Here is a 144,179-nt window from a genome sequence, read left to right on the forward strand (position 1 = left end):
ATAAACAGACACTCACCTGTCCCTCAATCCCGCAGAGTCCTCATACCAGACGTGTTCACTGGCCATCCTGCATTCCCTGTGCTGGCATCTTCAGTGTGGGAACCCTGCTGTGACAGCTTGGGGCTTCACAGCTGGGTGCCCACTGCTCATGTGCGAGTTGCTTGCACTTTGTGAATGGTGCTGTAGTCTTCTGGGACCTGTTATATGTCCCAGAAGACTACATGGAGGGAGGGGGGAGGACAATTTCCGCTTCCGATCGCCTAAGCGATTGCAGCAGAAGTTGGAGTTGTACCCCCTCCCCCCCTGCTCCCCAAAGGCCCAAAGGTGCCAATCCTTAACGGGGAATGGGGGATGAAGCATTAAAGCGGAACTTCCCCTTATGGGGGGAGCTTTGTTTTAAGCTTTCCATCAGGTTACAGCAGATCGTCCACAGCCCACAGGCCAGGTGACATATGGTGGGGATCTAGGGCAGTTTTTATATTGAAAACTACTGTAATTCCTTTGTAATTAGATTTGAAACCTGCACCAGTTTCTATTTTACTTTGATTGAGGTCATCTTCTTTATGTTCCTTGATGGTATGTCTGTGCAAATTCATCCTTGTTTGCAACTTCTGTCCTGTTTCGCCAATATAAGATCTTTTGCTGCATTTTCTGCACTGGATAAGGTACACAACATTACTGGAGGTGCAGCTGTATGATCCGGAAATATTGAAGATCCCTTTTGAGTGTCCGACACTTGGGATTCCTCAACCATTATCCGACAGTTTTATGACTATCTATCAGCTGAAGCTTGACCCCCTCTGTGTGAGTGTAGTATCCCCCCCCCTCCCCCCCTCGCTTTTGATGTATCTTATCTGTAGCCTTTTTTTTTTTTTTCAATCCCTTCTAACATTCTACTTAAACTTTATGATTTGTAATAGTACTGTTTGGACTTTGAAGAAGGGGACATACCCCAAAAGCTTGTCCTCAAAATTGTATGTTAGTGCAAATAAAAAAAAAGGAATCACGGACAGTACTCAATTATTTTACTTTGAAAAACTAACAGGTTTATCAACGTTATTACCATGGAGAACATTTCTTGACAATTTCCTGCAACATTATAGTAATGAAAAGGGTCAGACACATTGGTGTGACAATTAATACTTGTCCTTATGCATTCCTGTATTCATGTCCTCATGTATGTCATGTATTATGGTCAGTTTTTCAAACATGCTTCTTTATTATAAGGAGTCTATTAATATCATAATTATTCCAGCAAGAGCATCAAAGTGTTGCACAATTTGGCACATCATTTCTAGACATGACAGATGTGTTAAATGTAATAAAAATTAAAAAAAATTATGCCTGGGTAAAAACAATGTTATTAAAGCCCAACTTAACCACCTTTGGTGGAGGATAAAGGGGAATGGAGAGATCCCTGTTTGGAAAATTATAATAAAGGAGGAAGGGGCATTAAAAAAGAAGCTGGAAACATGCTTTATTAAAAATAAATATAAAAGAGAAAATAAACATATAATACATTCAAAATTGTTTTATTACATTATGTGGGATCATGTGATAATACATGGTGTGTTATAAGAAAATAACAAATCTATCTAACAAAAAAAAATACAAAAGGGGTTGGGGCTTTTTCTCTGTGTTTTTCCCACTTTTTGGTGTATTTTATTTTTGTGGGGCTTTCAAACAACAAAATAAGCATCAAATAACATTGTGCATTATCTCTTTAATTTTGTTATTCCAGTGTCTTTTTTACACTGTTTAAAAAGAAAACTTCAAAAGCAAAATATGGCAAAGTACTCATGACCAAACAAGAGACATTAAAAAGACCTTAAAGCCTTAAAATCACCTAAAACCAATTTAATCCACTATAATTCCACCTTTCTTATTGACTTCCTAATGCATTTCTACTAATGACAAAATAAAACCAAAAAAATTCATCAAATTTCATCAAAATTATGGAGACACAATTTCACTCATACCTAAATAAATTACATCAGGCTGCAATTGATGGAACTGCTTTCTCTGACTTGGAGACTACTTTCTGCTTTTAGCTTCATCCTACCTAACTTCCACATTTTGCAGTTTTCAAAGTGGCAATGCCACTTACCTTTCATTCTGCAATGCACCACAGAAACCAAGAGTTGTAACTTGTACTAAGTGCTCATTTTTAATTATTATCTTTCATAAATACTGCTTCGATGATGGAATGACATACCATGAAATGTAGTTATTATTTTAATAACATGCCAATTAGCTTTAATGTATGTAAATTCTTTTGGCACATATTTGTTTTTAGATATGCCAAGATATTAAATTAAGATCTACTGAAAATGAAACACAATCTGAATATTAAAATAGAAACTTGCCAAATAACCTTCTTGTGTTAATTGCTAGAGTGCCTCGGAGGAGCAAGCCCTCATCTTTTGGAAGTATATAATTTCAATGCAACACCTGGTTATTAATTTCACAAAAGAACAATCCACCCATGTCTTAAAGTGATGATCAATTAACAGTTCTGAAGTTCACTGGTATGAGTTACAAAACCTTTCTAATTATATAATTAAAATAATGCATACACGAAAGTGGAAGTTTTTATCGCAAGATATTTCTATTAACAGTAAACATGTATTTGAAATCTAATATATCTGTTGATAAGTGATAACTGATTAGCAATATGTTTTATTGACTTTTATAGTAAGGCTATGTTTCCGATGTAGCCTTTGAAGATCTAAAACTCGTATAAGTGGTGATCAATTAACAGTTCTGAAGTTCACTGGTATGAGTTACAAAACCTTTCTAATTATATAATTAAAATAATGCATACGCGAAAGTGGAAGTTTGTATCGTTAGATATTTCTATTAACAGTAAACATGTATTTGAAATCTAATATATCCTTTGATAAGTGATAGCTGATTAGCAATATGTTTTATTGCCTTTTATAGTAAGGCTAGGTTTCCTATGTAGTCTTTGAAGATCTAAAATTCATATAAGTGGTAAATTTGATAAAACAATGATAATGGTTTGGGTCAATTTTATTTTGTAATGTTTGTAAACGTATGATTTTATATACTGTATATATATATATATATATACACTGTATATATAGGGCTTCCAGACAGCACTTTTGAGTTTAAATAGTAAAAGATCAAATTTCAAGGAGCAGAAATTGCATTTATTTTTCAATCTCCTCCCCTGCTACGTTTATACACTTATCCCAGCATTTAACTAATACCTGGAAAGCTTCGGCATAAAAAGACTTGTCAGTATGCCTGAACCATTGTAGGAAGCCTGCTTCACTTCGTCATGATTATGTTCAACGTTCCCACAGAAAAGTTAGTCTTTTGTGCAATTTCACAATAGGTTATGCACCGATTATCCAGGATCAGGTGTTCCACGTGAAAATGTTCACAGGAATGACTGCTGTGGGCTGGGAACAACCACGGCCAGGATCATCACTGACAGACGTACAGTCATCTTTGAAATGTTTACACCATTCAAAAGTCTTACTGTGGTTAAGCGTCTCAGCACTGTACTATGCTTGAAGTCTTCTATAGATATCCATAGGCTTTACGCCTTCATTCACAAGAAACCTCATCACCATACGCTGTTCCATGCACTCACTAACACTTTTGTCTGCCATCTTGATTAATGGTCTCTGGACTGGCCCGCGACATGTGCACTACCAATCAGTAATAGGGCACACTTGCCACTTACTACTGCGTGTAGTACTGCTATGCTAGCATCTCTTTTTATACCTCTAAAATTAAAAGTCCCAGTTTGACTTGAATGTCCCATGTATATATATATATATATATATATATATATATTTATACACACTCACCTGCCACTTTATTAGACGGGCACTTGTTCATTTGCTTGGTAACACAAATTGCTAATCAGCCAATCACATGGCAGAAACTCAATGCATTTAGGCATCTAGATGTGGTGAAGACAACTTGCTGAAGTTCAAACCGAGTATCAGAATGGGGAAGAAAGGGGATTTAAGTGACTTTGAACATGGCATGGCTGTTGGTGCCAGATGGGCAAGTCTGAGTAGTTCAACAACTGCTGATCTGCTGGGATTTTCACACACAACCATCTCTAGGGTTTACAGAATCTCTAGGGTTTTCAGAATGGTCTGAAAAAGAGGAAATATCCAGAGAGTGGCAGTTGTATGGATGAAAATGCCTTGTTGATGTCAGAAGTCAGAGGAGAATGGGCAGACTGGTTGTTGCGATATTCAGATGGTAGAGTCAGAATTTGGTGTAAACAACATGAAAGCATGGATCCATCCTGTTTTGCATCAACTGTTCAGGCTGGTGGTGGTGTAAGAATGCGGGGTATATTTCTTGGCACTAGCAAGGTGTACCTAATAAAGTGGCCGGTGAGTATATATATATATATATATATATATATATATATATATATATATATATATACTATATCAAGGTATTGAGGAGGAGATCAGCTATGAGGAAAGATTAGAGGAACTGAATTTATTCTCTCTTGAGAAGAGGAGATTAAGGGGGGATATGATCAACATGTATAAATACATCAGTGGTTCATATAGTGAACTCAGTGTAGAGCTATTCACCCTGAGGTCATCACAGAGGACAAGGGGGCACACTTTACGTCTGGAGGAAAAGCAATTTAATCTCCAAACATGGAAAGGTTTCTTCACAGCGAGAGCTGTGAAAATGTGGAGTAGACCCGCTCAAGAGTTGGTTCTGGCAAGCTCAGTGGATTGCTTTAAAAAAAGGCCTGGATTCTTTCTTAGATACACAGAATATAACTGGATACTAACATTTATAGGTAAAGTTGATCCAGGGAATATCCGATTGCATCTCAAGGGATCAGGAAGGAATTTTTTCCCCTGCAGGAACAAATTGTTTCATGCTTTGCTGGGTTTTTTTGCCTTCATTTGGATCAACTGTGGGTATAGGATTATAACCTTTATTTTTTTTTTAGTGGATGAACTGGATGGACTTTTGTCTTTTTACAGCCAGACTAACTATGTAATTATGTATTGGAATGCCTGCCTTTACACGCACATGAACTTTAATGGCATCCCAGTCTTAGTCCGTAGGGATCAATATTGAGTTGGCCCACCCTTTGCAGCTATAACAGCTTCAACTCTTCTGGGAAGACTGTCCACAATGTTTAGGAGCGTGTCTATGGGAATGTTTGACCATTCTTCCAGAAGTGCATTTGTGAGGTCAGGCACTGATTTCGGATGAGAAGGCCTGGCTCACAGTCTCTGCTCTAATTCATCCCAAAGGTGTTCTATCAGGTTGAGGAATCTGTGCAGGCCAGTCAAGTTCCTCCACCCCAAACTCGCTCATCCATGTCTTTATGGACCTTGCACTGTGCACTGGTGCACAGTCATGTTAGAAGAACAGGAAGGGGCCATACCCAAACTGTTCCCACAAAGTTGCGAGCATGTAATTGTCCAAAACATTTTGGTATGCTGACACCTTAACAGTTCCCGTCACTGAAACTAAGGGACCAAGCCCAACCTCTGAAAAACAACCCCACACCATAATCCCCCCTCCACCAAACTTTACACTTGGCACAATGCAGTCAGGCAAGTACCTTTCTCCTGGCAACTGCCAAACTCAGACACATGCATCGAATTGCCAGAGAAGCATGATTCATTACTCCAGAGAACATGTCTCCACTGCTCCAGAGTCCCGTGCTGGCGTGATTTACACCACTGCATCCAACGCTTTCCATTTTACTTGGTGATGTAAGGCTTGGATGCAGCTGCTCAGTCATGGAAACTCATTCCAAGAAGTTCTCTATGCACTGTTGTTGTGTTAATCTGAAGGCCACATGAAGTTTGAAGGTCATTAGCTATTGACTCTGCAGACAGCTGATGACTTCTGCGCAATGTGTGCTTCAGTATGCGCTGACCCCGCTTTGTTATTTTATGTGGCCTTCCACTTCGTGGCTGAGTTGCTGTTGTTCCCAGTGGCTTCCACTTTGTTATAATACCACTAATAGTTGACTGTGGAATATTTAGTAGCAAGGAAATTTCACAGATAGGCTTATTGTATGGTGGCAACCTATCATGGTACCACGCTTGAATTCACTGAGCTCCTGAGAGTGACTCATTGTTTCACAAATGTTTGTAGAAGCAGCCTGCATGCCTAGGTGCTTGATTTTATACACCTGTAGCCATGCAGGTGATTGGAATACCTGAATCCAATGATTTGGAGGGGTGTCCCAATAATTTTAGAAATATAGTGTGCATATATTGTATATTGTGCACCCATGATCAAAGATTACAAAAGAGCAATACGTTTTCTACAGTACAGATTAAGCAGAGTCTGGTTCCATTCAGAAACTTTGGTGAGTGATCAGTAACAAGTATGTGCCCGAGGTGTCTATGAGAAGTACCAGCGAAGTGAGAGGACTAAAGTTTCCTCTTTCATACATAAAATCAGTCATGATGAGTTTCTTTTAACAAATATGTGTTTTATGTTTTACATAAAAAATCCATGCATGCACAGCTTACAGTATAATTGAACTTTTGGTACCATCACACTTAATTTATACTGAATTTCACCAAAGATCCCCAGGCAACTCCTATACTCATCTGTCCTCAATCCAGCAAGATATTGACAATGAAGCATCCAGATCTTTTGCACTTGGGCAGTACACTCCTCATTCAACCCTTTGGCGAGTTTGTTCTCAGTGCTTCCATGGCAGTGAAGAAAGGAACTGTGTGAAACAGTAGATTCTAGCACTGGGATTTCAGCACTTGTATTTTTCAAAGAATGAAGGGTTAGTCCTTAGGATTAGGTTAATGGGAAGCAGTTGCAATGCTAGATATAGCATTACAGAGAACACTAGCGTAAGAACACCAGGGGGGAGGGCCTAAGAGCAGGTCATCTTGACCAGGCGACCTCTTTACAGAGCGTAAAATGTATTATCAGTAAAGAAGTATATTATCAGTACAAAGAAATGGGTGACTACTTGGTAACCATAATTTTCAACAATCACTACTAATAGGCCAAAATGGAGAGCAAGGCTTCACAAAAGAAATTTCAATTACTACAATATTAAAAAGTGCTCTGCACCCAGATTTCATAAACGTTTACTAGGATTATAAGGTTGATTAATCAAAGGCAAATAGGCTGTTCACTTTGTAAGGGTATTTGCCCTTAACTTATTGAATGAGGTGATGTTCTGATGACTTCCATCATCCAATTATGTGCAAGCAAAAAGTATGTTTTTTATTTTCCTTGCAGATATTGTTTTCAAAGTGAATTTTAACCACATTCACTAAGCTAAAATTCCCTTTCAAAGTGCAAATTACCTTGAAAAGCAAATATCACTTACTTACCTTTAGTAAATAAACCTCTATGACTTCAGCTCTGAGGAGTAACCCACTCTACTTCCCACTGATCCACCACTTTGCCTCCTCTGCATATTCATGTTTAAAAAGTAGTGATGTTTGCATGTTGATTTTTTTCTTTACATTTCTACAGATACTATTCTTTTTAACCGTTAAAAAGCTCCCAGTGAGAAAAATAAATTACAATGAATATTTACCATAATGAAAAAGACTGTTACATTTTTCATCTTTTGATTGAAAATAAAGAAACAATCAGCGTGTTCTTTGTATGCTAATAAAACCAATGTTAAACATATACTCTGTATGCCAAGAAATGCACAGATGCATGGCTGAGCAGTAGTAACTTCAGTATCGCACCAAGAAATTTCGATAATTAAAGCATTACTTAGCTCAATCAAGTACACCTAAAATCAATCCTGAGACTAAGCGGGAGATTTCTGCTACAATCAATAGCAATCCTGCAAAAGCACTAGGCCTCAGCACTCCCTTAATTATATATTGTGTGGCCTCATGGAATGTGCGTGGGCTACTGCTAAGTGTAATGGAAGTTAGAAAATTTTTCATTGGCCTTGTTTTGTTCCTGTGAATATGCCTAAAAGACTGCAATTTAGTCCACAATTTAAGTTTGTGAGAAACTGAGAGACATCACCTAGCTGCAACATTTAATTATAGGCTTTGAAATGGTGTACAATTTATTATAATAGGACATTGCTCAAAAGGGAGGAGTGAGTACAATCTAAACATTATGTGTTACATGTAAACTTAATTACATATTTAAGTTTGAATTCTACTTCCTATATAAAGTATTGTAATGATTTTGCTGACTGTAGTTCATATTCCTTTCTGAGAAGAAACTATATGAAAAGACAAGTCACAAATTCAGGGGTAGAATAAAATGAATTGTAGAATATGCAAATAACTCAGCATATTATAGACACATTCCCATAAGCTATGTAGCTAGCTTTAAAGATAGAGTATATCGGGTGGAAGAATTTCAATATTCATGTGAACTGCCTGTCATAAATCTCAGTTCTTAGTCATCAGTATTGTTCAGGCACCTCTTTTGTAATACATAGATCCTTACTTGAATTTTATGACTGATTTGCACACTGCATGATAATAGTTACCATTTATTAAACTCACTGCCTTAACATTGTAAATTGTACTAGGCTTATAAACCAACACAATTGCATCAATGAGCTTTAATACACAGAGATAATTTATAAAAAATACAAAATAGAGAAATGGCAGATTATAAAATTATTTTAAAGTGTATATACAGTCAAATTGTTTTAGTTTTAAATAGACTAGGGAAGGGTTAGAACCTTGATCAGGTATTCACTACTTTCTCGGGCTCCATTAAGATGATTTCTCCATTAAAATGATTTCTCCTCTCCTAAAGTGGTAGTTAACACCTTGAAGCTAATTTTAAAAAAAGTGGTTTAAGCCATAATGTGTGAATATGCATCGCATACTAATGCATACTGGCATATTATGGCAGACTCACCTTCCAGTGGCGCACTGTGACTGTTGACAGGGATTCAATATTCAACTGATCTTCCTTCTAGGTATGTTGTATTACCCTGCATTCAATCAGCCGCTGCAGCATTGATAGGTGTACTCTGATGGAGGGAAATCCCCTCTTCTAGAATACAATAGCGCAGTAGGGGAGATCCTTGCACCAACATTACTTGCGTGGATACAGGAATCTGTGAGGTTTTTTTTAGTGTTTGTTAAAGCCTCTGGTTGAACACCCAGCTTCAGATGGGAATGATTTAACTAGATAGATAATGGGGGAAATCTGCAATAGGGGCACAGACAGCAATACAAAGCTACAAGTCATAGCTGTTTGGCTCTGCCAAAAGTACATCTCCAAGGTTCATATATAGTAATGGAACTTGCCATAGGTGCACTGACTTCTAAGGATCTCTCTTACATCCAAGTCTACATTAAAAAAATGATAATCTGCATGAACACTAACCGGGGAAACTATTGTTACTATGACAGTAACCGAAGAGAAATCTCTCTAATTTGATCATTAAATAACAGTAAAAACTCAATAGGAGATCTAATCATTCTTCACTGTGTCCAAATTAGAATAAAAAGTGACTGGACATTTACAGTACATGATGCATAACAGGAAATGAAAGTATGCAGGCACAGAATATGGCATTAAGAGTTTGCAAAGTTTGAAATTCTACCCTGATACAGTCTTTAACTTTACCGGTGTAGGTACACTGAGTGACATATAGATCACATTAAACTGTATTAATATTTGAATAAAAATAAAAATAAAAGCAAAACGTAATAATTAATTTTTTACAAACTTCTAACATCTAAAAATAAGCTACCCCAACTACCTATATTTTCAGTATAAACAAATTCATATATTTTATGCTATATTCAGTCCCTTAGAAAACGTGATACTATATTGACTTTCTATTTGTGATATATACGGTGAGCATTTCTAATGAATTTGCTTGAAGTGGCTGGAATAATATGATTTATAGCACCTTCTAAGTCTGTATCATAGCATTTTACGAGATGGATGGGAAGCTGGTTGTAATGAGTTTAGGAATGAGAATACATCCATCAAGTCCTACTAGATCATCTTAGGAAAGACAACACACTATCTCATATGTCCCAGGCAGAGATCTAGGTCATTATGACATAAACTACATGATTAAAACCAGGAAACTGATACAAATGTTAAGCTCTCTGATACAAAACAATTTTAATGCTTGAAACTTTTTAATTAAATTGATCTCATAAATATGTAGGTTCACAACCAATATGAGGAGGTTACAATACCATAAATAATATATCAGGAAGGAAGTTAATATTTATATAAACCATGGGCAAACTCTTTGTCAAATATGTGTATGTTTATTTGCAGTAAGCAGAAAGAAAATAATACAGGGTTTCAGCCCAATAGTTACAAAGATTTACCTAGTAAAATGGATTTCTGATTAATATTTCAAGGTGATTTTACTTTACATAATGTTAAATTATAGTACATTGTTGGATCTTCTCTTGTGAATTTGCTAAATTACTTTGGGGGCTAATTAATATTTTATCTTATAGGTTGAACGGTGAGCATCGAAACTTAGCAGCTAAAGTTATGCATTTTCTGATCACTGGACTTCGAAGGACTTAAATCCTTCACTCTCATTATAAATAGGACTGCTAAATTAAGTTTTGGTATCTAACTAAAAATTAGTCCAATATTTAAGGAAACTTCATTTTGAAGCAAAATTACCAGTTTTGCGTTCACCATTTTTTTAAATTGCCCTTTAATTTCATTTCCACTGCAAAGCAAAAATAGCAATTTGTAAGCAATTAAAAAAATACTCTCCATTACTTAAATACATTACAGTGTGTCTTAAAAACACAGCCATTAACACCCCCTCCCACTTCCCAATACCAATACAACCCCCACCACTCGTCATTGCTTCTTGAGAAAGCATTGTTCAATGGCCAATGCATTTTTGATCCCTGTCACTACCATTGACTTATTACTTTGACCGCCATTACTAGTATATATCACCATTTGTAAATGCTATAACGTTCACGTAAACCAATTAATTTACACATATTGGGATTTTTTTTTAGCAAAGACATGTAGAAGAATACATTTTGGCCCAAATTTATGATGAAATTAGATTTTTAAAAATTTTTTACTGGACATTTTTAATAGCAAAAAGTCAAAAATATTGTTTTTTTCTCAAAATTGTTGTTTTTTTTATAACGCAAAAAATAAATAATGCACAGGCAATCAAATACCACCAACAAAAATCTCTATTTATGGGGAAAAAAAGGACATAAATTTATTTTGGCATTGCATGACCGTGCAATTGTCAGTTAAAATAACGTAACACAAAAAATGGCCTGGTCAGGAAAGGTGTAAATCCTCTGGAGGACAAGTGGTTAAAAGGTACATCTATTTTTATACATATATTTAGGTTTAAATAATATGTCACATAAAGGAATTCTTGCTTTAAACCTCCACTGTATGCAACAACAAATTGAAGACTTTCGTTGCGCTTAATATTTGTTACGTTAAAAAAAAAATCCACTCTCTTACATAATACAGTTTAGCAGTCATTTTAGCAGTTCCAAACTACATTTCTGTAGATACTGAATCTTGGCTATAATAGTTCAGCTCTGAAAACGTGGATTAGCAGAAGGTCAGACTACACTGAGACCTTCAACTCACAAATTCACAGTTTGTTCCTAAAGGAAATACATTTTTCCTCAATGTACCAATTTGTAAAACAACACCAGGTAGTTGAACAAAAAGGTAAGTTTACCAAGGTAGTGTGCAACATTTTAAACATGAATACCGTTAATATATGCTATAAAATTATGTATTTTTATAATTTGCTTTAAATCTCAAAAACACTCATTAAAACTATTCTAATTGTGAGTTGTAGGAAACCTAAGGTTTATGAATCACTTAAGAAAGATTTTTAAAGATAAAAATAATTATAAACATTAAATAAATACTGGAAACTAGAAGGGCAAAAGAAATTTCAGCCTATTAAGCTTGGACATTTGACCTATTTTCCAACAAGTATTAACAGTATAATTACCTTCTGACACATCCTTAAAGCAATATCCATAACAGCCATTTATTAATAAATGGCTCTAGGTGCAGTTTTCACTATAATTATTTTTGACATTAATTTGTCGTACTGGGAACAGTAATAAAGACACATAAACCTATCCAATAATTTTAGGGCTGAATGCACACACCCATTATCGCATTACATGTTTAATTAATGTTTTCCCACACATAAACATGAAGCAATCTGCTATGCTGGCAACAGGGGAATGATATCATTTATTTCACATGCCCATGGTTTCTCTAAGCAATGAGTTGCTTAATTTGCCCTTTTGACTTGGTAACCTATGCTATATCTGAAAATATTTGATTGCATACTTCAAATTGCATGCTTGTAGAAAAATGTACATTTCCTAGTAGAGACAAAATGTATTCCTTAACCGCTTCCCGTCCACCCGATAGCAGAAATACTGCTACAGGGCAGTACAGGTGCGCAAAATCACACACACACACACATATATATATATATTCAAAACAGTAAAAATAATTAACGAGGGCTTGGAGATAGATAGTAAGCAGCTAGCATGAAAGGCACAAACCTCAAACCTTCACACTCTAAATAATAACACATGCAGCGCTACAAAAGGGTAATATATGTTATATAAAAAATAAGTGATAAGCTACTGGTGCTTAAAGTGATTAGAAAACGTCCTCATATCATAATTCAATAGTCCCAGTAAACAGTGCAAAGGTGGTCGACTCCGTGCTGAAAGGTGTATAATATTATGCACTCACCAGAAAGCGCATAATATGCGCATTTGAGTTGTCAGACCACTCCTGGTCCTAGAAAGCTGAATCAGTGCAGATCATCTAGCAGGCTGTCACTCTGGTAGGGATACACCTTTTCTTAACCAGCAGAGGGATTTCAGACATCCAGAAATACTCGGTATACCTAATCCAGACTCCTCACCCAGGACACTCATATAAGATATCCACCTTGAGAGAGGGGGGGGCTTGACCAAAAAGCCAACCCCAAAAAACACTGATAGTGTAGTATGTTCCAAAAAAATTCTTTATTGCAGAGTAAAGATAATAACTCACAGGGTATCCCAGAAACAAAGATGGCCGCCGGCCTCCACGAGGTACGGAACGGCGTGACGACACCGGCTAGGCTCCACACTGACGCGTTTCGTGCGGATGAGCACGTTGTCAACACTATCAGTGTTTTTTGGGGTGGGCTTTTTGGTCAAGCCCCCCCCTCTCTCAAGGTGGATATCTTATATCAGTACATCAGCATTGATCAAATTGTCATATTATTATTATTATACAGTATTTATATAGTGCCAAAGGGTTTGCTCAGCGCTGTACAATAGCAAGGGGGACAGAACATGAGACAAGACAGAAACAATACAATACACGAGGGGTTCAAGGGCCCTGCTCTTTCGAGCTTACAATCTAGGAGGGAGGGGAAAGTGGTACAGGAGGAAGTGGCTTTGGGGGATGGAGTGGAGGGAGGAGTGGAGGAGGTCAGTTGTTAGGTGAGGGTGGGGTAGGCTTCCCTGAAGAGGTGGGTTTTCAGGGTGCGCCTGAAATATATATATATACACACACCTTGGTTTGTGGACTCTATAACTTTCCTACAGACTAAATAATATACACTAATTTGGGGTATTTTCACCAAAGAAATCTAGCAGAATACATTTTGACCTAAATTTATGAAGAAATGTTATTTAATTGAAAAAATTTATAACAGAAACAAAGAAAAATGCGTTTTTTTTTCAAACGTTTCAGGGTTTTTTGTTTTATTTAGCAAAAAAAAAAAACTCAGTGGGGATTAAATACCAACAAAAGAAATCTCTATTTGTGTGAAAAAATACAAAACATTTCATATTGATACAGTGTTGCATGACCACGCAATTGTCATTCAAAATGTGACAGCGCTGAAAGCTGAAAATGAAGTGGTTAAAGTAATATGAAAAATGGCATGGTCAGGAAGGGGGGTAATTCCTCAGGAGCAGGGGTGGACTGACAACCCATGGGGCCCCCAGGCAATAGGGGATCATGGGGCCCCTGTGTCCTCGCCCACACCCAAAAAATCCTATTAAAAAGCCAATGAAAGGTACCAGCGGCATCTCATGGGGCCCCCTACTGACCCCGGACCCTGGGCAGTGCCCGAGTGCTCGTATGGTCAGTCCGCCACTGCTCAGGAGGGCAAGTGGATAACAACACGAACATGAACATTTAATAGTCTCTGCCATAAGCTGATATTTCAGTTCATGATGGACCCTAGTGGGTTCAATCATTCATCTGATTTTCAATATATGTCTTAGTGTCTTCGATAGCAAGATTTCAGTGTAGATTTTGTGCCTCTTAAACTGGGTACACACCATCAGTTTCTTTTTCATTCAACCCAGCGGGCTGAATGAAAAAAAACTGAAGAGCTCAGGAGGAGCTGGCTGTACTAACTATGCAATGCTAGTACAGCAATCTCCCTGCTGAGCTATTGTGTTCTGAGAGGTGGACTGCCTTCCCGTCAGAACACACCAGTCAGCTCTGGCAGCCATTGGTCGCCAGCACTGATCTGATGCCAGTCAGACGTTGGTTCCCAGCATGCCAGTTCAACAGAAGCTGGCAATTTGGCCAGCTTCTGTGGGACAGGTGGGTGTATACACAGGCTGAAGGCTGAATGTTGACCAGTTTCTATTGAACTGACCAATACCAGATGATATTCAGCTTGTGTGTACAGGGCTTTACCCTCCCAAATCAAACTAATTTTATAATAATTTTTGTAATGCAGTTTGCATAACACAACTGCATGCATACTTTTAGATTTAATGCACATCAAAAAATGCCCCTTTTAATTTGAGCTTTTTTCTTTTTTTATGCTCCTCTATGTTAGCCTATGTGTCCATGCATTTAGAGGCAGAGAAAAAAAAATCACTTATGGATTCAGGAGATGGGTGTTTGAGCAAAATATTTTATATTTTTTATAATAATTTTTGTAATGCAGTTTATATAACACACTTTTAGGTCTCGGGCACAGTGGGCATCAAGAATGCCACTTTTAAGGTCATTTGAGCTTTTTTCTTTTTTTCTGACCCTCTGTGTTAGCCTATATGTCCATGCATTTAGAGGCAGAGAAAAAAAAATCACTTATGCATTCAGGAGAGGGGTGTTTGGGGAAAAAAAATGCCTGACATGCCTAAATGTGTGTGAATGCGTGTAAACATGCCTAACCGCACCAAAACGTTTAGCGTTTAAGAGTTTATTAAATTCAATGGCCAGAATAAATTAATATACTGGCCAATGGAATGAATTAATGCCAAATGCTTGACACGCCTATACACACGTTTTTATGCTGCTTTTCACCTGTCATGAAAAAGGCATTCAGAAGAGCTTGGCACATGCCCTGTGCGCATGAGGCCTTATTTTCAACCTAATTTATTAGCTGAATAATACTACAGATGGGCAGAAGCATTGATCACAGATAGATCAACAAGACATTTGCAGTGCAGTGCACTTTGCTTTTCTGTGGACCTCTTGGCAGATGCTGTGACCCCACTCGCCAAATTGCCAACAAAGGAGACTGCCAGCCATTCAGCCATCCTGGATTTTATTGTATCTATTAGCAAAGTTGACTGATTTTTCAGAACAGCACCAAAAAACAATTGCAACCTTCTGCATCTGATGGTCTTGATGTCTTCTATGTCATTGCTGGTGTGTCACATTTGTGCATACAGTGTATGACAACTACAGCACAGCATACCCACACATAAACCACACACACACTATAGTAAAGCTTGGTACACACTTTTAATTTTTTTCATTAAACCCAGTGGGCTGAACTAAAAAAAACCTGACAGCTCAGGAGGAAACCCTGTACTAACTATCCGATGTTAGTACAGCGATCTCCCCCCACTGTGTTCTGACAGGGGGGACGCCCTCCTCCAGAACACTCTGGTCATGCTCTCAGCCGTTGGTTAAGAGTGGTGATTGGGATCCAATCAGCAGACTTTTTTCAGTCATGCTTCTGTCGGATCAGCTGCCCTGCAAACAGGCCGAATGTCAGCCGGTTTCTATTGAACCGGTCGATGCCGCCCGACATTTGGCCCATGTGTACTAGGCTTTAATTCAGATAGAAATAAATAAAGGAAACTAAATAGATATATTGCAAACTTATCTACTGAAAAAAATGGTGCACACAATCAGAATTTATTTAGGTATTTGCAGCAAACTTGCAAAATCTATTTACAATTTAAAATCAATGAACATGTCAAAAAAGTTGCAACAGTTCTGGATTGTCCTGTCTGTCATCAAGGAAAGCATGTGGGATAATATGATATATTGGCTTCATAAAGTATGTAAATTCAGTAAAAAGCAAATTTACAGAACAGTGAGAACAGAACATATTTACATATTCATGAAACTGATAATAGTTACATGCTAAATAGAATTAATTATTATAAGCGTCAATTATGAGAACACTCTGTTACAAAGGGAAGTCCCATATTGAGAAATATTTAGAAAGCATTAAAGCAAGTAATTTTTGAATGAAAAGAGAAACATGTTATTAAAAATATGCAGTAATTATACATCACATACATATATATATATATATATATATATATATATATATATATATATATATACACACAGTGGGGATCGAAAGTTTGGGCACCCCAGCTAAAAATTTGTATTAATGTGCATAAAGAAGCCAAGGAAAGATGAAAAATCTCCAAAAGGCATCAAATTACAGATTAGACATTCTTATAATATGTCAACAAAAGTTAGATTTTATTTCCATCATTTACACTTTCAAAATAACAGAAAACAAAAAAATGGCGTCTGCAAAAGTTTGGGCACCCTGCAGAGTTAATATCTTGTACTGCCCCCTTTGGCAAGTATCACAGCTTGGAAACGCTTTTTGTAGCCAGCCAAGAGTCTTTCAATTCTTGTTTGAGGTATCTTTGCTCATTCTTCCTTACAAAAGTCTTCCAGTTCTTTGAGATTTCTGGGCTGTCTGCCACGCACTGCTCTTTTAAGGTCTATCCATAGATTTTCAATTATGTTGAGGTCAGGAGATTGTGAAGGCCATGGCAAAACCTTCAGTTTACGCCTCTTGATGTAATCCCCCGTGGATTTCGAAGTGTGTTTAGGATCATTATCAATTTGTAGAAGCCATCCTCTCTTTAACTTCAGCTTTTTCACAGATGGCATCAAGTTACCATCCAAAATTTGCTGAAATTTTATTGAATCCATTTTTCCTTCTACTCGTGAGATGTTCCCTGTGCCACTGGCTGCAACACAACCCCAAAGCATGATTGATCCAACCCCATGCTTAACAGTTGGACAGAGGTTCTTTTCATTAAATTCTGTGCCCCTTCTTCTCTAAACGTACCTTTGCTCATTCCGGCCAAAAAGTTCAATTTTAACCTCATCGGTCCACAGAACTTGTTTCCAAAATGCATCAGGCTTGTCTATATGTTCATTTGCAAAGTTCAAACGATGATTTTTGTGGGGAGGACATAGAAGAGGTTTTCTTCTGATGACTCTTCCATAAAGACCATATTTGTACAAGTATCTCTTTATAGTGGAATAGTGTACCACAACTCCAGTGTCTGCCAGATCTTTCTGGAGGGATCGTGCAGTCAAACGTGGGTTTTGAATTGTTTTTCTCACAATCCTGCGAGCTGCTCTGTCTGATATTTTTCTTGGTCTTCCAGATCTTGCTTTAACTTCCACTGTTCCTGATGACTGCCATTTCTTAATTACATTCCGAACAGAGGATATTGACATCTGAAAACGCTATCTTCTTATAGCCTTCTCCAGCTTTGTGAGCGTCAACTATTTTCAGTTTCAGTTTTCTAGACAACTGCTTAGAAGAACCCATGGTGCTGATTGTTGGGGCAAGGTCAGATGAGTCTGGGCATTTAAAACCTTTGAGATTGACATCACCTGGTCTTTCCAGACGATGATTGAGAACAATCCATGACACTGGCAGGTCTCAGCTTGGCAAAGGGGGCAGTGCATGCTATAAATTCTGCAGGGTGCCCAAACTTTTGCAGACACCATTTTTTTGTTTTCTGTTATTTTGAAAGTGTAAATGATGGAAATAAAATCTAACTTTTGTTGATATATTATAAGAATGTCTAATCTGTAATTTGATGCCTTTTGGAGATTTTTCCATCTTTCCTTGGCTTCTTTATGCACATTAATACAAATTTTTAGCTGGGGTGCCCAAACGTTCGATCCCCACTGTATATATATACACATACACTAATACGTTAACCACTTGACGACCGTGCTATAGCCGAATGATGGCTACAGCGCAGTCATCTAGTTCTGGAAGGGCGTCATATGACATCCTCCAGAACCACACCTCCCATGTTCCCCTCTGGGGTGCGCACTCAGCAAGCTCTGTGATTGCTGGGCCTGCTGGACACAGCTGATTACATGATATGGTAAAGGGCCAATCACAGCACCCTTTTATCATGTGATCAGCTGTGTCCAATGACACAGCTGATCACAACGTAAATACATTTGCCGGCTATCGGCTGCACTTTCCTCACGCTGTCACAGTGTGAGGAAAGAGAAGAGCCGGTAAACATCAAATGTATTTAAAAATCAGAGGAAGTCCAGTGCAGCCCCCAGCCCCAACAGTGTCCAAAAGTGCAGTCCAACAGTGTCCATCAGTGCTACCAGTCAATGTCCATCAGTACTGCCAGTGTCCATCAGTGCCACCAGTCAGTGTCTATCAATGCTGCCAGTCATGGATCATCAGTGCCACCAGTCAATGTCCATCAGTACCACCAGTTAGTTCCCATCAGTGCCGCCCATCAGTGACCTTCAATGCCGCCTATCAGTGCCATCTATCAGTGCCCATCAGTGCCACATATCAGTGCAGCCTCATCAGTGCCTCCTCCTCATTGTGTTGCCTATCAGTGCCCATCAATGCTGCATATCAGAGCCCATCAGTGCAGCCTCCTCAGCGCATATCAGTGAAGAAGAAAAATTACCTGTTTGAAAAAATGTAACACAGAAACTAAGAAAAAAAATTTATTTTTCAGAATTTTTGGTCTTTTTTAATTTATTTAGCAAAAAATAAAAATCCCAGTGGTGATTAAATGCCACCAAAGGAAAGGTATATATGTCTTAAAAAAACGACTGCGCAATAGTCATTGCAATAGCACTGAAAGCTGAAAATTGGCCTGTGCAGGAAAGGGGTGAAAGTGCTTGGTAGGCAAGTGGTTAATTTAAGTATATAACGTAAGTATATATGTATATATATATATATATATAGATATAGATATATATATATATATATATATCTATATATATTATATATATATATTGTATTTCACTGTAAATATGCAATGACTTACAGGAAAAGGCGTCAATTTGGGCAATGAAAGATTCCCAGAAAAGGCATCTCAAGAGAGAAGCAAATGGGTCTTACCCACAAACAGGACAATTTTAAATCAGTCTGGGATTCCTGAGTGCTACAGGGGCAGTGTGTGTGTGTATACAGATGAAAGGGAAATTTGTGTACGAGCGCACCTGTAAAATAGCAGCTGAACATCAGGTAACCATACACCCTAAAAACAATATAAATCATAAGATGCAGCGCTACAGAACCGAAATGTTTAAGTAAAGGCGAATAACTAAATCAAATGAATAAATAAATCAATACATAGATGACTGAACAGATGCAACAGTTCATAGAATAAGGTGACTTTTAGTGCTCTCCTCTATTTCATATCCTCCTGATGCTCAGGCGTTGTGCGAAATAGTGCTGAAGAAATGTGTATACACACAGGCAATATGTGTCCAGACCTGTATGGCCCTTCAGACAAGTACTTAGACCAGAATGATGCCTAATAGAAAGAGAATGAGACATTGGAGTTGATTTACTAAAACTGGAGAGTGCAAAATCTGGTGCAGCTTTGCACAGAAACCAATCGGCTTCCAGTTATTTTTTCAAAGTCTAAACAAGCTGAAGTTAGAAGCTGATTGGCTACAGTGCACAGCTTCACCAGATTTTGCACTCTCCTGTTATAGTAAATCACCCCCACTGTCTTGCACAGAGAGAGGGTACTTAAATAGATGGAGAGCCTGTCCAGCCCAAGCTGGGTGACTAAATGTCCAAGAGGTTAAATGTCATATTGTTGTTGTGGTTGTCGATGTTCTGACTGTAACAAGCTGATACAGACCAAGGGTAAACTTTTGTTGGTGAATAATAGTGAGCAGGAGCCCTTAAACAGACTTTTTGGAGCCTCAACTAAGATCTATCTATCTATTTATCTATCTATCTATCTATCTATCTATCTATCTATCTATCTATCTATCCAGAACGTGGGGGCATGTTGGGCTGGTGGCAACATAAAGAAGTTGTGCAGCCAAAAACTACATGTTTTCAGTGTTCTCAAATTACTTTTTCCAGATGAATTGGACACAATTGAGATACTCCATTCAGAACTCACTCAGAGGGGGACCTACAGTACTATATATCTATTGATTCCATGTTTAGACCTGCAACTGTGCAAGCATGCCTTCAGGAGAAGATGTACAGTATGTGTGGGCCAATGTACAGAATAAGAATCATTACTAGCAGGTTATGTGAGCATGCTCATTTGTGCAAGGATATGTTGCTTGCATAACTGCACATGCCAGTGCACAGGTATGTACACCTGATTCCAGACTTGCCATCAGACAGTCTCATGATTTCCCAATGTTGACCTAGCTAGTCTATAGAGTCTTTTCTGTTCTGTTTTTTTCTGTTGTGATCCCATCTTGATTCTAACCCTGGATCATCTGTCTACACATTGCTGATCTCAAGTTACTTCCTAGCCAGATTCCTACTGCCTATCCATTGCTGACCTCGACTTGCCTCTTGACAATGCCTCTGCCTACTGTTTTGCCTGATACCTGCCTCTAGGTAGTCAAGCATGGGCTTCTCAGACCCTGTCTCCAACCTGTTAAGGGTTATGGTTCCTTTGTCAGCTGTGTTTCCAGTCTGTTTCTCTATGGCCTCTGCACCCAGTTCTCCAGAGATCTCCTCAGCAGTTTACAAGAGTATTTCTCTGCCAAGTTACCTACCAGAAGTAATCAACAGTGGACTAGACTCTCAGCACTCATGCCATTTTGCTCTCTGTCATCATTTCCAGGGGCATTTGAACCAGAACTGTAAGGAAAGTCCTCTCATCATTTTGGCTACTAAACAGGTATGTGAAAACTGACAGTAGAATAAAATAAGTAATAGTTTTGCTTTATGGATATTTATCTTTGGGAGTGTTAAGACCTACTTATTCAGCTTGTGACCTTTTTCTCACTCAGATTCATATTATCATTATTATAACATTTACTCTAATATTCTTTGGGTTGTACAGCTACTTGGTATGTTAAAGTATTTGTAAAGGCAAAACTTTTTTTCAAGTTTTGGTTAGAGTGGGTGGGATTTTTCTGGTTTTTCTGACATCAGATTCACTAGAAATGGAGAAAAATATGCAACGAGACCATAGGAAGAAATTAAAATCTGACAGAGGTTCTATCCTTCCCCCCTCTACAGTAGTAAAGAAAAACATTTTATTTATGTCTGTGTTGCTATTGGAGACCTCACCTTAGTTAGGGAAATGTTGTCAGCACGGTTGGGTCCAAATGGAAATCTTTCAAATGGAGCCATGGATAGCAGAATAAACCTGAGAAGGGTTCTTACCCTTCGCCACCCTATCCAAAACTAAGAAGAAACATGGCTGGGCATACACACTTTAATTGTATTAAGGTTCATATGATGGTTTGATTCCAGAATTTTAATTCCAGTTTTTACAAAGTCATAAATATATGGAACACCCTAAATAACAGGCCCATTCATAGCTATGGTGAAAGCTTTAAAGTTTCACATTATAAATACAAATAAACACATAGTATCTCATTATACATACACTAAACTGCTGTGCATAGATGTGTACCAGCCACATAGTAAGGAATGTGATTTCTACTTGGAATGCATATACTTTTATGGCATAAAATTCATGTTTTACTGCAAGAGAACAAAGGTATGCAAATAGGACATAATAACACGTGCTTCCATGATCCAGTGTGTTTGCAATTCATGCTAGTCTGAAAGGTGCACAGCTCTAAGATGTAATCTTACTGATGGGCATTATGAATTTGAAAGGCAAAGTGTGGTCACAAAATCAGTTACAAAAATCCAATACAAAATCAAATACAGGCACGCACCTGCATCCATCATAATGCATAGAAATTAAAAAATAGCTGCCGTTGTGGTCAACATTCACTTTGTTCCTATTACTAGAAACTAAGCAGAAATGAAAACAGGGATATACAGTATTACCTGAGGAAGAATGGAAAAGTTGTGCTTCTTTTATCCGAGTGGAAACAGGGATCTCAGTACACAATGTACAGTAATTAGTGTAGTTTTATGAACATAGCAAAATGCTTTTCTTAATTTGAAGTTTAATATGGTAAAAGTGCCGACTGCCAGGAAAGCTTTCAAGATCTAGGAGACAGTCTGACAATGTAGTCTCTCATTAGACAGCCCGGAGTGATCTGAACTAATAATAATGCATGCACGTAGCACAACACTGCCAAAGGAAAGAAACACAGAAGCTCATTTGGAGCAACATGTACAGTATTTTAGTAATAAATATAATCATTTGTAGAGAAGAATGGGGTAAGTGTATTGTAATTATTGCAAATAGTCAAACTTTTAATGTTTTTTTTTTAAGTTTCATTCAAGGCCTATTCTCATCCCACATATCTCAATACCATTGTTACTATTGCAGAAAAGGTAGGTTAGTTTGTAGGACAGTTAACTGGGTCAGGCTCAATTGGCATCCAACTTATCAATAACCGTTACAGTTGACTCAAAATTTCACAGTTTATTTAGTTAATTTAGAGTAGCCTATATAAATTGGGCTTTTTCTAAGAGGGATTACATGTTTCTGAGATATGGAGGTCAAAGTACTGTATATGTATTTTTTTTTTATCTTTGGAAAGAGTAGAAAATAGCAAAGACACCTGTCAGTGTTATTTCAGCCACTGTCCCTTCAGGGAGGTTTCCTTTAACTTCCTTTCCCAGGGAGAGGATATCCCCTCTAAGACAATTGTTACCAAAAACAGGTTTACTCCTTGGAGGAATTGCCTTTACCTCCTGTTTCTGTTTCTTTGAGAACTCCAAAATATTTGATTTTCTATCACTTTATGTACCTGAAACCATGGTCACCAGGACCAAGAGTGAGACTGAATCTACCCAAAAGGGACATGGACAGCAATAAAAAATGAAAAAGAGTTCCAACCCTCTCACTTTCTATCCAAAACTTTTTTAACTTTATGTACATTTTATATATTTCTGGATCTTAGACTTTACATCGCCATTTCAAAATGCTTTACAACCTTCACAACTTAAGGCCAATAGTAAGATTAAATCTATCCAAAAGGGACCAGACAGCAATAAAAAATGGACAGGGGCTCTAATCCTTTCACATTCTATTAAAAATAAACATCTTGGGCTTTATATACTGTAATCACTATTTCTTTCTGGATCTTAGGGTTCACCATTTGAAATATTTTAAATCCTTCACAACTTAAATTGACAGTAACCCTATATGCCTATACTCTAATAGCTGAGTAGTGTTGTATCTTATAATTTAAATGATGGTCCATTTACTGCCAATTTAAAATGCCCATAAGTACCTTCTTGTAAATCTTACGTGGGAGTGGGTCCTTTGATCATTACAAAGTTTTTCACTAATCAATTGTGTGGGTGGAGGAGATTTTGTCATGAGTCATGCACACATCACCATAGTATGTCAGGGCCTTTGCCCTTGTCCACACAGAGTTGGTGGTTGTAAAAAAAAAAAAAAAGATCCAAAAGTAAATAATAATATTTGAAAATAAAGACAAAACAAAAAGTAAAAGATGTCCACTGTAGGATTAAACCCCCCCCCCCCACCAAAAAAACCCCATAAACATTTCTTATAATTCTCTGAGCCATCTCATCTGACACTCTTGCACATGAGGAGGTGGCTCAATGATTGTGATTGACAGCAATTGCTATCTTGTCTTTGGTGCTCAAATGACCATGGTGTTTGTGTTCTCCTAAAAGGAGGCAGGATAAACAAAGGAGCAATGTGAAAGTGATCCTCTGTCAATCAAGAACCTTGATTTGCCCAAAAGATGTGAATGAGAGTAATGTGGGGTGGCTAGCTGTAAACAATAGTGGGAGTTCTCAGCTTCCTGATATTGAAGTTGGAGCATGCACAGACAGATTGGCAATACAGAAGAATGGACATCATCTGAAATAGTGTCATAGGAGATTCTGTTGAGCTGGCATAATCACCAGGCAATTACAAAATAATAACATACTTTTAAATGAATAGGGCAGCATATATAGTGAGACAAATACTTTTCCATTTTAATTGAGCTCGCAAGTTTTGGGTTTGCTGACACTTTAATAAAAGGGGGCTGAGTTTACCATTACCCACTTAATTTTTATCATATCACATTTTCAAAGCTCCAGAGGCACTTAATTTTACTAAAATAAGAACAATGAAAAAAAATAATTATGCTTGGCCAATACAGTTTAATGCATGTGTCACTATTTTCCTGAGTAAATTGGAAAACAAGTTAGCAAACAACAGAGTTCAACTAAGGAAGTTCCAAGGAAACAAGGTGAGAACCTTGTTTCAGGCTGTGCCATCTTTTGAATGCTGGGGAAGTAAATCATTAATAATCTTAGCTGCAATAGAAAGGTGTAGCATTAAGGCCTGGTAAGGATTTAAGTGGAACTGAAAAAATGGCATGGGGTCCCCTCCAAAATCCATACCAGACCTTTATCAGAGCATACAAACTGGCAGGCCAGGAAGGGGGTGGATGATTGCATGTCCCCCTTCTTGAACCATAGCAGGCCACATACCCTCAACATGGGGGGGTGCTTTGGGGGAGGGAGCTTACCCCCAAAACACCTTGTGCCAAGTGGATGAGGACAAGGGCCTTTTCCACACAACCATGGGTGGTGGTTGTGGGGGTGTGGGGGGTGACAGATCCTGCCCCCATGTGAATGAGTATGGGGTACATAGTACCCCTACCCATTTACCAAAAAATGTCAGAAGTCAGTAAAAAACACTAACACAGTTTAAAAAAAAAAACATGTCCCCTGATGTAAATCCAGCATCAATCATGATGAACACGGACCTGCATGGTAAAAAAAAATTCTGCCACCCGCTGAGCATGCCAAGTCCCATCCAGAGTCACTCGCCAAATGACAACTGATTCTCCCCCATTGCTAAGTATGCATGGGGCAGGGTCACCTGGTGGTTATGCCCCATTTTGATATTATGGATGGGGTGTCCGAGTGAAGGGCTGCTTAAGGACCTGGTATGGATTGGAAGGACCCACACACTGGTTTTTTTTATAGTGTGTAAATGCCAGCACTTGTTTTTTGCACATTCTGCTGTTAGCGGGTAATGCTGCTGACAGCAGATGAGTTATGGTTGTTAAGGACACAGTGGCTGGCCAGCCGTCCACTCTTTACTAACCAGCTATTAATGAATCAATTTGGATCATTCAATATTTTGGGTGCTTTTGGCATCCATAAGAAATAAATTAATTTTGTTTTTTCACTGTAATTTATTTTGGATTAGTTGAAATTCATTACTGTTTTTATTCGGAGATTCGGCTGTATCTCCAAATAATGAAAAATTTGTACAAATTGCACATGTCTATTTGTTAATAAAGGTCACTATAAATCAATGACAGCTTTATTAATAAACAACCTTAAGTTAATAATGAAAAACTTTAGCACACATTTTTTACCAGCTATTAGCAGCGCATCGAGAAGTGCCCAAGGACTTACCTTCAGTATATAAATATAAAAAAATAAATGAAAGCAGAAAGAAAATACATATGAATAAAACACAAAAACAAGTAGTAAAGAACCATACATACCAAGATATTTGTGAAAATAAGATACATACAGTATATTTTAACATCTGCTAACATGGCTCATCAATAATATTTTAAGGCTATGTTTTGCACATGCATTGCCTATTCAGAACCTTGGACAGCAGTGTTTCCCAAATATGGTTAGTAATGATTAAAACAGTAGAATGCAATTGCATTTTTTAAATTTGCATGAACAATTTTTATACAGAACTGGATAGTAGGCAGACAAAGCCAAAATTCAGGAATCCAGATAATGATTCATGATTTGGATTATGCTCCATAGACAAAACTGTATGCATATATTCAAGTGAGAGAATTTTGCTTTATTTGCACACATATGCATTTATGATGCATTTTTTGCACGGACTCCACAGTGGTCAGCAGCCGCTAGCCAGCTTGCAGTAAGGGACTGAATCTGAGAGAAACTCTGGAAGGAGCTGCAGATCAGCTGCTACACTTGCACCTGGTATCTTTCTCTGTCCTTTCTTCCTCCACTCTGCTGCCCCTCCTCTCAGCTGAAGGATAATTCATGATGTGGCGGCATCCCAAACAGAGAAAGTGCTGGCCTGTGCTGTGCCCAGGTGCCCTTAGGTGGCAGTGATCCCTAGGAGGCCTCCTAGTTTGCCTAGTGGAAGCACCGGCGCTGCCTATCTCATTTCCATACATACACATGCTTGAGCCAATGAACCTACCAGCATGTCTTTGGAGTATGGGAGGAAATGCATGCAGGCACAGGGAGAACATACAAATTCCATGCAGATAGTTTTGTGTTTGGGATTCAAACCAATGACACTAGTTCTGCTAGGTAGAAGTGCTAACCACTTATAAGCCATCATTCTTATCCCCATGGGGCATGACTGTCTCCAGTTTTGACATAATTGAGGATATATATATATACAGTATATATATATAGTTATCTTGTCTAACTCTTGTGGTAGGTGCGCTTGTTGAAGCGAGTCCATGTCAGTCAGCACTTTTAAGGGCACAGCAGCCATTTTTATTAACAAGGAAACAGAAAGTCCATACAGCATAAAGTTTCACACACAGGGGTTCTTCTCCAGCTCAAAACAAACAATGGAAAATGCCAGGCCACCTGGCTCTTAAGATTCATTCAGCCTTGGCCGCAGTACCCTTCTGCATGGGCCTCTAGACTCACAGATTCCTCTGATCCCCTGGACTCTCTCCCAGTTGCTTCAGCTCTAGTCTCCCAGACTGCCTTAGACTCCCAGACTCTCTCAACTGGCCCAACTTTGTTGGTCCAAAAGCCGGGAACCTCATGGAGTGCTGTCTCAAGTCGATTGCCTTGGTCTCTAGACAGGAGCATACCTTCCTCCTGGCTGCAGCAACTCCAACACCAACTGCTCTCCTGAGCTATGCTCAGATCTGTCTTATATTGATCGTGCACACCTAAGCACTCACACAAGCTGCAAGAGTCCAGCAAATCCTGGACACTGGATTGAAGGTTCTGTCCCATCCCAGACAATTTGGAACGTTTAAGTTCCAAGCCCTGATCTGGAACTACCAAAGCCAGAGAAAACATATTGCACAGCTTTCTCCATTCACTATGAACATTCCAGAGCTTCTCAAACTACAGCTATGAAAATCCAGTGCCCTTTTTACACAAATTCACTAAATTCTCACCATGGAAGGGCCTCACACATATAGTAAAGGATATTTAGGTAGCGGTTTCTGGTGACCTTGTTTCTGTGGAACCTGGATGGTGATCTGTGGACAACCCGATCTGAGACCTGATGACCGATCTATGGCCTGGTGACGCAGGATTATACATTGCGTATTTTAAATGCACATCTGGTGAGTGCGTTTTTCACCCATATGTGTGGTTTGCACTAATTATCACTCCCGGATCAGGACGTCCACTCACCTGGAACTGTGATCCCTTTATGATCCACACCATCACATTGAACTATTATAAATATTCTATGATCACCTTTAGAGTGATATCACTTATTCGCTTAAGTTTGAATTAACATATACTGTATGCATTAATCGTGTATTAACATTTAGCGCTGCACCACTTTATTTTGGCCTCACACATATGCTGTAGTTATAACTATATTTACGTTGATTTTTTACTTGACCGATTTAATTAATTGATTTACTTATAGATTTAAATAATTACTTTAGATTATTAATTTACATAGCACCAACTTATCATTTCCAAAAATAAAATCAGGACCCCTTTCATGCATGAACAGAACATTGACAAGGTCCTAAAAGTTCATACTGCTATCTATCTATCTATCTATCTATCTATCTATCTATCTATCTGTCTATCTATCTATTTCTCTATCCAAGATTTCCAGTTTGCTTTATTATTTCTGCCATAGAAGATTAATGCACATCATCTAGTTTTGAATGTTACAGTTGTATGAGTTTAGTAAATAAAAAGAAGTAGTTGAACGTTTGACTTTTACATGTGGAACAGAATGTAATAAGCAATGATTCACGTTTAGCACTAGGGTTTTAATTTTAATTTACTGCAAGATGCATTCCATTAGCTGTAATCACTGGCATTGTTAATGGCTCTACCTGTAATAAGACAAGTTCACATTGTCATCCCTACAGGCAAGAGCACAATAAAGTTAATGCGCAGCTAATGTGTCTTCTACCTTGTCTCTTTCTGTGAAGGTTTATCTGTCTTACAGTGCAACAATAGTTAATGAAGGTGTTTATAATTCCCTTAGTTTCTCATTTTGTGTGTTGGGAGGGCTGAATGAACAAGTTATATTGCAGTCACGTTTAACAAGAATACTTCTATTAAGCTTGACAAGTTGCATCAGCATTATTATACTTGCAAAATGTTTTTATTTTCTTCTGATATTGTTTAGTAAATACATTTTGTAAGGATTGGAATGCAGAGTCAGTGGGTTTGATTTACTAAAGGCAAATATACTGTGCACTGCAAGTGCAGTTGATCCACAGTTTAGTAAATAAGGTAAAACTTCACTTTGCAAAGAATACCCAATCACATGCAAGGAAAAAAAACAGCATTTTTTTCTTGTACGTGATTGGATAATAGAAATCAGCAGAGCTTCCCCTCATTTCAAATTCCCCTCTAGAGCAACTGAATTTGCAGTGCACATATTTGCCTTTGATAAATCAACCCCATAGCCTTTTTGGGGTAGATCGACTCACTGGCGTTCCAGACAACAGGACAATGAATTAAATCTGTCATATAAGAAATATCGAGTCTGCCATTGCTGGCCTTCTTAAAATACTAATTGCTTGGCTGTCTCTGATTTCAGTGTGTTCTCAAATTGCTGACTCTGAAAAAGATGCAGAATAAAATGTCAGAAGAAGGCCTGAATTTTGTACCTGCTCACTTGTTTTAAAGAAGATGCAAACTGGCCAGAGCTCAGATGCCAAAATGAACCTACTGAGGTTAATGGGAGCCAAATCGGTCAAATCAAAAATTCCCTATATCTGGGCTAATTGTCAAAGGGTTGTCAAAAATAGCATTGGGGTCCTACCTAGAGCACATGCAGTAGTGCAAAGAAAAATTTTTTTTTAATTTCTATTCAGTGGAGAGTGTTAATTTTTTAAAGCATTGACATTTACAGTTGAATGAAGTGTATTAAATATTAAATTGCATGCAACAGACATTTCCCTTCTGGCACACCCACCCCAAAGATCCTCAAAATACATAGAATACTCCTAGATATTTTAAACTCTTTGAGCCTGGAATGGATCTTAAGGGAGTACCCTTAAAAAAAAAACTCTTGAGATCATTGGCCATGTCTAGGCAATGATGTAAGCTCTTTGTGCCCTGCCCATTTGCTTACATGGCTGGGGATTCATGTAAGTGAAGGACCAGGTGATGTCAGTGATTGGTAAGGATGCGGTGGGTGCAACACTCACTGCTTCCTTATCAACCATTAACAGCTGAGGGCTATGGCATTTATCCACACTAAATGCCCTAAATGCCCAAATAACCAGTGTTCAATCTGAACTTACAGTTGGATCAAGCACTGAGCACATCTCTAATGACAACCAAGCGACTAGTATTTTCAGAAAGACCAGCAATAGCAATCATCATATGTATTTCAGCGCTGGTTTCTGGATTCTGAGGGTTACTCCAGGCAAAAATGTGTTTGTTCCCCCAGACATTTTTAGAGGGACCCTATACTTTTGTTTCAAGGATCTAGTGTGGATTTTTATGTTCAGGGCATATGGCCTGATATGACTCAGGAGTGGGGAGGGTACACACTCACTGCTACCCCTTTCCTAGCCACCCAGACTACATGCCTGGATAAGGATCTAGTATTGATTTTAAGGGGAACTCCATGCAAAATAAATACACATAACAGCATGGAATCCCCACAAAATCCACACCAGGTCTTTACCATTGATGAGGGTCAGGTATGGATTTTTTAGTGGGAAAGCACACAAAATGACATGATAAAAAAATGCCATGAGGTGTTGAGACTACATGCCCTCAACATGGGCATCTAAGATAAAGGTCTGGTATAGATTTTAAAGGGACACCCAAGCATTTTTTTCCCTCAGAGCATACAGCCTAGTATGTCTCAAAAGCAGGGAAACTGCCCACTCACTGCCCCCTCCTTCGCCCAAAATCTGGTATGGATTTTTAGGGGAACGCCATTTTTTTGAATGTGGAGTCCATGGAGTCCTTATCCAGAATAAGGCATTGTATAGATTTTAGGGGGAAACCCCACACTGTTTTTTTCAGGGCATGCAGCTTGGTATAGTTCAAGAGTGGGAAGGCCACATGCTCACTGCTTCCACTTTCCTAGCGACCCAGGCTGCATGCCTAGGGAAGAGACTGGTTTAGATTTTGAGGGGGATGCCACACGCAGAAAAAAAACAAAACAACATGGTGTCCCCTCAAAATTCTCTTCAGGGCATGCATCCTGGTATGGTTCAGGAGTGGGGGCACCGCTCACTTGCTGCCTTTAACTTCTTAGCCATCTAGGCTGCATGCCTAGATTTGGGACTGGTATTTGAGGGTGACTCCATACTAAAAACAAAACAGTGTGAGGTCCTCCCCAAAATCCATATTATATGCTTTTCCTTGATGAAAGTTTGGTATGGATTTTTAGGAGGACCCCATTGCTTTTTTTTCCTGGGGTCCAAATGAAAATCCATACCAAACTTTATCCAGGATAAGTGTCTAATGTAGATTTTAAGGGGGGCGGCACACTTTTTCTTAGTGTATAGTCTCCCTCAAAATCCATGCTAGTTCCTTATCCTGGCATGCAGCCTGGGTGGCTAGGAAGGAGGCACAGTGAGCGTGCAGTCCCTCTACTGAGCCAAACCAGGTTGCATGCTCTGAAGAAAAAAAACGGCATGAGGTCCCATTTAAAATTCATACCAGATCCACGTAGCCTGGTAGGGTTCATGGGGGGGGGGGGGGTGCAGCATGCTCACTTAGGGGAACCCCATGCCATTATGTTTGTTTGCCATCTTGGGCCCCTCCAAAAAAATCCATACCAGATCCTCATCAAGGATAAGGACCTGATGTGGATTTTGAGGGGGAACATGAGTGTGTTCCCTCCTCACTCCTCAACCATACCAGGCCACATGCATGAGGGTAGTTCCTAAAATCCATACTAGGCCGTTATCTTGGATAAGAGTCTGGTATAGACTTCCCTGGGGGGCACCATGCAAAAATCAGCAAATGGGTTCCCCCTAAAAATCCATACTAGACCTTCATTAAGGATAATGGTCTGGTATGGATTGGGAGAACCCACAAAGTGTATCCCTTGAAAAATATATTATTTGTGGAAAGCAGGCAGACAAAAAGCAAATAAACATCAAGGCAGACTGATCCTACCAATTTTTTAAAACTTGAACCTTCCCCCTCAGGATGTGTAATCAAGCTGCCCTGGGGCTCACAGTACAATGATGCAGAGAATGGTATTGACTTAATTACCTAAATGTCTGCAATGTAGGGAGGGAAGAGTGCCCTATGTTTCATGTGCCAGAATACATCTGAAAAAAGTAAGTATAACAAAAACATTTACATATGCATGTGGAGGCCTCCATGGGGGAAGGGGGTGGATTGAGGGGCAGGAAAAAGACTGGAATTGGGCCTTAAATTGGTTGTAAATCTCAAACTTGAAATATAAACAAAGAACATCCCTCTATAATGTGTTCTTGTCTCAATTAAGTGTCATCTCTGTATCCTGTCTGTTCCTCTGCTATCATCATGAATCCCTTCTGACACATTTTCCTGACACCAAGAGAAAAAAGGTGACAGGTAGGGGACCTCCATCACATAGCCTGTGATTGACAGCCTCAACTCTGTTCCTGTGTGCTGTGCGAAGGGGGTGTGTGTCCCTTCCCTCTAATCAGCTCTCAGAGCTCTCCTCACTTCCTGCCTCTAGATCAATTGTCTTCTGCAGCTCATCTCCCACCCCATTGACTAACTAGCGTTATTATCATGTAAACAATATCGGATATCATAACGACATACGTATGGAACACCAAGGCTGGGAGAAAAGATGATGAAAAGGACAGTTTGCCCAATGTCTATCAGTACACCTAGGACTAATGACTAGAAGACTCTGGAAAGCTGTCAACCTTCTCTGCTAGTAGTTGGAGTCTAGGTGTGCAGACCCAAAGTGGATGAAATGGAATTGCATCTAACTGTGCAGTGACAGGAACAATGAAGGCTCAGTTGGATTGTATTGGTAGCCACGACAACAGTTTGAAACCTCATTTATACATATTAAAAGTATTTCTACAGTGAGCAACATCTTTTCTTAGTTATTGTGCCTTGCCTGGCAGCCCTGCTCTCTAGGCCATGGCGCTTGTTTGCCATGGAGAATCTGGTAAACAATGCAATATTGTTCTTAAGAACTCATGTGATGTATTAAGGTGTGCATATTTTAAATGGCCATTAATATTACACTTTGCAAGTGCCATGAAGAGGCAGGCATATAAAGCCAATAAATAGTGACTAGTAGAAGTGTGACCTTTGGTGCACATGACAAATTGAGATGGACATTATTAGGAAGAGGCGGGCAAGAAAAGTTACTCCTCTTGGTACAAAAGAGAAAAATACTTGTATGATGTATATGTAAAAAAGAAGGAAAAAATGAGAAAGAAAAGATTACAGGCTTTGTTGACCTTTTTCAAAACAATTATAAATGCAGCAACATTTATCTCATGATTAATGTATATTTGTATTTTTTCTCAGAAGACTTCAGAGCATTGCACTCACGATCAATGTATTGCAGGTGAAACTCACAGTCTATTGGAATGTATTACTCCAGCCATGTCATGTCCTGGGGCTGTAGGAAGTGCAGCTTAACTAAAGCATGAAGAGGGAAGAGGAAAGAAGCAAAAGTGTGCCAATTCCAAAACAAAAACGGTTAAGTTCATGACAGCAGGGGGTTGGGGGCATGGTGAGGGTGTGGTGCGTATGGGGAGTGTTAGTAAGAACATGGTAGCCATGATTGAGCAGTAGCAACAGTCGGAGGGGGGGTGGTGTTACAGGTTCAGAGCTGGAGGGGCTACAGACAGTGGTAGGAGTGGAAGGGCACAGGCATGGAGATGAGATTGGGGCAAGGGGGAATGCAGGTAGGGTAGCTGGTGAGAGATGGGATACAGGGATGAGAGGGTGCAGGCATGGTGCTTGGTGAGAGAAGGGGAGCACAAACACAAGAAAAGAGGTGTGCAGGCATAGTGGTGACAGCAGGATGAGGCTGTGCAGAGGTGGGATGAGAACCTGTGGGCAAGGTGGTGAGGGGGGATCATGTAGGCGTGCTGGAGGTAAATCTTTAGCTTTTAACCTAAGTACAATTTTTATTTAATCTAATAACAAAATAGTTTTATTATAAATATTCTTTTCCAGTTCCTACTTGAAACTGGGTGAAACAAAAGATACATCTGCTATAAATCTATTGCAAATTATTTCCCACAAGTCAGAGATATTCGAAATAAATGTATTAAGCACACAAAGGAGTTCTAAGGCAACACAATACACTTTAATTTTATAATGCCTGTCTACTGGCCATCTCTTTCCAAACATTCCTGGGTCTCCTGCATGATTTGTAGCTTCTCCTCTGCTGTTTAATTTCAATTTCTAAGGACTACATATCCCATGTGTGGTGGCTATTTTGGGCCTATAATAATTTTAATATTATTGTGAACTTCTGTTTAGGGTCTCAATTTATGCAACATATTTACCATCTGTTGTATCATTTCAACACACCTCCATGTATGTTACTGTGACTGTGGGGGGGGGGGGGGGAGATTACACAAAAGACTCAATGGAGGTGAGGGGGAAGGCAACTGGAATTTCCTGTTTTTCTTTGACTACCTTGCTCTGAAGCCCACCCATTGGAAGATAAAGGTGTGATTTACTTGGGTGGGTGGTTCTTGGGATGGTCTTTTGGGAAGTGCATAAAACAGCTTTTACAAAGGAAAAACTCTCTCTTTGTCCTGTGTGCCTCCAGGAGCCAGACCTCACAACATCAGGGTGTCTGTATGGGGAAAGAACAAAGAGAGGGCGCACAGGCCTAGTGCATTACCATAAAAAATGTTTAATAAAAAATAAAGTAGGTGTTGTACTCACAAACGACAATATAGTCAAGGCACATCATAAAAGAACAGCTGGGTCAACACCGTGCTGAGTAACAGTCCGCAATAGGGAGTTTAGACATCCAAAAGGCTGACGCGTTTCGAGGACTTGCCTCTTCCTCAGAGCCACAGGGTGTCTGTAATGTATCAGCCGTGCTCTATTTTTCTTTTCTATAACTTCCTTTTCTTATAGTTATCTCTCTATACTGTAACATCTAATATTTTTTCTCATGTAATATCAATTGATTGATTATATTAGTAACTATTTTTTTCTTCTGTATAAATAAATTAGATTTCCTTTTTCTTTTTATTCAGCACAGTGGTTATTGGTTAGAAATAATCTACAACTGAGAGAGAGGCAACAAGGCCTGATTCTGTTGTAGGCAAAAGGTTGTAATCACTTATTGTATTTATAATCGATAGAACCAAGTAAATACGCGTGGGAGAGAAAACACGCCAAAACACATGGTACTTTTCTGCCTGCAAGCAGTGATTCCTGTACTGACTTTTCCTCCTGAAACTCCTCCCCTCAGCACAAGATTGTTCAGATAAACAGGAGAAGGCTAAAAATTAACTGAAAAGCATTGTGAAAATGAATACGATTTCATGATTTTATATTTTGAGCATAGATACACCTTAAAAAGTCACTTAAAGAAAGATTACCACAATATCAGCCAACAACATTTCAAATCAATAGCTGAGGGAGGGGCGGACTGATCATTTGGAAACTCGGGCACTGCCCGAGGGCCCGGGGTCAGTAGGGGGCCCCATGAGATACCCCTGGTACCTTTTTCATAGACTTTTTTGAGTTTGGGCAAGGACACAGGGGCCCCATGATCCCCTATTGCCCGGGGGCCCCATGAGTTGTCAGTCCACCCCTGAACTGAGGTACTTGATCCTGTGGGACTGGTGGTTAATGGTAATGTCATTGAATGTTTATATGAGAGTGGTTTCTTTTTTGCAAGAATAAATGTGGCTTCTATTGACCTCTGGCTATTTTGGACCAGTGCACAGGTAGTGCAGATGTAAATGATCACATGTACAGTAATCAATTACAATATCCTCCTGTTAAGGTCCATAAAACAGGATTCAGATTTTAGTCCCAAAAATTCAATTTTACAATATTCAGAAACACTCAGCTGATGATCACAAAACACATTCCTCATCTGAATAGTCCCCAGAATTGAAAAAAAATATACACATTGCATGCCTTCCTCCTAGCAAACTACATTGACCCCTCTAATCATTTTGTTTCCACAGGAAGACCACTTGTGTGCAGGATAGATATCCTTTAAAATACTGTATTTAGGCCAAATGCCAATCCCCCAAGTAACTAACCATAGATTGCAAAAGCTTTTCAAATACACTACAATGACTTCAACAACACTTCACATACACAATTTAAACGCATTTAAAAAAATCATGCTCCATGACACTTTCATAACCTGCTTAGTGATGAGCAATTGAGTTAAACCTACTGGAATATACAGTTGGTGCACTGTTCCTAAGCTAAAGGTATAATGGGTCCCAGGCTATGACTGTTGTTCCCAAGCACTGTGGGGACTCTAATGTACGATGAAGCTCTGTCTGAGAAGGATACCAAGAAAATTTTTAAGGCTATGTTCACATCTAGGTTCATAACCGGCCATGCAGGCCCCAGTTTGTGCATTCATTTGAATGGGCTGCCATGCCCCGAGAAACACAAAAAAGAATCCCTGCACTACTTTGAAAATTGCAGCCCACATGGGAACTGAGGTTCCCAGTGTGGTTGTGATTTTGCAGTAGGTATTCATGGCATCCTCCCGTGGGTCCCAAATTTCACTGTGTGTGTGGTTGCAGCTCCTAGCCTAAGACTATAGGTCTCCCACAGTGTACCAAGTATGGAAGATAATGATTTTGCTGGAAGACACAAATCACATATTTAAAGCACCTTAACCAATGTAAAAAGGATTTCAAACAACACCTGGGCACCATCTCCTGCTATCCCTATCAACCAAGGTTGTGTACTTATTTATCGTAATATAGTGTATGTTGCTTTTGTGTTCTGACTTTCACTAACATAGGTTGGTTCTCAGCTTTAAAAATATTACTATTGATATCTGTTCCTCTACATGTTATGAATATCTGAATGTATTGTTATTACCTGTATACACAATATTTCCACAGTTTACTAAATCCTTGAATACAATCTTTCAAAAAACATCAGGAGCCAAATTGCCTATCCCAGCATGCACTTCCACCTGAAAATCGATTTGGAACAGCAAAGGATTGTTTATCATACAGAAAATGAAAAGCTGATTAATTTTTCAAGTCTGTAAATATCTTTTTTTTTAAGGTGGAAAGTCATTTTACCACACAGCATTATTCCAAGAATGGATGTTGTTAAGTTATGCATGACTCTTATTTGTCAGTTCAGAGATTTGCCTGTCTCCACATCCTCTGTGTCTGTATAATTTGAGGTGACTCACTGTGGAGAAAAAAATCACCTTCCATTAAAGTGTTTTCTGTAGTAAGCACTCTCTGGCAAGCAGTGTAGTGTAAACATGAGTGGCTGTGAACATTTATTAAATAGCAGTGATGAATATTTCAATACCCTTGGGAAAGCAATTCACAGCTCAATCATTCAGGCTGTTTTAAGTGCAGCACAGGACAATTGCACTACATCTTCCATTAATATTTAATAAGCCATTTTATTCTGTTTACTTTTTCCGTTAATATATAATTTAAAAAGCTTTTGACAAAAAAAAAAGAATGAAAGAAAGAAGTGAACAACAGTAAGAATAATTTTAATGAAACTATTCTGAGTACCCTACCTTTTTTAAAATTCACTGTAGGGTGATTTATCAGCGGGGGATGTAAAATCTTCAGTGCAAAAAGTTCACCTGCAGTAAATGAAAAAAAAAATCCTTATTCCACCCATGGATTTATTGTATTTTTTTATATTTCATGGTAGGTGACAAACTACATACTAAATATATGTAAGCTGTAGACACAAACACTTATAACAAACAATCGTAGTATGGTTACAATACTTTGTGAATCTGAAATGACACTACACAGTAAAGTTACACACTTCTCCCAAAATTCACACACCATGTTATGCAGGCTATACATGGATCAAATTCTGAACAATTTATTGCTCGGAAATAAAAAATTTAGTGCGTTTTGTAATTTGATGGTGCCATCATTGATTTCGAAATTTGACTAACCAAGCCTTCAATTTAACCTCAAACAAAACAAATTTAGTGGCTGGCAATCTTTTCTTTCCAGGTCACAGCTCATGCACATTTCTTTTTGAATATATATCGTGCATGATTCATCCATCATTGATTAGAAATTCATTTGTTTTTCAAAAAAATTCCAACATGGCCGATCGCATATTGTCGTCCATTGCTGCGGCCCCACTAATGATTGAAATTTGAACAGTAATTCAAAATAACGAATTTTGACAGAAGAATTGTTCGGAATTCAAACCATGTATGGCTGGCCTTAATGGTGTGCTACTGCAGTTGCAAAATATTTCATTTCCGGAACTTGGGGGTATAGAAAAATACCTCCTTTTGGATAAAATGCTATTTTACAAAATTCCCCATTGTAAGGCCAGCCATACATAGGTCAAATTCTGAATGATTGTCAAAAATCGTAATTTTGAATTATCGTTTGAATTTAGACCATTAGTGGGTCTTCAGCAATGGATGATTTTCATGCAGCCATTGAATTTGAGTGATCGGCATTTTGGAAATTGTTTGAAAAACAACTGAATTTCTAATCAGTGAAGAGAGAATCGTGCGAGAAATATAGCTGGAAAAGAAATGAGCATGAGCTGAGACCTGGAAAGAAAATAAGATTCTAGGCCACGAAATTTCTTTTCCTTAACAACATGAGGTGGAATTGAAGGCTTGGTTGGTTGAATTTTGAAATCAGTGGTGGCACCATCGGATAACAAAACACACTGCATTTTTTATTTTCGATTGAAAAATCATTCGGAATTCAACCCATGTATGGCCTGAATAAGAACCCAGTTTAGGCTTCTTATGAGAATGTCTCCTGGGGCAATTTTAAAGGCACATTTGAATAGGAGGGGGCTTAGAGGTAGCACCAGAACACAGTGGAGAGACTATACCACTTAACAGGCACAGGGATTCTCATGACACCTTCATGGACATATTTCCTTCCATGCCCTGACCTCATTAGCCTGCTTCTTTATGACTCCATTAAAATCGGCAGTAGGGATGGGTAGCAGACTTTATTTAGGTTTATTTTGCTTTACTCAGAGGTGTGTATTTTTAGAGGGTTGTTTTTAAAGGTGGCCATACACTGTTAGAGTTTTTGTTCTGTACAGCAGAGATGGATGGATCTTCTGCTGTGCCTATTGTATTTTGACAGCCACTGCAGGCAGCTATCAGGATACCTGAACAACGGCTCCCTATAACTGGATATGGCTACTGTTTGTCCGAAAAAGTTTCAGCCGAAGAATGTCACATGGAAGAGAGCCAACAGGGCCCCCCAAGTATCTAATTTTGCCAGTTCTTCAGTAAATGGCCAAAATTTGCATAGTCAAAGGCCACCTTATGATAGTTTTTATTATTTCTTTTAGTGTTCTTTGTAATTATGTTTTCTTTTTTGTGTATTAAACAATAATGTGTGTACTGTTACTTTCTTTTTTTAAACTTTTTGACTGTTTTTCAATTTCTGCAGAAAAAAAACATAACAATGTCAGTGAGGAGCCATTTTTTGGAATAGATCCATGATAATTTAAAGGAGCTTTCTAACTCTCAGGAGCTATTTAAAGCCATTGTACCCTTACAAAAAAAGACTTTAATTTCATCTTCCCTATTGACAATTCTTAAATCTCCCGATCATCAAAGAAATTTGGAGGAAATTAAAACTCTATCTTTTTCATCCCTAGTCAGCAGTAGTGATAAGCCAAACCACCTGAGTTTGATTTGAGCAGCCTCCGGCGAACATGAGTAAATTGAAGTTGATATGAGTTGAATGTTAAAGTGGTTCTTCAAGGGCAAGGCACATAAGTCGATGAAGGACATAGCAGCACAATTTGTCCGATACTACGAGCACCTTTACAACTTGCGCTCTTCTGAGGGGAGGTTTCATTCCCACAGTCAAGTCATACAGGTCTATCTCAGCAAATACGGTTTATCTTCCTTTTTGGCTTAAACCACTAGAGACTTAGATAAGCCAAATTCAGAAAAAGAGGTGATAGATGCACTAAAGGAGATGAAGCCAGGGAAAAGCCTGCGCCCGGACTTTCTTACTCTGTAATGGATATACTCATCCCATATTTTCTTAGCGCTTTTAACTCCCTTTCCAGTTTGGACAATGCTCCTCAGAAGCTCCTTAAGCCTCATGTTGCAGTGATACATAAGAAGGATAAGGACCCCACTCAAGTACAAAATTATCGACTGTTTTCTCTCCCAGACATAGATATAAAACTTTTCACTAAGTCCTAGCGAACCCTTCTCCCACACATTGGATCTGGAATCTCGTTAGACCAGGTGGGATTTGTCCAGGGTAGACAGGCGTTAGACCATACCATTAAGGCGCTTAACCTTCACCATTGGCTAACTTCCACCAATTCCCCTGCCTTCTTCCTGTACATGGATGCAGAAAAAGCATTCAACAGAGTGGCCTGGGACTATATGGCAGCAGTATTGCACACACTGGGTCTCAATCCTAGATTCTGGGCAAATGTTGGCTGTCATAACTCTAATCCCTCAGATTACGTAAAAGTTAATGGCTACCTGTTGAATGCCTTCCAAATCTCCAATGGGACTAGACAGGGCTGTCCCTTGTCTCCCATTCTCTTTTTCCTGATGTTACAGCCTTTTTTAAGGTGCATACACACAAACCCTGACATTGCGAGGATCAGGGTCCTCCCACACACCTTTAATGTGGCATCTTTCGCCAATGTTATCCTACTATTTCTCCCTCGCCTCTTTAGTACACTTCCTTCTTTGCTGCAGGCAATCCCCAATTATAAGTCAACAGAAGTGTTGTCGTAATGCCAGACAGAATTCCCATTTCTGTGGAAATCTGAGGGGATTCCTTACTTAGGGATTTTGCTTCCATTCTACTTGCCAGATTATATTGCTGGTATTGTACCTGTATTTGAATCCCTTTTTTTTTCCTTCCACATTTTTAACTGTTTGTATTTGAAAACACATTTATTATGGGGAAAAAATATGGTTCTTCACCCTGTTTGAAAAAAAAAAAAAAAAGTTAGCAGCTACACATACTGTAGCTGCTGACTTGTAATAAAAGGAAACTCATCTGTTCAGGTATCCAGCGCTGTCACCTAGACAGACAGATGGGGTGAATCTCTCTAATGGGGACACAGACAGCAATTAAAGTCTGACAACTTTAAAACATTAAATAAAAAACATTTTTTTTAAAGTTTGGGCTGTAGTTGACCTTTAATATATGCTTTCTATCTAACATGTATCACATTTTGGACTAGTTTTAGGTACATTTTATTGATCATGATTTCTTCTTTTATTTTGTATGAATACAGATTCAGCAAACCTGCTCTGACCAAAACTCATCTGAATCTGGTTTGAATACTTTTTATTTTTTATTAGGAAACTTTTGAAATGTAAACTGAATATCCTTTTGGAAAATTAAATATTAGCTAAAATTAAGTATTTTGATCAAATTTATAACCTGTGAGGATTGAACATTCACTTTTTTCTAAATGTCAAAAATGTTACCTCAGAATTCAAAAGTATATGGGACGCTAATCTCCATAAATGTAGTCAAATATGATAGAGATTCTAATTGGATACTACAAATAACAAAGCTTTGATCCTGATAATGAGATTCAAGTTTTATATATTCAAAATAGTAACCTGTTAGTTCGTCCCTGCTTTGCATTGAAAGACAAGGTATTGAAAGATCAGCTGAAAAAGTACAACAAAGAGATATTATTAAGAAATATATATATATATATATATATATATATATATAAATGAAAAATTAGCTTGTAGCAAAGGAAAGGCCTACGAGAAGAAATGCCAATTCTAGAACATAGAATTTCTCACTATTCTTATTATTGTAAGCAGGCATAGGCACATGTTAACGATGACACATGATCTGTTGCATCTCTTTTTCTTCTTGCTCTTCACAGAATGTTTCTATCACTGCTGGGAAAGTTTAACATCTTCACACATGAGTGTAAGTGGTCTACTAATGATTGTGGGTATAAAACATGCTTTGATGACAATAAAAGGAGATACGTACCACCCAAAACACTTTCAGTCAAGTACTCTATCTGTGTTGGAGAGTTTACACAGTCATTCACTAAAACCCATGTAGTAACAGTAACAAAACATGTATCTCAGTCAACAGCACCACTTGGTATAGAACACACATCTTCACAGATCCTTTAGTGAACACACTGCACACCTTGGCACCACAGGAAAATCACATTGACATGTCTATATCTTCTAATTAGGGTCAATCGCAAAATTTAGTGGCCATATTTTAGGACTTATCCAAGTAAGCAGCACTCAAAGAAAAGTGGGGAGTTTGGTAAAAACCACTCTAGACAAGATTAATTAGATAAAATTAATTTGTATTCATACACCCTTTCTTCCATTGACACTGAAATCCTTTGTCTGGGCTCAATGTTTGTCTTTCCCAAGATTTAGACAAATTTGAAACTGTGAAAGACATACATTTCTTTGCATGTACATACTAAAGCATGTCAATCTACTGTGCAAACATCTAAATAATTGCCAGTGTAAGGATTTTTAGTATGGATGATTTTAGAACCTTATTCGAATATTACAGGAGAAAATGTTAAACCTTGAAATGTCTGCTGGAGTAATGGATACCACTCTGATGAGTGAGGGAGATATTCTCCCTAACACTGACTATGAAAGAAAGCAGTTGTATAATACACCTCTCACCTATAAAGGAAATCCACAACATTTCCTCTACTCCAGAAAAATATGGCATCTAGGCTTCCTGCAACAAGTTACTAAATAAGTAGATCAAGTTCATTTAGAGAAAGACTTTTGTTTTAATTTAAGCTGGGCACAAAAAAAATTACATAAGAGACATTACTAGCAAACCACCAAACAAGGGAGAGAATATACTTATTAGGGACAAAAGTCAATATGAATGCATTTGCTATGAGATCCTTAATAGCATTGTATGGTATCAATGAATATTTACTCAGAGAGGATGTGAGTTCCAAGTCCAAGATACATTTTTACAAATTATCTATAAAGATATGATGGAGCATTGATTGAAAATAAAACATTTCAGTACCTTTTTGTAAAATTACAGTCAGTTCCAGTCAGTTTTCGGAGCAGAAAAAAACATAAGAATATGCTGCATTTTTTCTGCACAGAACCATACTGGAACACAGCAAAATGCATTAAAAATGAACATAGTGTGGTGTAAACGTAAGCATAAACTTTGTGTGGTGTGGACTGCCCCTCTATGCACTACCTAAAATCCAAAAAAACTGAACCTTGAAAGAAAAGGGACAATTCAGATGGTTCTACAATAGATTCATTTTGTAGTTCATAAACTACAGTTTTCACCGTTTATGGTCCCCACTACTTCCAGGAGTAGAGGTTGGGGATAGGGACTTTTGTGCCCCATCAGACTCAAATCTGTACCTGGAGAAGTGGAAAAGCTCTATCTCTGGGATGCTGTTGTTCAATCTACTTGGGCCACATCCTAGCATTTCACAGGTATATGATGATATTTCTATTATTTGGACAGGCTCAGTGGCTAAGCTTCAACAATTTATGTTTTTACTAAGAAATAATTATTTTAATCTTAAAGTGGAACCTTAGTCAGATGATTAGGTTCAGCTAGATCACTTCAGACTTGCTCCTTTTGTAGGTATATCTACATAAAACACTAAAAATAAGTGCCTTTACTGTTTAAAATCCAGTAATAAATTGTCTCACCCTGCTCTTCACATGCTCATTTGCTCTCTATTTTTTATCACTGAGCCAAATTTGTAAAGGCCGATCTGATAACAGCCAATGATTTACTGCTGTTCAGGAGCTCTAGGCTTCAGCAAAATGGCAGCTAACAATGTTGAATGTTGAAGTCAATTTACAGCACACACTAAGTTTAGTTGCAGAGTTATAGCAGAGTTATATGTTTAGATGCTCAATAACCAGGTGGCATCCTTTCTGGTATTAGGCAACTATATGGCAGTGTACGTAACTAGAAAGCCTAAATGAGGTATAAGCTTAATATACAGTCATATGTATTTTTGTTTGATGCCTTCTGTAAAGTGTCATTTTTATATACATTTTCCAGGGGTTATAATTTATATATTTCAAACCATTTAGGAGCTGAATAACTTCTGCTGGCTTCAGACCCTGCTTAAGACCCCTATTTTCCCCCTTTACTTGAATGAAGGTCTAGTTTTGATGTACTAACCATTTGGGCCTACATTTTGCATCACATGTACAGAATGTCTGTATAATAGTTGCTGTTTCTAGATTTGCTGTCTTCAAACCTCCCCATGTAGCAAACAAATACGACTGAGAAAACCACAGTGTACAACCACTACCCCACCTTCATATCCAGCATAATATCAGATTAATGTCTTCTATTATTTATAAAACATATGAAGGGCTGAGTGGTGGGGAGTTTGAGGGTATTTTATGGGCTAGCAGCAAAGATTCAAATTAGTACTAATATTTTCTATCCAAACTGTTACATCTGTCAAGTTATGTATTAATTTCAGGTACATTTAACTCTGACATGATTTCTATGATTATGCTTTTGTTAGAATAAAAAAAACTTTTTATAAATGTATGATTTTGTGTGGGTGTATTATTATGTGTATTTACTATTTTACATTGTAATTTTTTCTATAAAGTTGAGTATTTCAAATTCTGATTAGGGTTATAGTGTTAAAAAATTACTGTCCAATAACTTTCACAACATGCAGTAAATGCAATGCAATAGGCAATCAGTGAGATATGCTGAAAGTCATACCTTTCCAATCTTGTACAGATAAAAGATTTGTCCTTTAAATCCCAATGAATCTTGGACTGCATCCCAATTCTTTATAGCTCAAATGTGTTATGGTTCCCAGAGTGCAATATTCATAAACCTTAGCTACTGTGGCTCCTACTTTGGCTGTGTTATTAATGATAATGGATGTATAATACTGTAGCTAATTCAGCTCTTTCTTGAAGAATGTACTATTAGCTAGATCAAAGTAAATATGTGTTAAATGTGTACACATTGCTGTGTTTTTTTCAAACTGAGGTAATGAATGATCTAAACAATTTAGGACACTACATGCTATTTAAAAACTACATTTTTATTGCATAAGCATCAAAAACAACATGTTACGTGTAATCGGGGTACATCTCACCCTGTACTGCGACGCAGCGCACCACATAGCAATACAGTTCCAAACATACGATAAATACATTCAGGCCAATAAATACATTCGCTCAGCGGTATGATGCCTGACGTGATGTGCACGGAGGATGAATCCCCCGGACCACCACGTCATGCATGACGCCGCTTACCCCAAAAACTGTAGCATCCTAATACGATATACATTTCCTAGTTACTATGTCATGCACGAAAACGATAACTGAAAAAAACACTATCAACAATAGGCATCGGGTGTGTGGGGGGGGGGGGGGGGGGTGGAAGGGGAGGGGAGGGGGAAACACAGGCCCGAAGCTTTATTGAAGGGACAAAGACACGCAAGGGGGAGTAGGGGGAAGGGGGAAATCTTCAGACGTCCTCTTCCTCCTTAAAGTCCAACAAGGAATAGTCTCTGAGCAGACTGAGGATCAGTCTGCGGCAGTCCTCAATGGACATCCTCTCCCGCTGGAGTGTGAGGCGCTTTCTGGCGCACCATAAAGCGTCCTTGAAACAGCACAGCACCCGCCAGGCGCCGTCAATGTCCTCCAAAGAAAAAGTTCCACAGAACAGTCCATTCAAAACCCCAAAGTGAGTGATGGCTGTCTGTGGCACAAAGTCCTTGAGTTCAGGTTCCAGGGCCCCCAACAGGGCCTGAGCAAATGAGCACTCCCAGAAAACGTGATAGGACGTTTCCTCATGGGTGATGCAGAAGGGGCAGTGTCTGTATCTGCTCAGGTTCCTGGCATGCATAAATGTCCTGAGAGGCAGTCCCCCCTGGATAGCCATCCATGCCAGGTCTTTGTGCCTGTTGGTGAGGATGTTAGAAGAAACATTCCTCCAGACCACCTTGCAGGTGTCTGAAGGCAGGCCTGGAACCGACTCCAAAATGTCGCTGGCTCGGATGAGCTTGTAGATGGTCTTTGGCTTCCACAAGTCCGGCTTGACTCCCTGCAGCCCTTGCTCCCTGATGAACTTGAAGGTATCCAAGTAGAACCAAGGAGTGTCCCAGTTGTAGGGGATGGAACTATCCCAGGTGTCCCACCCCAGGGACCTCCAGAGAGGCAACAGGAAGAAGCGAGACATTGCGTTCCCGCCAGAGTCCATAGTCCGTCTTGGCAAAGTTCTGCGGACGCAGTTGCAAGCAAAGAACACCCTCAGCTGGGTGGCGATGTCGGGCACGCCCTTACCGCCCTTGAGGGGTTCCTTGAACATGACTGCCCGCTTCACTCTGTCCATCTTGGAGCCCCAGATGAAGTGAAACACCGCCCTGGTGATGGCCTTGCAGGTGTTGACCCGGGGGGGCCAGGCCTGGGCGAGGTACTGCAACACAGGGAGAATCTCGCTGCGGAGTACCAGTGTCTTCCCTTCGATGGTGAGGTCTCTGAGGCTCCAGAGTCCAAACTTTTGGCGCATCTTGGCCAGTCTCTCCTCCCAAGACTTCAGGGCTGCGCCCTCGGCACCAAACCAAACTCCCAAAATCTTCATGAAGTCTGTCTTGATGCCAAAGGGCATGGATGCAGAAGAAGGCAGGAACCACTTTCCGAAGAGCATGACTTCCGACTTCCCGCAGTTGACCTTTGCCCCCGAAGCTTGGCCGAAGTCCTCGCAGGTCTGGACGAGCAGGTCGATGGAGCGCTGGTTGGCACAGAACACCGTCACGTCGTCCATGTAGAGCGAGCACTTCACTTCCCGTCTGTCTGGTCCCGGTGCGGTGATTCCCCCGATCTCTGGATTCCGTCTGATGCATTCGGCGAAGAGCTCTATACAGCAAACAAAAAGCAGAGGTGAGAGAGGACAGCCTTGTCTGACCCCGGAGAGAACCGGGAAGGGGTCAGTCTTCCAGCCGTTCACCTGCACGGAACTACAGATGTCATTATACATGATGTCAACATATGAACAAAACATTTCCCCGAGACCAAACCTGCGCAGGGCTCTGCACATAAACCCATGGGAGACACGGTCAAAGGCCTTCTCCTGATCAAGACTGACCAGGGCCGCGTGCACACGGCGGTCCTTGATGTATTGGACCGTGTCCCGGACAAGCGCTAGGCTGTCCGCAATCCTGCGGCCAGGAATGCCACAAGTCTGATCCGGGTTGATGATCTGTCCGATGACAGCCTTCAGTCTGTTCGCCATGACCTTGGCGAGGATCTTGTAGTCCACGTTCAGAAGAGAGATGGGACGCCAATTTTTCAAGTCACATCTCTCCCCCTTACGCTTGTACAGGATCGTGATCATCCCCTCCCTCAACGAAGGAGGCATCTTGCCCTCCACCACCATCTCCTCGTACAGCTCGAGCAGGTCCGGGCCCACGAGGTCCCACAGCGCTACATAAAGCTCCGCTGGGAGACCGTCGCAGCCCGGGGTCCTGCCTTGCCTAAAGGATTTAGCGGCAGAGTGCAGTTCCTCCAACGTCAAGGGGGCGTTGGTGGCCGACAAACCTGCAGGATCGATAGTGTTAGAGATACCTGACAAGAACCTGTCGGCCGCTTCCGAGTTCGTTTCTTTAGGAGAGTAGAGGTCGGAGTAGTAGTCGCTGACCACTTCCATCACGGCCTCCTTCCCCTTCTGGAGTGTTCCAGTCTTGTCACGCAGCTCCGACAGGGGTGTGTGTCCTGAGTGGAGTTTCCTGAAAAAGAAAGAGTTACACTTCTCACCTTTCTCGAGATGCTCCACTTTGGCACGGAAGACAATGTGCCTGGATTCTTCCTCAAAGTGCTTTTTCAAGCACTTCTTGGTGTCCTCCAGGTCTTGCCTCACGTCCCAGCCACAGTGGTGAAGGTCCTGCAGGGACTGCAGCTGACGCTGCAGCCTCCTGAGTTCCTTCCTCCTGGCACACACTTGCTGACGTCCCCTGGCCTGAAAGAAGCTGCGCAGCTTGACTTTCACGAACTCCCACCAGTCGCTGACCTTAGGAAAGAAAGCCTTCTCCTCTCGCCAGGCACCGTAGATTTCCCTGAGCTCCGCTAGCAGTTCCTCATCGCCCAGCAGGGTGCAATTCAGCTTCCAGGAGCCTGGGCCCGGGGCAAAGCCCTCTCCCAGATCACCTTGAAAGTGAATGGCCCTGTGGTCAGAGAAAAAGCAGGGAACCATGGAGAACCCGCGGTGCCTGACTGCCCTGGAGGTGAGCACAAAGTCAATCCTGGAGCGCACGGATCCATCGGGGCGGCTCCATGAGTAGTTCACGGAACCGCGCCCCACGGATCCCACTGCGTCTCGCAGGGAAGCCTCTGCGATCATCTCTCGGAGCAGCTTCGAGGTGACGTCGAGTTTTGCGTATATGCTGGAGCTGCGCCCATCCTCCTCTATCGGACAGTTAAAGTCACCGCCGATTACTACTGCTCTCGTTGTGGCGAGTTGCGTCCGCAGGGTTTGGAAAAGTTCCAGCCGCGCGTTCTTCTCCGGGGGGGCGTACACGTTGATGAGCCTAACGGGCTCCCCCGCCCACGAACCATCTATGACCAGAAGGCGGCCACAGACGAGCTCATGGACGGAGTCAACAGTGAAGCGTCCTCCCCGGATAAGAACCGCAACCCCTGCAGACTTGCAATCGCCACCCCCAGACCAGTAGGAGGGACCATGGGTCCACTGGGAGGACAAATGAGTGTACCTCCTCAGAGGGGGAAGTGCGCACTCCTGAAGCATGTACACATCACTCTGCTGTGTGGAAAGAAAGGTCAGCACAGTCTGCCTCCTAGACACGTCCTTTATGCTCCTCACATTAATGGAAAAGATATTGACATTTTGACATTGACATTTTGTATAAGTGCTTACAAAAGTTACAATAACTAAGGAGGCAAGTGCAATCCTTTCAGACCCAGGCAGCTAAGGACACAAAACAACTCAGAGAGATAATAATTTTAGTATGAGATAAATTATAAACTTCTGGCAAACCAATAGGATGTACTCCAGCAAAAGTGACAACAAACTATACTAAATGACAGTTCCTTCCCTGCCAGCTTTTATTTGTAAACAAAAAGCCAAGGGATCCTAGATGATAGGAGAAGACCATATGTTGTCAAAAACATCAGTCAGCAACACTGGCCATTTTGTTGGTGAGGAATGGGAGAGAATCATCATGGTGTGGGTCATCATGTTTGTGTCGGCGGGTTGTTGGATGACATGATTTACATTCACATAGGAATGCAGATATCCAGAGGCCCACCTATCTTAAAGACTACTTTAGAATGAGGGGGCTGCAGATATCAAGCCCTCCCTCCAGTGTGAATGAGTAAGGGATAGTAAATATAGTAAACACAAACACGCCTTTATTTAAGAAAAGTCCCACAATGTAAATCCAATGTCAATAAGGTTGTCCAACAAAGTATATCCATAGTCGATTATAATGTACAATGCCCCACCCACACGAATGTCACCTTGGATGTTCACTGACTTCTTTACAATGTAAAACAAGCTGGTGGCTGGAAGATGTTATTTAGAATTGGTTGTAATACTGCCACTAAATGATTTACTTCTGGCTGTAGCAGCAGAATATTCTGGAGAGTGGACTGGTTAGCTCTGGTCATTTAGAATGATGAACTGCAAACAGCCTGAAACTAAAGCTCATCCTTACTATTGGTAACTATAACAGATTAGCAAATCTATATTTTATTACCAAAACAGGGCCAATTTGTTTTATTCTTTAACCTTTTTCAGTTTGTTTGATGTTTTATTTTTCTTTTGTTTTTTAATTGCTTCCTGTATGCTGCTCTGGATATTCTCCCATCCCCCCAAGTGCCTTCCAACTGTTTTACCACAACCAATCAGTAGGGTCGATTCACTGGATAAATATATTTTTAAAAGGACCATTGTAGGAAGAGATGGTAACCGTTTTCAAAATGCATTGTGAACTGATCTCAGCGGTGCAGTGCTGCTTAGAACTCTCATCACCACTCTATTTTCTTTCTTATCATCGTCTTTACTATTTTAGCAGGGCCTTCCACTGTTTCACTTCAGAAATTATTACTAAATGTTGTCACTTTTTTTTTCATCTCAATGACATACATACACCTAAACGCCATTTGTGTTTTTACCATTTCTTATCAGCAAAATAGTTCTGCTAACATAGAAGGAAGAATTAAATTTCAAACATATTAGGCTTGAGGAATAATATGTATTGTTGCAGTTAAAATGATGTAATGAAAAACTTTAATTTCAATGACTCACAGAAAATTATTTCAATCTCTTTATGTAAAAAATTACCTTTTAAAAATTTTTTAATTATTACCTCCTTAATTTCTCTGACCTAAAACAAATGTCTATTACATTTGTGGCATCACAAGCAGATTCATCATTTGGGTGGACAGATATCACCTTGCTCATCTTGATATTATTTCATTCTACTGAAATTAGGAATAAGACTGATTTTAATAGCTAGAGTAAATATCCCCTACTAATGTAATTAAAAATGATCCTCTAAATGTTCATACAAAAAAATAGCTTCCATTTATCTTTTACTGTCCTTAAAGGATAAGTTCACCTTTTATAAAAAAAAATAAAATAAATGCACATCTTTTTTAGGTAAAAAAATGGGCATTTATTTTTTTACACTGGAGCCTGTAAAGCATTGCACCCGCAATCAGCAAATCGCGGGTGCAATGTCCAGCTCCTGCAGACTCTCAGTACCTTGTCTGCCCATACCTCCTGTAGGGGCAGACAATCACTGATTTGAAGGAAGATCAATAAACTACGAGAGTGATCACCAGCACCCTCGCAGTTCATTGAGAACTATAAACTGTTGGCCTCGGTGGCAATAGTTCAATCATTCACAGAGCTCTGTGGGCAGAGCCTTGCATGGCCACGCTGTTTTCAAATTATGATAGCAGTTGAAGGGAGAAGGGAGGGAGGGATCGAGGGAGAGGAGGCAGGAGCCTAAATATTAGTTGAACTTAGCCTTTAAAGTAAACTTGTCAAGAAAGCAATTTGGGGGCTGCCATTGCTGGAATTGCATCTGAGTAATGCTAGTTGCCTGACTGCCATGCTGTTCTTCTGGTTTCAGTTATCTCATTGTATATTGTATTCATATTGCAAGTGGATTGCCTAAAATTGGTTAAATGTTCCAGTGGTGTCAAAAACAGCGCTAAAAGTGGTTGGAAGGGCAGAAGGCTTTTTACCTTAATGCATTCCATGCATTAAGGTAAAAAAAAATCTGGGTGCAGCTCTCCCACCAACCCTCGCTTACACTTACCTGAGCTATTTTGCTCCAACGATGTGCATGAGGGCCACGGCTCTCCCATGTCTTTCTCTCCTCATTGAGTCACACAGCAGTGGGAGCCAATGGCCAAGATGCATTCTGTGTTTGAATGGACAATGTCCATTCACAGGAGCCTGCTCAAGTGCCCCCAAGCAAGGGACTTGCTATTGGGGGCACTCAGCTGGGAATGAGGTGTCAGGATTGTCAGCAGGGGGACCAAAAAAGAAGTAGATTGGGGATGCTCTGTGAAAAACCATTACACAGAGCAGGTAAGCATATTGTGTTATTTTTTTATTCCAATCTTTGGAAACACTTTAATATACCAAACCTCTAGAGCGGCTTTCAGTATTGAGTTATACAATTAGAGTAATGTTGGTAAAGTCAACAATAAGTAAACCATGAAAATATACCACTGGTATAATAATAATAAACAAACAGAAGGCACCGCCATCTAAGTGTATCAATTTAATTAAAAACAAGTAAAGGAAAGGGTTCAAATACAATCACAAGGATGAGAGTAAATGGGCATATCATCAGTCCTTATTCGCTGGCAAGCCTTGGTGGACAGTGGGTGGATGGATGGATGAGATGTATCCTTATAACAGCTCTGCAGGATAGGTGGAATAGGCTTCTTGCTTGGGACTTAATCACTCTTTCTCCATTTGCGCTATAGAGTTTTTCATATTTTTGTACACTGATATGGTAATACCTATAGTAATATCTCACATCAGCCAGTAAAGTGATAGTATAAATTGAAAATCATAAATAGCTCTAAGCCAATAGTGTGGATTTGAAGCCAACACAAATTGCCATATTTTTTTTCGCTCATTTTTATATAATACTACAGTACATAAGTTCAAGAGATTAATGCATGCATGATTCATAATACAGAAGTGCATAATTATTCAGAGTACATCTCTTTTTTACATGGCATTCACATAAATGATGTTGTTGTCTAATAACATTTACTCAGAGTATATGGTATATTTATCCTTATATACAGTCAGGTCCATAAATATTGGGACACCGACACAATTCTAACATTTTTGGCTCTATACACCACCACAATGGATTTGAAATAAAGAGAACAAGATGTGCTTTAACTTCAGACTGTCAGCTTTAATTTGAGGGTATTTACATCCAAATCAGGTAAACGGTGTAGGAATTACAACAGTTTGCATATGTGCCTCCCACTTGTTAAGGGACCAAAAGTAATGGGACAGAATAATAATCATAAATCAAACTTTCACTTTTTAATACTTGGTTGCAAATCCTTTGCAGTCAATTACAGCCTGAAGTCTGGAACGCATAGACATCACCAGACGCTGGGTTTCATCCCTGGTGATGCTCTGCCAGGCCTCTACTGCAACTGTCCTCAGTTCCTGCTTGTTCTTGGGGCATTTTCCCTTCAGTTTTGTCTTCAGCAAGTGAAATGCTGAATCGGATTCAGGTCAGGTGATTGACTTGGCCATTGCATAACCTTCCACTTCTTTCTCTTAAAAAACTCTTTGGTTGCTTCTGCAGTATGCTTTGGGTCATTGTCCATCTGCACTGTGAAGCGATGTCCAATGAGTTCTGAAGCATTTGGCTGAATATGAGCAGATAATATTGCCCGAAACACCTCAGAATTCATCCTGCTGCTTTTGTCAGCAGTCACATCATCAATAAATACAAGAGAACCAGTCCATTGGCAGCCATACATGCCCACCCCATGACACTACCACCACCATGCTTCACTGATGAGGTGGTATGCTTAGGATCATGAGCAGTTCCTTTCCTTCTCCATACTCTTCTCTTCCCATCACTCTGGTCAAGTGGATCTTGGTCTCATCTGTCCATAGGATGTTGTTCCAGAACTGTGAAGGCTTTTTTAGATGTCATTTGGCAAACTCTAATCTGGCCTTCCTGTTTTTGAGGCTCACCAATGGTTTATATCTTGTGGTGAACCCTCTGTATTCACTCTGGTGAAGTCTTCTCTTGATTGTTGAATTTGACACACATACACCTACCTCCTGGAGAGTGTTCTTGATCTGGTCAACTGTTGTGAAGGGTGTTTTCTTCACCAGGGAAAGAATTCTTTGGTCATCCACCAAAGTTGTTTTCCTTGGTCTTCCGGGTCTTTTGGTGTTGCTAAGCTCACCGGTGCGTTCCTTCTTTTTAAGAATGTTCCAAACAGTTTTTTCGGCCACGCCTAATGTTTTTGCTATCTCTCTGATGGGTTTGTTTTGTTTTTTCAGCCTAATGATGGCTTGCTTCACTGATAGTGACAGCTCTTTGGATCTCATCTTGAGAGTTGACAGCAACAGATTCCAAATGCAAATAGCACACTTGAAATGAACTCTGGACCTTTTATCTGCTCATTGTAATTGGGATAATGAGGGAATAACACACACCTGGCCATTTAACAGCTGAGAAATCCATCGTGGTGGTGTATAGAGCCAAAAATGTTAGAATTGTGTTGATGTCCCAATATTTATGGACCTGACTGTAAACTTCTTATGTCAAACAACAGTAACATAGCCTAAAAAGGAGGTTAAAAAGGAGAGGAAAGTGGGTCCATGGGTTTGTGGGAATATGGAGGTATGTGAGGATGTGGGTAAAATGTGATAGTGGAAAAGGTGAAGGGAGGTGTAGTAACATGACACTTCAATTGTTAGGTAGGTAGTGGAACATTAGTCAGAGGGCCATGGGTGTCAGCTGTTAGATTATTAAAGCTTTTGTAAATCCATACCATAAAAATTCATCCTAAGCTGTAAAATTAGTATGCCTGACTATGTCTGTCGTTCTATTCTTTAGAAGTATACTGTGTAATTACCTGGTGATCCTTTTGGCTCAATGAAGAGTGGCAATGCTATTGACGGAAATCTCTATTGCTCTCTGGTACCACTCTGTCTGTGCTTGCACCAAAAATATCTTTTTCAGGAAGCTGTGATCTTGGTATATCTCTCACAGCTCTCCACCCTATGTGACTTTCCTGCATGTAGTGCAAGGTAGCCCAAAGTTCTTGACTGACAGAGTAGTATGTCTGCTTTGCTCTTTTCTTTATGCCCATGTTAACATTTTGTTCATGTACCCCGCTGTCAATCACTATTACTGAGCTGCCCTGCATGACATAAGGAATAACACTTGGAGCACTTTTGGAATGTGCTCCTCCCACATGTTTCTCATTTATTACAGATGAACAAGATAAAGATTTTTTGAATGACCAAAAAAGGACATAACATAAGGTATCTACAAGCATTATTATTCTGTGATATATGTGCTATCCTTTTAACCACTTGCCCTCCAGAGGATTTACCCCCTTCCTGACCAGGCCATTTTTTGCAATATGGCTCTGCATTACTTTAATTGACAATTGCGCAGTCATGCAACACTGTACATAAATTAAATTTATGTCCTTTTTCCCACAAATTGAGCTTTCTTTTGGTGGTATTTGATCACCTGTGCGTTTTTTTTGCACTATAAACAAAAAAAGACCCACATTTTGGAAAAAAAATAATAATTCTGACTTTTTGCTATAAAACATATCCAGTGACAAAATTTCAAAAAATTTATATTTCGTCATAAATTTAGGCTAAAATGTATTCCGCTACATGTCTTTGCTAAAAAAAAATCCCAATACATGTAAATTAATTGGTTTACGTGAAAGTTACAGCATCTACAAATGACAGAATATATACTAGAATTTTTATTTATTTTTTATACTTATGCTGTGCAGAGAAATACACAGGAGCATGTCCTTGCTGGCAGGAGAGAGGCCTCTTTTGTTTACACACAGCTGTCTCCCCTGTCAGTTTTACTCGATGATCGCCGACTGCCAGCAGGGAATCTCCTGCCGGGACTCTGTGATTGACATCCATAGCCGCCAATGGCAGAGCAGGTAGGGAGGCACATGTGCGGAGCCTACCTGGTAATGCAAATCACATATATATATATATATATATATATATATATATATATATATATATATGTGATTTTGTGCAGCCCTGCCGCCATGTAGCAGTAGTTCTACTATAGGGCGGCGGGCAAGCGGTTACTGATAGTATCTACTTCCCATGTCTTGAGGTATGTTCATTTGGGTGTGTATTGTTTTTAAGGCATAGTAAAGCTCTGTACTCACCTGACCTAATGGTTGAAGCTCTGTAGACCTTTTTCCACTCCTCAGATGCTCAGAGGGATACTGTCCCCACGGACACTAGGGTTTATAATCTCAGAAGGTTGCTTGGAAGTTGCAAGTTGTCATAGGAACACATATCTCTTATGCTGGTGGAACTCTATGTGGGTACATCTGGCTGCTTCATGGGGTGCCCCACATGAATCTCCCTTTTTTGTAGTTCTTGGTGATGTGTAAGGTATTTTCGCTGCAACAGAACAAAGGCTATAGTTGTTTCAGTACCTTATGAAGACTGTGTTATACCAATTATTAAATCAATAAAAGTTACAGTGCTCAGCATAAATGAGTACACCCCTTTCGAAATGTAAGATTTTAATCAATATCTCAATGAACACAAGAACAATTTCCAAGATTTGGACAAAACTAAGTTTTATTGAACATTTGTTTAGTTCATTACATGAAAGTAAGGTTAATAATATAACTTTTACTCAAGTTTACTTAAGTTTTACTCAAATTAGTTGATGCAAAAATGAATGCAGCCCACAACAAAAACCACTACATCTAAAATTTTGTATTACCTCCATGATTTGTAAGGACAGCACCAAGTCCCCTAGGCATGGAATATACAAGTTGGTGACATATTGCAGCATCTATCTTTTTCCATTCTTCAAGAATTACCTCTTTTAGAGCCTGGATGCTGGATGGAGAGTGAAGCTCAACTTGTCTCTTCAGAATTCCCCATAGGTGTTCAATTGAGTTCAGATAAGGAGACATACTTGGCTACTGAAAATGAAAAAATGTAGCCTTAGATGTGTGTTTTGGATCATTGTCATGTTGCAAAAGTGCACGACGACCAAGGGCACAGAGTGATAGTAGCATCTTCTCTTTCAATATATAGCAGTACATCTGCGAATCCATGATACCATCAATGAAATGCAGCTCGCCAACACCAGCAGCATTCATGTAGCCCCACAGAGGGATGCTGCCACCACCATGTTTCACTGAAGGCACCATGCATTTTTCTTTGTTCTCCTCACACTTGCAACGCCATATTGTTTTGAAGCCAACAGTTCCAAAAACATTTATTTGGTCTCATCACTTCAGAGTACAGTGTCCCAGTAGTCTTCTTCTTTTTCAGCATGGGCCCTGGCAAATTCTAGGTGGGCTTTTTTGTGTGTGGACTTTAGGAGAGGCTTCTTTTGTGGACGACACCCATGCATGCCATTCCTTTGCAGTGTATGCTATATTATGTCATGGGAATAAGTCACCCCAGTTTGGCTTTCTACTTCTTTAGCTAACTGCAGTAAACTTGCATGGCAATTTTCTTCAACCATTCTTATCAGAAGACGCTCCTGTCAAAGTTTTAATTTCCATGGACGGCTTGGACATCTCTGTGAGTTGGTTGCAGTTCCATCTTTGTTAAATTTTTGCATCACTTTTGCTACAATATTCTAACTGATAAGCAAAGCTTTGCTGATCTTCTTGTAGCCTTCACCTTTCTTGTGTAAAGAAATTATTTTATTTCCCAGGACTTGTGAAATTTCTCTTCCGTGTGTTGCCATTGGTGACAGCATGAAATGGGAGGGGTTTTCTTTGATAAGTAACTTAATTGTATAATCAACTGTCTGCTGAACACCTGTTTAATGAATAATTAGACACACCTGTAGTTGAAATCTTGCTACTTAGGATTTTGTTGTCTAAAATTTAGCTTTGTCCCTAAGACTTTTGTTGGGGTCTATTCATTTTTGCAACATGCTCTTGAATGAATTTGTTAGGAAAAAATCCTTTTTTTTGTGCGTGCAAATTAACAAATCTTGTTTGCAATCAATGGCCCACATTTGTGGGAGTATTTTGTTGTATAGTGTCCAGTAGAAAATGTTGATTCTGAAAGGAAAGTAAAGGTTTTCTGACAAATCTGTACTGTGACGGAAGCGTAGGCAGGACAGAACACACAAAGAAGATGGTAAACACACAAAGCTTTATTGAACTATGGAAGGCACTCAATCAGGGCAGTTCATGGCACTCCGCAACATGCGGCTTGTAGGGACACTCATGGTAAGTGGGCTCAAGGGGACTCAGCGGGACCTTGGCTGCGGGGTCTGACCTCAGCACAGCTCCCACACAGCTCTCTAGGGACAACAGCAGGCTCACGGGGACTCAGCAGGACCTTGGCTGTGGGATCTGACCTCAGCACAACTCCCACGCAGCTCTCTAGGGACAACACCAGGCTCATGGGGACTCAGCGGGACCTTGGCTGTTAGGTCTGACCTCAGCACAGCTCCCACGCAGCTCTCTAGGGACAACATCAGGCTCACAGGGACTCAGCAGGACCTTAGCTGTGGGATCTGATTCAGGTATCAATGGCTCAAGCACTCCGCGGGGCAGTCCAGGTAGCTAGAATCCCGGCACGCAATGGGGCAGTTCAGGTAAGGGTAATCCGAGCACACAATAGGGCAGTTCATGGCCAGGGTAATCTGAGCACACAATAGGGGTAGTTCATGGCAAGGGTAGTCTGAACACACAATAGGGGCAGTTCATGGCTTCTAGGGTAATCTGAGCACACAATAGGGGCAGTTCATGGCAAGGGTAGTCTGAGCACACAATAGGGGCAGTTTATGGCTTCTAGGGACACTCACGGTAGGCGGCTTGCAGACACTCAGCAGCAGGCGGCTTGTAGGGACACTCATGGGAGGCGGCTTGCAGACACTCAGCAGCAGGAGGCTTGTAGGGACACTCACTGGAGGCGGCTTGCAGACACTCAGCAGCAGGCGGCTTGTAGGAACACTCACAGTGGACAGGGACCCTCACAGCAGTCATCTTTCCAGGCACAACAGCGATCAGCAGACAGGGGCCCTCACAGCAGTCAGCTTTCTAGGGACAGCAGTAGTCAGTGGCCCTCACAGCGGTCAGCTTTCCAGGGACAGCAGTGGGCAGCGGCCCTCACAGCGGTCAGCTTGAGACAGGGGCCCTCACAGCGGTCAGCTTTCCAGGGACGGCAGCAATCAGCAGGTAGGGGCCCTCACAGTGGTCAGATTTCCAGGGACAGCAGCGGGCAGCGGCCCTCACAGCGGTCAGCTTGAGACAGGGGCCCTCACAGCGGTCAGCTTTCCAGGGACGGCAGAGATCAGCAGGCAGGGCCCTCACAGCGGTCAGCTTTCCAGGGACAGCAGCGGGAGTCCTGGCTGTGGGGTCTGGCCTCAGTTCTGATCCCACACAGTGCTTCTCCCAAGCACAGATCAACACAGCTGGCTTGCAGGGGCTCGGCAGGGTATTGGCTGTGTGGTCTGGCCTCAGCTCAGACTCCGCACAGCACCCTGTCCCAAGCTGGAAACGAGCAGCCACGGACGGGCATTGGGTCCTGCGCCGGCCTTTTTAAACCACCCAGGATGCTTTCCGGTTGCCCCGGCAACGGCCGTCCCAGCGTCGCGTTGCCGGGCAATGAGGCACGGCCCCTTGACATGGGCCGCGCTCTCGAGAGCGCGGCTTTTGTCTCCAACGCGGGAAACCTTGTGCCCGCGCTGTGCCCGCCAGGGGGCACGTGGCGACAGGTTGGTGGCCCCACTCCAGAATCCCTCAGTGGGGTGTCACTCATCTCCGGCTATACGGCTGTAGAAGTGTGAGGTCCGCCGCAGGGGTCACTTTCCGCCCATCCTATGCAGCCTGCCTTCAAAGGCTGCGTCAGGATGTGAGGAGGTGACAAGAGGCAGGGGGGTGAGGTGACCCCCCCCCCATCCTGTGCAGCCTATCTTCAAAGGCTGCAACAGGATGAGGAGAGGGTGAGGGGACACAGGAAAGACACAGTCACCGGGGGTGGGGGTTTGGAAGAGGAGCAGGCACTCCGTGACAATGCCAATCAAACATTTAGATTTAGTCCTGAAATTTTAGATAGTGTACACCATAATAATGCTAATTCCTGGGGGACACACCTGGGGGTAGCTCATAATTCTCAAATCTGGTTTTAAGTCTTAATAATTTGCTGTCACAATCTAAACCAGTTTCCACTGTCTCAATAACCCAGATCTTTAACGAAAAAAGGTCACTGATGCTGAGAGATGAAATGTCTGGCAGCAGCAGATCTCAAATTAACACTCTGTATGCTGTAGAGTTGTTCATATATTCTGCAATACAATGCCTTTTTAGTTTTGCCCATGTAGAAGGCCCCAAACCCACAGGTCAGAAGTTTGACTACAGTTTATGCTATTTCTGCTTGTGAGGAGCTTTCCTGTGGTCAAGGTATCAACCTCGCATACAAAAGGGCAGTACATACAGTATATGTCCCACAGCTATAGACTTCCTTGGGGAGTTTGCATGTTCTTGCCAGAATAAAATGAAGAATGTGCTAGTTTGCCTATCAAAGACTAAAATACCTTTTTTGGGAGTGCTGGTCACCAAATGGAATGGTTCATAATATTCTTTTAAGATGTGCCAGTGTTTCTGAGGGGTCTTTCTTTACTTTGAAGTGAGCATGATAATATTTGAGCCCTAATATCAACATGTTATTTGTCTTCTTTACCCCTTTAGGCTCCTAAACCACCTCATTTACCTGCTTGGTAGATTCCCCTCCTTTCCAGGTCAATTTTCATATTTTAGTCTTGAAGGATTGAGTTCTGTAATGTACAGCGCTGAGCGAACTATTGGCGCTTTATAAATACTGTATAATAATAATAAAATAATAATAATTACTTGGTCATACAAAATAACATTTTTTTCTTTTGTGGTGTTTAAAAAACATTTTTATTTTGTACTATATAAAGGTACAAAGATCAAAATGTGGGATTATTGATTTACCTCTCGTTCTAATATATTGCTATCTCTACTTTCAATTCTAATAGACAGAATCACTCTGATTGGTTCTTTTGATTTTGCCTTTGATCTGTGCTGTCTAATGGCAGTGCAACAACAGGCATTGCCAGCATAGATGACATGTGCATATGTTCTATAAATGAGGGCATTTATAAACACACATAGACTATTATTTACCCTTGTATAGGCTTCAGTGAAGCTTCTTTGATTACAACTCCTACACAAAATCTTTGTCATAAACACCTGGCTTCTTCATAATCATCAACCATTAAACAATTCTTACATTCCCTGAAATTTTGATCCATAGGTTTCCCCTTAAAAAGGGACTTGGGGTTAAAACCTCTAGCAAACATATAGCTATAGAAGTAAGTTTCAGATTCAATTCATTAGCTTTAAATGGTCAATAAATGTACAGAGGTCAATCAGGAGTCGCTTCATATCATGAATAATCATCAATGTATCTGTACCAAGCTAACATCCACCACAAGCATATAGAAGCATCACCATCCCCAAACAGGTTCCATTCCAACACCCCAGGGTAAAGGTTTGCATAGGTAGAGGCACAATGCATGCCCTTTGCTATACCATGTTCTTGGAAGTATTGGGTCTTGTCAAATATCAACTCATTGTGCTTCAAGGAAACGTTCTTCAAAATGAATTTATTATGAGGATGTCTTGCACAGTAATGTTTGCTAAAAAAATCTATACTGCCCATATCCAAAACTGTAAAAAACAAAGGAATACATTGACTTGCTGTTTAGAATGACAAAATTTGGCTTATTACTTTGAATACTTAAACAAGTACGCAGATCAGGAAAATCCGAGTAAGGTCAGGTCATGTTATCTGTATACTTGTTCCAAGTAGTCACTCAAAGTATTAAAGGAAGAGGGTTACAATGACAGTCATACAACTATCATTACCATATGAAGAAGTCAGCAATGGGTGAATGAAAGAGAAAAATGAAGGTAAATTAAGTAAAAGCAGCTTTCAGTAGCAGATCAACATTTGCTTTACTGAGTTTCTGCTCTATTATACAGTTCTTATTGAACCAAGTAGAAATATCAGAATTTGAACTGGTTTTTTTACATAGTTGATCATAATGCTTTGTACATACTTTAAATGGAAAAAATGTCAGTATGTGGTTTAAAAGGTAAAATATAATGCTGAACTGTTATTAAAATGTTATTAAAATAGAGTTTGACAATAGGTACTATAGCAGTAACAATTTGAAAAAAAAAATAGCAAGCTAGAAAACGATATATGTAAGACTTACTGTTTTTTTCTGTACAAAAGGATAAATAGGTTCAGATTTAAAAAGGGGGGAATATTTCAAAGGGAACCATCACAGAGGAACACTTTAAATTTGTGCTATTGCTGGCTTTAATCAGTTCTCAAAAGACTTATGGTATCTGATGAGCCATTTACAGCTCAGTGATACTGAATTTATTTCATATTTGGTCAGTCACTTTAGCTTTAGCAGTTGTTTAAAACATATTTTAAATATCAGTATTCCAAAATAGCATTTTGATTAGTCCTAATTGTTAACTATAGAGCTCATATTTTGTTTGCACTTCTTCATTCTGTTTTAAAATCAATTTTGCACTCTCTATATGATATTGGATACTCCTAGTATTACAGAAATACTAGAAGTTATGAGTTACTTTTCAAGACTATGGCTACAAAAAGTAGAGCTGCCTGTTATGTAGATATGTGTTGGAAAAAATATGAAAACACTACATGATTTGCAGGTGTGAAAGTGACATGTTTTGCTTTGAAATGTTGTAATGTTCTTTTGACTCTGCTGTTTAATGAGACACCAAGCGGACAAGTGGGAAGCCTCATTTTGTCATTCACTGCATGAGCTGCTAGTAATACGGAGCCATGTCAGAGCTTACTGAGTTTCAAAGAGGGCAAATTTGTGGTGCCCCCTTAGATGATGCCTCTGTGTCTGAAGCTGTAAATTTATTTGCTATGTTGCGAGGTACAGTATCAAAGGTTATGATGGCTTATACAGTTTCCTGGAAAATGACGGTCGACATGGTCAACTGACTGAAAGAGACAAAAGGGCATTGCACAGGATTGTGACCCGGATGTCAGAAACCATAAACCAGGTGGAGACAGAAAGTGCAGTTAAAATCACACCTTTAATGAAATAGCAAAAATAGCACAGTTCAGGAGCGCAGTCAAAACAGAAGCCAGGTCAGATGAATCTAGCTTTGCACTGTTAAAAACCACAGAACATGTTTACGTGCGGCAAACACCATCCCGAAATCACGACCAGGACTGACTGGTGCCAATGGTAAAGCATGGTGGTGACACAATTATGGTTTGGGCAGCCATATCTTGGTAATCCACAGGCCCCATCATCACTTTGAAAGGTAGAGTCACTTCCAGCCACTATGTACAAATTTTGGCCAACCATGTGCACCCCATGGTGATATCAAAGATATCATACAGTTTCCTGGAAAATTACGTCTGATAAGCATAAGCATGGTCGACACGGTCAACTGACTGAAAGAGACAAAAGGGCATTGCACAGGATTGTGACCCGGATGTCAGGAACCATAAACCAGGTGGAGACAGTGCAGTTAAAATCAGACATTTAATGAAACAGCAAAAATAACACAATTCAGGAGCCTAGTCAAAACAGAAGCCAGGGTTTGGATGCCAGAGCGGGTAATCAGATGAGCCAGGGTCAGAAAACCAGAAGTCAGTGTAGTCAGGAGCCAAAAATCAGGAACAGGAATTGGAAGAGAAGTCAGCCAGACTGAGTTATACACAAGAACACAGACAGGAACACACTGGAGATCATAAACTACGCAACATGTTTAAGTGTGGAAAACACCACCCCAAACTTACGACCAGGACTGTCTTATGCCAATGGTAAAGCATGGTGGTGGCACAATTATGGTTTGGGTAGCCAAATCTTGGTAATCCACAGGCCCCATCATCACTTTGAAAGGTAGAGTTACTTCTAGCCACTATGTACAAATTTTGGCCAAACATGTGCACCCCATGGTGCAGACATTGTTTCCCAAAGACAGCTGCATTTATCAAGATCTCCCTGAACCCTGGCCCCCCACTTCCCCACTCCCCCTCTAGGCACCCTCCTGCTCCCACTAGCCGTCTCAACCCCCTCAACCTTATACCCATCCACCTCCTCCCCACATCCACCCCTCCTCTCTCAGTTGCACTCCTGAACGCCCGTTCGATTTGCAACAAGCTCAATGCCATCCATGACCTCTTTGTCTCCCACTCCCTCAACCTCCTAGTGGTCACAGAAACCTGGATCCAAGCCACTGACTCCACCTCCCCTGCAGCACTCACCTATGGAGGCCTCGTCTGGACTCATTCACCCAGACCGAGTGGTAGCAGAGGTGGTGGGGTCGGCATGCTCCTGTCACCACTGAGCACCTTCCAGGTCCTCCCTAACCCCCTCTCCCTATCCTTCTCCTCCTTCGAGGCCCACTGCATTCGGTTCTTCACTTTTTGCATGAAGAGTGGTATCAGATTCCATTATCCACCATCCAACTGATTTTGTTCTTTTACCTGGTGCTTCCATAATTTTGTCCAACCCTGTATATCATGACAAATGTAGGTCCTCTCTGGTGCAGGAGGGGCCTTGGGCAATGTTACCTAGGAAGTCAAAATTCAGATATAATTTGAAAAGTCCACTAGAATTATGGCCATAAAGTAGATACATATGATGCCAGAACAAGCCAAAAATGATCCCCATTACAAGTAACCTAAAGATACAGGAATCAAGTGCAGAATGCCAAGCCACTCAAGCCACAGGATGCTGATTTTCTCTTAAATTTGCAAGACTTCCCCCAATATAGCAGTGGACCTGACACCTGTCATTTTAGTTTTTGAGACACTCACAAGTATAGAAGTGTCTGTTATTATTATCACTGTACACTGCAGAAGCCCAGAAATAATGTATTTGGGCATCTAAACTGACAAACATTGCCAGTATCCACGTTATTGTAAACCTGTCCATTCATTCCAGGAGTCCCATGTCTGTTCTATAGTTATGCATGCAAGGAAAGAGAAGAGCAGTCTTTACACAATCTTGCCTGCATTACAGTTTGATCATATTATACCTGCCATATAAACATCATAAGGTATATTTTTGGCACTAGAGGGAGGAACTTGACAGTCTGCAGTTATGAAGGTAATGTCCACTGCATCTACAGTATGTTACTGTAGCCAGCAACTGACTACCTAAGATTAGCATCAAGTAACAAGCATAAAATTGTTTACAGCAGCAGTGTTTCAACCAGCACTGAGCATATGAGTGTTTAACTGAACAGCACACCATTCACTACAGATTTCTTCAGAGTGTGTGTAGTGTGTACCTCTTCCTCCAGTATATGATGACCTCGCTGTTTGTAGTTTCACCCAATGAGTTCAGTCAATGGAAATCAGTAATTGCCCTTTTTTCAATGGTTGACATTAGAGATGAGCGAATCGAAGTATCCGAAGTGGAATTCGAGTCGAATATCGGAAAAATTTCGATTCGTGCCGAATCCGAAAAACAGCCTAATTCGGACGCGCGAATCGAAATTTTTCCGAAAATGGCGGCTGACATGTGCGGCGACGGAGCGGGGATGTCGGGGAAGGCGCGCAGACAAGGCGCGCTGCCCCATAATGCATTCCTCAACGACATGTGATCGCATCAGCCAATCAGCAGCCAGCCAGCCAGCACTGTGTAATGGTCGAGGTATATATAGCGGCCATTTTGGAAATCTTCATTTGCCTGCAGTCATTGAACAGAGGCAGACCGCTCTGTACTAGGGACAGGGACAGAGTTAGGGCCACAGAAACGAGAATTGGGGACAGAGAGAAGTTACTTAGGGACAGAGAACCATTACTCAGGGACACAGACTTGTTAATGAGGGCCACAGAATCGTTATTTAGGGACAAAGAAACGCTAGTTAGGGCCACAGAATTCATACTCAGGGACAGACAGAATTGTTACTCAGTGCCAGAGAATTGTTACTTAGGGCCACAGAAACGTTATTAGGGCCACAGAATTTTTACTCAGGGACAGACAGAATTGTTACTGAGTGCCAGAGAATTGTTACTCAGGGACAGACAGAATTGTTACTGAGTGCCAGAGAATTCTTACTCAGGGCCACAGAATTCATTCTCAGGGACAGACAGAATTGTTACTCAGGGACAGACAGAATTGTTACTGAGTGCCAGAGAATTGTTACTCAGGGACAGACAGAATTGTTACTGAGTGCCAGAGAATTGTTACTCAGGGACAGACAGAATTGTTACTGAGTGCCAGAGAATTGTTACTCAGGGACAGACAGAATTGTTACTGAGTGCCAGAGAATTGTTACTCTCACAGACACAAAATTGTTACTTGCACAGACACAGAATTGTTACTTGCACAGACACACAATTGTTACTCAGGGCCACTGAATTCATACTCAGGGACAGACAGAATTGTTACTGAGTGCCAGAGAATTCTTACTCAGGGCCACAGAATTCATACTCAGGGACAGACAGAATTGTTACTCAGGGACAGACAGAATTGTTACTGAGTGCCAGAGAATTGTTACTCAGGGACAGACAGAATTGTTACTGAGTGCCAGAGAATTCTTACTCAGGGACAGACAGAATTGTTACTGAGTGCCAGAGAATTGTTACTCTCACAGACACAAAATTGTTACTTGCACAGACACAGAATTGTTACTCGCACAGAGACAGAATTGTTACTCAGGGCCACAGAATTCATACTCAGGGACAGACAGAATTGTTACTGAGTGCCAGAGAATTGTTACTCAGGGACAGACAGAATTGTTACTGAGTGCCAGAGAATTGTTACTCTCACAGACACAAAATTGTTACTTGCACAGACACAGAATTGTTACTTGCACAGACACACAATTGTTACTCAGGGCCACAGAATTCATACTCAGGGACAGACAGAATTGTTACTGAGTGCCAGAGAATTCTTACTCAGGGCCACAGAATTCATACTCAGGGACAGACAGAATTGTTACTCAGGGACAGACAGAATTGTTACTGAGTGCCAGAGAATTGTTACTCAGGGACAGACAGAATTGTTACTGAGTGCCAGAGAATTGTTACTCTCACAGACACAAAATTGTTACTTGCACAGACACACAATTGTTACTTGCACAGACACACAATTGTTACTCAGGGCCACAGAATTCATACTCAGGGACAGACAGAATTGTTACTGAGTGCCAGAGAATTGTTACTCAGGGACAGACAGAATTGTTACTGAGTGCCAGAGAATTCTTACTCAGGGCCACAGAATTCATTCTCAGGGACAGACAGAATTGTTACTCAGGGACAGACAGAATTGTTACTGAGTGCCAGAGAATTGTTACTCAGGGACAGACAGAATTGTTACTGAGTGCCAGAGAATTGTTACTCAGGGACAGACAGAATTGTTACTGAGTGCCAGAGAATTGTTACTCAGGGACAGACAGAATTGTTACTGAGTGCCAGAGAATTGTTACTCTCACAGACACAAAATTGTTACTTGCACAGACACAGAATTGTTACTTGCACAGACACACAATTGTTACTCAGGGCCACAGAATTCATACTCAGGGACAGACAGAATTGTTACTGAGTGCCAGAGAATTCTTACTCAGGGCCACAGAATTCATACTCAGGGACAGACAGAATTGTTACTCAGGGACAGACAGAATTGTTACTGAGTGCCAGAGAATTGTTACTCAGGGACAGACAGAATTGTTACTGAGTGCCAGAGAATTCTTACTCAGGGACAGACAGAATTGTTACTGAGTGCCAGAGAATTGTTACTCTCACAGACACAAAATTGTTACTTGCACAGACACAGAATTGTTACTCGCACAGAGACAGAATTGTTACTCAGGGCCACAGAATTCATACTCAGGGACAGACAGAATTGTTACTGAGTGCCAGAGAATTGTTACTCAGGGACAGACAGAATTGTTACTGAGTGCCAGAGAATTGTTACTCTCACAGACACAAAATTGTTACTTGCACAGACACAGAATTGTTACTTGCACAGACACACAATTGTTACTCAGGGCCACAGAATTCATACTCAGGGACAGACAGAATTGTTACTGAGTGCCAGAGAATTCTTACTCAGGGCCACAGAATTCATACTCAGGGACAGACAGAATTGTTACTCAGGGACAGACAGAATTGTTACTGAGTGCCAGAGAATTGTTACTCAGGGACAGACAGAATTGTTACTGAGTGCCAGAGAATTGTTACTCTCACAGACACAAAATTGTTACTTGCACAGACACAGAATTGTTACTTGCACAGACACACAATTGTTACTCAGGGCCACAGAATTCATACTCAGGGACAGACAGAATTGTTACTGAGTGCCAGAGAATTGTTACTCAGGGACAGACAGAATTGTTACTGAGTGCCAGAGAATTGTTACTCTCACAGACACAAAATTGTTACTTGCACAGACACAGAATTGTTACTCGCACAGAGACAGAATTGTTACTCAGGGCCACAGAATTCATACTCAGGGACAGACAGAATTGTTACTGAGTGCCAGAGAATTGTTACTCAGGGAAGACAGAATTGTTACTGAGTGCCAGAGAATTGTTACTCAGGGACAGACAGAATTGTTACTGAGTGCCAGAGAATTGTTACTCTCACAGACACAAAATTGTTACTTGCACAGACACAGAATTGTTACTCGCACAGAGACAGAATTGTTACTCAGGGCCACAGAATTCATACTCAGGGACAGACAGAATTGTTACTGAGTGCCAGAGAATTGTTACTCAGGGACAGACAGAATTGTTACTGAGTGCCAGAGAATTGTTACTCTCACAGACACAAAATTGTTACTTGCACAGACACAGAATTGTTACTTGCACAGACACACAATTGTTACTGAGTGCCAGAGAATTGTTACTCAGGGACAGACAGAATTGTTACTGAGTGCCAGAGAATTGTTACTCAGGGACAGACAGAATTGTTACTGAGTGCCAGAGAATTGTTACTCAGGGACAGACAGAATTGTTACTGAGTGCCAGAGAATTGTTACTCGCACAGACACAAAATTGTTACTTGCACAGACACAAAATTGTTACTTGCACAGACACAGAATTGTTACTCGCGCAGACACAGAATTGTTACTCAGGGCCACAGAATTCATACTCAGGGACAGACAGAATTGTTACTGAGTGCCAGAGAATTGTTACTCAGGGACAGACAGAATTGTTACTGAGTGCCAGAGAATTGTTACTCAGGGACAGACAGAATTGTTACTGAGTGCCAGAGAATTGTTACTCAGGGACAGACAGAATTGTTACTGAGTGCCAGAGAATTGTTACTCGCACAGACACAAAATTGTTACTTGCACAGACACAGAATTGTTACTCGCACAGACACAGAATTGTTACTCGCACAGACACAGAATTGTTACTCAGGGCCACAGAATTCATACTCAGGGACAGACAGAATTGTTACTGAGTGCCAGAGAATTGTTACTCAGGGACACCTAATCGTTGAATTAAATAGTATGTCAGACAACATGCAGAGGAGTGGCAGAGGAGGCAATGTTTTAGGAGCGAGCAGACGTGGCAGCAGAGGAAGGGGTCGAGGCAGCAGTATTCGCAGCCAGAGGCCAGTGCTCCCGGTGTCATCCAGCGGTCGTGTCTCCACCGACAACCCTGCCGTCATTGATTGGTTGGCTCGGTCGTCTTCCTCTTCCCAGGTCACCTCTGACACCTACAGCCAACGGTCGGTGGGTACGTCAGACACAACCGTTAGTTGGCATGGCCCGGGACCAAGCCCACTGAAATCACGTGTCCTCTACCTGCCCCTGTCCTTTGCTGTTCCCTCACCAAGCGAAGTATCGCATGCTGTGGGCTCAGCCCCACTGTACAGTGAGGAAGAGCTAACAGAGGGCGGTCAGGAACGGGGGGAGACATCGGCCTTTTCAGCAGCCAAGCGAACAAGTACTGGCGAGGAGAGTGGCTCGGTAGCCGGTCTAGAGACAGGTCTGTCTCCTGACCCAGACGCAGCCGAGGGGGCTAGTAGTGAGGCGGAGACCCTACTTGATGATGAGGAGGTTGATCGCACTTGGCAGCCTCGTCGTCATCAGGCAATTTCTTCCGCATCATCAGGAGAAGAGGGTGGCAGCTTGGCAGCGAGCAAAACAGTCGGTGGGTTGCCCAGGAGACAGCAGCAGGGTCGCATCAGTGTCAGTGGAGCCAAACGTCCACGGAGTAGAGCACCAGCTCCACTGCAGCCTACCACCACGGCCAGTAGTGGTGCCGGTGCGCACGGAGGAAGTAGCAGTCAGCCAGTGAAGAGTAGCGGGGGCAAAGTTTCCTACTCGGTGGTGTGGCAATTTTTCCTCAAGCCGCCCGAGGAAGTAAATGTAGCCGTATGTCGACTATGTGGCCAGAAATGCAAGCGTGGCCAGGGGGCCCATGTTGGGACTACAGCGTTGCGTCAGCATATGCAGCGTCACCATTCGGTGGCCTGGGAAAACCGTGATAAACATACGGCGGTTCTGCCTGCCCCAGCCCCCGCTCCATCACCCGCTCCGTTACTTGCTCCGTCACCCGACGTCGTCAATCGCCCTCTATCAGCCAGTCAAGGCTCCAACACCTCTGCTGAGGGGAGTTGTCGCTCATTGGCATCTTCCGCTCGTTCAGATGCTCCTTCTCCTGCTACTCCTCTTCTCGGATTCCGTCAACAGTCTTTCTTGGAATCCGTATCCAAGAGACAACAGTTTGCGAGCACGCACCCGACGGTGCAAAAGCTGAACGTCCTCCTGTCCAAGTTGCTGGTGCTGCAGTCCCTCCCTTTCCAACTGGTGGACTCAGCACCTTTCCGAGAAATGATGGCTTGTGCCGCGCCGCGGTGGAGAGTGCCAAGCCGTCATTTCTTTGCCCAAAAGGCAGTGCCAGCCCTGCATTCACATGTAGAAGAGATGGTGGGCCAGTCTTTGAGCATGTCGGTCTCTGCCAAAGTGCACGGCAGCGCCGACGTGTGGAGCTGTAACTACGGTCAGGGACAGTACATGTCATTTACGGCCCACTGGGTGAACGTGGTGCCGGCACAGCCGCACCAGCAACTTGGACAGGTCACGACGCTTTTGCCTCCACGTTTGCACGTCCTTGGTCCAGCAAGCATGTCCGCCTCTACCACCTCTTTTTCCGCCGTGTCCTCAGCCGCCACCCCCGTGCCAAGTCCCATTACCCGACCGGCATATCACATGTGCAGGGCGCAACGGTGTCACGCTGTGCTGCACCTGGTATGCCTTGGCGAACGTAGTCACACAGGGGAGGAACTGCTGAGTGTAATGAACAGAGAAATCGACAGATGGCTGTCTCCGCGCAAACTAAAAATCGGAACCATGTTGACTGACAACGGAAAGAACATGGTGTCTGCTCTGCGTCAAGGAAGGTTGTGCCATGCGCCATGCATGGCTCACGTGTTCAATCTGGTTGTCAAGCGGTTCCTAAAATCCACCATCCCACTGCAAGACATCCTTAAAATGTCACGTAAACTGTGCATGCATTTCAGCCATTCCTACACCGCAAAGAACACCCTCATTGAGCTGCAGCGGCAGAACGGAATTCCACAGCATCGCCTGATCTGCGACGTTGCAACAAGGTGGAATTCAACCCTACACATGTTAGACCGCCTTTACGAGCAGCGAAAGGCCATCACCGATTTCCTGATGTTACAAGCGGATAAAGGTACTCCCCTGTGTAACTTAGATGTCAGCCATTGGCAGCTCATGCGTGACACCTGCCGCTTGCTCAGGCCCTTTGAGGAGGCCACGCTATTCGTGAGTCGGCAGGACTATGGGATGAACGACGTCATTCCTCTGTTGCACGTCCTGGAACAAATGCTGTTAACAATGGCTGGTCAGGGTGCGGTAGACGTGGCGCACAGATCTCAACGCCACATGACCCCTGTGGGGGCAGGACAGGAAGAAGAGGAGGAGGTAGAGGAGGACATTTGTGCTCAGGAATTATTGAGTGAAATGGGTGGTTTTTCCACTCAGCGGACAGGAGTGGAGGAGCAGGAGCATCTGGTAGAGGAGGAGGAGGAGGAGACAGAGGACCCAGACGCACCGTGGCAGTATGCTGTGGAGATGGAGGCAGGGAGTCCCTCGCATTCCTTGGCACAAATGGCCCATAGCATGCTCGGTTGCTTGCGTAGCGACAGCCGAATAATAACCATCAGACAGAGGGATGACTTTTGGCTGTCCACCTTGTTGGACCCTCGCTACCGGTCCAAAATGGTGGCCTTTTTCACACCTGCTGAGAGGGAGGCCAAAATTACGTACTATAAAAACCACCTATGTAGTCAGTTGGTCTCTGCCTTTGTGCGCCATCGTCCATCCTCAGACACTGTGGGCCCTGTGCGCTCGCGTTCCGCTGGCATGGCAGCAGGGGAGGGGTGGGGTGGTAGGAGCAGTGGCAGCTCCACCAGCAGCGGCTGCCTCAGTCTGCAGTCGATGATGAGTAGCTTTCTTCACCAGCGCAGTGAGGAAACTACTAACCAGCCGCAGCAGCAGCAGCAGCATCAGGTGGACCTGGAGCAGGAGCTCAAACAACAGGCTTGGGCCTACTTGGACAGCACCCTGCCAACCGAGGTAGACAATCCCCTTGACTACTGGGCAACGAAACTTGACCTTTGGCCCCAACTAGCTGAATTTGCCCTTGAAAGGCTGTCATGCCCGGCCAGTAGCGTGGCATCGGAGCGCGTGTTTAGTGCGGCAGGAGGTATTGTAACTCCGCGGAGGACACGACTGTCCACCCAAAGTGTGGAGAGACTCACGTTTGTGAAAATGAATCAGGCGTGGATTAGTCTGGATTTCAAACCACCAGTTCCTGACACAACTGACTAAATCCGCCATGAATCATGCCTCAAACATGTGCCACTTTCAGGTCTCCTCACACTGCTGGTGTGTTGAATTTTTTGACATAGGGTGCTGGCAGATTACGGGCCTCCTATAGCTGCTGCCAGGCCCCTAATCTGCCATAGGCCCCTATATACCACCTCCTCCTGCTGCTGCCAGGTCCAGAGTCTCTCATGGGTCCCTGTACGGCCTCCCATTGCTGCTGTCTCCATCGCCACACTCTGCTGCCATGTGCCACTTTCAGGTCTCTTCACACTGCTGGTGTGTTAAATTTTTTGACATAGGGTGCAGGCAGATTACGGGCCTCACATAGCTGCTGCCAGGCCCCTAATCTGCCATGGGCCCCTATATACCACCTCCTCCTGCTGCTGCCAGGTCCAGAGTCTCTCATGGGTCCCTGTACGGCCTCCCATTGCTGCTGTCTCCATCGCCACACTCTGCTGCCATGTGCCACTTTCAGGTCTCTTCACACTGCTGGTGTGTTAAATTTTTTGACATAGGGTGCTGCAAGATAACGGGCCTCACATAGCTGCTGCCAGGCCCCTAATCAGCCATGGGCCCCTATACCGCCTCCTCCTGCTGCTGCCAGGTCCAGAGTCTCTCATGCCATGTGCCACTTTCAGGTCTCTTCACACTGCTGGTGTGTTAAATTTTTTGACATAGGGTGCAGGCAGATTACGGGCCTCACATAGCTGCTGCCAGGCCCCTAATCTGCCATAGGCCCCTATATACCGCCTCCTCATGCTGCTGCCAGGTCCAGAGTCTCTCATGGGTCCCTGTACGGCCTCCCATTGCTGCTTTCTCCATCGCCACACTCTGCTGCCATGTGCCACTTTCAGGTCTCTTCACACTGCTGGTGTGTTAAATTTTTTGACATAGGGTGCAGGCAGATTACGGGCCTCACATAGCTGCTGCCAGGCCCCTAATCTGCCATGGGCCCCTATATACCGCCTCCTCATGCTGCTGCCAAGTCCAGAGTCTGTCATGGTCCCTGTACGGCCTCCCATTGCTGCTGTCTCCATCGCCACACTCTGCTGCCATGTGCCACTTTCAGGTCTCTTCACACTGCTGGTGTGTTAAATTTTTTGACATAGGGTGCAGGCAGATTACGGGCCTCACATAGCTGCTGCCAGGCCCCTAATCTGCCATGGGCCCCTATATACCGCCTCCTCATGCTGCTGCCAAGTCCAGAGTCTGTCATGGTCCCTGTACGGCCTCCCATTGCTGCTGTCTCCATCGCCACACTCTGCTGCCATGTGCCACTTTCAGGTCTCTTCACACTGCTGGTGTGTTTAATTTTTTGACATAGGGTGCAGGCAGATTACGGGCCTCACATAGCTGCTGCCAGGCCCCTAATCTGCCATGGGCCCCTATATACCGCCTCCTCATGCTGCTGCCAAGTCCAGAGTCTGTCATGGTCCCTGTACGGCCTCCCATTGCTGCTGTCTCCATCGCCACACTCTGCTGCCATGTGCCACTTTCAGGTCTCTTCACACTGCTGGTGTGTTAAATTTTTTGACATAGGGTGCAGGCAGATTACGGGCCTCACATAGCTGCTGCCAGGCCCCTAATCTGCCATGGGCCCCTATATACCGCCTCCTCATGCTGCTGCCAAGTCCAGAGTCTGTCATGGTCCCTGTACGGCCTCCCATTGCTGCTGTCTCCATCGCCACACTCTGCTGCCATGTGCCACTTTCAGGTCTCTTCACACTGCTGTTGTGTTAAATTTTTTGACATAGGGTGCAGGCAGATTACGGGCCTCACATAGCTGCTGCCAGGCCCCTAATCTGCCATGGGCCCCTATATACCGCCTCCTCATGCTGCTGCCAAGTCCAGAGTCTGTCATGGTCCCTGTACGGCCTCCCATTGCTGCTGTCTCCATCGCCACACTCTGCCATGTGCCACTTTCAGGTCTCTTCACACTGCTGGTGTGTTAAATTTTTTGACATAGGGTGCAGGCAGATTACGGGCCTCACATAGCTGCTGCCAGGCCCCTAATCTGCCATGGGCCCCTATATACCGCCTCCTCATGCTGCTGCCAAGTCCAGAGTCTGTCATGGTCCCTGTACGGCCTCCCATTGCTGCTGTCTCCATCGCCACACTCTGCTGCCATGTGCCACTTTCAGGTCTCTTCACACTGCTGGTGTGTTTAATTTTTTGACATAGGGTGCAGGCAGATTACGGGCCTCACATAGCTGCTGCCAGGCCCCTAATCTGCCATGGGCCCCTATATACCGCCTCCTCATGCTGCTGCCAAGTCCAGAGTCTGTCATGGTCCCTGTACGGCCTCCCATTGCTGCTGTCTCCATCGCCACACTCTGCTGCCATGTGCCACTTTCAGGTCTCTTCACACTGCTGGTGTGTTAAATTTTTTGACATAGGGTGCAGGCAGATTACGGGCCTCACATAGCTGCTGCCAGGCCCCTAATCTGCCATGGGCCCCTATATACCGCCTCCTCATGCTGCTGCCAAGTCCAGAGTCTGTCATGGTCCCTGTACGGCCTCCCATTGCTGCTGTCTCCATCGCCACACTCTGCTGCCATGTGCCACTTTCAGGTCTCTTCACACTGCTGGTGTGTTAAATTTTTTGACATAGGGTGCAGGCAGATTACGGGCCTCACATAGCTGCTGCCAGGCCCCTAATCTGCCATGGGCCCCTATATACCGCCTCCTCATGCTGCTGCCAAGTCCAGAGTCTGTCATGGTCCCTGTACGGCCTCCCATTGCTGCTGTCTCCATCGCCACACTCTGCCATGTGCCACTTTCAGGTCTCTTCACACTGCTGGTGTGTTTAATTTTTTGACATAGGGTGCAGGCAGATTACGGGCCTCACATAGCTGCTGCCAGGCCCCTAATCTGCCATGGGCCCCTATATACCGCCTCCTCATGCTGCTGCCAAGTCCAGAGTCTGTCATGGTCCCTGTACGGCCTCCCATTGCTGCTGTCTCCATCGCCACACTCTGCTGCCATGTGCCACTTTCAGGTCTCTTCACACTGCTGGTGTGTTAAATTTTTTGACATAGGGTGCAGGCAGATTACGGGCCTCACATAGCTGCTGCCAGGCCCCTAATCTGCCATGGGCCCCTATATACCACCTCCTCCTGCTGCTGCCAGGTCCAGAGTCTCTCATGGGTCCCTGTACGGCCTCCCATTGCTGCTGTCTCCATCGCCACACTCTGCTGCCATGTGCCACTTTCAGGTCTCTTCACACTGCTGGTGTGTTAAATTTTTTGACATAGGGTGCTGCAAGATAACGGGCCTCACATAGCTGCTGCCAGGCCCCTAATCAGCCATGGGCCCCTATACCGCCTCCTCCTGCTGCTGCCAGGTCCAGAGTCTCTCATGCCATGTGCCACTTTCAGGTCTCTTCACACTGCTGGTGTGTTTAATTTTTTGACATAGGGTGCAGGCAGATTACGGGCCTCACATAGCTGCTGCCAGGCCCCTAATCTGCCATGGGCCCCTATATACCGCCTCCTCATGCTGCTGCCAAGTCCAGAGTCTGTCATGGTCCCTGTACGGCCTCCCATTGCTGCTGTCTCCATCGCCACACTCTGCTGCCATGTGCCACTTTCAGGTCTCTTCACACTGCTGGTGTGTTAAATTTTTTGACATAGGGTGCAGGCAGATTACGGGCCTCACATAGCTGCTGCCAGGCCCCTAATCTGCCATGGGCCCCTATATACCGCCTCCTCATGCTGCTGCCAAGTCCAGAGTCTGTCATGGTCCCTGTACGGCCTCCCATTGCTGCTGTCTCCATCGCCACACTCTGCTGCCATGTGCCACTTTCAGGTCTCTTCACACTGCTGGTGTGTTAAATTTTTTGACATAGGGTGCAGGCAGATTACGGGCCTCACATAGCTGCTGCCAGGCCCCTAATCTGCCATAGGCCCCTATATACCGCCTCCTCATGCTGCTGCCAAGTCCAGAGTCTGTCATGGTCCCTGTACGGCCTCCCATTGCTGCTGTCTCCATCGCCACACTCTGCTGCCATGTGCCACTTTCAGGTCTCTTCACACTGCTGGTGTGTTAAATTTTTTGACATAGGGTGCAGGCAGATTACGGGCCTCACATAGCTGCTGCCAGGCCCCTAATCTGCCATGGGCCCCTATATACCACCTCCTCCTGCTGCTGCCAGGTCCAGAGTCTCTCATGGGTCCCTGTACGGCCTCCCATTGCTGCTGTCTCCATCGCCACACTCTGCTGCCATGTGCCACTTTCAGGTCTCTTCACACTGCTGGTGTGTTAAATTTTTTGACATAGGGTGCAGGCAGATTACGGGCCTCACATAGCTGCTGCCAGGCCCCTAATCTGCCATGGGCCCCTATATACCGCCTCCTCATGCTGCTGCCAAGTCCAGAGTCTGTCATGGTCCCTGTACGGCCTCCCATTGCTGCTGTCTCCATCGCCACACTCTGCCATGTGCCACTTTCAGGTCTCTTCACACTGCTGGTGTGTTTAATTTTTTGACATAGGGTGCAGGCAGATTACGGGCCTCACATAGCTGCTGCCAGGCCCCTAATCTGCCATAGGCCCCTATATACCGCCTCCTCATGCTGCTGCCAGGTCCAGAGTCTCTCATGGGTCCCTGTACGGCCTCCCATTGCTGCTTTCTCCATCGCCACACTCTGCCATGTGCCACTTTCAGGTCTCCTCACACACTGCTGGTGTGTTGAATTTTTTGACATAGGGTGCTGGCAGATTACGGGCCTCCCATAGCTGCTGCCAGGCCCCTAATCTGCCATGGGCCCCTATATACCGCCTCCTCATGCTGCTGCCAAGTCCAGAGTCTGTCATGGGTCCCTGTACGGCCTCCCATTGCTGCTGTCTCCATCGCCACACTCTGCCATGTGCCACTTTCAGGTCTCCTCACACACTGCTGGTGTGTTGAATTTTTTGACATAGGGTGCTGGCAGATTACGGGCCTCCTATAGCTGCTGCCAGGCCCCTAATCTGCCGTAGGCCCCTATATACCGCCTCCTCATGCTGCTGCCAGGTCCAGAGTCTCTCATGGGTCCCTGTACGGCCTCCCATTGCTGCTGTCTCCATCGCCACACTCTGCCATGTGCCACTTTCAGGTCTCCTCACACTGCTGGTGTGTTCCATTTTTTGTCATAGGGTGCTGGCAGATTATGGGCCTCCCATAACTGCTGCCAGGCCCCTAATCTGCCATGGGCCCCTATACCGACTCCTCATGCTGTGACGTTGCAACAAGGTGGAATTCAACCCTACATATGTTAGACCGCCTTTACGAACAGCAAAAGGCCATCACAGATTTCCTGATGTTAAAAGCAGATAAAGGTACTCCCTGTGTAACTTAGATGTCAGCCATTGGCAGCTCATGCGTGACACCTGCGCTTGCTCAGGCCCTTTGAGGAGGCCACGCTATTCGTGAGTCGGCAGGACTATGGGATGAACGACGTCATTCCTCTGTTGCACGTCCTGGAACAAATGCTGTTAACAATGGCTGGTCAGGGTGCGGTAGACGTGGCGCACAGATCTCAACGCCACATGGCCCCTGTGGGGGCAGGACTGGAAGAAGAGGAGGAGGTAGAGGAGGACATTGGTGCTCAGGAATTATTGAGTGAAATGGGTGGTTTTTCCACTCAGCGGACAGGAGTGGAGGAGCAGGAGCATCTGGTAGAGGAGGAGGAAGAGGAGACAGAGGACCTAGACGCACCGTGGCAGTATGCTGTGGAGATGGAGGCAGGGAGTCCCTCGCATTCCTTGGCACAAATGGCCCATAGCATGCTCGGTTGCTTGCGTAGCGACAGCCGAATAATAACCATCAGACAGAGGGATGACTTTTGGCTGTCCACCTTGTTGGACCCTCGCTACCGTTCAAAAATGGTGGCCTTTTTCACACCTGCTGAGAGGGAGGCCAAAATAACGTACTATAAAAAACACCTATGTAGTCAGCTGGTCTCTGCCTGTCTGCGCCAACGTCCATCCTCAGACACTGTGGGCCCTGTGCGCTCGTGTTCCGCTGCCATGGCAGCAGGGGAGGGGTGGGGTGGTAGGAGCAGTGGCAGCTCCACCAGCAGCGGCTGCCTCAGTCTGCAGTCGATGATGAGTAGCTTTCTTCACCAGCGCAGTGAGGAAACTACTAACCAGCCGCAGCAGCAGCAGCAGCATCAGGTGGACCTGGAGCAGGACCTCAAACAACAGGCTTAGGCCTACTTGGACAGCACCCTGCCAACCGAGGTAGACAATCCCCTTGACTACTGGGCAACGAAACTTGACCTTTGGCCCCAACTAGCTGAATTTGCCCTTGAAAGGCTGTCATGCCCGGCCAGTAGCGTGGCATCGGAGCGCGTGTTTAGTGCGGCAGGAGGTATTGCAACTCCGCGGAGGACACGACTGTCCACCCAAAGTGTGGAGAGACTCACGTTTGTGAAAATGAATCAGGCGTGGATTAGTCTGGATTTCAAACCACCAGTTCCTGACACAACTGACTAAATCCGCCATGAATCATGCCCCAAACATGTGCCACTTTCAGGTCTCCTCACACTGCTGGTGTGTTCCATTTTTTGTCATAGGGTGCTGGCAGATTACGGGCCTCCCATAGCTGCTGCCAGGCCCCTAATCTGCCATGGGCCCCTATACCGCCTCCTCATGCTGCTGCCAAGTCCAGAGTCTCTCATGGGTCCCTGTACGGCCTCCCATTGCTGCTGCCTCCATCGCCACACTCTGCCATGTGCCACTTTCAGGTCTCCTCACACTGCTGGTGTGTTCCATTTTTTGTCATAGGGTGCTGGCAGATTACGGGCCTCCCATAGCTGCTGCCAGGCCCCTAATCTGCCATGGGCCCCTATACCGCCTCCTCATGCTGCTGCCAGGTCCAGAGTCTCTCATGGGTCCCTGTACGGCCTCCCATTGCTGCTGTCTCCATCGCCACACTCTGCCATGTGCCACTTTCAGGTCTCCTCACACTGCTGGTGGGTTCCATTTTTTGTCATAGGGTGCTGGCAGATTACGGGCCTCCCATAGCTGCTGCCAGGCCCGTAATCTGCCATGGGCCCCCGTACCGACTCCTCATGCTGCTGCCAGGCCCGTAATCTGTCATGGGCCACTGTTGTCGCTTGTTGGCATATTCCGCTCGTTCAGATGCTCCTTCTCCTGCTACTCCTCTTCACGGATTCCGTCAGCAGTCTTTCTTGGAATCCGTTTCCAAGAGACAACAGTTTGCGAGCACGCACCCGACGGTGCAGAAGCTGAACGTCCTCCTGTCCAAGTTGCTGCTGCCAGGCTCGTAATCTGTCATGCGCCCCTGTACCGCCTCCTCATGCTGCTGCCAGGTCCAGAGTGTGTCATGGGCCCCCGTACCGACTCCTCATGCTGCTGCCAGGCCCGTAATCTGTCATGGGCCCCTGTACCGCCTCCCCATGCTGCTGCCAGGTCCAGAGTGTGTCATGGGTCCCTGTACGGCCTCCCATTGCTGCTGCCAGGCCCGTAATCTGCCATGGGCCCCTGTACCGACTCCTCATGCTGCTGCCAGGCCCGTAATCTGTCATGGGCCCCTGTACCGCCTCCTCATGCTGCTGCCAGGTCCAGAGTGTGTCATGGGTCCCTGTACGGCCTCCCATTGCTGCTGTCTCTATCGCCACACTCTGCCATGTGCCACTTTCAGGTCTCCTCACACTGCTGGTGGTTTCCATTTTTGTCATAGGGTGCTGTATGGCCTCCCATTGCTGCTGCCTCCACCGCCACACTGTGGCTCCACACTCTGGTTTTGGCCCCGTGACTGCCCAAATGAGTGAAGTGTGCGGTGATTCTAAGATCGACGGCACTCATCTGCATGTCATACTGACTGACAGTATTATTTCTCTTCCCCAGCAGACTCCAAGGGCATTTAAATTAAAGGTACAGTGTTCTGCACTAATATTAAGTCTCTCTGAAGCCTAGAAACACCCTTTTTTAAGTTAAATTCACAGCGAATTTATTCGACTCGAATCGAATATTGTCCACGAATTCGCCGAATCAGTCGAATCGAATTTTTCATTTCTTCGCTCATCTCTAGTTGACATTATCAGGGCCTTCCTTAACTCATTTTAAGGGCCTTTACTCTTAGTATATGTCTTCCCCATCTTTGTTGTTTTCTACAGGCTTTGGATGAGGCACTATTTAGTATATTTACATATTTAGTATTTATACTATATTTAGTATTTAGCATTTAACTGCATTACCATAACCTACTAAATCTAGCTGCATATGCACTTAGTGTGAAGTGATAGTCTGTAAGGAAGCTGTCTGTATATATGTAAGAAGATAGAAGAGCTTTTTACAAATTTGATTTACTGAAGGCAAATACATTGTTCCCTTTGCAAAGGACTTTTCATTTTGTAAAGGAAACTTTCCCTTAGGTTATTGATTGTGATGAAAATTTACTTTGCATAAAATCACGCCCAAGGAAAAAAGGAAATAAAACAATATTTTTGCTTGCACATGTTTGGATGGAGAAAGTAAGCAGAGCTTCATTTCATTCACTAAGATCTGGGGAAAATTCCATTGCTACATTAATATCCTCTAAGTGAACAACCTATTTGCCTTTACTAATTCAATTCCTATGTTACTAATCGTTCTAGATGGAATCCCAGGAGTTTTGTAGAACATTTTTTAAGGCTGTTTTAAAGAAATCTGAGGAATTAGACTTGTGGTGATAGGATAGTCCTAAATATGTGCCATAGGTATTTTTCAGTTCAGTTCAGAGATAGTTAATAGACAAATTCCTTGCCATTGTTTGTACAACAGCAATCTAAATAATCTGTGTGGTGTCTATAAATATGTGAACACTTGTATATTTTCTTTTATCTTTGAAAATGTGTATCTAAGATAATTTTTTATTTTATTTTTTGTTCCTGATATTTATTATTTAAGCAATAACCACTATGCAAGGTTGCAAAATTATTAGTTTGCAGCATAGGTTCTGTACAAAGTTCTTATCCAATGACCTAAAGATTTGGTAAATGCAATAGATTGGGATTGACTGATGATGGGTAAATTTCATTGGGTATAATTCACAGACACATTCAGCGAAGGCATCCATAATCCAAAAATTGTGAACTCCATTGAAGTCAAAGGGAAGAAAACCTTAAAAATCAATTCTCTCAATTTCCCATAAATGCTATAGCATAGGGATTGTCAAACAAAGGGCATAGGAAACTGAAAACTGGGGGATATGTCAAAACAATCAATCAATCTATCAATCAATCAATCAATCAATCAATAAAAATACACTTTAGCAGGGAGCAACTATTATAAAAAGGCTTTAAGTTAAACATTAAAAATATTAAAATATCCTTCAATAACATGCTTGGGGGCTGCCCTAAACCTGCAAGTGAAGTGATGCAACTGTAGGTGACATTTAGAGAGATAAAATGCTGCTAAATAACATTTTTCTTTTTAAATGGCATGGGGAACCCCCAAAATTAAACAAATGGCATTGGGAGCTTTGCACTTACCAATGAAAAAGATTTAAAAATAAAATTAATTTGGGAGCAGACAGGCTTAAAGTGAAACATTAAAAATAAAACATTTACAAAAAATGCTTGGAGGATGTACTACAGCAAAAGTGACAATTTAAAATGATATCTCACTTCTGGCTATTTATGAAATCCTTGATGAGGGTCTGGTATAGATTTTAAGAGGCAATGAAAAAACAGCATAGGTCCCCCAAAATTCATACCAGATCCTGCCAACCTGCCACAGTAAGAAAGGAGAGGCTCTGAGCCCCCCTTCTGAACTATACCAGGTCACATGCCATCAACATGAGGAAGGTACTTTGCCAGAGGCCCCCCCTCTGGTAAGCCACCATGCCCCCCTCCCCACTGTACAGAGTTTTTTAAAACTTTTTTGTTTCGTTAAATGTCCTCAATTACAGTGCCCACCACCCCATGCTCCTTGTTGCATGCCTGGCCAAGTGGATATCAGAGTCTATGTGGAGGACTTATCACTTTATGATAATGAACCCCCAGACAACCAGACCACTCCCACTCATGAAAAGAGGAGTTCATAGTACCCCTGGTTACTCATTCACAAAGAAGAATTACAAAGTAAATAAACACACAGAAACACCAAAAAAGAATCCTTTATTTTAAAAAAAATGTCCCATGGTGTCACATGGTCCAGTGTTGTAGAGCAATGTAGATAAAGATCAGTCACAATGAATGCTGATTTCAAAAACCCACCAACAACAAATAACAATCTCTGCCAATGATCTTCTCCCAGCAGCCTCTCGTCACAACTGACAGATTCGCAGCTGGTAGATGGATTTAAAAAAAGGAGAGGGGATGCTGGCCGGCATCATTATTATTATTATTTATTTATTTCAGGTACTTATATAGCGACGTCAATTTAAGCAGGGCTTTACATACATATATATTGTACATCAGTCCCTAACCCTCAAGGGGCGTACAATCTACAGTCCCTAATTCACATTCATACATACACATACTAGGGACAATTTTTTAGACAGAAGCCAATTAACCTACCAGCATGTCTTTGGAGTGTGGGAGGAAACCGGAGTACCCGGAGGAAACCCACGCAGTCACAGGGAGAACATGCAAACTCCACACAGGTGGTGCCGTGGCTGGGATTCGAACCAACTACCCTAGTACTGCCAGGCAGAAGTGCTAACCATTTAGCCACTGTGCTGCCCATTTTATTGTGATTATTCACTTCTTTTATGAACTTTCATGTCTTTTGGGACTTTTTACATATTAATCATTATTATTATACAGGATTTATATAGCACCAACAGTTTGCTCAGCGCTTTACAAAATAAGGGAAGACAATACAGCAACAATACAGTTCAATACAAAAGGGTTAGGAGGGCCCTGCTCCTTGGAGGTAACAATCTAATATCATTGACCAAATATGGCCATAGCAACCAACAAAGGTCCTACGAAGGAAGCTGTCACATTTACTAGTCACAGTAGTACCTCCAATATGTGAATTTCTTCTTGCACAGCCAGAGGTTTGGTTCAATGGGAGGGTGAACAGGCCTTTTAGTTTGCCTGCATTGAATTGCGAATAGCTAGTTTGCGGTGACATAGAGTTCAATCCTCGTCATCCCAAGCAGTGACATGGTAATTGGGGTTCCACATACAAAAACTTCTTCTGAGCTTGACCTTGAGTATAATGTACCACTCTATTAATGTAGCTGCATACAAAGCCATTTAAACCTAACTAAGCTAAGAAAAAATTAACTTTTGGAAAGAAAGACTTTCCATTGCAAAGAAAAAATTCCTTAAAGTGTTACTAAACCCACAACAGTAAAATCAGTCTGTATATGCAGTAAAGTATGCATGTTATACTTACTGTGGAACCTAGGGGGTTTATCATCTACATTGTGTAAAAAGGCTGTTTGATCCTTTCTTCTCTGCCCCTTTTCTTGTTGAAATGACCACCTGATTTAGACTGAACCCGTGGTCACATGCACATGCTCAGTTTTTTTTTCTTGGGAGGGTGCATGTGATCAGCGCCAATCAGCACTGTCCAGTCAGATGGTCAGAGGTTTCACATCCTCCTAGAGCAGAAAGAAAACTCCTCCTACAAGGCCAGTGTGACCAGTGCTCTGCTGAAGTCACAAGACTGCTCTAACTGCTGATGACAAAAGGTATTTAGCAGTTTATATTTACTAAAATTATTATTATTATTATTATTATACAGGATTTATATAACTCCAACAGCCTGCTCAGCGCTGTACACTAAAATAATTGCATTTCCACATTCTGTGTACTGTGGGAGACCAGATATATTGAATGTAGGGTCCTGGGTTTAGTAACACTTTAAGCTTAGTATGAAGTTTGGGTATTTTATGTAGTAAATTTTCATTGCATTTCACCCCATTTTCTAAGGTAAGTGAAAATTCACATTGCAAAGTGAACATGCTTTACTTCTTTAGTATGTCACTCTATGTTCTCAAAATATACAATATAAACAAAAATAAAAACAATGATTATCACTAATTTAAAATATTAAAATATTTCTGAGAAATAATTACTATAATCTTTCCATGCCCATAAACTTAATGAATACCCGTCTAGTAAAATATGGAAGTATATACTAATTTATAATGTAAAAAAACATTTCCAACCCTAGGAACATTTACTGCTCAGAGTGGATAAATAACACATAAGTAGAAATCAAAGCTGAAAAATTATCCACCTTCATCATTTTAAACACAATCAGGGCAATTCATGAAAGATGTCATAAAAACCCTTTAGAATTCCAGCAGGGCACAGCACAGGAAGTGTTGGTGCTTGCACCTAATTCATGTACCTATCACAGACAGGTATATGAATTTGTTTGTGTCTACACTGAGGAAGAAGTGTCCACATTGGACACTCCTTTTTCAGTGCATTCACTCCCAGCCACTGCACCCCTCACATTGACAGAGTATGCCTATGGAGTATGGCCAAGGAGTTTTGTACTGGGGTGAATGGAGCCTGATGGGGAACAGAGAGACTAGTTCTCCATTAGGTCTGCTTTGCTTTTGATTGACAGTTGATCCTAATTTATTGAGTTGATCTTAATTACCACCAGTTTCATAGTCTAGGTCAGGGTGGGCAAACTTTTTGACTTGAGGGCCGCAATGGGTTCATATATTGGACCCGGGGGCCGGACCAAGAGTAGATGAATGATGTGTATGTGTCATCCATAGTAAGTATAGTAATATTCCCCCATAGTAAGCATAGTAATTAATCCCCCATATAGTAATTCATCCCCCATAGTAATTCATCCCCCATATAGTAATTCATCCCCCATATAGTAATTCATCCCCCATAGTAATTCATCCCCCATATAGTAATTCATCCCCCGTATAGTAATTCATCCCCCATATAGTAATTCATCCCCCGTAGTTTGCCCATTGCTGGTCTAGGTGATTCTTTAAGAATCTGTCCCTGCCATAGAGAAAGAATCCTAAAGTGGCTGTAGTAAGAACAAACTGAATTTACTGTACATGTCAGTAATGTTACCAACACTGGCATAAATGCTTGCCTGTCTTAGACGCAGGTAGGTTTCAAGGGAACTAACACCATAAAAGTACAGTTAGGGCTCATTTGAAATGCCCTGAATTTGTTTGGTAATAAAATCACACCCTTAACGGCAGAATAATTTTGTATACTTGTAGGCATAAGCAAGGCAAATTTCTTGGCACGGATTCAGATATCAAGCAATTCTAGGTATACTCTGATAATGCACAAATCAATAAATGTTAACTCCTATATTTATCTCAACTATTTTAATGATTATGTGTCGTAATAAATGATTATCGAATTCTAAGACCATTTATTTTCACATTGAATTGTAGAAAAAAATCCTCATCAAGTTAAAAGGTTTTAAAATGAGTGCTTTGACACACTCACAAAAAGTCCTTTAGGTTCAGTGGGTATAAAAAGTGCTTTGTTTTTTGTCTTTATCAACCATATGCAATACATACTTATGTATGAGGAGCTCCCAGTTCTGTTTGAAGGGACTTGTTTTTTTTAACAAAGTACTTTGCAAAAAGTGTCAAAGTGCCAGTATGTTCATTTACTGTTTATTTGTTTGTTTGTTTGTTTATTAATGAGTAGCTGTACTATGTACCCCTTACTCATTCACAATGGGGGAGGTTTCTGGAGGACCCCTTATTTTTAAAGGGAATTCTAAATTCCATTCATCCCACACCCACAAACCTCCACAACCATTGGGACAGGGTTGTGGGGAAGAGACATTTGTCCTCATTAACATGAGGACAAGCTCCTGTGGCAGGGACATCCCCTCTTGCAAGATACTCTTTCCATGTTGTGGGCATGTGGTCTACTAGATTCAAGGAAGGGGTGCATGCTTTCCCTTCCTTTCCTGTCCTACTATACCTTGACATTCATAGCAGACCCTTATCATGGAAAAGGTTCTAGTTTCTATTTTTTCTCTTTGAATGGGATCCCCAAATAACATCTATACTAGACACTCATTTATAATAAGCTGTCATTTGCTGGCAATATTTAAATTATTTTTTTTAATTTTAATTTTGGTGTACATTGTACATATGTGCCACATCACAGGTAGGTTAATGGCATTCCCAAGGCATGTTGTTTAACTGCTTCCCACCCGGCCTATTGTAAGATGATGACCAAGCAGGATCCCTATTATCCTGGGTGGACGTCATATGATGTCCTCTCAGGATCGTACCTCGCACACGCCCCACGGGCCATTCTCCGGCTCACTCTGTCACTGACTGTGTCCACCACTGCCAATGTCATGTGATCGCTGTGACCAATCACAGCAGATCACGACAGTTGCAAACAATGAATGGCTTCCTTTCATTCTTACAAATGTGCTGCTAGCTGTGATTGGTCACAGTGATCACATGTACAGACTGGGCCAAACACAGCCCATCTGTAGCATGTAATCAGCTGTGGCCAATCACAGCTGATCACAGCAAAAACTACTGAATCAGTTACATTCAGTAAAAATGCTTGCTTATACCAATGAAATGTGTTGGTAGAAGCAATCATAATGTGTGAGAAAAAAATCCTAATCACTTGCCCAGAGTAGTACAATGTTACTATGGTTACTATTCACTCCTTAATGCCCTTGAAAATTTCAGTGGTGGTGTGATGGGTTAAGAAATCAGTGACAAATCATTACTTAAGCTAGTTTCACATCTGTGTGGGTGATTGCCACCACAGGACCACACCTGTTCCTGCAGTCATAACCACCTGCACAGAAAGACACAGGAGATCTCTGTGGCCCCAATAATCCTAACTGGAAATTGCTCCCCCACTGGGAACCGCACTACACTTGTGGTTCCCGAGTAGGCTGTGATTCCAAAATTGGTGCAGGGACCTTTTCCCTGTGTTTCAGGAGGCACAGAAGCCCATTCAAATCAATGGGTTGTGGTGCCCACTCAACACGTGGGTCGCAGAGCTGCACCAGTGTGAACCTAGCCTAAACTATTCTTTCATTTCTATATGTAAGAAATATAAAACAATGATACAGTATGTATGAAAGAAGACATATATCTGGTTTGTGAAGCCACACCATTCCAGAATAGGTAGGAAATGATTATTCAGCATAGGATGAATCTATATTTCTATTGCAATCCTTGGCTACCTCCCTCTACATAAAAATATCATTTTATTCACTTTATCCAGTTGAATCAGATATTTGAAAAGACCAGTGAATAAATAGGATACGTCAGTTACTACAGGATGCATAATTTCAAAAGGTTCTGTTTCCTATAGAAAGACAGGCATCTTAGACCACTGTTCAAGAAGGTTTGCCATAGATGCAGCCAACAAATACACTTACCGACCACTTTATTAGGTACACCTTGCTAGTGCCAAGAAAATATCACCCACACCATTAAGCCACCACAACCAGCCTGAACCGTTGATACAAGGCAGGATGGCTCCATGCTTTCATGTTGTTTATACTAAATTCTGACCCTACCATCTGAATGTCACAGCTGAACCAGTCTGACCATTCTTCTCTGACCTCTGACATCAACAAGGCATTTTCATCCATACAGCTGCCGCTCTCTGGATATTTTCTCTTTTTTAGACCATTCTCTGTAACTCCTAGAGATGGTTGTGTGTGAAAATCCAAGTAGATCAGCAGTTTTTGAAATACATAGATCAGCCCATCTGGCACCAAGAACCGTGCCACATTCGAAGTCACTTAAATCCCCTTTCTTCCAAATTCTGATGCTAAGTTTGAGCTTCATCAAGTCATCTTCACCTCATCTAGATGCATAAATGCATTGAGTTGCTGCCATGTGATTGGCTGATTGGCAATTTGTGTTACCAAGCAATTGAACAGGTGTACCTAATAAAGTGGCTGGTGAGTGTGAGTTAAAACTCAAGGATTTTGGTAGACCAAGAGATTTACTATTTATAAAAAAATAATTTTCAATTGATCCTTTAGTATAGGGTGTACTCATGACTCCAAATTTACATAGAAATATGTGTTTTCTAAAGAAACGACACATCTGAAACTGTTTGTTTTCGGACCTTCCTAAACTCACCTTCTATATGCTCTCCCAGAACAAATCAAGCAGAATAGGTAGAAGAATGGGGGTTAACCACTCCTCTGATAATTCAGTTTTGTTTGTAAATGTAATCTTCAGCTAAAAAGCTCTGCAAACAACAGACTTGTTTTCAACAGAACAGTAATAGCCTTGAAAACATACCCATCTGTTGGCCAGACATGTAAATAAAAAATATTCATATGCTTGGATATTTCTCATTTCCCTGATTAAAAAAAGCAAAAGCATTTTGAATTTTTAGTTCTGCCCACAATAAAGAACAACATATTCATTATCTTTAGAACAAGGGTGTATTTATAAAAACTGAAAAGAAAACATTTTCAGCTCAATGTCTCTTATGTCCAAGAAAAACTGGTCAAAATAATTTAGGAAATTCAATATTGAGGAAATGCTTAGCAAGATACTCATCTCCCCTCAAAGCAGGATAACCCCTTTATTACAGATTGACTATTTTAATAAAAGAGATGCTGTTTCTATAGCTTCCAATAGGGTTGATTTACTACAGGAATAGAGACTGTTCATTTTGCAAAGTGAATGTTCACTTACGTTGGTATATAAAGTGAAGCTGTGTTCAGTTTAATTATTCAAGCACTTACAAACGAAAAATTTGTTCTTTCTAAATTTTTCTTATGCAAAATCTGGCCTCCATAGTGTGCACACTATTCTTATAGTAAATCAACCCCATTGGGTAAACTAGGAATGTATTAAAAAGTCTTTTTGATATAGAGGAACTGTAATCTTTACTGCCCTGGAACAACTGTTTGCAAACTGAAATGGACTGGATTCCTCAATATTAGCCTATTTTCTACATATACAGTGATATAGTGATATACTTTATAAAACTGACAATAAATGAATGCAGGTATTCACAAAATCATGTAAATGGTCAATGTTTATGAATGCACTTGTACTGACTGCAGCCACATGAGACTCTTTTTCTTACATTTACAAATAACTTCATAGCAATGAAAAAAATTTAGTTGAATACTAAATTGAACAAAACTTTAGCCATGAATAAAAATAGCAACACGATTATGCATCTTGCCTGATGATATTAAAAACTGGCTTTGTCATTTCTCTTGGGATACTTACTATTGTGCAGAAATTGGATGCCTGAAGGAAAAAAAAAAGTCACAGAAGGAACATATGCTTTCTTTGACAGCCAAAAATGAAAGTTGTTATTATTTGCCACCATCTGCCTTTAAGCATATTTTTTTGTATTTAAATTGATTTGTTGGCGAAGTAAAATAATATAGTTTCCAAAACAAATTTAATGTTTTGTGATTTACACTTTTCATATTTGTTTTAGGCAGGTAATCATCCTTAAGAGATTTTATTTGGTTTATTTTTTATTTTTGTTTCTCCTAGTGCAGATTGCTTCTAAGAGAAGATAGTCTTTCTTTTTTGTATTTCACTGAATTTTTAGTCTACAGCCTATGTTGACAAGCAAAGCAGCAGCAGTCAGGGCTAAATTAAACAACATCCAAAGCTCTGCTTGACAAGACACATTCAAATTATGGAGTTGTCCCTTCCAACAGTAGATCATTGCCAGTTACATTAGCATAGTATTCATCCTAGGTGACAATGTTCTTGCTGAAAGTGAGAATAAGGATATTTTGTTGGCAGAATAATTGTTAAATAAAAATAACAACTTCATTTTCTGAATTTGTCACACTGCTAATGTAATATTATTTTATTGGCGTCCTTTGCTTTGAGCATTCTAGTGAAATAGCTTTTAGTGCATCTCCTTGGAGAATATACTTCATTTTTCTGCAGATGAACACAATATTGTTTGAAAATAGTAGAACAGCTGTCATAACAGCTGTCACACACATTAATCATGACAATGACAAATAGTCATAATTAGTCTGTCCGGATCACCTAGTATACACATGCTTAGTAGGCAGTGTCATTTTTCTTAGCAAACAACTATTTGATATATTTTGTTCACTTAGACAGAATAAAGTATATCTAAACCCAAAACTTTTTTTTTAATTTCTGGATTGTGTGGTAACTGTTCTAGAGGGGATTTTCTCTTACTTTGAGGTGTTTTCTTCACACTCTATTGTGCCTCTGGGACAGGATATACAGTAAATGGAAATCTCTCCTGAAAGTGAACCTGAGAGGGTATTTAAGCCCTCAAAAATCCATTAACAAAAAAAACAAAAGGTTTTTTACCCTTAGAAACATTGCAACATAACCCAATCACTGAAAGCTACAGTATATGTGAAAGTTCTTCATATATTTCATATACATATGGGCAGGAGCCCAGCAAGATCAGGCAAGGATCCAAGAAACCTCTTCCAAGTTTTTCATCTCTGATATTTCTGTGAATATATACTATGACCATAGGGCTACTAGTTTTACATCAGAATGGTAATAGTGACTATGGGATAACTTATTAGGCAATTAAGAGATCACATGGTTTGCACATACATATCAGTTGAGCCCAATGTCTGTTTATGAATAATTAATACAAAGTGTGTCACTGTTCTGTTTTTACAATTTATGCTACTGGTACATTCTAGATATAGTAAATTACATATTTTAAAAAAATTTAAAGTACATGGTCAGTCTAAATTAGGCAACAAACAAGCATTGGTCTTATTATGTAAGAAATGAAGGCTTATATTTTGCCTGACTTTTACACTCTGAACAAATGAATCAGATCTATTATTCCTTCTTTCAGTACTAGCTCCACCTGATCTGGAAAAGTGTCATTTGAAATTAGCCAACCCCTGCTCTCCAGTCTAATTTAAAACCTCAAGAAAAGGGAAATAGTTGAAGAAAAAGTGGATATGCAGTCAAAACATCATCAGTATTCCTAAATCTGGTTATGTTCACTTGATATTTTCATATTACTTGTTTAATTTTGAGCTTTAGAAGATCTTCGTGGATTTCTGACGGAGGAGAGACCTGTGTGTAAAAAATACAGATCTCTCCCCTGTCAGCTCCTGCACACTGCTTTGTATGGCAGCACACAATTAACCCTTTGATCACCCCAGATGTTAACCTCTTCCTGCCCAGTGCCATTAGTACAGTGTCAGTGCTTATTAACACTGCTCACTGTATTGGTGTCACTGGGGATGTTAGTGACACAAAGTCAGTTCCCCCCCAGTGTCAGAATGCCCACTGCAGTCCCGCTATAAGTTGCTGATCACCACAATTACTAGTAAAAAAAAAATTCCAGTATATATACCGCCATTTGTAAAAGCTAGACATTTCACGTTAACCAATTAATGTACATGTATGAGGATTTTTTTTTAGCAAAGACATGTAGCAGAATACATTTTGGCCTAAAAGTTTGATTTTTAAAAATTTTTTTACTGGACATGTTTAATAGCAAAATGTCAAAAATATTGGGGTTTTTTTTCCATATTGTCTGTCTTTTTTTGTTTATAGCACAAAAAATAAAAAAAAACGCACAGGCAATCCACCAAAAGAAATCTCTATATGTGAGGAAAAAAGGACATACATTTCATTTATGTACAATGTTGCATGACTGCGCAATTGTCAGTTAAAGTAACATAGAGCGATATCGCAAAAATGGCCTGGTCAGGAAGGGGGGTAAATCCTCTGGAGGGCAAGTGGTTAAGACCAGTCTATATTTTGCTCAGACTGTACAGTTGGTTTGTATTCAGAAGCAGTACAGTGGCCCTAAATATCCCAGAAAATTTACAGAAAGAGATTAGTGTTTATTTTTAAATCATACTTATGCCATATACACATAAGGGGCAAAAGCAAATAACTAACCTACTGTAGATTCTCACATAGTACCCTTGGACTTTAAAGTTTGCCCCATGTATGCTCCAGGGCACAGATGCTATTTAAAAAGAATCTTTTTATCTTGGTACACCTGCTGTACTTTGATAGCAAACATCACTTGCACAGTCATCAAAAAGTACCTTTTCCTGTTGCACTTCCTTCAGAAGGTTGAACAAATAAGGCCTCATGCACAGAGGATGTTTTAAAAATGCTCCTCTTCTTGGCAGAAGCGTTTTGGCAGAGCAAACACCTGACGCTTGTCAAAGCATTTAGCCGTGTTTACAAGCTTCAAGTGCTTGGGCGTTAATTCATTTCACTGGCCAGCAGGGGCGGACTGTCAACTCATGGGGCCCCCTGGGCAATAGGGGATAATGGGGCCCCTGTGTCCTTGCCCATACTCAAAAAAGCCTATGAAAAAGGTACCAGGGGCATCTTATGGGGCCCCCTACTGCCCCCGGGCCCTCGGGCAATGCCCAAGTTTCCAAATGGTCAATCCGCCCCTGCTGGCCAGAATAATAATTTATTCTGGCCACTGAAATTAATTAATGCTTTAACATGCGCTGAGGTACTTTTAGACGTGTTTACACGCGTCAAGCATTTTTTTCTGCCAAAACACTGCTGCTCCTGGATCCACTGGCCTGGGTTTTTTTTCCTGCTGGTAAAAGCTACTGCTAGTAAAAGCTTCTAAAAGTCACATAGGATAACATGGAGAGCCATTTGGAAGCAGTAAAAAAACACCTCACACTCCTAAAAGTGGCTGCAAAAATGCCCTGAGTGCATGAGGCCTCAATAGGTTGATATTTCAAAATTTTGAACTTTGTTTTCTTGATTGCATCCAGCAACATTTTATTGGAACAGAGCTCTTCATCTCAACTTACCTGTTGTGCTTAGCTTCACAAAATTGCAGGATCAATTGTTCATAGCAAAAATGTGCAATTGTAGTTTCATGTTTCAAAAATTCTATAAACAGAACAACTTCTAGATCCCAGAAATTATTCTTCCACCCTTTCTGCAAGGCTTCAGTTAAAAGTGTTTCTAAACCGCCATGTAAGCTAGCAATGTAGCATATTGTGATTTGTTAATCACCCATGACAATATTTGCATCCTTTAAGATCAATTCTTCTGGGTGCAATGGACCATCAAAGCATTATATTCATCCCTTTCCATAGTCTGCATGCCAATGGACAACAAAACTTTGAGAAGAGTTTTCTAGTTTCACCAACAAATCAGCATGTACCTATTAGCAGCCATTCCTTTTGTCATGAATTATGACAACACACAACTTGACAACTTTACAAACAGTAACTGACTGTCAGATATTTGCAGTACAAAAGGATAAAAAAAAATACCCTACATACTTTTATCAAGCCACTATAAGACCCCTGATGTCTTCCCAGAAAAACTGTTAACCTCTCCTTCCTAAAACTAAACTTCCAATTTGAGCCATGCCTTTGCACTTCCTGTTTTCCGGATTATTGTACTCTCTACAGTCAACATCTTGCTCTTGTCACTCTTGCTACCATCCGTATCTTTGCTACCACTCATTACCGACCTTTGGCTTGTTCCTCGACTATGCTTCTGCTTGATTCCAACCCGCAACCATATATTATCAAACTTTGGTTTGTTTAAAGAGTACGCTTTTGCTTGATCCCTGTCTGCTATATATGCTATTGGACCCTGACTTGCTCACCTCTTGGTGGGGCATTCCTGAGGACCGTGAACTGGTATTAACACGCAGAAAAATCTCCCCCATCAGAAGCTCTGGTGAACACTGGTTAGTGCTTAGACTCTGCACCTTGGGTGAGCCTGTGTCATCTGCCAAGGTGACATTCTTGTATACCTATCTTGCTGGTCAGTGGGAGTCTCTCTACTGTTCTAGCTACTGGCCTCTGAGCTTGACCCCTGACTGTGACACCTTTTCTCCCTACTTTCATTTGTTTAAAATGAACAGTGCATGTCAGTTGCAGTCATGAGCACTGCTCTGTGCACATTCCATTGTCCTTAGTCCATCTCAGGAGCAAGCAAGAGAAGGTGGCTACATTCCTACATACAGTGTAACCATTTAAAATGGATATAGCCACCCTCTAACAGGAAGGCAGCTAACAGCAGCAAAATCAAAGGGATTTGGAGATCTAGAGTGGCCCAAGAGCAATAGAAGGGCTGAAATGCTGGTCACTTCCAGTTTTTTTAGTCACAGATTAGAACGGGAAATGGATGTTCCCCCATCTGTCCAGTGCACAGCTGACACAACCTCTTATGGTTATGGGAGGGAGGCTTCCCTTCTGACTGCTGTAAAAGTGATGGGGTGCCGATTGCTAGCTAAAAAAAAAAATACAAGATCATGGCTGCAGTTGTTCTTCCCTTATCCATTCACAGATGTAATATACAGTAGGTCACATACACGTCAGGAGTTTAATAAAAGCAAAAATGACTGAAAATTATTTAGTTATTTATATGTATTAACTATGATTGTACTGGCATCATTTTCATAAACAAGTGTTTATGGTTGTTCAGAGATGTATTTTTACTTTATAGTTATAAAAAGGACAAAACCATAAATATGGTACAGAAAGAGAAGATAAAATATTTACCCAAATTCATAATATTAAAGCATCTTTCCTCACTGTGGCAGTCAGTTGTTAATCTCTCTGACAGAAGATAAACTTCAATATTTAGGCAATAAAAGTGATATTTATCTGTCAAACTGTGAAATTACTCTCAGGTGCTGTACTCGATGTCCGATCTTTGAATTATCAGCACTGCCACAGAAGCTAAAAAAAATATTTGAATAAATAAGTTACAAATCTTGGTCAAGGAGATAAACAACATTTCTGGAGATCTTTGTATATCAAGATTACAGTGATTACTTCAAAGGCTGCAACTGCAAGTGTGGCTTAATGGAACAGGTAAAGAAAGGTTTCTAAAATGACAAGGGCAGTAAACTAACATTTTAACATTCTTCTTCAGAAAAGAACATTTTGAAAGCAAGATAAGGCAGCAAAGACATAAGGAAATATATTGCAACAGCGACTGATGCTAACATCAAGCAATACGACATATGAATCATGTCAAATCTATGAGACATTTCTGGTTTTATTTCATTTGTTTTCAGTGTAGGGCTCACTCCCAAAAGGAGCCAATGTGTTGATCGTGTTTCTCTGTCCTGCTCCAACAATGACCCACCCAAAACTCACTGACACCTTGTGGGTTTCCATGGGCTTTAATAAAGTAGAAAATAAAGCCCTGGAGGAAAGTGATTAATTAAAACAAATAGAACAGTAATATAACCCAATAACAGTGTGGGGGTTGTTTACTAAAGCTGGAGAGTACAAAATCAGGCTTACTTCTGGTTCTGTGGAGTAAGGAATCACGCTTCTCTGTCTGGCAATCTGATGGACATGTCTGGGTTTGGAGGTTGCCAGGAGAATGGTACTTGCCTGACTGCATTGTGCCAAGTGTAAAGTTTAGCGGAGGGAAGATTATGGTGTGGGGTTGTTTTTCAGGGCTAGGCTTGGATCCTTAGTTCTAGTGAAGGGAACTCTTAAGGTGTGAGCATATTGTCAGGGAAGGAAACGAGGAAGCCCTGGCAAATGCACCAATGCCCAATATGGCCACGCTACTTTGTTAAAAAATGTGTGCATAGGCACACAGCACGCAATCGTGCATCCATGTGCGTGACGGCTCATCGGCACACAAAGGGCGCGATAATTGCTGGTGCCCAGTGGCCTTTATATGGACTGCAGCCCCTCACAATTATTGCTGGATTATCGTCAGCCTCCTGTTCCTGTGTTCCTCTGTGTATTATCCTGCTGATTATCTGTTTCCTACCTGGCTTGACCCTGACCTACTTTGGCTCCTCTCCTGGCTCTCAAACTCAGCTTGTTCCTTGGATCTGTAGTATTAGAAAATATTGTGGTGCCTATTTGTCTGTATACCTAATCAAACAATAAAGAAAAAAATAGTAAAAGATTAACACTCGCAGTTTGCCGGCTATGTGGGTTGACAGTTGCCCCTATAAAGTGAAACACACTTAAAACATTTAAAACATTGAATAGGTAGGCGCTAAACCAACCGTGCACAAAAATTGAAACTACAAAAGCAGACCATATCTCTACATCTTATAAACGATACCATTTACAAATCAAATGTGATAATACATCATTCCTATGGCATCCAGCCAATAGCATACATACAACATGTATACCGTATACTGGATGTGATAATAGAACAATCATGATATATATAGTGACAGTCCCATAGAAATACATTGCTGTGAACCAAATAGGTATATGCTGCCACCACGTGCAGACGAAATAAGTGAATTTCACACACCAATGTTAATTGACCCTGAAGACACCGCCAGGCGAAATGTACGTAGAAGCATGATCCCGTCACTTCCAGGTTCCTGTGACGTCACATCCGACCCAGCGATGGAAAGGCTTGAAGTGCACGCCAGTCACTTTTTGGACATTACAGGCTACACAAACTGGTGCCGGTCTTTTGGGCACCTATACATCTGAGTTGATAGTCATGTGTTCTTTGTTCATGCAAAAAATTCTACTACACTTAGAATACTCAATTCATTTGATTCATTTGAGCCTTGTGGAATATTACCTTCATGGTGAAGCGAGCCTGGTGCATAGAACTCTGTTATTACTGCTACATTTTGAAATCCTGTGAATATTCTACTGGGGCAACACTTAAGATGTGCTGACAACCTTAATGGATATACCAAGAGAGCCCGCTGCTGGTCTTCCATTCCAATATAACAAATGCGCTGTTTGACCACCTTAATTGTTGTAAATTACCTTTGGCGAGTGGGAAATTCACTTATTTCATCTGCACATGGTGGAAGCATACACCTTTTTGGTTCACAGCAACATATTTCTATGGGACTGTCACTACATATATCATAATTGTTCTATTATCACATCTATAAATGTTGTATGTATGCTATTGGCTAGATGCCATAGGAATTATATATTATCGCATTTGATTTGTTAATGGTATCTATTATAAGATGTAGAGAGATGGTCTGCTTTTATAGTTTAAATTTCTGTGCACGATTGGTTTAGTGTCTACCTATTCAAGGTTTTATATGTTCCTCGGATCTGCTCCTGGCTATTCCTGATTGGTGATCTGTGCATGACCCCGGCCTGCTCCTGACTTCACTCCTATCTTTACTCCTGATTAATGCTCTGTGTTTGACCCCGGGTCTGGCTTCTGGCTTCTGGCTTTGCTTCCTGCTTCACCCATCCACCTGGATCCACCAGTACTCTGGAGAACCCACTCCTGTTTCCGGTCCACCCATGGGTGTCGTCTCATCGGGTATCACCAGGCATCTATATCTTTGACAACCCATGCTTCTTTGGGCACTGCACCTTCTGTTACTACCCTCAGGGGTGCATTGCACTTAGCCGTAAGGAGAGCCCTCTCATCACCTCAGCCTTCGGTCAGGTAGTGACAGCATATTTCAATCATATTGTCAGAGGCTGAGAGAGGTGTCTCCCCAATAGAGGCTCTGTGCAAACAGTTTGAAGCCCTCACACAAGCAGTCAAGAATTTACAAGAGGGCTATTTCCAGCTGGAAGGTTGACTGCAGAATTTTGCTACCTCCTCTGCTCCTGTTGACCAAAACCCGCCCATTGCATCTGCTGCATCTACCACTTCAGTTCAAGAATGCCCCGCAGTTGCTCTCACGGTGATGATACCACCTCCAGAGCCAAGAGTACCAGTTCCTGAATGCTTTTCAGGGGCCCGACGAAAGTTCAGAGCTTTCAAGAATGCATGTCAATTATATTATTTCACTACTTTCCGATGAACCTCAGTCCTGGGCACATCATTTCCTGGAACAGAAGAATCCTGTTCTAAACTTCGTTGCTAATATTCTTTGAAACCATGTCTCAGCCCTATGATGACCCACAAAGCATGACAACAGTGGAAGCTGCCCTTAACTCCCTCCAACAAGGTCGTCACCCGGTGGAAGATTATACAGTGGAATTTCACAAATGGTCAGCAGACACAGATTGGAATGAGGCTGCCCTCAATTATCAGTATCAGATTGGCCTGTTTGAAGGATTTAAAGATTATCTGGCCAGAGTTGAGGCTCCTGCTTCCCTTGAAGGCCTCATCCAGTTGGCCATCCAGCTTGACTGTCGCCTACGGGAATGACAGTTGGAAAAATCTAGCTCCTACCGACCATCCTGGATGCTACCCAAGGTACCTTCCTTCCCTGCTCCTTTGCCTGCTACTCCACCTGCTGCTGCCACTGAAGTTGAACCTATGCAAATTGGCCTAGTACGCTCCTCCTTGCACCCAGATGAAAGGATGCGTCAAAGACAGTCCAACCTGTGTCTCTACTGTGGGGGTTCCAGACACTTCTTACGCAACTGCCCTGTGAGACCCAGTAAGTCTCCACGTGCTGTCTATGCCCAAATTTCTGGATCAATCCCAGCTCACCTTGTTTTACCCATCTCATTGCAGGTGGTGGGATGGGAGGTCAAACTCCAAGCAAACATTGATTCTGAAGCACACAGTTTCTTAGTCATCAACCTGGCAAAAGATTTTCAGGTACCATTGAGGAAAAATTAACAGAGACTTGCAGTCCATCTAGCTGATGGGACCATTCCTTGATCAGTACCTGTAACACAGGAAACTATTCCTACATTGACATCCACAGACTCAGACCATCAAGAATTCCTTTGTTTTGACATCTTATGTTCTCCCCTATTTCCTATCATCCTCGGGATCCCATGGCTTTAGGCCCATATTCCACAAGTGGACTGGCCTTCGGGAAAAATCTCTTTTTCCTCTACCTACTGCTTACAACATTGCTTCATCCCAGAACTCACAGACTCACCCAGTTGCCTGACCATTCAAACAGTATCCAATACCAGTCAGATTGTGCCCCTAGCCTATCATGAATACTTGGATATGTTTGACAAAAGGAAGGCTGACACTCTACCACCTCACTGGCCATATGACTGCCCTATTGAGCTTCTTCCCAGAGCAGAGATTCCCTTTGGGTGGATCTTTCCATTATCTGAAATCGAGCTTGAGGCCCTATGGGTTTACATTGATGAAAGTCTTGAGAGGGGATTCATTCATCCTTCTTCTTCTCCTGCTGGGGCCGGAATTTTCTTTATGGAAAAGAAGGACCACTCACTCAGGCCCTGTGTAGACTACCGGTGACTCAATAAAGTTACCATTAGAAACCGTTACTCGCTCCTAAGAAAGGACAACATATCCTTCTTAGTCAATTAGCAGGGCAGACCCAAGAATGTCTTGGACTTGGATCAGTGACTTACAGTGCGCATACCTTTTGTCAGAGTGAAACCCAAATATTCAACAAATTCTTTGCAAAATTGGATCTTATACCTCACCACCTTTTGTCCTTTATCACCAAAATAAGCTAATAGAGACAACCTATCCTGCCTACATGCCTCTCTGCTCAGGCTGCACACCAAGAGATCATCACAGTACTGTAAAAGTACCCTCAAACATAGACCCTTTATCATGTCCGTATGAAAATCATCATTGTCTCCATCCCTGGGAAAAGGACTGGCACTACCCAAAGTTTCAGTCCATGTCACCAAGTTGTCCAGCCATGGGTTAATATAATAATAATCCCAAGGTGACACTCTGGCAACATATTCTTTACACGTCTCATTAACTGGTGGCTTGGGTTTTTCTAGAGCTGATTCCTATTCTTTATTTCATTTTTTTAACAATTTCCTTTCTCTGAATACTTTACACTTTGGCTTAGGAGGACCTGGGTACTACCTTGGGAGTTTCCCTTTGTCACTTAAAGCAAAGAAGTAAGGTTATGCGAGCTGGCCTATCTGTTTCTGTCCCGGAGATTACTCTTTGTGCAGGGTGAAGCTGTACTGAATTCACATAGAGCTCCGACAAAATTCTTCTCAACTGCACAAGCGCTTCAAGGCTTAAAATCACTTACAAATACACCCCTATTCTGACTCTTTCAGACTGCCACCAAGCTTTCACCTGTCCCAGGTCATCAGGAAGAACCCTCACTGAGCAGATGGTGCGTCCTTTAGTCATCCAGAGACTTATAATACATCTACTTAACAGTTTCTCTAGTTGCAAGCATATATAAGCAACTTAACACACTATTTTGTATGATTGCAGGGAGGTACATAAACAATTTTTTTATAAATCAACCTAGGTTTTCAATCCCACAAGCTCTCAAAGCTCCAGCAGACAACTGCTCTTGATACCTCAGCACAGAAGCTTTTTCGAGATAGGAGCCAACCGGGGTAAATTAAGACAAAAAGTGCTCACTTACCTCCGATGGCCGGACCTATTCCACACTTCTGACACCAGTTCTGTTAGGACAACTCAATTTCATGCCGTCACCCTCCATCCAATTATGACAGATGCAACGTACTTTGGGAATAATGCAACTGAGACAGTAAGGTGTGAAATGCAGAATTCAAAGTCTTTTAATATTGTTTGAGTTTAAATACAGAGATAACTCTGAATACTTCGGGCGGTATCCATAAAACACCAATCAGAATACATTATAAATATATATCAAACAAAATTATAAGTTCTGCAAAACTTCATGGCCGAGGACACTTATAGATAACAACATTCCAGTCCCCAGAAAATATTCTGTTTATAAAAATAAAAGTTGGTTAGCAAGCACAAAGCAAAGGTTAGTTGACTATTAACCCTTTCAGTCACACACGTCCCAAATGGTATGGCATGATGGATAAGTACCTGCCTGTATTCAAACCAAAAGAAAAATATCTATACAATATAGAGTAGGAGGCTGTTACATCCCAAAATTTTGCTAATCCATGCTGTTTGTTTTCCCATTGGGACTTTAATGCTTTTTTCACACCTGCCTAAAACGTTTACACAGTACTGTATATATCAGATAACAGTGGTTCTAGCTCTTTGCCAATCTCCTTGTTTTCATTTCGATGTCTTTGGTGGGTACATTTCCTCTTATTTCCTGTTCTGCCACTGTTCTTCCAGACAATAAAATCAGGGAAAGTTCCCCAATGAAAACACAGTAATATAAAAAGCTGACAGGTTTCAACCTTAGTTTAACACATTACAACAATAAATGATTATTGCTTTTTGTGTATCAGCCAGAGAGATTTACCCTCACTAACTGTTCTTTTAGATACTCATCAAGACAGGAAGGGAGGAAAAATCTTCCAATTTTCCAAACAGGGACACAGACAATTCTTTAACCTATTCAATTGTTCATTTACTTAGATAACTATGAACTTCGGTAAATCACCAAATAAAAAAGCATTAAATGAGATTGAAGTGTATGATTTTGTTACAGTCTCTGTATATATTAAAAAAAAACCCCAACAGATGTTCTATCTCTTCTCTTTCCAAAATGGAAAAACTTTTGCCTGGAAATTGAATTTACATTATCATTTTATGAAGGAAAGGAAAACAGAATATTTCTACTGCTAACTACTATGTTATGAAAAGGTTTTGTCTCCTAGCATAGTCTTAGTACTATAAACCTGCCACTACCTTCCTCTATTTATTTTAATAACCACTTCTAACAAAGCTGTTGATCTTACCAAGAATCTAGTGAACTCCTAACTACCTGTGAATTCTGTGCTTATATATATGCAGCTGTCTCTTCAATCAATTACAGATAAGTATATTCAGTGGGTTCAAGTTCAAAGATTCTAACCAGTTTTTCTGACTTATACACCAATCATTTGGTCTAATAAAGCCTTCTTTTCACTCCAACATCTCCATGTTTTCCTTAAACCTATTCACAATCTCTCCAGTGTATCCCCAAAAGAAAAAACCTTTGAGAAAGTCATTCAGAAGAAACACGTCAGGAAGTGACGTCATCTGGAACCAAAAGTTCCTGTGATGCCATCTTGGTTATTGGAAATGACATACAGCCTACCAATTTGAGCATTATCAATATACTAAATGCAATTTTAGTGGGATTTTCTGCACTATTAGTTTCTTTTCTCATTGTATGTCCTGCCTGCAAATTACTTATGGGGATTTGAGGATTTGTATGCTGGTGGGGCAAGTGGATGCTGAGCAGCTTGGTGTAAGCAAAATCACCGAACCCTGTGTCATAGGCATCCAAACCACGAGAAATTGGCAACAAGGTGAAAGTAAAAACTTTCATGTGCGGGTAACACCACTTTATATGCAACCAAAGTTACATTGGTTACCACATTTTCTAAAGAGTATTACCATATAGTTAACATCATAAAAAGAAATCTACAAATATTGTACACAGATTAATACTTACACACTATACTAGAACAAGGTTGTAGATTTTCTAGTCGCAGATTGCCCACTTTGGGCTTACTCCTCTCCCCGATCTTGTTTAGTTCAATAGAAAAATCCTCCACTTGGTTGTCGTGCACTGGTTCATATGCCTATGGAGTTAATACATGTAACTATTGCTGTTTGAATCTGTGCACAAAGACTTTTGACTCTTTTGTTATGGGTGAAAACTTTCAAATCAAGCATTATATTAATTGTGGTATCACCTACAGTGGGGCAAAAAAGTATTTAGTCAGCCACCAATTGTGCAAGTTCTCCCACTTAAAAAGATGAGAGAGGCCTGTAATTGGCATCATAGGTGGACCTCAACTATGAAAGACAAAATGAGAAAAAAAATCCAGACAATCACATTGGCTGATTTGGAAAGAATTTATTTGCAAATTATGGTGGAAAATAAGTATTTGGTCACCTACAAACAAGCAAGATTTCTGGCTCTCACAGACCTGTACCTTCTTCTTGAAGAGGCTCCTCTGTCCTGCACTCACTACCTGTATCAATGGCACCTGTTTGAACTTGTTATCAGTATAAAAGACACCTGTCCACAACCTCAAACAGTCACTCTCCAAACTCCACTATGGTGAAGACCAAAGAGCTGTCGAAGGACACCAGAAACAAAATTGTAGACCTGCACCAGGCTGGGAAGACTGAATCTGCAATAGGCAAGCAGCTTGGTGTGAACAAATCAACTGTGGGATCAATAAATAGAAAATGGAAGACATACAAGACCACTGATAATCTCCCTCGATCTGGGGCTCCACGCAAGATCTCACCCCGTGGGGTCAAAATGATCACAAGAACGGTGAGCAAAAATCCCAGGACCACACGGGGGGACCTAGTGAATGACCTGCAGAGAGCTGGGACCAACGTAACAAAGGCTACCATCAGTAACACACTATTCCGCCAGGGACTCAGATCCTGCAGTGCCAGACGTGTCCCCCTGCTTAAGCCAGTACATGTCCGGGCCAGTCTGAAGTTTGCTAGAGAGCATTTGGATGATCCAGAAGAGGACTGGGAGAATGTCATATGGTCAGATGAAACCAAAATAGAACTGTTTGGTAGAAACACAACTCGTCGTGTTTGGAGGAGAGAGAATGCTGAGTTGCATCCAAAGAACACCATACCTACTGTGAAGCATGGGGGTGGCAACATCATGCTTTGGGGCTGTTTCTCCGCAAAGGGACCAGGATGACTGATCCATGTACAGGACAGAATGAATGGGGCCATGTATCGTGGGATTTTGAGTGCAAACCTCCTTCCATCAGCAAGGGCATTGAAGATGAAACGTGTCTGGGTCTTCCAACATGACAATGATCCCAAACATACCGCCCTGGCAACAAAGGAGTGGCTTTCGTAAGAAGCATTTCAAGGTCCTGGAGTGGCCTAGCCAGTCTCCAGATCTCAACTCCATAGAAAACCTTTGGAGGGAGTTGAAAGTCCGTGTTGCCCAGCGACAGCCCCAAAACATCACTGCTCTAGAGGAGATCTGCATGGAGGAATGGGCCAACATACCAGCAACAGTGTGTGCCAAACTTGTGAAGACTTACAGGAAACGTTTGACCTCTGTCATTGCCAACAAAGGATATATAACAAAGTATTGAGATGAACTTTTGATATTGACCAAATACTTATTTTGCACCATAATTTGCAAATAAATTCTTTCCAAATCAGCCAATGTGATTGTCTGGATTTTTTTTCTCATTTTGTCTCTCATAGTTGACGTCTACCTATGATGCCAATTACAGGCCTCTCTCATCTTTTTAAGTGGGAGAACGTGCACAATTGGTGGCTGACTAAATACTTTTTTGCCCCACTGTATGTAGTTTATCTCATCTGCTGTACGACTTGCAGTTTACAGTATGTGGGGTACACGATACACTCTCTCAAGACCTGCATTGGAGAACATTTCTGTGACTCTGGTAACTTTCAAGCAAAGCAGATATTAAATGTCTCATGACATTTTAAAGACATTCACAGGGGTGACACCATACCTTTTATATTTTGCAGAATAGATAGAGTGCTTGCATTTCCCAGGGAAAGAGATAGATGCCACACATTATCACAGAAGGAAGCATGATGGATACATAGGATGCAGACCAGGTCACCCCAGGGACTAAATCTTAGGTGGGACCTGGACCTGCACCTAGGTTAAATCCTCTGCCTTTATTATCATTTTCCTTCTCTGGTTCTGCATGCTCTCTCAGTTAAAAAGTTGTTATCTTTATTAGTGTGAAGTTTGTTTTGTTTTTTTGCTTTGTGAGTTTTGTGTTTTGATTCATATAATAGTGATTAGTAGTCTATCCCCCTTTCTGGTATTATGCATCTGACAGGTGCAATCATTTTCTCTATTACAGGGGGGTTTGTAGGGCTGACTTGCCAATATATAATTGTCTTGTCAGTTCATATGTAACTATGTATGAATAAGTTCTGAAACGCAACAATGTTGGTTGTCCTATAGAACATTTTACTCCTTGTAACTAATAAAGAAGAAAAACATTTTTACTTTCACCTGTAGTTTGGATGTCCATACATAAGCAGATGGAGACTGCTAGTCTGGCACAGTGATGTATAAGCCCTAGTCTAGGAACTGTCAGAACGAGTTGAAGCACCTTACTTTGGTCTTGATTTATTCTGTAGAAATTCTGAAGGACCCTCTGCACACTGGTATATACCCTTTCAAGCAAACTATGCAACAAATAGGGATATTTGGTTCACACATATTGCAATACATGTTTAAGCTGGCCAACTGCTGGCATTGTGTCCACAGTAGCACTTGTGTAGGCAGGGCAGAGTGGGACTGGCCATAGAGGGATTACTTTGACGCAGTTGGCCAGCTTAAAGATGTATTGCAATATGTGTGAACCAAATATCCCTATTTGTTGCATAGTTTGCTTGAAAGGGTATATACCAGTGTGCAGAGGGTCCTTCAGAATTTCTAGAGTTAATGTGGTTACACCCCTTTAGCACCTGATGGATAAATGCATGCACTAGCTGTATGGATTTGAGCACAGGGATCTCTTGTTTGTTGTATTGTTGGGTCAGTAGCCAGACCTGAACCTTGTAGCTCTCCCCATTGTGTCTTTTCCCCTATGCTGGCATTGTGTCCACAGTAGCACTTGTGTAGGCAGGGCAGAGTGGGACTGGCCATAGAGGGATTACTTTGACGCAGTTGGCCAGCTTAAAGATGTATTGCAATATGTGTGAACCAAATATCCCTATTTATTGCATAGTTTGCTTGAAAGGGTATATACCAGTGTGCAGAGGGTCCTTCAGAATTTCTAGAGTTAATGTGGTTACACCCCTTTAGCACCTGATGGATAAATGCATGCACTAGCTGTATGGATTTGAGCACAGGGATCTCTTGTTTGTTGATTTATTCTGTGTCACAGGTGTTGCTGGGAGTAAGGCGTTTGGCGTATGGGGGAATGAGCACTGTGGAGGGTCACGTTTGACTCTTTTATGTGTACAAGAAAGTGTGAGCACAATATATTAAACACATAAACAATGGTGCAGCGCTAATACAAATGACAAAAGTGTGAACGTTATACACTATTATGCAGTATTACAGTGTCCCAAAATGAATCTATGTATAAATAATGACCAGAGATGAAATGTCCAACATATTGCAAAATTCAAACAGCAAATATGTGAATAATATTCACTATCATACAATATTGCAGTGTCTCAAAAATAATCTGTGTGCCAGTGATAACCAGAAATAAAAAATGTCCAACGTATTGTGTGAACCAGTAGTGATCAGTAATGTAAAGTGACTTCTGTGACTTCTGCGATAATCCTCCATCACTATGCACTCACCAGAAGCAAGAAGCAAGCCAACATTGAATAGAAATGACTCCTAAGAATGTATCCATCCACTTCATATACTGCATGAGAGTGCATAATGTTCTTACTTTTGTCATTTGTATTAGCGCTGCACCGTTGTTTATGTGTTTGTACAGTGAAAGCAGAGGATTTCCCAAATTGTGCTAGATGTTCTTTTACTCTTTTGCTCTCACTGTTCACATTTTTTACACAATATATTAAATATTTGAATAACAGTGGAGTTTTGAATATACTGCACTATTGAATGTTCCTTTTTACTGTGACACTGAGTGTGAAGAGTATTTAAATACAAGTGGTGGTCCATGGGAGAAGAAGGAGATTTGGATTGATGGACATGATGCTTTTTTCTGTTTGGTAAGGATTTAGACAAAAGGGGAACCATGAAATCATTGATTACTGGTGGTTACACATGCATGATGGTATGCATGCATGTGAGATATTGCACTATATGAGTTTTACTTTTGTGGGGATACACTGGAGAATTTGTTAAGATTTTTAAGAAAGACATTGGGACGTTGGAGTGAAAACAAAGCTTTATTAGACCCATTGATAGGTGTATGGGTTGGAAAAATTGGTAAGAATCTTTGAGATTGAACCCACTGGATATACTTACCTGTTATTGATTGCAGAAACAGCTGCAAATATTTAAGCACTGGACTTTTTTTAATCTACATACTGAAATTCAGCAAGTGGCATTATTGTGCGGTCTAGCAACTGATTGGGGACAATTGAGTGCTGGTTAAAGACTTTTAATACCTGTGAATTCTACCTATACTGCACTGAATTCTCAAGTACCGGTACCAGCCCACAGCCCAACCCAGTTCTCCTCTGTGAGCAGCATAACATCTTTCCCTTTGTTATAGAAATGAGGAGGGGGCATTCTGGAGTCCAAACCAGGAGCCTCACGGTGGCAACACTGCTCCTTCATAAATACAGCACAATAAGTGAGCATTGTCAACTTTGGACAGGAAGGACATCACTGGCAGAATCAGGTGAACATATGGGAAAAAAGCCTGAAAAAATAAAATATCTAAGCCATAACATCTAAGGATTGAAAATATGCAGTATATTACATTTGAATTCATGTGTTTAGATGTACTTTAAACATTTATCAGCTGCTAGACCAAAAACTTCTAACTGACCTCTTAGCAACCCCTTTTGCTGCAAATCATGATACACAATACTGAAAAAAATCAATGGGAACTTATAAAGTACTAAAGCGAGCAAACTAGCTATACTAAAAAAGTGCAAGTACTTTGCATGCCTGAGAGTTATCTCAGATGCCAGTTGTGCTTATAGACTAGACTTCTTCCCAAGGTAGAATTAACCTCCCTAGCGGTCTGATTATGTAAGTATTTCTGTGCTCAAAGTGGTACATTTTTTTTGCATGGAAATATGTTGTTTTTTTTATTGTAGGCCTGTAATTCTTAGGAACAACTCACTGAAATCTGTCCGAACAAGAGTCTAGTAAACATCCCGGGTATGATAAAACTTGAAAAACACGAAATCATAAATTATAATATAATAAATAATCATAAAAAATAATAATATAATAATAAATTTAATTCAATAATGTAATCAAACCAAAAACACTGAAATTTGAAATATAGCGCCAAGTTCGCACATCACTGAGCTCAGTCGCACAAGCGTTTTCAGTGTCTGATGACGAATTTCCCCACAAATCATTATCACTCAATTCTGCAAGTGGTTCTGATTTACTATCGCTGTTCTCTAGCTGGTCTAAAACCGCTTTTGACCTAAATGGACGCTTTTTGGATGCCATGGACGTTTCTCAGTTTCCAGGCAGAAAGAACAGTAAAAATGCAGGCAGGGCACAGGACAAAGCACTAGGGACAAAATGTATGTGAAATGGTTTGATACAATAATGTAATACTATCAGATTTTAGTGTATTGAGTGATTGTCACATTTTTACATTTTTGAATTTCCCGCCGGTTCCGTACCCCATACATCCCGACTCTCGCAGGGAAAGGAACCCGGAAGACGGATGCTGGCATCAGCTGGAGGACATGGACAGGGACGCTGCAGGGGGGACATCGCGGGAGCGCAGGACAAGGTAAGTGCTGGAGGGATCCCACAACAACACTGCAGGGTAATCCCAAGTGTTGCTCGGGGTTACCGCTTTTGGTACTGAAACTTAACCCTGAGCTACACTTGGGAATACCGCCAGGGAGTTAACCTCCCTGGCGGTATGATTATTTCAGATTTTTTGTGCTGAAAGCGGTACCATTATTTTGCATGAAAATTTGGCGTTTCATATTGCAGAGTCTAGTAAACATCCCGGGTAGGATGTTAAAATTTGAAACACAAAATCATAAATTATAATTTAATAAATAATCATAAAAAATAATAATATAATAATAATAAATTAATCAATAATAATCAAACCAAAAACATTGAAATTTTAAATATAGCGCCAAGTTCGCACATCACTGAGCAAAGCCGCAAAATCATTTTCAGTGTCTGATGATGAATTTCCCCACAACTCATTATCACTCAATTCTGCAAGTGGTTCTGATTTACTATCGCTGTTCTCTAGCTGGTCTAAAACTGCTTTTGACCTAAAGGGACGCTTTTTGGACGCCATGGACATTTCTCAGTTTCCAGGCAGAAAGAACAGTAAAAATGCAGTCAAGGCACAGGACAAAGCACTCGGGACAAAATGTATGTGAAATGGTTTGATACAGTAATGTTTTACTATGCGATTTTAGTGATTTTAGTGAATGTCACTTTTTGTCATTTTCAAATTTCCCGCCGTTCCGTCCCCCGTACGTCCCGACACTCGCAGGGGACGGAACCCAGATGACAGATGCCGGCATCCGCCAGATTACATTGCCGGGGACACTGCAGGAGGGACATCGCGGGAGCGCAGGACAAGGTAAGTGAAGAACAGATGCCGGAGCAGCGCCGCATGGTAAGCCCGAGTGTAGCTCGGGGTTACCGCTTGTGGTACTGAAACTTTACCCTGAGCTACACTTGGGAATACCGCCAGGGAGGCTACGATATGGTTGTATATTACTAAAGCCTTGTGGCATTTTTCAGTCTTGTAATTCCTAAGGATAAAATAATGAATTTGCTGAAGAACTCACAGCAAATCTGACTGGTTCCCCTAGAACTGGGGTTTAATGGAAAGTTAGATAAGTTTGCTCAACCCCATAACCATTCCCCACCACTCTCCTGCAGGCAGAAATCTGGCAGTTACAAATTAATTGCTGCTATTAAGACCATTTGAGCTTATGGGGTGATACTTTCTTGGTGAGGCTGGATGTCACACTGTGAGGTCTGCTGCCACTGCAGCAGCTGGTAAGTGGTCCTTCGGACCACCTTTTTTTTTACAAAAATCACGATAACACTGGGTGAACTATATATTTGCAGAGTACAATGAATAATGGGGTCAGTAGAGCAAATTTACTATTATTCATTCATCTCTAGTAATCATCTAATGATATGCTCTGTAGAAATCAGATTACTGGAGATTTTCAATAAGTGCACGTTGATCATAATGCCTTATTTATGAAGTGTCACTAATAACCCAGTGCGGATCTGTTATTTGTTTTACGTTGCTAATTGTAGACAGGTTTTTCCCTAATCACTTTTCCTTCACAGTTTTGTAATTATGCCTGGAACAGATTATTTTTATACACACACACTAAATTTGCAAAGGCAGAATATAATTAAGAGACTATCAATAATTAACAGAACAAACTTTCCATTATTTATAGCGAATCAGCAATTTGATTGAGTTGTTGACAAAGTACATCCTAATGAGCTCACCTCACAGCTGTGTTTTTCTCATTTAGTGTAAAGTATAAGAAAAGTATTTCAGGCAGGTGTGCTATAGGAAGAAGGGAGAATTAGCACTCTGGTCCATAATGGCCAATCATCTAAAAATGCACAGCCAACAGTTTCCTGCGCAGAAGTACCTGTTAAATAGACCTCTGCACTGCGCTACAAAATAATAGTGTACTCTGAACATAGAGTCTGTTTAGTGTAACCAGTCAAAATGTATCTTTTATAGCAAGCACATGACGTTGGAGGGAAATATTGATGCTGAAGTCTTGAAAGTATTTTATAGGTGACAACGTATTACACATAAGTAACTTATATGACTGAAGTTACAGAAAGAAAAACAGGATACAGGGTAGACTATGCTAAACGTTACAAGAACAGTTTTCTAACTTACATGGGACTGATTTCCAAAAACAGTAATTTTTTTTTTTTTTTTTAAAGGAGAGCAAATATGGTACATTCAGTTGAGTTGCCATTTTTTATCTGAACACACATTTACAAAGGTGTATAAGTGAAAGTAATATAGGTAATATAGTATAGTGTGTATGTTGCTAAAATCATAGAACTATGGTGGGGTCTTATGATCAGTTAGAATCATATTGGACTGGACAGAAAGAAAGCCAAGCTTTAAGGTAGGATGGCCTTTTAACCCTTTCACTGTCAGGCCCTGCACTCCACTTTTAAAGTCAGGTGGCCAGATCATTTTTGCCATTTCTCCTTTTTTTATTTTCCCTTACAGCTTTCAGAGTTTGTGAAAGACCCCCTAAACCATACATTTTCTGAAAGCATAGAACCAGTAGAATAGAAAGAAGGTGCTACTGATTTTTTGGGCCCCATGATATTTGTGCAAATGTTTATCAAAACACGTTGTTTTGATAAAAATACTCAAAAATACTTGTTCGTGGACACAAACACAGCAAAACTTACAAAATTCCTGCTAAATTCCTACTAAATATAAAAGCTAAACTGCATTGAGTTAATAAATAACCAAAATTTGTGCATTTTAAATTGCATCTGTTTGCGAAATGGTGAAAACTGAAAGTGCGCAAAACTGTAGATAAACACAATTAACTCTAAAATCTGGAGTTACCATTTTTCTCTTACAGCTTTCAAAATTTGTAAGAGACCCCCCAAATCATTTATTTTCTGAAAGCACCTGACCTGTAGAAAAGAAAATGTGCTACTGATTTTTTTTAAGCTCTGCAATAGGTGCACAAATGTTTATCAAATTACTATTTTCAGTAAAAATATACTAAAATCACAACATAATTTACAAAATTCCTGCTAAATTCCTACTAAGGCTTCATTCACATGGGGTGCACTAAAGCATATGCTATGGAGGGCCATGTTTACCTGCACAGGGATGCCCAGGTGTTCCATACATCTCTGTGTAGGCAGTCCTATTCATGTCAGTTGTGGTGCAGTGGCTGCAGTGACACAGCTACTGCTCCCAACCTGACATCCTTGTGGGTTTGGGTGTATGGCCCTGACAGTTGAGACCAGGAACACGGATCCACAAATTGGGAGCAGCAGCTGTGTCCGTACAGCTGCTGTATCGCAATTGACATCAATGGATGAGGATACACAGGACACCTACAGTTGCAAGAAAAAGTATGTGAACACCTTGGGATTACGTGGAGTTTTGCATGAATTGCAGCATTCTGTGCTGTGCTCTTGCAGTCATTTTTACAGGACGACCAAGCCTAGGGAGAGTAGCAACAGTGCTAAACTTTCTCCATTTGTAGATAGTCTGTCTTACACATGGACACATGAACATCAAGGCTTTTGGAGATACTTTTGTAACCCTTTCCAGCTTCATGCAAGTCAACAATTCTTAATCGTAGGTCTTCTGAGAGCTCTTTTCTGCGAGGCATGGTTCACATCAGACAGTGCTTCTTGAAACCAGTAAACCCAAAACAGGTGTGTGTTTTTTAAGGGCAGGACAGCTGTCAGCAACACATCCAATATCATCACACTGATTGGAGTCAAGGTTGGCTCACTCCTGGCTCCAATTAGCTCTGGGAGAAGTCATTAAGCTAGGGCCTCACATACTTTTTCCTCCCTGCACTGTGAATGTTTACATGTTATGTGCAATTAAACCATGGCAACATCTAATGTTTGTGTAGTATTATGTTCAGCAGACTGTGTTCTTCTATTGTTGTGACTTAGATGACGTTCAGAGCACATTTTATGCCCAATTCATGCAAAACTCCACGTAATCCCAAGGGGTTCACATACTTTTTCTTGCAACTGTAGGCATCCCCATGCAGGTAAACACAGACTCACAGCGGTGTACGCTGTAGTATGCCCTGTGTGAACAAGGCTGGAGGAAAATGAATGGGCTGCTGTGTTGCCTGTCCCACAAGGAAAAGGTGCATGCACCTTTTTCCAAACTGCATTCGCATGGAAACTGCATGTTTTTTTTCACCATGCGGTTTCTGTGCGGTTTCTCGCACCCACAATCAGAATTAATGGCAACCCCTGCATCTGGCAAGAGAAATGCGATGTGGCTGCAGGAGGTTATGACTATGGGAACAAGTGCGATTCCTCCATCTACAACCAGCCCGCAGTGGTGGGCTAGTGTGAACCAGGGCTCACTATGTTGAGTTAAGTTTATTTATTTATTTTTACAATTTTATTTTTAATATTTTTTAAAAAAAATTTTGTGGGGAGGGGCTTTGGTGTGATAGCAGAGCTCTAAACAGACCCCTGATGTCTCTTTTTGAGACAGAGAAACGGACTAAAGGCATACAGTTCATGTCTTACTCTGTAGCCTGAGCTGCAATGCACATGAATAAATAGAGATCTCTGCATAGAGTCCTATTCATTCATAAACTGACACATAGTAAACACAGTTTACTATGTGTCAGTGATCAATGAACACAGAAGAGATCAGTATGGATCACTGTCTGTGTTCATTAAGGAAAAGAAGGGCGCTGGTAAACATGTTGTATGTTGGACCCTCTATTGTATGTTGAGCTCTTCTATTGTTCTACATTAAATTATGTAACTGAAATGAATACGTCAAAATAATCAATAGTTAACAATAGCTTGACCTTCTGACATATCTGACCTAAGGCATGTATGATACAACAGTGCCTTCTAGAAGGTGAATTGAAGAGTGTTTCACCAATATATGATGACAGTGTAATAAGGTAGAAAAGGATACGCCCAGGTGGGATTGGCTACCCAAAACTTTTAAAATAAAAAGTCAACAGGTTAAGCTGACAGGATTAGGGCTAAGTACATTTTACTATTATATACAGAACAGGAGCGGACTGACCATTTGGAAACTCGGTCAGTAGGGGGCCGCATGAGATGCCCCTGGTACCTTTTTCATAGGCTTTGTCAGTCCGCCCCTGATACAGAACATAGATTTGCTAGGAAGTAGGTAGCATTTTTCTTGTTATAGGTATATCTGTCAGTCTTGTATTGTATTCCTATAATTGTAATTGTTTGTATGTACAGAATTTTTGTTTAGTAAAAGCGCATTAATATACCACAGAGGTCTAAGCTTCCTTTTCTTATAACACAAAGTAACCTTTACCAGACACCAACAATTGGGGGCTTGTCATGATTTGTGCTAAAGTTCAACTGAAGCAGACCTGTTTTCCATGGTGTGTTCTGTGTTTGTGCTAAGGAAAAATGTTGCGTAGGCTTTTTAGGAAAAATAAGGCTGCAGAGGTTTCTGGTAACCAGGAGGTGACATGCACTCTCCTTGCCTGGTCCAGAAACAATGAGGAGATGCTGCTTGCTAAGGAATTTGTGAAGTATGCATTTCCTTAGAATAAGACTTGGGGTGATACAGCCTCAGATCATTTTGTAGACTTTAGACTTGAGGGATTTGATTTAAGTAAAGCAGAGAAGCGGACAGTGTCCAGAGTAGGTTAGTACTTTCTTCATGCTCTCTATACTGAATCACAAAAGAAGAGAGAAGGCAGAGGCAGAAATTAAGGCATTAAAAGACACGTTGCTTTGGAGTGTGTACTTTCAACTGCTAGTCAGGCTAATGATTTGCAAGAGCGGTGTGCAGCCCTCATGACCAAATCAATTATTGCCTTAAGGAAAAAGAAGGGCCGTGCACTTGTTAGTAAAGCCAGGGTACGTGCCATTGTCACATCCCAAAACTGGGATTTTGAGGGTGTGCTCTCTTCAAATTAAAGTGAGGACGAGGAGATAATATTTGATATTTCTGATGATGACCGTCTAGTGGGAAAAAAAGTGTGCCAGACCTCTCATTATTAAGCATAGGAAAAGGCAACGTGATAGAGAGGATATGGCAGATGTGGAGGTGCATTACTGCAACCCCAGAGATGGGGAATTTGAAGAAGTAAGGGAGTTTAAAGAAACTGAAATCCATGAGCTGGCAAAACAGTACAAACAGAGGTCCGGGGAACCCCTATTGAGTTGGCTCCTACGTTTGTGGGATGAAGGGGTGGACTGTGTTTTTTCTCCAGCAAGGAAGCAGTGGCTATGGGAGTGTTAACCCGTGACCTACAATTGCATCAGGCCATGCAAAAAACTTGAGAGTTTACTGTGAATTGTTCACTGTTATATCTCGTGAGAGAGTATATGCTAGTCCAAGTGACCTGGAAAATACCTACTCATGAAGAACAATAGGAGATGGTATTTCCAGGTTATGAGAGATGGGCTGTATAACTGCATTAAATAAGTTCCCAGAATTGATGGGTCCAGATATGGAACCCTTCACTCTGCGCACCAAGCTGATGATGTCTGCGCCACTTAATTTCAAGACTGCTTTATTGTCCTTGCCAGGAGACTTGAGGTTAAACAGCAATATTCATAAAGCCACTACCCTTTTAAGCCAGTTAGAGGCGCTAGAGGAGACTAAAACAAAATCTGTCAGGGCATTAGATAAGGTCAGAGAAGACAGGAGGTGAAGAGAAAACCATGCTAGTTATCTCTAGGAAACAAATGTGGGTGGACCTATTAAAGGTAGGAGTACCTCAAACTGAGATAGATCGGATTTCTACTGCAGAATTGCTGAAGAGGTGGAAAGCGTTAGTGGGGAAACCTGTCAGGGTTAGGAAAATTACTCCTAGTGAAGATAACATCACTGCTCAGTGTACAGCACCCTGTGCTGTTAGTAAACACAGGCCTCTGTACTGTGATTCGCTAAACCAATCAGTAGGTCCCTGCCATAAATCATTTGCCGGAACCTGCTGACCTACTTGTGTTGCATTAGAAACTGATTGGCTACCATGCAAAGCTGCACCAGATTTTGCACTATCCAGTTTTGGTAAATCAACCCTATATCAGCAGTCACTAATTGGCGGACCGCAGCCCGCAAACGGCCCCAGCAGCGCTGCCGCCCAGCCCACCAGCCCGCCTTCCTGTCAATGACAGATCTGCGCTGAGCAGGGCGGATGTCACAGCAACATGACATCATGTGTGCGCCCCGCCCCTTTCAGCTTACTGTCTCTCTGGCTCCCGCTCCCTGCCTATACACAAGCGTTCAGCAAGGATCCCGGCACAGCTCCTATCTGCCCTCAAGGTAGGGTGTAGTCTTACAGGGGCACTCTGATGGTCACAACCTAGAATGTGCCCATCAGAGTGCCCCTTAATATAAATGTGCCCATCAGAGTGCCCCTTAACATAAAATATGCCCATCAGCATGCCCATTATTTTATGTTAGGGACACTCTGATGAGCACGTTTTATGTTAAGGGGCACTCTGACTGGCCCATTTTATGTTAAGGGAGCACAAATGGACACATACTGTGGAAAGGGGCACTCTGATGGGGAATATGATGTAAAGGGGCACTCTGATGGGGAAATAGGATAGAAAGGGGTACTTTGAGTGTTAGGGGGCACTCTGACGGGAATACCTGATGTAAGGTGGCAATGTGTTGGGGACACCTGGTGTAAAGAGGCACTCTGATGGGGACAACTGATGTAAAGGGGCACTCTGATGACCACACCTGATGTGATGGGAATACACAATGTAAAGTTTCACTCTGATGGCGACACCTAATGTAAGGGGGCACACTGATGGGCAATCCCCTATTCGGACCTCAGCAAGCAGAAAATTTTAGTGACCGGACCTCCTTGAATTTAATTCAATACCCCTGCCCTATATGATCAGAGAAACTTGACTCACTGCAAAAGATTTCCTTTGCCTAATTTGTGAAAAAAATGGCTTCAATGTACCTCAATGCATGGAAATTCAGGTAATGTTGAATTTTTTTGCAGTGCAGTACAAGCCAGCTCACATCCTGTGCAGGTAATGCAGAAGCTGGCTGGTGGGTGGTACATTTGGGTGCTATTCAATGTGAATGGTGCTTCAGACCCGTGCATGCTCTGTTACTGCAAGTTTACCATGAGACAAGCTGGTGTGAGTGATTATTATGTATGCAACCTCACATCTTTAGTAAATCAACCCCTTCACACTGACAGTACACATACAGTCAGGTCCATAAATATTGGGACATCAACACAATTCTAACATTTTTGGCTCTATACACCACCACAATGGATTTGAAATGAAACGAACAAGATTTGCTTTAACTGCAGACTGTCAGGTTTAATTTGAGTGTATTTACATAAAAATCAGGTGAACGGTGTAGGAATTGCAACAGTTTGCATATGTGCCTCCCACTTATTAAGGGACCAAAAGTAATGGGACATAATAATAATCATAAATCAAACTTTCACTTTTTAATACTTGGTTGCAAATCCTTTGCAGTCAATTACAGCCTGAAGTCTGGAACGCATAGACATCACCAGATGCTGGGTTTCATCCCTGGTGATGCCCTGCCAGGCCTCTCCTGCAACTGTCTTCAGTTCCTGCTTGTTCTTGGGGCATTTTCCCTTCAATTTTGTCTTCAGCAAGTGAAATGCATGCTCAATCGGATTCAGGTCAGGTGATTGACTTAGCCATTGCATAACATTCCACTTCTTTCCCTTAAAAAACTCTTTGGTTGCTTTTGCAGTATGCTTTGGGTCATTGTCCATCTGCACTGTGAAGCAGCGTCCAATGAGTTGTGAAGCATTTGGCTGAATATGAGCAGATAATATTGCCCGAAACACTTCAGAATTCATCCTGCTGCTTTTGTCAGCAGTCACATCATCAATAAATACAAGAGAAGCAGTTCCATTGGCAGCCATACATGCCCACGCCATGACACTACCACCACCATGCTTCACTGATGAGGTGGTATGCTTAGGATCATGAGCAGTTCCTTTCCTTCTCCATACTCTTCTCTTCCCATCACTCTGGTACAAGTTGATATTGGTGTCATCTGTCCATAGGATGTTGTTCCAGAACTGTGAAGGCTTTTTTAGATGTCGTTTGGCAAACTCTAATCTGGCCTTCCTGTTTTTGAGGCTCACCAATGGTTTCCATCTTGTGGTGAACCCTCTGTATTCACTCTGGTGAAGTCTTCTCTTGATTGTTGACTTTGACACACATACACCTACCTCCTGGAGAGTGTTCTTGATCTGGTCAACTGTTGTGAAGGGTGTTTTTCTTCACCAGGGAAAGAATTCTTCGGTCATCCACCACAGTTGTTTTCCGTGGTCTTTCGGGTCTTTTGGTGTTGCTGAGCTCACCGGTGCGTTCGTTCTTTTTAAGAATGTTCCAAACAGTTGTTTTGGCCATGCCTAATGTTTTTGCTATCTCTCTGATGGGTTTGTTTTGTTTTTTCAGCCTAATGATAGCTTGCTTCACTGATAGTGACAGCTCTTTGGATCTCATCTTGAGAGTTGACAGCAACAGATTCCAAATGCAAATAGCACACTTGAAATGAACTCTGGACCTTTTATCTGCCCATTGTAATTGGGATAATGAGGGAATAACACACCTGGCCATGGAACAGCTGAGAAGCCAATTGTCCCATTACTTTTGGTCCCTTAATAAGTGGGAGGCACATATGCAAACTGTTGTAATTCCTACACCGTTCACCTGATTTGGATGTAAATACCCTCAAATTAAATCTGACAGTCTGCAGTTAAAGCACATCTTGTTCATTTCATTTCAAATCCATTGTGGTGGTGTATAGAGCCAAAAATGTTAGAATTGTGTTGATGTCCCAATATTTATGGACCTGACTGTATATGTGGCCCCACTGGACTAGGCTTTTTTCCATGGGGCCGTATATATGCGTATCTCTCTTTGTGCTGGGAGCATGCCACACAGTGTGCTCCCAACACAGAGACCAGGGTCTCACCGGGAGCTCAGGTCACGTACTAATGATTGAGACCTAGACCTCCCACTTCCGGGTAACCTGAACACTGTGACAGCCTGCCCCTGTGTTGTCTTTCTCTAAATGAAGGAGAGAGATGCATTGTATCTCTCTCCTTGCAGAGAGAAAAAAAATACATGATTGTGTGTAAAAATAAATAAATAAATAAATAATAATAATAATAATAATAAAAGAAAAGAAAAATAAAGAAAAAATACTTAGATCAAGGTTGGATCTAGGTCAGTGCCAGGATTAGTGTTAGGGTCATAGGTCAGGGTCAGTATATTTTGGCCAGGATTTGTTAAATTAGTATCAGTGGCAGTATGTTTTAGGTAGGATTAAAATAGCAAAAATGTGCATTAATACTTCTGGGCTGTATTATGGGTACATCCAACTAACATACACATATGTGGTATTTCTGCAATCATTTGGAGCAGGATAATTTATTTTGGGTTGTTCTTTGGTGGTAGGTTATGGTAGTAGCAAGAAATATACAGTTAAATGTTATACAAAATTATTTTTTTTACCATTTTGAGCCAGTTTCTTTGAGAAAAAAAAAATCATGAGATATCAATTACAATTTGCCACCAAATGAAAGCTCAGGTTGTCCTGAAAAAAACAAGGTATAATTCACCTTAATACATTAAGTAGTTTTGATGATATTTGCGGTTTTACTAACACATGTCAAAGTTGCAAAATTGTGCATTAACATTTGTTTTTACCCTCAGGCGGGAAGTGGTTAGGTCTCTGACATATGTGTGCAAAGATTTCTCACTTTTCTAACTTTCTAGATCTCCTTACTTGTGCTAGGGTGGACAGAGTGTCTTGCGATTTTGCATACTTTCAAAGTATGCCATGACTGAAAAAAAAAGGTGAGAAACGCTGGCTTAATACATACGCTTTCTGTCACAGCTATTTGAAGAAATAAGGATCTAGCATTCCCCCCTGCAGTACCCAAGAGTAATGTTGGATGCTATTTCCAGATTGAGATTTGTGGTACAGAAGTGCATGAGTAAACTGGAAATCCTGGCTTCCTGTATCTCTCCTACACTCTGTGACAGACTGTTAGTGACTCATCCACAGCCAGTGCCAGTGGGGAAAGGTGGAGGGACAGAAAAACAGGGACAGCTAGCTGGAGAAGATAAAATGAAGGTATGTTCACATTGTACCCCCCGTGACTTTTTCTTTTGCTAAACTCCCAGATCAGAGGGGATAGATCTGGATCTGCCATAGCCTGCCATATTTAGATGTCAGTTCCTATATTTTTCTCATGACAAATTTACTTCAGTACAAGACTTTAATTTTCTTCTGTATGTCCCTCACCAAAAGATAAAAACGTTTGTTAAATCCTCCAGTGGACCTAGTGCACCCCATTAAAGTCTATGTAGTGTTGTTTTTTTATGTAATTTTTATTTCAGTCACTGTTGGCTGTACAGCCAGAACTACCCCCCCTCTTTATTTTGCAACCCTCGGCCAACCTCTTGCACCTTTTCTGGCTGTAACAACGCACACAGAAGAGCTACAAAACCCCCATTCCCTTGCTCTCTGAAAGATGTCAGACGCTAATGTAATCTTACAATCCTGAGCCTTATCTGATCTTCTCTGTAAGCTTCTTTGTAGTGACAAGAAATTTGTAGCCCAGACCCTTTGCCCATGACAGCTATTCAGGTGCCTGACATTCACAAAAACACAAGTCCACAACAACATGCCAGCTACTCCCTACTCTTCTTAGGTGGAATTTGGCCCCTTGAGGTACTTTTGGGTGCTAGCCTGCCCTACCTTTTTGGCGCCCCCACATCTGGCACCCTGGATGGTTCCTGCCCTATTTGGATATCCAGAGGAGGCCCGCTCTCATTGATTGGAGGGCTCATAACTGTCATAATGTCATTTTATACGTGTATCACATGCTTTATGAGCTTTGTATCATGTCTGTATAACTTTTTTAGTTTGTTATCTAAGTTTATGTATCTGTTTTACATATACAAATAGCCCCTGTGGAAGAGACGGCAGTTGCGAAACACGTCGGGCCAATTCTCCAGCATCAGAATGTCCCTCACCCCCCATAGGATCATCCTGGTGGTATTTTCCATGCCTCATCACTGGTTGTGCTTCTTCAGTATATGGTGGGCTCTGGGACATTCTTTGCAGAGATATTACCAAATAGGTTTTTAATATTATGGTCTATATGTGACATAATGTCAAATAAAGCAATATTGATTTTATTTATAAGTGTACCTAGACTTTGTGCCTATAAAGTCCATTTGTAGTATTTCTGTTTCTTCTGACTAGCCTTTGCCCATGCCAGCTATTCAGGTGCCTGGCATTCACAAAAACACAAGCCCACAACAACATGCCAGCTACTGCACTAGTTACTCTAGAACAGAAATGCAGATGTTCCATCCGGTGGAGAGGGTGAGAGCTGTGTGGCTTTGTGTGCACGGTCTGTACTGCCCCCTCCTCTGCTGTGCAACATTAATCAGAATTTTGTCTTCTTCATCCATCATGATCAAATAATGGTGGGGTGAGGGGGATGAGCTTTCTGACCACACTGCTTAGCAACAGAAATTTATATATGACCAAGTACGACATGTTCTGGGTCCCGTGGCTTTTTCATCTTCTATTGACACTTCTTTATGTTGTCTGATAGACTACTTCTGTTGAAACTTCTTTATTTTGTCTGATAGACTACTAGTGGTATTTTCCATTTATGATCTAACTCTTGAATGCACAAGCTAATGTACTATGAGATGCAAACTCATAATGTACCAGCAATGTGAATTATCTCCACGAAAACAGTTATTATACAGTAGATTTTACACTTTGCTCTGCAGTCATCCAGAGAAAGATGTATGTTGACCTTGGCTGAGATGTTTTGGTCATATATTTGGTGCAAATCTGAAGCAAAACTTCCATGCTAAAAAAAAAACTATTTAGAAAATGGAAGAATGAAGCAATAAATAATTTATAATTTAAATACTGGCTCAATAGCAACATCATATGCATTGCTTATGGTATTATCCAGTAAAATTATGAAAAGAGTAATGTAGATTTGCAATGTACTGTACCCCTTCCCATAGCAACTAGATTTAATATTTCCTGACTTCTCATTTAGCAGATACTAGTAGGTTAGTTGCTTTGTGCCAACTACATTTTACACATATTATTGCACTTTTCTTGATAATAAGTTCATAAACAACATAATTTCATGTAGCATCGTGTATGACAATATTTATGGAACAATTATGGTCACCAAAGTACAGTATTTATGTTTTAATCATGAATTATTACATTTACCAAAAGCCAACACTTGCCTGCATTGGTTTTACCAGGCAGACTTACATTGTGAGTTAGTTATCTGTTACTTTTTGACATCTGACCTGCTTGTCCCCCAACATGATCAGCCAGGATATCTGCTGCTAGTATAACTATGATTATGACGCTTATCACTGAGTCTGGATACAATTAATAGAACTAAGCAACAATTTATCATCTTGTATGGGCAAAGCAACTTCAGTTTATGAAGTGTTTCCACCACAATTGTGTCATGTAATAAATGTACAGAGGCTAAGTGGTTAGCACTTCCACATTGCAGCACTAGGGTCATCAGTTCCAATCCCAACCATGTACTATCTGCCTGGAGTTTGCATGTCCACCCTGTGCCATTTTGGGTTTTCTCTGGGTACAGTTTCCTCCCACACCAAAGACATGTTGGTAGGTCAATTGGCTCCTGTCTACAAAGGTCCTAGTATGTGTATGTATGAATGTGAGTTAGGGACCTTAGACTGTAAGTTCCTTACAGGCAGGGAGTGATGTGAATGTGCAATATACTGTACAAAAAAATGCTGTGAAAATTGATAGCTCGATATAAGGACCTAAAATAAAATAAGTAAATAAATGTAAATTTTCAAATATTTATGTTCTAAGGAATATCAGTAGAAAAGGCATACTATTCCACATCATCTTGGTTTAAAAGTTTTATTTCATACCTGTTCATTAAAGATTTAGTTGTTTACAATTATCTAAATTCAACAAGAAAAGCTGTCAAGAGCATAACGTAGGCAAGCAACACGCATAAAAACACTGTCAACAAAGCTTAAAATGTTAATGAACTTTTTAAAGAAAAGCCCATATTTATTTATTTATTTTACTTACTATTCTATCTCTGCATTTTATTTGAATCAAAGTTTTCTTGAAACATTATTGTGACTGAACCTACTTTAACCTAAATCATTTGTTCAATCATTTAACTTTTTATTGTCCTATTATTCCAGAAACAACAAAGGAAATTCTATACCACATGCAAAATAGATGAAATACACATGCACTTTTATGTAAATGCAACAGAGGCAATAGGTCTTTAGCAACAGTTGCAACATACTTTCAGACAGCTCTAAGTCTTATTGTTCAATATTACAACACTGTGTGGTACTTTCCTGACTTGTTTGTTTGTTATAGTGCAATAATACAGTGAAGGAAATAAATATTTGATTCCCTGCTGATTTTGAGTGTTTGCCTACTCACACCTGAGACCTTGTAACACTAACGAGTCACATGACACTAGGAAGGGAAAGTGGCTAATTGGGCCCAATTTGGACATCTTCACTTAGGGGTGTACTTACTTTTGTTGCCAGCAGTTTAGACATTAATGCTGTGTGTTGAATTATTTTGAGGGGACAGCAAATTTATACAAGCTGTACACTCACTACTTTACATTGTAGCAAAGTGTAATTTCTTGTGTTGTCACATGAAAAGATAGAATAAAATATTTACAAAAATGTGAGGGGTGTACTCACTTCTGTGAGATACTGTATATCTGCAAAGCACTGCGTAAATTGAAGGCTCTATATAAGTACCTGAAATAAATAAAAATAAACAAATTACACTGCTACAGTCAGTGGATAAGTCCTTAACCAATTGACCTCCAGAGGATTAACCCCCCTTCCTGGCGAGGCCATTTTTTTGCAACACGGCGCTGCTTTTCTTTAACTGACAATTGCACAGTCATGCAACGCTGCACCCAAATGAAATTTATGTCCTTTTTTCCCACAAATGGAGATTTCTTTTGGTGGTATTTGATCACCTGTGCGTTTTTATTTTTTTTGTGCTATAAGCAAAAATAGACAATTTAAAAAAAAAAAACAATATTTTTTACATTTTGCTATAAAACATATCCAGTAAAAAAATTAAAAAAAATCTAATTTCGTCATAAATTTGGGCCAAAATGTATTCTGCTACACATCTTTGCAAAATAAATCCCAATACGTGTAAATTAATTGGTTTACGTGAACTTTATAGTGTCTACAAATGGCGGTATACATACCTACCCAGAACTACAAAATCATGTATATATACGTGATTTTGCACAGCCCTGCCGCCCTGTAGCAGTACTTCTGCTATAGGGTGGTCGGGAAGTGGTTAATACAATAGAGGAGAAGTACATCATTGCAGTGGCAGTCAGTGGGGAAGTATACCCTTGCATTGATGATCAAGAGAAGAGCTTTAGAACAGTGGAGAAGTTTTGCAATGGATATTGATGTAGAAGTGCATATGTGCATTGTTGGTTAGTGGAAGTTCACAGGAGCAGTGGCAGTCAGAGTAGAAGTATGTTCAGTGGAAAACTGTGGTCAGTGGAAAAATTACATCATTACAGTTGCAGTGAGTACAAAAGTGCTTCTGTAAAGTCACAGTCAGTAAAGAAGTATTTCAGTGTGGGAACATGCTCTGTGAATCAGTACAAAAGTGTGAAGATGCAGTGGTTGTCCCTGAAAAAGTGTATAATTTCAGTGGAAATCAGTGGTGGAAAGGTACGTACATCTAGAGTTGGTTAGTTAAGAGGTATGTAGGAGAAGTGGAAGTCAGAAGAAAGCAAACCAGTACAGTCCTGGTCAGAGGAGAAGTGTCTCATTACAGTCCTGTTAAGTTTACGGTTGGTTAGTAAAATCAGTGAGGTGGCAAGCAGTAAAGAAGTTTGATGGTACAGTGTTGGTCAGTAAAGCAAATGCATCAATATAGTGGTGGTCAGTGGACAAGTGCTTTGGTAGAGTGCAAGGAATTGGGAAAATGTGTTGGTACAGTGGAGAGGTATATGTTTCAGTAGTGGTCAGTAGAAAAGTGTGTTGATACTGTATCTGGCAGTCAATAAATGCCAATTAGTGGAAAAGTGCATCAGTGCAAGAGCAGTCAATGGAAGGTATGGTCAATGTGTCAATACAGTGAGTCAGTACAGTGATGGTCAATGGAGAGAAATGTGGTCAGTGGTAAAGTCAGAAGAAGTGCAGTGTTGATCAGAGAACAAGTGCTTCAGTGATGTTAGTATGTTGGCGTAGTGGTGGTTAGCGACGATCCGTGGAGAAATGTGTCAGTGAAGTGCTGGTAAGTTAAAAAATGGCATGCTGCTTCGTCAGTGATATCTCACTGGATTGGGGACAGGTGAGTATAAGACTGTCATGCTTGAGGGGATGATGCAGTGGTGTATTTAGGTTTTGTGCTGTCCTGGGCAACACAAAAATTGGCTCCCCTCCCACGGAGAGACCCTGACACCAACCAACACCCCCTCCCCCACGAAGAGAGCTTGGCATTGACCAACAACACACCGCCCCCACCAGAGAGATCCTTCCTCTACCAACACTCCCCATACATTGGCCACCCCCCCACCTTGGCGAGAGGGAGAAGACACTCACCTTCACAGCTCCAGACATCCCTGGGAACAAGAGTCGGGCTCTGCATACACCATCAAGCAGCCCACAGCCTCTCTCGGATCCCACCTGATCCCCATGCTGTGTGTGTCCCTTCTTCCATAATTTCTTCCAGGGGGTGGTGCTGCCCTTCTGAAAAATGCTGCTGCCCCCCTGAAAAATGCCACCCAAGGCAAATGCCTTGTTTGCCTTGTGGTAAATACTCCACAGTGCCATGGTAGTTCATTGAAAACTACAAGTCCACAACTGCTAAGGCTGTCGGGACTTGCAGTTCATTCATTCATGGAAGTCCACATGGCCACGCTGCTTTCAAATCAAACAGATAGTACGAGGAGACTTCTTCCCATATTATCTGTCAAAGGTGTAGGTGTGTGTGTGTGGGGGGGGGGGGGGGTCGCGGCAGGCGGCAGGTGGCAGCTGGGGCTATGGGAACATGTTACATGTTTCACCCTAAAATGATCTCAAAGGTGAACTTATCCTTTAAGTCAATTCAACACACTTGGAAACTTTAACTACCTGACCTTCGGAAAGTTTTACCCCCTTTATAACTAGAGACTTTTTTTGCTATTCAGCACTGTGCTACTGTAATCGGCAATGGCTCGGTCATAAAACACATTGTGAAATTAAATTTAATTTATCTAATTTTATTTCACACAAATAGAGCTTTTTGGGTAGTAGTGGGTTTTTTATTTTTTATTTTCTAAATGAAAAAAGACCCACATTTTTGAAAAAAATTATATTTTCTACTTTCTGTAATAAAACATATCCAATAAAATCAAATTTATTTGTAAATGTAGGCCAAAATGTATTCTGATACATGTCTTTGGTAAAACAAAAACCTCAATAAGTGTATATTAATTGGTTTGTGTGAAACAAATGATGGTATATATACTGTAATTTACACAGCTTTTACTTCCTGACTACCTACTACATTTCTTGAGGTGCTAAAATGCCATAACAGCACAAAAACCCAAATGACCCCTTTTTTGGAAGGTAGACACCCCAAGGTATTTGCTGAGGGGAATGTTTAGTCTGTGGAAGATTTTTTTTTTTTCACCACAAGTTTTTGAAAACTGACAAAAACGTTTTTATTTTTCTTTTACACAAAGTTGTCACTTTAATGAGATACACTATATTGCCAAAAGTATTGGGCCAGCCCTCCAAATCTTTGGATTCAGGTGTTCCAATCACTTCCATGGCCACAGGTGTATAAAATCAAGCACCTAGGCATACAGACAGCTTCTACAAACATCTGTGAAAGAATGGGTCACTCTCAGGAGCTCAGTGAATTCAAGCATGGTACAGTGATAGGTATGTGCAATAAGTCCATCTGTGAAATTTCCTTGCTACTAAATATTCCACAGTCAACTGTTAGTGGTATTATAACAAAGTGGAAGCAATTGGGAACAACAGCAAGTCAGCCACAAAGTGGTAGGCCACTTAAAATTACAGTGGGGTCAGCGCATGCTGAAATGTACAGTGTGCAGAAGTTGCCAACTTTCTGCAGAGCCAATAACTAAAGACCTCCAAACTTCATGTGGCCTTCTGATTAGCACAACAGTGTGTAGAGAGCTTCATAAAATGGGTTTCTATGCACCAAATGCAATGCAAAGAGTATGATGCAGTGGTGTAAAGCACACTGCCACTGGACTCTAGAGCAGTGGAGACATGTTCTCTGCAGTGAGGAATCAATCTTCTCTGTCTGGCAATCCGATAAATCTGTCTGGGTTTGGCAGTTGCCAGGAGAACGGTACTTGCCAGACTGCATTATGCCAAGTGTAAAGTTTGGTGGGGGGATTATGGTGTGGAGTTGTTTTTCAGGGGTTGGGCTTGGTCCAATGAAGGGAACTCTTAAGGCATCAGTATAAGAAGACATTTTGAACAATTTCATGTTCCTAACTTTCTGGGAACAGTTTGGGGATGGCCCCTTTCTGTTCCAACATGACTGCGCACCAGTGCACAAAACAAGGTCCTTAAAGACATGGATGAGCGATTTTGGGGTGGAGGAACTTGACTGACGTGCACAGAGTCCTGACCTCAACACAAGAGAACACCTTTGGGATGAATAAGAGCAGAGATTGAGAGCCAGTGTCTGACCTCACAAATGCGCTTCTGGAAGATTAATCAAACCTTCCCATAGACACACTCCTAAACCTTGTGGACAGCCTTCCTAGAAGAGTTGAAGCTGTTATAGCTGCCAAGAGTGGGCCAACTCAATATTGAATCCTACGGGCTAAGACTGGGATGCCATTAAAGTTCATGTGTGTGTAAAGGTAGGCTTCAATACTTTTAGTAATATAGTGTATTTCTCACATATGCCATGGATATATGTAGAATTAGACTCCAAAACAAATTCTACTACTTCTCCCGAGTATGGAGATACCATGTGTTTTTGGCAGCATAGCCACTTACAGGGGCCCAAAATCTAATGACCACTGTCAGGCTTTCAAGGGGCTTTAATTACGCATTGTATTTTCTGACAACCTATCACATTTTCGGAGGCCATAAAATGCCAGGACAGTATAAACACCCCCAAAATTACCACTTTTTGGAAAGTAGACACCCCCAAGGCTTTTGCTGAGAGGCATGTTGAGTCTTTGGAAGATCTTATTTTTTGCCACATGTTTTTGACAATTTTGTTTCCACACAAAGTTGTTACTTTACTGAGATATTTCTCACACATACCATGGGTATATGTGGAATTACACCCAAAAACATTCTGCTACTTCTACTGAGTATGGGAATACCACATGTGAGAAAGATTTTGGCAGCCTAGCCATGCACAGGGACACAAAATCCAATGACAACCTTCAGGCTTTCAAGGGACATTAATTATGCATTGTGTTTCCTGACTACCTACCATATTTTTGGAAGCATTACACCCACAAACACATTCTGCTACTTCTCCTGAATATGGGGATACCATGTGTGAGACTTGCTAAGACTCCCGTACAGGGGCAAAAAACAATGAGCCCAAATATGGCAAGCTTGCTGGGGAGACATTGCTGTATTGCAAGCCTGCCAGTAAAATGTACAAGGGACTCATGAATGCAGAAGTTTTGTTTGGGTGTATACACATCTGCCAATTTCTGGGACAGATAATGTACAAGGGGCTGAATTTTGTGAAGCCCATCATTGTCAGTGTCACAGACACTAACAGGGGTATTGTCATTAAAATGCATTATTGTCTCATATCTTCTGGCCATTGTAGCAGAGGACATGGCCATATTGTCTGATAAATTGGGTCTGTGGACTAATATGACCATAATTCATTCTTTTTTTGTAATGCCCATGCTAAGGGTTAGGCCCAAAAAAGTAAATAATTAAATAGGTTAAATAAATTCAGAAACCGCGTTAAGTTTCCACTTGAATGGCCTGGTGAGGTATGAATTTGGGTTGGCAGTGATGTACTGTTGGGCATAAACATTACTTTGGTCCACAATCAAATTATTGGGGTCTTCATTGAAAAACAGCTCAAAAAAGTTAGGGGGCATTGCTAAGTTTGCTGTTTCCACCTGAACCCAGGTTTGGGCTGTGAATGAAGAATAACAGGTGTTGCTGAATCTGAGGGCAGCCAGGTAGAATTTTCAAGCATCTCTGAAAGGTTACTATCTGCACTATGGGCCTGTGCTCTAATTCTTGGTAGCTGCAGTTGCATTACACTATTATGGCTAGCCACCTCCCCAGCTTGTACTGCACTGCTGGTGCTCGCCACTTCAACATGCTTCTGTCTGAAAGGCCAAGATGTACTATGCCTCTGGTACTTGCCAGATCACCAAATAGTAGTGCAGCACTCGTTCTTGAGCCCTGCTGCATATGAGCATAATCATGACTATTTTGAATTTTTCTAATAGCTGTATATCTGCAGTGTGAATCTAAGAAATTGCTGCTTCTGACAGTTAGTCTCATGAGATTTGGAGTGAGATTTGGTGATGCCAGTTCTATACTGTTCACTGTTTTCATGAGCGCTTGCTGCAGTGAAAGCATCTATCTGCTTCTGCTTAAAGTGGTTCTAAAGGCTTGTTTTGTTTTAATTAAAAATAATAAACACATCATACGTACCTGCTACGTGCAATGGTTTTGTACAGAGCAGCCCCAATCCTTCTCTTCTTAGGTCCCCTGCAAGCGCTTCTAGCCTCTTCCCCTTGCCAAGTGCCCCTAGAGCAAGCTGTTTGCTCTGGGGGCACTCATGTGTGGACATAGAATGCATCAAGGTAAAAAACCTTCAGGCTTTAGAACCACTTTAATTCTTTCTATGTATTTGTGCTCCTACTGCTTCTTGATTTCTTCTTGTTTTTCATTTTGTTAGCACAGATTCTATAGTACAGGTCCTCTTTAGATTATGGTGTATTTTATACTTGTACTTAAATTATACACACAGACACCCTAGGTGGTTGGATGGGTGTGAGTATCCAAGACAAACAAGGCTTGATCACCCTAACAAACTACACAGAAACAATTTGTACTTCTGCCATTTGTTAAAACATCCATCAAAATACAAACACAGTGAAGAATTATAACTACAAACATTTTCTTTGAGACAGAAAAGTCATCAATAACAATGCTTACTTTCACCGTCAAGAGGATATCTTATTCCTTGCAGATGGAAGTATAATTGAAATTATTTGAAGAGGAAGAAGGAGCAAGAGCATATAAATAGAGAAGGAAGGAAACCTATTTGGTCTTTGGCAGAACAGACACTGCTTAGCTAATCCATGCTGAGTGCAATTCAATACTCTTTCATCTAATGCTGCACTCAAGGAAGAAAATTAAGGCATAATGCAATAACAGCTGACACAAATCTGTTTGCTTGCCCAGAAGCAGATTAAAGAATAGTTAAAATCATGCAAATCTAATTTAAGGGTTTCTTTTACATTATTATCTAATCCCAAGCATCAGTTTTTGATTAATACATTTATATTACAAACATAAAAACTGAGGTAAGCGAGAAGTGCCAAAATATGATTTATGTTCCAAAGCTTCATGTGGGAATTCCAAAAATCACATAAATATTTTATGATTTTATTGGTTCTTGCTTTAGGTGATATAAATCAAAGGCAATTTAATTTTAAAAAGCAATTCATTATACCATAATTGGAAAGCATCAACTGCAACTACAATCCTTATGGCCGGAAGCTGTAAACTATATATTCGTTTATGTATATTCATCTTAAACTTTCACATTTAATAGTTTTTGTACACTATATTTTATATATCCTGTGCTATCACATTATAGGATCAGGAGAACAGCACATCTACTGTAAATATGGTTAACATTCAAATGCTGTTAACTAACACCTTGACCTCAATCATCAGTCAACTGTTTAAATAGATTTATGAAAGGCAGAGTTTCAGTTACACTGTGTTTGGGTCCAACAAGTCTTCCATTAACATGCAGCTCAAGCTTAATCATAAGTTCTCGTCTGTGCTAGTCTTTTAAAATACTTGTCACTTGTGCCTAAGTGTCACCATAAATCGTATTATGCCCTATTGGACTAGATAGCCTAAGGCCCTAAGATGTTGAAAAGCAATGTACTCTTGTACTGTACTTAGGCCTAGAACTAATGGTCCATGGATACACTAAAGATATATTAATATTGGAAACATAGTGACATAGTTTTATTACATTTAACCCCCAGCAGTACAAGAGACCTCCTGGAGAATAACTTATGGGGTTTAATTATTAAAGACAAATAGGCTGTTCACTTTGCAAGGGAAGTTGGAGAAGCTTTGATGACTTCCATCATCCAATCATGTGCAAGCAAAATTATTTTTTTTTCCTTGAATGTGATTGGGTAATATCTGCAAACTGAAACAAAAGCTATGGAGAGAATTCCCATGCAAAGTGTAACTTTCTTTGCAAAGTGAACAACCTAATTGCATTTAGTAAATCTGTATCACTGTCCTTTTACCTTGAACTGCATAACTCTTTTGGCTGCATGTTCATGTATGGTACACTCTCTATTGGCTGGATCTGTTATTACATTGTTCATTCTGCTCATACATGTTCCTTGTTCAAAAATAATGCCTATTCTGCATGTTCACATTCATAGCCATAAAACTATTGCAATGCTACTGGGCAGCACAGTGGCTAAATGGTTAGCACTTCCACCTGGCAGTACTCAGGTCATTGGTTCAAATCCCAACCACAGCATCACCTGCCTGGAGTTTGCATGTTCTCCCTGTGCCTATGTGGGTTTCCTCTGGGTAATCTGGTTTCCTCCTACACTCCAAAGACATGCTGGTAGGTTAATTGGCTCCTGTCTAAATTGGCCCTAGTATGTGTATGTATGAAGGTAAGTTAAGGACTTTAGATTGTACACCCCTTGATGGTTAGGGACTGATGTGAATGTACAATATTTATATATGTGTAAAGTGCTTCGTAAATTGACAGCGTTATATAAGTACCTATAATAATAATACTTTCCTGAAGTGGTTACGGCACATGCATAATTTTTTTTTTTGGGGTGGGTGGGATGTTATTTAGTATTTGCCTGATTTAACCACTAATATATGCAAAACTAAGTTGAATTGAACTGAAAACAAAAAATAAACATTTGCATAGCTCAAAGATATGAACATTCTTTTGTTGGACCATACTCAAGCAAAACTACAAATCTAACGATAAAATTATTGTAATGACCGTCCTTGCACATTCACCATCTGTTGGTTGTTATTCATTACTGCAGCTCTAGTCTCTGCAGTGCACATATGTGCCCTAAAGAAGAATGCTTAAATAGGCTGTTGAACATACTGCCTGCACATGATCAACAGATTAGACTGCTTGTGCAGTGCAGTGCATAGAGGTCTTTTGGGCTCTGACTTTTTTGTTTAGGAGCAGTGTGAACAGTAAGCTTTGACAAAGCATTTACAGAGCTTTCAACAAGCTTTGTTGAAGCTTTTAAGTGCCATTTGTAGCAATTGTACACACAGAGATGGACGCGGTCATCCATCTTGCTAAGGATCCTTCATCTTGTATCTCTCTCCCTCCTCCAATCCCCCCTCCCTCTCAATTGAGTGACACATGGTCCCTGTGCTCTAGGGTTCAGAAGTGCACAGGCAATCAGCCACAGCGGGAAAACTTCATGGGTATAATTCCCAAACTAGCTGGTGCCCGAGTGTCTGTTAGCTTCTCAAACTGAGAAATCGTAAAGCCATAAACCAGTCCTTCCCTGAGCTTTAAAGACATTCCAGCTAGCTGTAAAACAGACTCACATTTAAAAACCCACTTTTCCATATAATTTTATATCTGGAGCTGGGAAATAATTACATAAAAACTAAGCATATATTCGGTTAGCTCAGTTTAATGCAAGTCGTCTGATATCTTACACCCCCTAGTTGAAATCTACAGGAGAGCAGAAAACGATATCTCCTTTACCGTCCCAAGCAGGTATGTCACATTTAATATCCAGACGTTCAGCGGATGATTCTGCTTATTAATCTACTAGTGGCTAGGCTGCTACATGCACTTAGGGTAGGTTATTGATCATAATATAAACTGGGAGGGATTTTGGTTCTAGCTTGGGTCTCCGCCTAAAACACCCCTCCCCAAATGAGGCGATTGGTTCTCTACTTTAAGGAGACACCCTGCTGAGTTCCTAGAAAAAGGCTGTTATGCTGGGAGCAGTTAAGTTGAAGTTGAAGAATTCTCCCTTTTAACATCGGAAACAACTTTGGGAGAACGGTACCCTTTTGCTCTGACACTTGAACACTGCTTAAACCAGGGCTGACGGCAAGTACTTTACCTCTCTAAACTTCTTTCTGTTATCTCTTTGCTGTGTTATTGGTCTCTGTATTTATATATATATATAGGCTACATCTTTTTCTGTAAATATTGTTGCACCCTTTTGACCTTTTTTAGTAATAAAATGTTGAACTGTTTCTAAAGCTCTTTAATGCAAACTAAGAATCCCTGTCTCTGAAGAGCGCTACTGTGTGTTTTTAAAACCTCTATATATCTCTGACTGCGGTGACAGTGGTATACAGAAGATTATTCAAACATCATAGTGTTATTGCTAATATTGCTGAGTTTCCTCTTTCTCTATACAAAAAGGAGGTGGTGGCAGTGTGAAGGGTTAATTGCGTAATTAACCTGACCTAGTAACAATCGTTCTCAGGCTGCAGGTACATAGATTGTGGCCCATTAGCTTGAAAATCTTTGTGCAGGGTGCAGCTGAGCGTGGTATTGTTACGCACTTGACAGCGCGGTTTTAGATTGGCTAGTCCTTCGGTCATGAGTTGGTGAGAAGGGCTGGGGGTCTGCTATCGTCACACCATTCAGTTCCAATTTTTAAATGCTAACCACAAATCCTAATGGGAGTGCTGACTGTCACTTTAAACAAGCTGCTAGCAGCCTTCAACAAGTTTTCAACAACTTCAAGAAGTGCTGAACCCTGCTAGCAGCTTGTTTAAAGTGTCAGTGATCACTCACATTAGGATCCATTAGAAACATTTACAAATTGAAGTTGAATGGTACTTTAAAAGCTTCAACAAAGCTTTCTGAAAGCTCTGAAAATGTTTAAGTTCTGAAATTTTCAAAGCTTGCTGTTCATACTGCTGATGCTGGTGTCAAAACAGCTGGCCATACATGGCTCGGTTTTGTTTGTTCAGCCAGCTAACTAACTAAACCAACTTTCTCATTCACACATTTGAGGTGGATAGGGAAATCCTCACTGTGTCTTTGTGCTCTGACAGCAGTATTCCCCACAGTCCGAATACACTGATCAGCATGGCAGCCTTTCTAATGATGGGTTTTTTTTTTAAAAGACAGGTCTCCACACAGATTGAAATTCAACCTTAATTTACCAGTGTTCCTATACCTAAATTACATGTAATAGGTCGGTACCACATCCTATAATACTGAAGTGTATAACAAAAAAGAGAAGGGGTGATGAGGGACTGTACAGTACTTAATGCAAACAAAATTTTTTTATACACCACAAAATATAAATTATAAACTTTTTTTAAAATATGGTAAAGATAAAAAGGCTTATATAGCCATTTGTTAAGTACATACAAAATACTCATAAAACAATGCACCCAATATAAAGTATTTAAAACAAAACAATATTTAAGAAAGCATAACATTTTAGAAACAAAAAATCTTGACGCGTTTCAACTTGTATGTAACAAAAGTCTTCCTCAGGGGGTAGTTTCTTCTGATCTCTGCAATACATATACATAACATTTATCAAGCAAAACACAACAAAAAAAAGAAGAAAACAAAAAGTATACATCACGATGTAAGAAAAACATCTTAGAGAGCATTACTCACATTAAGTCTCCATGCACACTAGCGGTTTTTTAAGCTAAAAAAAAGTTGTAAAAAACACTGGTAATAGTGGTTTTTAGTAGTGTTTTAGTAGTGTCATGGTAGCATTTTAGTAGCGTTTAGATGCATTTAGGAGCGTTTAGGAGAGTTAGCGTTTTATTAGTGTTTTTACAGTTTATGTAGAAAAAAAAGCTAGAAAAAGTTCTTATGAGCGTTTTAGTAGCATTTATGAGCATGTAGAATATTTTTCTGATGGAAAAATGCTCCACAAAACTCTACAAAAACATTTTTTTTTGTGCTCCTAGATGCTGAAGCTCAAAAACACTAATAGCCTAAAGTAGTGTGCATTAACACATAGGTTAACACTATTTACCTTCTAGGAGCAGGTACAAAAACGCTAATAACAGTTTGTAGGAGCTTAAAAAAATGCTAGTGTGCATGGAGCCTTAAAGTGTTACTAAACCCACAACAGTAAAATCAGTCTGTATATGCAGTAAAGCATGCTTGTTATACTCACTGTGGAACCTAAGGGGTTAATCCTCTGCATTGTGTAAAAAGGCTGTTTGCTCCTTTCTTCTCTGCCCCTCCTCTTGTTGAAATGACCACCTGACACAGACTGAATCCTTAGTCACATGCACATGCTCAGTTTGGTGTGTATTACTAGAGAGGTTTTTTTTTTCTTGGGAGAGTGCATGTGATCAGCACAAGGCCAATCAGCACTGTCCAGACAGAGGATCAGGGGTTTTACAACCTCCTAAAACAGAAAGAAAACTCCTCCTACAAGCTTTAACCAATGCTCTGCTGAAGTCATCAGACTGTTCTAACTGCTGATAAGAAAAGGTATTTAGCAGTTTATATTTACTAAAATAATTGTATTTCCATGTTCTGTGTACTGTGGGAGACCAGATATAGTGAATGCAGGGTCCTGGGTTTAGTAACACTTTAATATAAAATATCGACAAAGAAATATCACGGTAGACTGAATGGTTCTAGAGGTGTCCTCCAAAAAGAAGTCCATAACACAGCACAATGGATAAAGCACAGCCAGGGGGGTGAGAAGATCTATCAAGAAAATATATATAATTAAAATAATGTAAATGTTTGTGAATAAAAATGAAAATCCAACACTTGAGAGTAACAACCAGAAAAGCAAAACAATTGATTCCCTGATTTATAGGCAGTACATTAAAGGATTGAAAAATATAATGGGTTCCAGTTATTAACAAATCCTCAAATCAGTTAATCCAGAGGGACACGTGTGTTTCTCCTAAAAGGATCAGAGGCAAAGCATAAAATGCTACATTTCGATCCATGTATGCCCAGCTTAAGTTTATGTATTGATCAGGCTCTTTTTTCTGGTCATTATGTGCTAATCTGTATAGTAGGCTCTGATTGATAGGATTATACACATGGGAGGGGAGGGTTAATTACTAAAAACAGACTGATTATTTACTAGAAGTGCAGCTCTGCATAGAAACCAATCAGCTTCCAGGTTTTATTAACAAAACTTAATTGAACAAGTTGAAGTTAGAAGCTGATTGGCTACCATGCACAGCTCCACCAGTTTCTGTGTGCACCAGTTTTAGTGAACACTGTGAACACTGCGGTTTTGTGTGTAATGTATCACGTGACAGTTATCTACTGACACTGCACTTGCTGGGGGAGAAGGGGGGGCGGCATAGGGGCTAACGCAGGTGTTGGCAGGTGCTGGGGCTGATCCCGCTAACGCTGCATTTTTGGGGATACTATAGTAATGTGAACGCTGGTATAGCGCTGATCTGATCAAAGATATGGATCCAATCAGACACTACTAGCAATGGAGGTTTAGCATGCAAGTGAGCGTGTTCCTGGCAATCAAGGGGTTAAATGTGATTACTTGTGAACAAGCGGCAATCTGACGCTATCTGGGAGGGGCGCTAACTGACACTAACACTATCAGAAGTCGCCTGTGACACTAATACAGTGATCAGTAAAAAACTGTTCACTGTAATTAATGACACTGGTGACAGTGCAGTGAAGGGGTTAACTGGGGGGGGCGATCAAGGGGTTAAATGGGATTACTGGTGTACTAGCGGGCAAACTGGCGCTATCTGGGAGGGGCGCTAACACTATTGGAAGTCGCCAGTGACACTGATACAGTGATCAGTAAAAAACTGTTCACTGTGAACAATGACACTGGTGATTGGGCAGTGAAGGGGTTAACTGGGGGGCGATCAGGGGGTGTCCTAGGTGTGTTCTAACTGTAAATGTGTAGTGTTTTACTCACTTTTACTGTGCCTTTTTCTCTCTCTGGGACGGAATGTGCCCAGGCAGAGAAGAATGACATCATATCCTGTCCTGTGTAACTGTCAACACAGGATAGGACAGGGACCAATCATCTGATTTCAGCCAGACATCACTGGCTGAAACCGAATGATTGATCCCTTGGGGCAACAAAAACCTCGGGAGCGTGGAGCACGTTTAAAAACGTGCTTTTGCACAGCCGTGCCACCCTGCCACCGTTTTAATGCAGTGGCTGGGCGGCAAGAGGTTAAAAAAAAAGAGCTCAGCAATGATCGACTACCTACAAATTCTCCAAACAAGCTTTCTTTAACCACTTGCCTACTGAGCACTTTTACCCCCTTCCTGCTTAGGCCAATTTTCAGCTTTTAGAGCTGTCTCACTTTGAATGCCAATTGCACGGTCATGCACCACTGTACCCATATGAAATGTTTATAATTTTTTTCACATAAATAGAGCTTTCTTTTGGTGGTATTTATCACCACTTGCTGTTTCTTTTTTTTTGCCAAACAAATGAAAAATGACCAAAAAGGTTTAAAAAAAAGTTTTTCTTACTATCTTACTTTCTATTATACAATTTTGCAGGCAGGTAATTTTTCTCATTCGGTGATGTGTGATGATGAGGCTGCACTGATGGGAACTGATAGACTGCACTGATGGGCACTAATAGACAGCACTAAAAGCACTGACTGGTGGCACTGACTAATGGCACTGATAGGAAGCACTGACTGGCATCACTGATAGGTGACACTGACTGGGGGCACTGACTGGGATAGATTGGCAGCACTGCTGGGCATAGAATGGTAGCACTGCTGGGCACTTTTGTCAGCGTAGATGTCTCCTTTCAGATTTGATGATTATCGGCAGTACTTTCCTCGCACTGTGACAGCGTGAGGAAAGTACTGCCGATAACTGGCAAGTGTATTTACATGGTGATCAGCTGTGATTGGACACAGCTGATCTGGCAAGTGTATTTACATGGTGATCAGCTGTGATTGGACACAGCTGATCATGTGATAAAAGGCCACTATGATTGGCCCTTTACCGTGTCATGTGATCAGCTGTATCCAAAGGACACATTGATCAGAGAGATCGCCGGGTGCACACCACTGTGGGTACACGGGGGGCGCATTCTGGGAGGACATCATATGAGAGCTAACAGTAGCCACTGCTAATGAGAAACGTTTTGCAGCTCAACAGCTCCCTTCAGCCCTCTTCATCATTCAAAGAGCTTGTATTACTACTCTCCCACAATGCCTCACATTCTGTAAATGGGCAGTATTATTTAGCTGCTCCTCCTATATTCACAATTGTGGGAGAGTAGTAATAGTAGCAATATGGATGACAGGAGAAGGAAGAAGTTGGTTGGCGAGAGGCGCAACTTTTCTCAGCAGCAGTGGCTGCTGTTAGCTATCACAGTACTAAAAGACAGATTCTCAGGGCAGTATCTAGTGGCTATGCAGGAGGCTCTGCAGGGAAGATTTTTTTTATCAGAAGCAGCTGTGTGCAGGTAATGTAATACACTCCATTACACATATCCAATGTGTTTGGTGCTCTATCCCCCCAAAAAATAAACTCAAGCTTAAAAAAACAAAAACAAAAAAACATGTAGTACTCACCTCACAGAAGATGCTGTAAGTAAGGGTCCTTTCACATGAACATCATCTGTTCAGTCACATTTAAAAACAAATTCAGTTTACATCAGTTTTTATTTTTTCATTTAGTTCAGTTTACATCAGTTTTTCATCCATTTTTACATCTGTATTTTGTATCTGTCAGTGAGGAATTCCTCGACTGACAGGAGAATGTAAACAACAGAGGGGGAGATTGTATACTGTACGCAGGAGAGGGGGCAGAATGTACAGAGAGGGAGCAGTGTGTACACAGAGGGGGGAGTGTGTACACAGAGGCTCTATTACTTGCCCACAGTGGTTTTAGAGAGGGGGTAATGTGTACAGAAAGGCTCTGTCACTTTCCAGCTGAAAGTTATATTGCCTGCTCTCCCCACTGCTAAAGTAAATAAAGGGGTGGGGTCATCCCTTGACACCCTTGACAGGGACTGGTGACCCTGCCCCTTTGTTTGCCTTAATGCCCCGAGAAGTGGAGCTGTGGTTCGGCCCCACCGCTTAAGTAAACAAGGTCAGCGCGCCCTACCCGCACTGCCATTCGTGGCCACGGCTGTCAATCACCGGGTCCCCGGCCGGTGATTACTCGCTGGCGCCCAGTAGTTGCTGAGCATCTCCAACAGGGGAGAGAACTGTTTGTAAACAAACAGTTCTCTCCCCTGTCAGCTCCTGCAAACTGCTTTGTATGGCTGTGCATAGCACAGCCATGCAAAGCACTGTGTTTACAGTGAAGCACAAACACAGCCCAGTATGCAAAGCAGCACACAGCACACAGTAAACCCTTTGATCGCCCAACATTTTGGGAGGGACCCCCACACCATTTTTTTTAATTTGGCATAAGGGTTCCCTTCAAAATCCATATAAGACTCGAAGGTTTGTTTTTTTTGTTTTTTTTTTTAAATTGCCGGGCAATGCTGGTATTTCTTTTTACATTCAGCTGTCAGCTGAAACATTAAAGTATGTTTTCACTACTAAATTACCGCATGACTTAATAATATAACTCATGCAGTATTTTAATAGCTGTCCAGATGTGGTAAAATACTGCTTAGTGAGGTAAAATACTCTGCTTTCGACGCTCGGGCATTGTCACATGGTGATGTCACCGGGTGGCACTGCCCCTTGTGATGTCACGAAATGGGGCATGTTGGGATGGTGATATCACAAGGGGATGGCATACTCATTCATATGGGGGGCCCAAAGTACCCCCCCATGTGTTGAGGACATGTGGGTTGGAATGGTTCTAGAGGGGGGACACTTGCTCATCCCCCCTTTCCTGACCTGCCGGACTGCATGCTCAGATAAGGGTCTGGTATGGCTTTTGGTGGGGACTCCGTGCCAGTTAAAAAAAAAAAATTGGTGTGAGAGTTCCCCTAAAAATCCATACCAGACCCAAAGGGCCTGGTAAGGATTGGGGGGAGGGGCTTGTTTTCTTAATTTTTCTTGGCAGTAATTTTTTTTTTTTTTTACATTAAGCTGTCAACAGGGAATCCCGGTCTCAGCTGATGAGTCCTATTTTGTTAAGGACGTGGTGGCCGCCCACAGCGTAGATTTTGCTATAATTGCCGCAGTGACTAGTGCACCCAATTTGTGTGATAAAACTGCAGAGGGGATGCTACATTATTTAAAATCAAGAGATACATTATGTGTGGTGCCCAAAATTGAGCTTGCTATTCATTTTAAAAGCGCCTAAACAAATAACCTGCAAAAGAATGTACCTGCTGCCCGAACTGCCAGTTTACTCTGTATTTTTGACCTTTTTGGTTCCCTGAAGCTATCATTGGTTTATCCTGCTGACTTTCACACCACTACAGAATACAGTAATAATGAGAAGGTCGGCAAGAGGAACCAATGAGAACTGTGGGGGCACCACAGAGATCAACCTCCAGAGATGCTGGAATCCCAATTGAGCTCAGGGGATGTGCCTTTGCAACGAATTGGTGTTTGGCAGCACAAACAGAAGATAAAGTAAGCATTTACAGTCTTCTTTTGTGGGGTATTTATTTAGGCACTTTTAATATAAATGAATAGGTTGCTTTAACATAACAACCTTTCTGTTCTCTAATATTTGAAAAAATACATTTGTAGTGGCAAGCAGCCCCATAAAGGGTGGTTATAAAATAAGCAAATCAGAAGACGCATATTTTGGCATACATCCAGAATTTACCTCTGCTTTAAATGTTAAGGTAATGAAAACTAAACCCGTTGTGACTTAAAAACAATCTGTGCATTTATTTTGGTGGAATTTAGTAAAATAATAATGTGGATATTTTCCTGGACTAACAGTTCAGTGATTTATGAGTTATGCACCCTGTGAGCCATGCCACAGCTATTAAAATGAACAGGTGGAATAGTAAAAATATTCTTTTTTTTCCCTAGCTCCTTATGCATATGATGTAACAGGAGTCCTCACACTTCACTTAGGGCTTTTTTTAAATCTGAGTGGCAAGGCCACAGACCTTCACTTCTGTAAATCCATAGGAGGGAGGGTGTAAAGTTCCCACCTAGAATAAACGTTCCTGACCTTTCATGTGATGAAAGATATAAGCTATATAATTATCATATTTGCTGGTTCAGCTGGAGTGGTGACAAGTTACTAGACTCAGTGTCTGGTCTAAGAGTCAGATCTGAAGCACATTACAAGAAGTCATTAGCTTAATATCCCAGCCAGCCCAGTCATTTTTATGGTGTTGCAGACTTTAAATAGGAAATTGAAACTTGTAAAGGTGTGGTTTGCTTTTTTATATTATTAAGTATTACTGACTCATAAATTATGAATTATATGTATTGAGCTGAAAACTGTTTTTATTACACTGCTCTTGAGCCGTTTCTTACAGTGAATAAGTCTGGGCTTTGTGCTAACAAGTTCTGTATAAAACTAGTACTTTATTGCTTGTATGAAATGTGTTTAGTTTACGCTTCCTTTCATGTATCACTTTCAGACACCCATTTCAGTGATGGTGTTGATTGAAAAAGTGTTACTGAATGCACATACACTTCTTTGACACAATGTTATGAACACCATTATTTCTTTCAATTTACCTTGAAAAAGGAACTGGATCACATGATGAACATCTATTGATGACCAGCATTAAAAAGTATTTGAAGCCAATGTTTTGTTTTTGAGCCCCCATTGGGTTTTTAATGCTCCGTCTTCATTGGGAGAGATACACCTTCTTTATTTGTTCTGATGCCACTGAGATTAAAATTGAAAAATTGGGAAATCAAAAAATCTGAGTCCTCACAGGATATAGGAATAAAGGGAGATTAGCTAAAAAGAACATTTGCTCCAGCAATTGTTCCTGAGAGAAATTGTTTCTCACTTCAGCAAGATCTACTGTTACGTCCTGTTGTGTCTTGAGGCAGGAACTATTTTCTACTCCAAATCTGAAAAAAGTTTTGCAGTTAAAAAATACTTCAAACCGAAAGTCAACTAACCTAGGAAGTTTTTGTTGGTGAAAGAAACTGAAGGATTTAAGAAAACAACATAATAAAAACATCATGAAGAACATGGATGCTGATATACTAAAGGTTCTGAAAGTGTTCAAACAATAAATTGTGTATATATAAGCTTCAATTATCCAATTACAGTATGTCCAGATAAAATAAGTAAACAGATTTTCTTTTAACAAGAGTATGCTATATTTTTAACTGAATCTTGACATTCTCAAATCCTTTAGTTAATGAATTCTAGGTATGGCAATTTTTAAATGGCAACATTAGTACAGCTTGGTATGTGCCATACCTGTAGGATCCCTGTGGAAACTGGAAATCAGTGTAGTAGGCATCACTAGCATCTGGACCCTGTGCCAAGCAGCTGTACTGCAGCTTATTGAACACAGGAGGTTGCCTTCTCTGCACCATTCAAAGAACACTTTCTATTTTCTTGATTAATGCATGTGTTCTACGATTGGATGTGATGTAGATAATGATGTTACTTCCCCACCTCTTCCAATCAGAGAATGCTTTGCTTTAATTGAGAAAATGCAAAGAATTACCTAAATGATACCAATGTCAACGAGAGACCTTCTATATTTACACTACAGCAGGGCAGATGCTCAGCATGGAACCCAGAAGCTAGTGCAGATTACTGTAGTAGCAGTGCTTCCAAAGTGTGTATCAGGACTACCAGGCCTAAGTGCAACAGAAACAAATAATTGCAAGAGGGATTCAGTATGGGCAGCAATAGGGATCTTAGACCAAATGGGTAACCCATGCCAGGCGTGCAACAAACATGGAGATGCACAAATATTAGATCCAACAGCTGATGAGACCCAAAGACTAGGTGGGCAATGGGTAAAAAACCATTAGAGGTAGGCTTGGCAACAAGCACAGGAGCATTGGAGGCAGGCTTGGCAACAGGCAGAGGGGCATCAGAGGCAGGCTGTTCAAAAGGCAGAGGATAATCAGAGGCAAGACGAGCATTGAGTACCAGACAGTCAGAGGCAAGCTGGGCATCGGGCATCAGACCATCAGAGGTAGGCTGGATATCAGATACCAGACCATCAGAGTCAGAATGGATATTGGGCACCGGACCATCAGAGGCAGGCTGGAGATTAGACACCAGAATATCTGAGGCAGGCTGGATATCAGGCATTGGACTATCAGAGACAGGCTGGGCAGCAGGTACAGAATGATCCTGCTGGGCAGCAGGCATGGAACCATCTGGGCTGGGAAGCAGGCACAGAACTGTCAGGCGGAGAAGTGGGCACAGGACAATCAGCCTAGGCAGTGGGCACATAACCGCATGGCTGAGCAGAAGGTATGGAATTGTCTGGCTGGGGAGTGTGCACGGTCAAAGCTCAGTAAGGTCGGACTGGAAGGCTGGAACATGGGCTTAATGCATAATGGACTTGGGAGATGGTTGAGGACCCCACTTGGCTGAATGAGACAGTCTGTCTGAGTTCTGAGGGATTGCAAAGTTAACAGAGTAGTAGAGAGAGTATTTATTGGATTAAATGCAAGGAATGTGCAGACGGGGTACTGATATACAGTTGGAAGCAAAGTATACTGAACTGCAGCTGTGGTTGCTATGAGTAATGGAGAGGGGGATCTTTAAGTAAAACTGGTGTCTAGAACCAGAAGTGGATTGGTGCATGTTAGCTGAGGCTGAGTAGGATACTTCTGACCAGGCTTGGAGTAGGGGTTGAACAAAACTCCATTTACAATTCCCTTGTCTGACTAGAGAATGTACTGTATTGATACAATCCAGCAAAGCCTCTCGTGAATATACTTTATAATGTTCAAAAAAGTAGAGCTTGTCATCTTCAAGTAGCTACACCAAAGATTTCACCTGAGACACACTAAAAGGAGGAGAAAAGTCATCACTTCCTTTGGGAATACAAGACAAAACAAATTCTGCACAAACCTGAATTAGGGGCTGAACCTCACCAAACAAAACCCTGCCTTGATCGACAAGAGAATGAACCACCAGATGGATACATTCCAACAACTGTTCCCTAGTCTGCTCCTTCAATATTTGGCGACAATATTCCCTGTCCTCTGTCACAAGCAGTGCATAACACAAAACCTCATTTGAGTGCATCTTGTAGCGAATAGCAAATGCTGAGACCAGATACTTCCTAATTCCCGATCTGATTGTTAGTGGTTTCAGTATTATGTAAAGCAGGGGTGTCAAACTGGTGACCCTCCAGCTGTTGCAAAACTACAAGTCCCATCATGCCTATGCCTTTGGGAGTCATGCTTGTAAATGTCAATCTTGCAATGCCTCATGGGATTTGTAGTTTGGCAAGAGCTGGAGGGCCGTCAGTTTGACACCCGTGATGTAAGGGATACCAAATGCAGGTATCTAGCAAGGATAACCGGATCAGTGGGCTGTACCTTAAGAAATCAGGAACCAGGCTGATTAAGATTAAATTAAGTTTATTAACATGAATATCACTCTTCCAACACCAACACTAGTAAACCATAAACAATGTAAAGTGACAAATTAAACATTATAGTGCAGCAACCCAAACAGTAACCTACTGTAACTAAATATGTACAAATAGACAGAGCACGCATGAGACAGGAAACAAGGGCAACAGAGCAGGGTATGGAATACTGGATGCAAGGAGCAGGGTACTGGGAGCAGGTACACAGGAACAATGTGCAAGATCAGGTACAGGATCAGTTACAGGAACAGAAACAAGGCACAGGATCATGCAGGGACACAGCTCACAGGAAGAACACTGAAGCACTGAACTTCAGTTAAGGGTGTGATTAAATATCTCCCAGCAGCCAGCATCAGGTGCATCCTAATTGCTCGGATAAGCTGGTTGCTGAGAGACACCTGCTGGTGGCCACTGTAACTGTGCCGGTTAACTCCAGGAAAAACAGTGTCACCAGCAGGTCACCCAGGTACTGATACATACATTTATATAAATTTATAAATAAATTAAATACAACATTTAAATAAAATTGTTTGCGATGCTTAAGGTGAATATACTGTACACCTGCACAGACAATCTGAATTGCAACAATATCCACCTACCCATCAGATGGCA

At 41.3% G+C, this 144,179-nt stretch overlaps 1 protein-coding gene across 1 annotated transcript; it reads right to left on the reverse strand.

Annotated features, from left to right (window-relative positions):
• Positions 1–45,109: 45,109 nt before the first annotated feature.
• Positions 45,110–96,263, reverse strand: LOC149451107 (uncharacterized). The gene is made up of 5 exons (XM_089691037.1): positions 96,258–96,263; positions 95,472–95,578; positions 92,522–92,695; positions 47,304–47,689; positions 45,110–46,595 (listed from the first exon to the last, which is right to left on the reverse strand). Exons 1-5 carry the CDS (start codon positions 96,261–96,263, stop codon positions 45,205–45,207), a joined length of 2,064 nt encoding a protein of 687 aa, XP_089547163.1. The 3' UTR covers positions 45,110–45,204.
• Positions 96,264–144,179: the final 47,916 nt, after the last annotated feature.

The sequence above is a fragment of the Staurois parvus genome, unplaced genomic scaffold (genome assembly GCF_062004578.1).
Source record: "Staurois parvus isolate SC_StPar_1 unplaced genomic scaffold, SC_StPar_1.0 ptg000549l, whole genome shotgun sequence".
Classification (NCBI taxonomy): Eukaryota; Metazoa; Chordata; class Amphibia; order Anura; family Ranidae; genus Staurois; species Staurois parvus.

Bases quoted from the DNA above. Each gene is read 5' to 3' on its own strand.
- LOC149451107 (XM_089691037.1), bottom strand. The intron at 92,696-95,471 runs GTAGGAAACAGA...CTACATTGCTAG, and splicing joins GTAGGTCAGGGTCAAGCCAG to CTTACATGGCGGTTTAGAAA. The intron at 46,596-47,303 runs GTATCTCTAACA...TTTGCTGTATAG, and splicing joins GGCCGACAGGTTCTTGTCAG to AGCTCTTCGCCGAATGCATC.